This window comes from Anabrus simplex, chromosome 12 (assembly GCF_040414725.1).
Source record: "Anabrus simplex isolate iqAnaSimp1 chromosome 12, ASM4041472v1, whole genome shotgun sequence".
Taxonomy (NCBI): Eukaryota; Metazoa; Arthropoda; class Insecta; order Orthoptera; family Tettigoniidae; genus Anabrus; species Anabrus simplex.
Window position 1 is genome coordinate 64,294,377 of NC_090276.1, and position 144,179 is coordinate 64,438,555.

General features: G+C 40.2%; 1 protein-coding gene across 5 annotated transcripts; it reads left to right on the forward strand.

Moving 5' to 3' along the window:
• Nucleotides 1-10,082: 10,082 nt before the first annotated feature.
• LOC136884085 (uncharacterized) lies at nt 10,083-100,978 on the forward strand. 5 transcript variants are annotated; one of them, XM_067156108.2, is made up of 4 exons: nt 10,083-10,244; nt 10,569-10,742; nt 81,810-81,982; nt 97,097-100,978. In XM_067156108.2, the coding sequence occupies exons 3-4, from the start codon at nt 81,840-81,842 to the stop codon at nt 100,626-100,628; spliced, it is 3,675 nt and encodes a 1,224-aa protein (XP_067012209.2). In that variant the 5' UTR covers nt 10,083-10,244; nt 10,569-10,742; nt 81,810-81,839; the 3' UTR covers nt 100,629-100,978. The 5 variants fall into 5 exon arrangements, with proteins under 5 accessions (XP_067012209.2, XP_067012208.2, XP_067012210.2 ...); XM_067156107.2 differs by having other exon boundaries at nt 81,829-81,982; XM_067156109.2 differs by having other exon boundaries at nt 10,569-10,737; nt 81,829-81,982.
• The last annotated feature ends 43,201 nt before the right edge of the window (nt 100,979-144,179 follow it).

Below are 144,179 nucleotides of genomic sequence, written 5' to 3' on the forward strand. Positions count from 1 at the left end.
TGCTATCCCAATCGCATAGGAAACAGGGAAATTTTGTATAGCCTTTTTGTTGTCCCAGCAACAATCCAATGATCTTCAAATCATTGCAAATTTGCCACCCATGCTCATGATATTTAATTTTTTCAAGCACCAACTTTAAGGTCTCCTATGTTTCAGACATTTTTGTGGAGTGTGCAAGTGGACGGATGCCAGAACATTTGTATTATGAAGCTAAACAGCCTTTAAACTTATTTTGGAAGAGTCAATAAAAACACGCCAGTTACTAGGATCATACTCTTTCTCTCCCAATCGACGTAGAAGATTTGAAACATCCGTACAAAATACAAGTTCATCTTCTTGAGTATAATACTTTCGGACTGTTATCTTTGAAAGGAAACTGCTTTATCACTCCATCATAAACATTGCATAAGGGCTGGGGCTTTTAACACGTCTGATTATTCAAGTGGTCTAAGATGAAAGACTCTTAACTGTCTTATCTTCAATCCTACATACCTCGCGGTCTATTGTGTATCTGGGGGAGTTTGTTATGAATTTACCAGGAAATCCCCAACTATAAAATGAAAATTTAGACAGCAATAAACCTATAATAAAATATAATAAAATGCAAACAATAACAAATCAAATCACATAATTGTATTCTAAAAAAAGTTGCGCGAGAACATCTCTCAACATTACATCTTACAAATTCACGCAGATACTAAAACACCGAATTGCGTCAAAACTAGACGTGATAGGAAAAAGTAGCATCATTTTCGGAATCAGGATAGCGATTTCCATAAGAATGACATATTTTCTATTTTACCGCAAAATCAAGTTGGCTAGTGTTATTTCTCTTCATTTCATATTTAGTATTTTCTAATTTTCATTCCACGTCCCTATCCGCAATAATTCTTCTTTCTTCTTCTCCTTCCTTCTATATTTTAAAAACCTCGTTGTACACCCCTCCTGGAGATCCGAATGAGGGGAATCTTTACCTCTGGAATCATTTACAAAGAGGTCCATCTCATGAACATCTTGGGAGATACTGCCAGTGGTGGTTTCCCGTTGCCTTCCACTGTCCTCCACATCCTGTCGGCTCGCTGACCCAGATTCCCGCTGGGGTTGATACCCAATCTTCCACTGGGTTGCTCAGCTTAACAGGGGCACCACCTGTAGGTAGAATTGTGGAGAATTAGGGTGAGAGAGGCTAAGAGAACTCTCTTGTTGAGTTCTTATATTCGCATCTCACCCCCATTCTTAGCCAGAGTCACAAGGTTGAATTAATGACTCCCCCAGGTCATCTCCTGGGCCTGGACATCTACAAGAGTGAAGGAAATGGAGACACCGTGGTGGAATGAGGAAGTGAGGAAAGTGGTGAAAGAAAGTAAGACAGCCTGGCGAGAATGGAACCGGGATCAAACAGAAGAAAGCAAAAGGAAGTATCTCAACAGCAAAGAGTTATCACAAAGCTAGTGAAAAAGGAGGACCAACAAAGAGCTATATGAACTCTATAAGAATCTATCAATAACTGCAGATATAAAGATTAAAAGATTACGGTGGTTGGGACATGTGCAGCGAATGGAGGAACAGCGAGTGCCAAGGAAGGTGTTAGTCACCAGGCCCGAGGGAAGCCGCTCAATGGGATGACCAAGATTACGATGGCTGAACAATGTAGAGGCGGACTTGAGAAGACTAGGAATACGGAACTGGAGAAGGCTGGCCGCTTCGAGAGACGACTGGAGGAGACAAGTGATCGTCAAGGCCCGGGTCCTTCAAGGATGTAGCACCGGATAAGTAAGTAGTAGTAAAATGAAATGGCATATGGCTTTTACTGCCGGGAGTGTCCGAGGACAAGTTCGGCTCGCCAGATGCAGGTCTTTTGATTTGATACCCGTAGGCGACCTGCGCGTTGTGATGAGGATGAAATGATGATGAAGACGACACATACACCCAGCCCCCGTGCCAGCGAAATTAACCAATGATGGTTAAAATTCCCAACCCTGCCGGGAATCGAACCCGGGACCCCTCTGACCAAAGGCCAGCATGCTAACCATTTAGCCATGGAGCCGGACAGTAAGTAGTAGTGAAAAAGGAAGATGGAAAATTGTAGAAACACCCAGAAGAGACAAAGAGAAGATGGAAGGAGTATTTTGATAAGCTATTGAATGTGAACAACTGTACAGGGAGGGTAGAAGCAATACAGTGTGAGGTCTCAACGACAGAGGATGATATAACAATGCTGGAGGTGGAGTTAGTGGTACAAAAGACGAAGATGTGAAAGGCAGCAGGGATGGATGAAATCAATGTGGAAATGATAAAGGTTGCTTGGACCTGTTAGTATGCTATGGTTGTACCGACTACAAAAGTGTATGTGGAAACACAAATGTGCATCAAAAGACTGGAAAAAGGGGATAATAAAATCAGTGTATAAGAAAGGGGACAAGAAAGTTTGTGGTAACCATAGAGAAATCACACTTATTTTGCAGGTAGTTAAAATACTGGAAAGGATATTAGAAAGAAGAATGAGAAGAAAGATTGAAGGAGAGTTACAAGAGGAATAACATGGCTTCAGGAGCGGAAGATCTACAGTGGACCCAATCTTTAGCTTGAGACAGCTGATGGAAAAGAACTGGAAATATGGAAAGGATCTGGTCATGACTTTCATAGATATAGAAAAGGCATATGATAGTGTCCCCAGAGGGAAGGTTTGGGAAACCATGGTTAAAAAGAGACATGGAAAAGAAATGTTAGAAATGGTGCAAGCAATGTACAACAACTTTGTTAGCAGAGTACTGACCCCAGTTGGAAAGACAGCATGATTTAGGAATAAGACTAGACTAAGACAGTGGAATGTACTGTCACCTCTTTTGTTTATTATGGTCATGGACGAAATTGTAAAGGAAACAAAGGAAGCCTATGGAGATAAAGAGATGAAGATACTGCTATTTGCAGATGATGTAATCTAGGGAAAGAACAACAAAGAAGTGCAACAACAACTAAATGTACTGAACGAAAAAATTGAGAAGTATAGCATGAAATCAGTACAGAGAAAAGCAAGACTACGGTGATGTTGAGAGGAGAAAGGCAAGGAAAGGCCACTGTGAAAATTGAAAGTCAGAGTCTGGAAATTGTGGACAACTTTAAATACCTAGGAAGTGAATTAATGCAAAATGCTAGGGTGGACATGAAGATTAGCAGGAGGGTACAGCAGGGTAATACATTCTACCAAAGTGTAAGAAAACTTATTTGGAGCAAAGAAGTGCCAAGGAAAAGTAAAGAAATAATGTTTAAAATGTACTATGTACCCATACTGACATGCATTTGAGACTTGGACTTTGACTAGCAGGCAAGAGAGTAGAATTCAAGCTAGTGAGGTGAAATTCCTAAGAAGTATAATAGAAAAGACAGAGTGAGAAATGAATATGTTAGGAAGGAAGTTGGGATAGGAAAGCTAAATGAGAGAGTTGAAAAGAATAAACTAAGGTAGTTTGGACATGTAGAGAAGATGGAGGAGAATAGAATTCCAAGACAGATGCTGGAGGCTAAGCGTGAAGGCAAGAGAGCAAAAGGAAGACCTAGAATAAGGTGGACTGAATCAGTGAAGCGCAGCATAAGAAGACAAAATTTAGACTGGGACAAGATTGAGGAAGAGGAATGGTGGAAGGAAAGAGGAAGATGGAAAAGTGCTATATATACCCCGACCCGGCAGGAGCTGGATAAGGGGAGGAAATGATGATGATGATGATGATGATGATGATGATGATGATGATGATGATGATGATGATGATGTGAGGAAGGGAAGCAGGGTCATATTTTTGCCTAGTGAAGTAAGATCCATCCCCACGCCGTGCACATTTGTCAGTGTGGTAGTCTCACTCAGTAAATATGCCTGTGTAGTTCTATCTAGTGTCTGTTACTTTATTACTGTGTAGTCAAATACTAACAGACTTTTCATTCTGTAATCACACTGTACTTCTATTTAATTGTAATTCATGTGTACAGTATTTGTTCCTTTGGTGAAAGTTATATTTTACTGAAGAAAGAACACTACCCAATGTAATAAATTCCCTAAACTCCGTACCCAACTCCATAATGAACCCATTACTTGACCAACAACATTTTACATTTCACCCCGTTACTACTAATAAAGTTAAAAAAATGTATTATATTCTATTAAATCAAAAGCCAGAGGAGTGGATGATATCCCTATAACTTTCTTACACATTATTGGTGCTGTTTTACCAGTCATTACCCACATTTTTAACTACTGCCTTAAAAACGGAACCTTTCCTTCACTATGGAAACTAGCCAAGATTAATTTATATTTTACCTGTAATTTCCAAAGCACTCGAGTGTCTGGTTCATGGGCAGGTGTTGGAATACTTAAAGAACCATTCTCTCCTAGACCCATTACAATCTGGCTTCAAGAAGGGACACAGCACAACAGCCCTGCTCAAAGTGACTGAAGACATATGACTCACAATGGACCAAAGACTGGTGACAATACTTACTCTCCTTGATTTCAGTAGAGCATTTGACACTATAAACATCCAGGCTGTATTAAACAAGATGAAATCTTACTACTTCAATCAACGAACTATGAATTTCTTTCCATCGCACCTCAAAAATCGCACACAACGGATTATAACCTTTTAATAAAACCTCTCACTGGCTAACCAGGAAGGCTGGCACTCTGCTGGGCAGTGATTTAGGCCCTCTGCTCTTTATTTTGTACATAAATGACATTTCATCTAATTTAAAGCATTGTAGCTACCATCTTTATGTGGACGACTTACAAATATACTGTCACTGTAAGACCTCTAATTTGCCTCAAGCCATAACAGGCATCAATGCTGACCTTCAGTGACTTGATGCTTTCTCGTTAAAAAATTCCCTCCTCCTTAACCCCTCCAAGACACAAGCAATCATTGGCTCTCAAAAATTGTTGACCACACTACAATACAAAACTATTCCTCCAGTTAATCTGAATGGCAGAGTTATTCCATTCAGCCAAACTATGAGAAATCTTGGAGTGACAATGAACAAAACTTTAAGTTGGTCTGAATATATATTAAAAGAATTTGTAAAAATATACTTTTGATACTTCAGTGAAAAGAAACAGCAATATTTTGCCTTGTAATGTGAGAGTCAAACTCATACAAATACTAGTGCTTCCGTCCTTGACTACTATGTTGTCATTCTTGTAGACACAAGAAAAGAGCAGACTTCAAAACTTCAGCAAGCACTTAATTTTTGCCTTAGATTTATGAAGGCCGTCCGGAAAGTGGTACCCTTTTTGCGCAATAAAGACACAGGAGTAAATATTAACAAACATACACATACTTCCCAACATAATTTCCAAGCAAATTTAGGCATTTGTCATAACGTGGGACGAGTTTTTGTATTCCAGCGTCATAGTCCTCCACCGCCAGCGTATTGAGATACGTAGTCACGGCTCGTTTAAGTTCTTCATCGCTGTCAAATCTTTTTCCCACCAGAAAGTCTTTAAGCTTCGTAAAGAGATGAAAATCCGAAGGGGCCAAGTCCGGGCTATACAGGGGATGGTTGAAGGTTTACCACTTGAGTTGCTGCAAAAGTTGTTGTGTTATCGCAGCTGCATGAGGCCTGGCATTGTCATGAAGGAGAATGACACCTATAGACAATAGACCTCGCCGTCGACTTTGTATTGCCCGCCGTAATTTCTTTAATGTTTCACAATACGCATTAACATTAATTGTGTCTCCACACGATATAATATCAATGAGCAGTACACCTCAGCGATCCCAGAAAACAGTTGCCATGAGTTTCCTGGTGGATAGAACTGTCTTGAATTTTTTGGTTTGGTTGGTGAATGAGCATGATGCCACTCCATTGACTGTCATTTACTCTCAGGTGATGCATAACAAACCCATGTTTCGTCCCCAGTAATGATGTGAGTCAGGAAAGAGCCTCCTTCATCGGAATAACATCCCAGAAACGTCAGTGCTGCAGCCATACGCTTGGTTTTGTGCTCCTCTGTAAGCATGCGAGGGACTCACCTTGAACAGATTTTTGAATAATGCAGATGGTCTTTGACAATTTCATGAACAATTGTTCGAGACACATTAGGAAAATGTTCACAGAGTTCATCAATTGTGACGCGCCGATCGTTCCTCACGCATTCGTCTACTGTGCTCAGCAGTTGGTCTGTAATGACAGATGGTCTCCCTGAACGCTCCTCGTCGTGTGTATTCCCCTCTCCAGGTTGAAGTTGCGACACCAGCGCCGAACAGATGACTCGTCAATCACATTGTCTCCATATACCTCCGTTAATTGGCGATGAATATCACAAGGTCGAACGTTTCGTGCATTAAGAAATTTAATCACGGCCCTCACTTCACAACTGGAGGGGTTCTCAATTTGTTTAAACATTTTAAACGATCACAGACACAATACAGGCAATGCTAGCGTCATGCAACCTCGCACAGAGCAGGCAGGCAAGCCATTGACGCGGTCTGACCAATCCTCTTTGGGTCTGACCTTGCCCAACAGCTACCCCTGTTGTCAGCGCTTCATGCGGCGCTAACGGGTACTACTTTCCGGATGGCCCTCGTATATACAGTCTGAGTTATGATACACATAACACCATACTATCACACTAATGCATAACCGAAACGTAATAAGCGACGAACGTATCGCATACTGATACAAATATACCGACTACTCTCTGAAGGCAGACCACTATACATTTCGTCCCAGCTTAAGTATTTGTCCTCCTTACACAACAGTAATACTTGCTCTGGTTCCTCCCTTTCTATTCCTGTTCACCGATCCTCTATGTATAACAATTCTTTTGTTACCAGTTTTAGACTTTGGAATTCCCTTGCCTGTCAGTGTCAGAAATACCACCTCATTGCTTAAATTTTAAGAATGGTTGCCGAGACTACCTGCTGAATGCAGCTGACTAACTTGTATGACTGGATGATTGAATGAATGTGAGTAGAAAAGTGTAATGCATTATTGTGTGGGTTATTATTTACTATATATTATTACATACTCTTAAGATCTGCTCCTAATGATGTATCACTAGAGTGGTTAAGTGTAAGAGAGGGCCAAAAGCCCTAACTTTGCCGCCTTCAAAGGAATGAATGAATGAATAAATAAATATCCTTTAGTATTGCATCGAGCCTCCATGGCTCAGGCTGCAGTGCACTGGCCTCTCGCTGCTGGGTTCCGTGATTCAAATCCCAGTCACTCCATGTGAGATTTGTGCTGGACAATGCAGAGGCGGGAGGGGTATTTCTCCAGGTACTCCGGTTTTCTCTGTCATATTTCATTCCAGAAACACTCTCCAATATCATTTCATTGTATCTAGCATTCATTAACCATTGCCCCAGAGGAGTGCAACGCTTTTATCTCAAAGGTCCCTCCCCACTAAAATTGTCTGGGTGGTGGTGGGGGGGTGGGCGATTTTTCATTATGAAATAATGAGGAAAATGTAAGAACATATATATTAATGTTTTTACTGTACATTCAGTAAAAAAAATGTGCAATAATACACGTAATAGAAATAACTTTCTACTGTTTATCATTCTTGTTATAACAGAATTCAAACAAAAAGATATACAATTTATATTTTTCTGGGGCAAGGGGTAATTTATTTACTTACAGGGAATTATATACCCCCCTCCCTCACTGGGTACTGCCTGAAATAAACACTAGTAGTTAAGCCCTTCTTCCCCCCCCCCCTCGTTTATTTCTGATTTTGCACCCTGAGCAAAATACTGCAATAAATTTTGTGCCTACCAGTAGATTATACATCAGTGTTTTCTTGAGCAATTGTTGTTCTGTCATGTCGACATGACTTGTCCTTTATTGGCATTTCAAAAACCTGGCAACCCTAGGCTCTACTCCAGGGCCTCTCAGGGTGCATGCGCCAGTGCACTGCACAGTGCAAGGTGCAGGAGACGACTTCACTAGGTTGACCAGAGTGCAATCCTCTACTCCTCTATCCCTACATCTGACTCACCCGTTCGGCCTGTCTCTGCCTTCTTTACCGTCCCCGCCGATTCTCCCCTCACTGCAAATGTTTATGTGTGCTGAGCGGAGACATTCTGTTGTATGGGACAATGTTACAAGTGTTAAAAACCTCTTCTATCAGTTCGGTTTGAGCATACAATTTATCTTCTCTAGCTCTTCTTTTCCCTTTTCTTTGCAATTATACCTGTAATGTCTGGAACAAGGGATCGGCTGACAGCAATTCTGAGAGCGTTCTTAAAATCGCAATCAGAAATGCTTGCACACAATCTAGTTTTGCTACAAGTCAAAACAGAAAAGAAGCTTTCACATTTGCATGTGGAACCAAACATACAGATAATCTTAGCTGCTTCTCGATGCAGCTTAGGAAAGTCTTCCTTTGACAAATTATTGTAGAATTCGAGCAAAGCCTTTGTAATTATTGTTCCGCAGATTAAGCATTTGGCTTTATTGTCACAACTGAGAAAAAAATACGAAAGTTCCCAGTTCGTTTGAAATGTATTTTTGGAAGTCTTTGGTTTTATTCGAAACAGGTTGCTCCATTATTATGTTGTCTTGCGCTTTTGTATTTCACTGATAAACAATCCGTCTATCACCGAATGCTTCGTCGCTCTCAGTACTCTACACCATCCGAGTCAAGCCGAGTTGGACCGTTGCACAGCGCACGGAGCCTCCGCGCCTAGATTTGCACGCGTGAGATTTTGGGCGTTTGAGAGGCCCTGCTCTCCTCTCAAGAAGTTGTGCGAGGTGTTGGTAACGCCTTTCAGAGAGAAGTTGATCTAGTAAAGTGTGTGACTGTGCTTGAATAGGTACATTACTGCTTCAAACAAAGAGGTTTTTTTTTATTTGCTAGTGGTTTAATGTCGCACTAATACATTAAAGGATTTCGGCGACGCGAGGACGGGAAACCGATAGGATTGGGAAGGTAGCAGCAGTGATCTTAATGAAGTTACAGCCCCAGCATTTGCCTGTTGTGAAAAATGGGAAACCATGGAAATCCATCTTCAGGGCTGCGGACGGTGGGATTCGAACCCACCATCTCCCGAATGCAAGCTCATAGCTACGCGACTCTAACCGCGCGGTCAATTCACTCGGTAACAAAGAGCTTTCTTATCGTTTGGGGTGTTGCCATACCCTTGCGCATTTACTAACGCAACTGCCAATACCGTGTTGATTTCACTACCATACTTGATTCTTGAAAATAACTTTTTTTTTTCTGCTGAGTGATTTGGTTGGTCCCTTGTGCACAGCATACGTGAGTGATGGGACAAATTGTAGTTATTTGTGTCATAGGCACTACTTACAGTATTTTCTTGTACTGTATGTGAAAACATTATCCCTTTTTTTCATTTCATTGATTTATTTGGTAAATTCGTTCCGCAATATATAAAATTATAAGTGTTTTGCAATGTTATGGCGTAGATACCGTTGCTAAATGTAATATAATCATTTTTGTTGAAAAACAATCACTATGAACGCTACAAAACGAAATAAAAACTGGTGTCTTTTGAACATCCCGCGCGACTACTTCCGTTACAAAGATAGGCGCGACTACTTTATTCTCTTTGGGCGCGACTCCGCGGCGGTTAAGGCCACTGCTTGTCCCTTCCCATTCTCTGTGTTCCCATCTACCAAAAAAAAAAAAATAATAAAAAAAAAACATCTGCTATACGTTAAAGCAACGTTCAATCACCAGCAAAACATAAAATAATGATTTAGGGAGGTGCAAAATAAGCCATCAGTGTTTTCAGAGTGCAGCAGATGAAAAAGACTGATTGTACACACAGTTTTTATGAGTTATGTCATCGAATAAAGTTTTTTTTAATTATGAAAGGAAGTCAACATGAATTTTATATTCACGTAGTCAAGTGTGGTGTAAATACTTAAGAGTAATTCACCTAATGCTTAATACGGTATTGTTGAACAAGAAATAAGTAAAATGTAACCACAATTATTATTTTCTGTAGTTAATTTGAACGGACTATCGATCACAAGGTCTTGTATTTTTAATGATACGTGATTAAGTTACTCGTTTGACTCATTTTGTCATTTTCAATTGTATCCGGATCCGGAAGCCTTGCATTGATTTGTGGCGTCTCAAGGATGGTTACATCAAGAAGAGATAGTGCTCTTACTATAATCGTTTAGAGTTTAGAAACAATTGTTTAATGACATTAACTTATATTAGAAATATAAGTACTCTGCTTTACTTATTATCCTTCAAGACTTACACGGCTCGTAGGTTGTAGGTGAGTATCGCACTCGAAAGGTTTGCATCGTGCTATGAAGTGACCTGGGAAGGAAATAAATACGGGCCTTGTAATTCCGTGTTTTATTTTTAATTCCACTCGGAAATTTGTTTTCGATGTTCGCAATCATATGAAAAGGGTTATTAGCTCATTAGTTAAAAATTCATTTAAGAAAAATCTTTGAAGATCTATTGATCTGTGGAATTTCTATTTTGCTAATTCCTGGCAGCCATATTGCTATGAAATGTAGCCAAGGTTACGCAATCTTGAGTTTATGCACCCATAGCTGGTTCTTAATCATTGCTCTTTCTTTTCCCTCTGCAGATTTTTGTTAAAACACGTCCTTTCTTATTTGAGTTCGGAATCCTGCTAAAGTAGGTGAGGAGGCAGTACTGAGGAACGGGCGTCTGCTGATAAAACTGATGCCTTCGGCGTAACTGACAAGGGCATAGGCGATTCATGAAGAGAGAAGATTAAATTTCAATCGCATACAGTAAGGTAAACCCTGAACAGAAATACATATTCCTAATTCCACTTCCTCTTATGAGTGATGCGGCGCTGATCCCGTTGCCCACACATCTGGAGTTCAGCACTTCGTTCATCTTTCGTAAGGGGTTATTTTAATTTTGCAGTAGGCCTATGCAGTTCGCTGTCATTTCATCAGGTATTAAACGTTTTTAAATGGTGGTGCAATTTGTTAATGAAGGACGAGTGGTTTACATCGACTTAATTTGTATTCAGGTTAGGAAAGTCCCTACCTTCGTATTTATACGACGCTACTTCTAACACCAGCATATACTATGCCAATTTAGGATTAAGGAGAAGGTTGACGACTTCTGAGATGCTATTGTGGGCCACAATACTACTGGTCGTGATGACAAGCATTTCACTGCTAAACTTTTCATTTCAAATTCTGTCTTTCCCCTTTGCATTCATTGTGTTATCCTGTAGTATGCCTTTCTGGCGTGTTGAAGTGTCTCCTGTCAGTAGAAAGAGTTCAGCGGCGTGACAAGTCGAATACTTCAACTCGAGTTACTCGTATTTGAAAACACTACCAACTAGAGTCCAAGCGAGACTAGTCGACCGGGTGGGGCAGGGAGAGCGAGGCATTCGCAATATGTCGTGAAAGAAGCAAGTGAGGTAGCTCGAGTTGAGTCGGGCTGGGAGAGCAAGAAGAGGCGCCAAGGCCATCGTTATTTCTCTTAGAGGCGAGTGAGGGCAGAGTTTACTCGAATCTGTGTTATGGCCGTGCAGGTTGCAAATTTGGAGCATGAAAACAAAGACAATTGTATTCGTAGTAGTACAGTAATGTATTTTCTACCAGAAAACACAGTTGCTAAATTAACACTGGTTGGCAGCTGAAGAAAACATTAATAAAAAAGGAAACAGCAATACAGAGTTCTTCTGAAACGTAAACCAAATGATGGTCTCAACCCTTTGTAAAGAAAAAATTCTGTAACACACTACACTAAAGCTAAAAGAAAAAGACTTAATACTTTGTTAAAATAAAGTTAATAGTATAACTGGTTTCTTGCTTAGGTTAGGAATCAATCAAAGAACAGAAAGCACTCTGCCGACCTAGGGGTATTTGGGACATTTCGTATCTTTGTCCTCGTGTAGCAAATGGAGTCAAATACTTCAACTCAAGTAACTCTTATCCGGAAATTCTGCCAACTCGAGGTGGCGACCAGCGCTATGTCTTGTGAATGAGATGGAATGCAAAAGTAAACTATTATTTTTATAATTTACATTTTATCAGTAGGGCCTACTTTACTTCTCGCAGCCCAGTACCCTCTACATTCAGCTGTGTGCGGAACGACTAGTTTTACACGTTCGCAGCCTTCTCGGGAAGGATGTTGAAAGCGCTGCTCATTGCTCCCAACCTCTGTACTTAGGAACTAATGAGTGAGTGGTGCTTCGATAGCTGGGGGGGTGGTGATTATTGTTACACGATTTGAAGCAGCCCTAAGCCTCTAGTTTTGTGTGGAAACTCAATTGGTCTGGACTGGTTCTTACCGTGCGGACGGTTAGGATATGATCTGGACCAGACCGTTGATCTGGATGGTTAGAAGCAGCCCTAGGCCTCTAGTTTCGTGTGGAAACACGATTGGTCTGGTTTCCTTTACATGGTGTTTTTTGTTTGTGCTTGTATTCAGCCGGGGTTGGTAACGCAATGTATTTATCAGCATTGATGGCAATGACTTCCCATTCTGTTCAAGACCAATAAGAATGCACGTAGCTACTTTAGCCATGGACGATGGCGGATGCTGCTCTTTATTAGGTTATAAAAGTAAATGTACTTCTGGGGGCAGGATGGTGGGTTCCTAGACATCGCAATGAACATATATCTCCTCCAAGTGTTCCAGGTGTCAGGCTGCGGGATGTAAAGTTTTTATATTTTTATTCTATATTTATAGTTGTACTTGAGTTTGCTTCCTAGCATTTATTAAAAATTGATCAGTCAATGACCAAAAAGCACTCTATCACACTCGGGAACGTGTCGGCGAGTGAGGTCCTCCGCAGTCGGCCATGATTCTGTTGATTTTTTTACTCAAGTTACAACAGAAAGTCACTAGAGTTTGAGTTGAAATATTCGACTCGTCATACCACTAAGAGTTGTACATCAACATTATAACATCTTGGATGTGTTTTTCATTCCATTGGGTTTTATTTTAAGAACTGCAGTTACACTTATTCTTCTGACACACTCTCGTAATCTTCCATTTAGCACACTAATTGCTACAATTGGTAGCAGTTTCATTGTGGATACCCATATTTTGTAGATCTGGTGGTAGTTCCGTGAGCCTTTGCGGGAGAAGTGGGTGAAAAATCTTTAAGAGTTATGAACTTCATGTTGTTGGTCTGTATTGAACTGAGATAACATAAATTATACACAGGAGAGTTTTCCACCTATTCAATACTTGTTACTTACATTGGACTAGTTTCAGCCCTACTCGGGGTCATCAGCCATATTAAAAGTAGACAATATTTTATGAAACCCTAAAACGTTTCTAAGCAGTAAGAATCTTATGAATATATAATTTACAGTATGAAGTGTGGTGAATTAGATAAGGGCTATGGCGCTCAAGATGTTGCAAATGAAAGTGAAATATTACGTGACACACTATCAGCTAAGCTACACACACTGCAGCGCGAGGTCCAATTTGTTTTTCGCTATGAACTGAGAGTTCCACCAATTAATATCACCACGCGCGGTGTCTACTTTCTTCTCAAGAAGAATTCAAAAACTTCTTATTCAGTCTGCACAATTCCAACAATCAACCATGCAGCCCTATCAACATAGCTTGGTTACTTAATACACAAAGTACCAAATTCTCCGCTTAAGCTGATACAGTGTATAGTCAACTCTTCTTCTAGAGTGTATCAACTGTTATCGGCACACCTTATCTTGGTGCATTTGTGTACTGGGGTGAGGAGCAAGGAGGGAGCTGTCCCGGTTCCGATAGTGCCAACCGAATGAAAATGAAATGTGAATTGAATCGAGAATATGATCGATCGACATGAAGTTTCAAAACCGTTGTTATCTTAAGCCAACAGCTATGTCACATACACATTATATAACATTTCTCGATGCGAATCTTGTTCCTACCATGAATTCTATAGTTTGGCTTTGCTGTGTAAACAACAATAGTACTAGTACGTAAAGTGTACGCCAGATGTCGCTCAGCGATGCTTAAGCGATTCATAGTTTGTGTTTCAAAGGTTGCCAGTACGAATCTCGAAGATTGCCGAGGTCGACCGATTCAGCACTAGGGTGTAAATACACCAAGATAAAGTGTGCCGATATTACACATTTTGTTACTCAGACATTGTGTTCATTCTTAGTACCATAGCACTTGGTCCACAACCGTTGTGTATTACCAGGACCTACTGAATTCCATGAATCTAAAATCATACTGAAATTTTTAACCTACAACACAGAGCATCTCATTTGTACTTTAATTCCAGACTTTTTAACATATTTAGTGTACTTGTATTATTTATTGCTCACCTATGTCACACGTAATACCCCACTTTCATTTGCAACATTTTGAGTGCCATAGCCCTTGCCTGATTCAACCACACTTCATGTTGTAAATTATGTATTCATAAGATTCTTACTGCTTAGAAACAAGTTTTAGGATTTCGTCAAATGTTGTGTATGTTTAATATGGCTGATGATTACCCCGAGTAGGATTGAAACTAGTCCCATGTAATGTAAATAACATTGTAAATACAACTTAGTATTGAATAGATGGAAAACTCTCCTCTGTATAATTTATATGAAAAATCTTTGGAAATGACGTGAAACTTAACCTGAAGAAACGTGGAGTAGATATTCTTCATTGCTTGCCAGGGACCCTCCAACCCGCCCTAGAGTTACTGTTATGTATGTAGGAGAATTAAATGGGAAGTACCGTAAATCTCAGATTCGTGACCATTTTTATGTGGTTCTAATGGCTGGCTCTGGTCACCTATCATGGAGACTAGTTTTCTGTTGCCTTCGATGGGATTTGCATCGTATGTACATGCAAGGCTACCACCTTAATTGCAAGTAAGAAATCCATGCAGTTTTAAATTGTCACTGTGTGTGTCTGTAACCTTATTTTTTGCTACTTCACATTTTAGCAGGACTCCAGGGAATGCTAGAGGCCTCGCTGTCCTCCTCCAGCCTTCCTTGGCTTGCCTCCAGCCCAATGGTGGTTGCTAGTCGGACCTAAGTTCGCAGCCTTGTCGAGCGTGCTGTGATGTCCGAGTTGCACCATGTTGGATTTGTATGCTTGCTAGGGCCCACCAAACTGCTCCTAGATGCATTCTTACTTACATAGGCCATTTTCTGTGTTGCTGTTAGTGTGCTGTGATGGACAAGTTGTTATTGTCTCTGATAGAGCTTGTGTCTTGTCTGGCCTCAAGGTAGCCACATTTGGTTGGAATAAGACAAGTGCTCAGTTTGAAGTAGCAGACAGTCATCACTTGCTGGGCTTAACCTAAGCAAACTTGTGCTTTTCTCTAGGGGATACAAGAGTTCTGCTCGCCATCTTGCGGCTTATGATCCCAAGCTGCCTTTGCTTGTCGTACAACAAAATGGGCTTTTCACTGTTTCGTTGGGCTTATAGCTCCACACCTTTTTTGCTTTGGTTGCCAGGTCTTGAAATAGGTTACAAATCCAACATGGCAGTGTCCACAATAAACTTACAATGCAATGAATGGGCTTGCTAATGTCGGCACATTGTACACTACTACTACTACTACTACCTTGGCCTGGACAAACATGCCAGATAAGTTAGAGCTACAAGATGACTCCTGTGGTTAACACACTCCAGAATATAAAACACAAATTTTGCGAGTAACTATATTGATGAATGTTTCCTTAAAATGCTTGTTGAAGAGATATTTTCATTATGAATATCAGGGTCTCACCGACCCATCCCAAAAAAATAATTTGCTTTTATAACCTAGTGAAATATTTCATGTGTCATTGTCCATTTGTCGACCAGCTATTAGCACAGCCATGGGGTAACTGACTTCATTCTCAGAATTCAAAATGTTTGGCTTCCATTACCAATTGTGCAGAATAAAAACACTAGTTAAGGCTCTATTAGTGGCTAAAACCTATCTTTGCAGATCCAGGTCAATCTATCACTAGAACAGCCACGCTATATGGCCGCAGTTCATGGTGTCAGCACCAAACTCGATAGCTGCAGTCGCATAAGTGTGTATTCAGAAGATAGTGGGTTCGAACCCCCCTTTTGGCAGCCCTGAAGATGGTTTTCCGTGGTTTCCTGTTTTCACATCAGGCAAGTGTTGGGACTGTACCTTAAGGCCACGGATGCTTCCTTCCCACTCCTAGTCCCTTCCTGTCCCATCGTCGCCATAAGACCTATCTGTGTCGGTGCGACGCAAAGCAACTTGTAAAAAAATTTACAAAACATACTGTCTGCATGGCAACGAAAAAGGGAATGCGTGTAAAGATGTGCAACGCACAGCCATCGCCGTTATTGTTGAATTATTACTCCCCCCGCGCAATAGTTTCGTAGCCCCTGAAGGTGCTCCTATCACCACTCCTGTGAACTAATAAAAGTGCATCACCCTCTGCTGAGTCTCCATCTGTAATGTGTGGAGTGTGTTAACTAGAGTTGTACACTTTTTTTCTAGCTGTGCAGGTTGAATGTACCATGGCCTTAGAGTAGAGCTTCTTCAAGGGAGTAGTGTGGTCTCAGGGTTACTGTTTTCATGATGGAACAAATTATGAATGAAATGTGAAGTAATGATCAATGGCTTTTCCTTATTTAGCTCAGTTGGAGAAAATGTGAATATTGCCTTCTTCACAGCTGGCCAATGGCAGCAAAGAAAATGGTCACATTCTTAGTTTCAGAATGGCAGAAAGGGCCTCGCCAGAGGCATTTTCAAAAGAGCAACATTCATTGATTACTGTTTTTTTGAGTGGGGGTAAGGTTAGACCCTGATCCTCCAGGAACCAGTACTCTACAACCACCTTGAATCCCATTATTTGTAGTGACAGAATTACTTGGAGCTGGTGGTTGTGGATAAATTTTCAGAGCTGAGAATGGTCGAGGGTGATGTTAATTCACTTACTTTAAAATCTGCTACTTTATTAGCTATATTTTTGTAACATCTGCTTGAGAGTTGGTTGGTTGATCAGTCTCAGCGGTCAAGAGTAGAATTTTTTTTCCCCCGGGTTGACCTCTGAAGTTTTGCTGCAATTCGTATCAGTTTTATGTAATACACTGCCTTTTACTGTATCTAATTTTTTTTTTTTTTTTTTTTTTTTTTTTTTTTTTTTTTTTTTTTTTTTGTGCATTGGGATAATCATTCTTTTTTTCTTTAAAATTTGTGATAGAAAAATTCTATACTGTTTTACAATATTTAGAAATAAACTCCACAGGCAAATCATACCAAACTTACTGCACAGTATTTCACTGGCCTACTTGGATGGAATCTGGGTATACCAGCAACAGACAACAATGCGATTAGTTTTTACCTGCTGCAGCAGCTCTTGCTCGTCATTTAGCAACCTATGGTATGAGCAGAAAGTTATCAAATGTCTTTTGTGACTGTTGTCAGTGTATTTCACTGCCAACAAGGGATTGTGTGATGTAGTTTCCTCAGTGTGCGTTTACCTGTGTGTGTTTACTGGAGTCACATTGTGCATAGTTCGAACTGGTGTTCAGCATCAGTACAGCAAGTTAACCATGCTGCTATGACAAGATATTGCTTTCAATGCAGCCAAGGAGAAAATATTTTGAAGCTCCTATCTTGAAACCAGTTGGAACGCCTGAGGGTCGTTAGTGCTTCATCCCATACTGACTCATTATCTAAAACATCTTTCCAGACCTTGCCAACATATTGGGAAACCCATGTATAGGGAGATACATTCTTGGACACTTGTTGGGTAAGGCACCAGAGTTCTAACGTTCATAAAACAATACTTTTTGTTATACCAGTAATGCTCATAATAATCGTAAGAACGATGTATTTGAATTTGTCATTCATCTGACTCGTACGTTACTTGTGTATTTGAGAAATGCTTGATTCTCTGGTAGCTGCGCAACAGTCATAACTCTCTTATGGCAGATTCTACTATATGTATTTCCATTCAAATTACGGGTATTTTCAGTGTGTTGTGTTTAGCATGCCACCCTGCATTGATCGTGTAGCTTTCGTTAATCATCACTTTTTGAGTGTTTTGGTTTATTCTCTTGCAGCTGTACAACCAGACGACATATGAATTTTCCATACATTTTAATATTCCCTGTGTGTACTTCAAGAAACTTTTATCTGTTCTTGTATGCTTATATTTTTAAACATCACACTTCACACAATTGTCAATTCGAAATGTGTTTGTTACACATAGCAGGGTGAGAATTGAAGCATTTAATTTCAGTGATATTTAGTGTTATTGTTATTGTAATAGTATTTTATATAAACTGTATGCTGTACCTGAATAATATATTTGCATTCTTCAGAGTAGACATTATTTCTCCAGTTAATCTCGTTATTCTTGAAACTTGTGCTTCTGCTGAGGAAAATGCATTACCATTAGGCATGTGCCATTGCTAGTCCTACATGTAGAATAAGTATGTAGGTTGTAATTCCCTGTGGGTGATTTCACCTGTTAATTTTAATGAATGCCATTTCCCAGTGATGCACAGGTGATCATATTATGACTTACAAATCATTGCTCCAGGACTTGAGCATATATACAAATAGACCTCCACAATTCCCTTATGGGAGAAGAAAACTTGCGATTATTAGTCTGATTACTTGTTAATTACAGGTTTTCTTCCATTTTATATTTTATTCCCCAGGTCTTTTAATTTCTTTTATCTTTTTGCAATATGTTCTCTTGATCTTCACTACGTATTTCTGGTGTATTTTTGGAAATTGGCAGTCTTAATTTTTTCATGGTAAAATGTTGCAAATTCCACAGTTATTGAAATATAATATGGTGTTCAACAAAGTCGGATGTGTTCATCTTAATTGTACTAACTGGGAGAAATCTAAAAATAGAGATAATTCACAATCACCGAAATGCGTAGTATAGTGAAAGAAGCAAGTTCCCTTTAGTTCTCCATCAATTGTGACCATTGATGTGATGTCGTTGAAGGAGATAATGCTGAATTGAGTGAGTGATTAGTTGTGGTTCTAATAATGACCCTACAGATTTTAATGTGGTGAACTGAACACTGCCTGTCTGCAATGGCGTTTTGTTCTGGACATGCAAGGGCTGTTCAGTTGTAGATCAGTGATCAGTTCGCTAGTTTGGAACAACACTTGTTATACTCAAGTTTTCCCTGAATACACAGAGGTGCTGTTACTTCTACAGTTAATGGGCTAAATTATTTTATTTACACTGTTCATTCAATTTATAAAGGCCCTTCTAGAACAAAATGTTTGTACACTGCTGTTTCAGGTTATAAACTTTGTAGATTGAATTTTATGATGTGTGTGGAGGCAGAAGTTATTCGTAGTTCATTTTCAGACTGTGTTCTATAACTTGCATATTTACCTCGACTTGGAACAGTAGGCATTGTCAGCCAGTGTACTATGCATTTCATTCTAGCTGAGATACGATTAAACACTCGGTTGGAATTGGGTCAAATTCAGTGGAATTAAACTTAAATATATTTCTGAAGTTAAAATTAAATATATTTCTGAAGTTAAAATTTACCAATGCCTTGAGGAGGGAGAATATGTTATACATCTTTATGTACAAAAGAAGACATTAGTTTTTATAAAATCCTGCAGATTTACCAGATCTGTTTTAGTCGAAGGAAACTTGTTTAGATGGTTGCTGCTCTCCAGTCAGTCGTACAGATAAAAAGCTCATAAATCACTTAAACATTAATGTTATGTTCTTAATGGTCTTGAGTAGAATTGCTCTAGTAACTCGCAGGTTATCATTCACAATAGATGCATTTCTGGAGGTATTTCATGGTTCGGTGACATTCAGTAATAGTATTCGTTGAAGATAATTGATGTAAACTAATTTATACGTATCCCTCAGATCGATAAAATAAGGTTCAGGTTAAATTGTCAACGTACTTTTTGCTTATGATTTGGAACTAAATTCACAAGGCATATATACACTCCATTTTTAATAAGTCGATTCATTCATTAACCCTAGGATTTCTCTATTTACAATAACCTATCATGGAAGTTATCCTTATCCAGAACTAGAGCACTTGAGAAACGATTAAGGTCTTGCCAAGAATCTAGGTATGTCTGTTGTTGACTTGCTCTTAGTGAGAAATGTTTACTCGGCAGAGGATCTTCACAATCCTACAACACACTGTACTCATTTCCTTTCTTTTCTCTCGTTGCTGGCCAATCTACAGGGCTTTTTCTTTTTGAACTAATGAAATCTGTTATGGAATTTTTTATTGGATTGGACGGGTAAAAAAGTACTGTTGTCATCCTTTGTGGTAATGGTTTTTCATGAAAAGCAATTAGTCATTTTAAAATTATAGGTTTTGTATAGCAGTCTAATCCAGATATTTCATGAACAGTGCTCTTTGGGAAGCCCATGGGACAGGAGTTTTCTAAAATTAAGTATTCCTTTGAATTTCTGACTACTTAACCTCTATGGCAAGCTTGGGCAATGCACATTTTAACTTTATACATATTTGTTATAACTCACAATCTCTCATCCCTTTTGCTCGTAACATTCAGGCCAAATTGTTCGCTAATTTGCAGTGAATCTTGCTATGCTTCATTCCTGCTTGCAAGAAAGTTGTGAAATTCTCAAATACAGAAGAACTTTGCCTTCCTCAGACTTGTGAATGTCGAAGATTGACTCTTTGCTAGTCTTTCTTACTACCTACACATGTTATTACGACATCAGAAATTACACCAATGGTTATAAAGTAACAAATATGCGGAACTTCGTCGGACTGCCCTCGTTAGCATTTTGTGGAAGATGATCAGAGGAAAGCAGAACTGATGCTACAAATGAATGAAAACTAAAACATATATAATACATGAGGCTGCCATAACAAGAAGACCTAGATAGATAAGTTATAAGCCTTTGTACATTGGTGGTGAGTAATTATATTGTATTTTTTAGTAAGTGCTCTAGTGATTCCAGTCTTTTTAATAATTGTTTCGAACATCTTGTCTGTAACAAATGTTATCAGCTGATCATTATCTGGCTGTACATTAGCCTTCGGGTTCAACCAACTTTTCAGTTAGCAGTTTGGTGCATTTGCGGGGTGAGTCCTTGAACTTTGAATCTACATGCAACATTTGTGCTGTTGCCCAGTGAAATAATGTTTCCTATGTGAAAGTACACTTCTGCTTCGTGAAAAGGTTCCTAGAAGTAGAACATTGCGTGTATTTTTCACAAAACATTCATTTCTGTTCGGTATGTGTCCAGTATGATGAAACTAAGATGTTCGAAGAACGATTCCTAGGTGGAAATGTTCTAGATTATTAAATTAAACAGTGGAAGAAACAAGATGCTGCAAGATTTTCACCTGAGAAACTTAGGGTTACATTGGTTATGTATTGTAAATTTGTCTGAAAAGTAATTTTTTGCAACAACTGAGGCTTGGCGTTTTTGTCAGTATACATTTAACACTGAATTTCTGACCTGCTCCTCAGCTTATTTTTTATTAAAGTATGTTGTCTAAACTCTTAGTGGAAATTAAACTATTTTTTTGTAAGGAAAGAGAGTAATACATATATTAAGGCGAAGAACAGGTTTTGCGTACAAGTAAGAATTACGTACAAATCAGGTTTAGATATTTCAATTATTAAAATCATTTTCAGGAATAAGATTAAAGACATTTTAGACATAACTTAACAAAATTTGTACTTAAGATTCTTTTAATACATCAGGTTTGCAATATTATTAATTAGCATTGTTGATTTTGTACTCAGTTCTTAAACATTCGCCTAGAATGGTATTTCTTTTACAAATGGCAGTGCAAAGTGAGGTATAAGCAATTGCTAAATCTCCAGCTGTTTTAGTTTTATGTGGATTATTTCCACTTCTCACATACATTTTACTTTCTTGACCAGCGTGTAACTTTCCTCTTTCTGTTCTGACAGCAACGTACAATAAATTTCTGCTGATTGACCTGCTGTTTTTGTAACTCATTGTGACAGAATATGAGCTCTCGGCATCATTTTAATGTCTGGTTTTCATAACCTGCTTACAGTTAAAACGGAAGCGTGTCCTATTTCCTAAACACTTTCCTCGTAATCTTTTTCTTTAGCTATATGCCGAGCGGTCACTGCCCGTGACCATTGCTACACCACTGCACTCATCTGGCATCTGCAACTGAAGTCCTGCTACCAACAATGTTGACTGATGCGAAATACATGTCAGTAGCATTATTTTAACTTTGCTGCATACAAACTGCTTTTAACAAAAATGAATATGTATAACACAGAATTGCGTGTAATTGGGTTACATACAAATGAGGTTTAATTAACTTGTTAGTTATATTTTGGAATTGTGCAGAACTGGGTTAAATATAAACCAGTCTCAACTGTACATCCTTAGTGTGTAAGTTAACAGTGCTAAGACTGGTGGTGTAAATATTCAAGAATCACACCTTGAGGAAAATCCTTGGATAGAAGAGAGAAATGTTGTCTTCCTTAAATACTGGAGGTAAACTCACATCTGTTAGTACAAACCCTAGGCCGGCATTTGAATATAATTCTGGACATTGGAAAGATAAATGTTGCCAATGCTGGTATGTTGTAGTTCCACACAATTTATTTTTTATCTGTGTGTTGTTTATTTCCTGGTATCAAAAAACTTTGAGCGCTTCCACCAACAAAAATGAAATATATCTTGAATATTAAGTGGGAGGATTATGTGACCTACACTGCAGTTCTTGACAAAGCACAGCTAAATAGCATTGAGGCAACAATCATCGCTCATCAACTGAGTTGGTTAGGCCATGTTCACCGCGTGAGCGATACCAGGCTTCCTCGCCAAATTCTTTATCGTGAACGTTGCTCCAGCAGTAGGCCTCGTGGAGCTCTCTTAAGCGTTTTAAGGAGCAGCTGAAACACATCGTGAAAACAACTGGTATAAAGATACAGACATGGAAGAATGTGCTGTGGACTGGTCACTGTGGCGGAACACTATATCCACCGCTGTCAACTTGTTCGAAAGAGAATGCCGCAGACATCAAGAGGACAAGGTAGAAAGCTCCGTCAATTACAACCCCACCCTCCTGCATTCATTCAGTGTGATTTGTGTGGGCATATGTTTTATGCCAAGATTGGTCTGTTTAGTCATCACAAACGCATCCATATACAGAGGTGAACCTCTCACTTTATGCAAGAAGTTATATGTACTCGGATCGAGTTACAGCCAATGGTTATTTCCACTTCCACCATGCTAGAGGATTTTTCTTTCACAGTCCAGACTATTGATAATGTTTTGATGATCGCTGGGTAAGTCTTTTTTAAAAACCTTACTATGTGCAGTATGATATTAGGTCATGACCTTTATGTTTGGCCTTTTAAAACAGCAAACAAGCAAGTGACAGATTTCACATAATGTGCTGTGTGAAATGAGTTATAAAGAGTGTTTATAATTCCAGTCCTGTTCATGCAAATTAGTACCGTGGGCCACCACTTGCATCGCGAACATCTGTGCGCGGCATGATTGTCCTGTGTTTATTTCTCGCAGATGACTCGCTGCCGTTATCTCGCTCTGCACAAGATTGCCAACCTGTCTATTTAGGAAGTAGACCTTTGGTCTGGATAGGTTAGGGTAGGAACTGGACAAGACCATTGGTCTGAATAGGTTAGGATAGGGTTGGGACAAGACTGATGATATGGGGACAAGGTTAGAGCTTTGAAGTGGCCTTAGGCCTCTAGTTTCCTGTGACCTTTGGTCTGCCCTGGATTGGTTAGGGTAGTGGGCCCTGGACCAAAATGACTTTTTTTTCTTGCCATACTACAGCAGCACATTCAATGTGGGTTAGTCCTACATTATTTTCAGCAGATTGCCCCTCGAGATCGTGACAGCCAAGCATCTCTCCATTGTTGACTGCTTCACTTACAGGTTATATTTACTTGTACTTTTTTACTGCGCAGGTTGATAATGCTATCTGGTTTTGATCCTTTATGGGATTATATTTCACTACAGTCAGTAACAATGCACGTAGCCATCCCAGCAATAAAGAATGGCGTGAACTACTCTTCGTTAGGTTATAAAAGTAAATGTGCTTCTGGGGGTGGATTGATGGGTCCCTGGATGTGGGAATGAACACATCTCTTCTCTAAAAGGAATTCTGCAAGTTTTGCATGCTTTCTACTTGGTGCGAATAGATCTGGAATTTTACCCAAGGTGAACGCGAGTTATGCTTATTTTGTATCTCTGTGTTCACTAATTTATCACCATTGGCCATCTCACATTAAGGGGTTAGCTGCACATGCCTTATTTTGGACTCACCTGTAGGAAGTATCGCCAAATCATCTTTTGCTATGAGTATGGTTCTATTAGGGTCTGACAAAGAATTTGCTCCACATAGTTTCCTAAATTGGATGCAATGTAGATATTGAAACGGGTTGCATTAGTAAATAAATTGTTTACTTCACTGGCACACTGATCTGTGTGCGAGAATGAACACTGCACTTAGTGATAGCTTCAATGCTGCTGATGGATTCACAGTTCAAGGACTCTGCCTGTATTTACTGAAGAAAATACTGATTCACATAAATATATTAAAAAATGAAGCAAACATTTTGTAGCTCTTATTCAAAAACAACTTGTGTAAATACCAAAATAAAGAAGTTACATAAATAGTTTTAAAAATTAAACAATTTTTTTAAGGGTTATTGAAGTATTTTGAATAAAGAGAATTTACAAAACACTTTTGCACACTGCCCTGTGACATGACTGTAGGATCTGCAGGACAGTAAGTGCCATGTGCTTCTAAGAAGATTAAACAACTGAGGTAGATGTTTAACACTATACAGCGTTTGGAATTGAATGTGCGAACTTGCCAGTGCGATTTTTTTCTGTATATCTTCCATCATATTTTGTCTGAAGAACTGAAGACTGGCTATTTTTAAACTATGTGCACTGCAAATGCTTTAATTATATCCCCTTCCTACATTACCATGTTATTTTAGTCATGGTATTAAGTATGGGCTAACGCTGGACCTAGAACTTAAGTCAGCTTGACCACTTGATGTAGTAAAACTGTCATCGCCGGGTTTGATTTACTCCCTTAAATAATTCCTTACACCTTTTACTCGTTTTTGCTTATTCACTTTTTGACCATCGTGTATAGAGTAAGTTCGTTGTTGCTAAGAGTCCATGAATCCATATTTCTGTTCATAAGAATGTAAATGTGATAGTATGCCGAGTTTTAAGATAATACAGATAATTAATTCTGTTTCTAAATGCACATATCTCTGTAAACTTTTAAAATAAAAATGAAGACATTGTTAGTGTATAGATGTTTGAGTTTGTCACACTTCACAATCTATAGTACACAAGCATCTTTTGTCCATGTTATGAATAGTCTTCTGCAAGTCTGAATGACTTCATGGTGGTGTGTCATGCTGGAAGGAGAACCATAGCATCAAGGACTAGATTTGACCTTCAAGTACATTTTTAAAATCTCTTCTTTTAATCATAAACGTAAGTTATTACCTGTACAGACTTGATTGGTCAGTCTTCCAATGTACATAATCTTGTATGGTACTTCCTTTTGGATATCTGAAGGAGCAAAACAAACGTATGTGCTGTTTTGGGTGGTGGAGATCTGTCGACATCTTCATTCACCGTGCTTATGAAACTTATCTACCATTCCTGTAAACTAAAACTGGGAATTTGCTATTGAATTTTTTTGCACTGAAACACATTCCTCCTGTTAAATGCATTGAGAGAGAAATTGCTCTATATAGTTACCTTTTTCTAGCCTATCTCAAAATTTGATGCTTGGGTAGGTATATATTTGTTGGGCTATATATACTGTTATGTCCAAAAAACAGTGTGTTAGTTTAGAAGCCTTTTGAAAATATACTGAAGAACCTCAAGAACATAAGAAAATAATCAGCTTCGGTGACCATCCTGCTCTCTGTACATCTAAGAAATCTAACATGAACTTGTAATACTGCATTTACAGAGTTGCAATCTTTGTGAGAAAAAATAGATTAGCTCTTTGTGCAAGGTCTTCCTGTTGGTGTAGTGTACAGTATCTCCATCTTACGTGAAAACTTCATGTGCTGTGGCCTTGAGATTTGCGACTAAATGAATATTGCAAAAGAGATATTTTCCACCTCTAAGACTTTTCGTTGAACTGTATGTAGGCATACTGAATTGAAGAGTTAGCCTGTAGCAGTGATGGAATGTTGCTACCAATAAAAAAACTCCCCAGTCTTCGTACTATTGGCAACACACATTCTCCATGAACACACCTTGAATGCTTCATGTACAGATATCCTAGATAATCTCAACGATATCTATACTCTTGATGATTAGACATGGAAGTATTCTGTAACTTGTGGTTTTGCCATATTGTACTACAGTCCATTTTCAACCATTTATGCTAATTTGAAGAACCTTTAGGAATCCGTATGTATTATTGTACTTAACACGTATTATAATGAAATCGCAGGTTAACCCTGTAAATTTTAAATTGTATGTCCAGTGGAGAAGGTGTTTTAATGGATATCACATGTTTGTAAGGCATTCATATTATCAGCATAGTGGTATTAATGTCAGAATGAGAAAAACACAAGTTACATACATCCACTTTTTGTCGTTCACGTTTTGACTGCAAGATTTGAAACCTACTACTACGTGTTCAACATGTAACATTGCTTTCCGCTATGAAATGCATTTCTGGTTACTGAAGAGAGACTACACAAACCATTTAATCACTCCTTAAGTGTGAAACATTGAATTTATGATGATCGCTGCTAGTGAACCTGCGTTTGTAATGGTGCAGCTTGTGAAGGTGACTTGTTAGTAAGTCACTGATTAATCTGAGTGGATTACATCATGCACTGCAATTCAGGGATCATAATTCTCATTTTCATGCCAATTTAAGTGTTCAGAGTCGAGAGATATGCTATTAAACGAATGTTGCAGAGAAGAAATTCTCTTCTGTTTACTTGTTGAATTCTGAATGGTCAAGTCTTGCTTTGTCAGTGATGAAATGCCGCTGCCAATAACACCACTCTTCGTACTGGGTAATATACATACTCTCCATGAACACACCTTGAATGCTGAATGTGCTGGTATCCTGTAATTATTCTCTACTACAGCCATACAGTACTCTTGGGGATTAGACATGGAAGTATATTGTACTACAGTCTATTTCTCAAACATTTGTGCTAATATGAAGAACATGTAGGAATGTGTGTTTAATATTGTACAGATATCACACATCGTAAAATACAAAATTTCTGGTTAACAGTGTAAATTGTATGTTCTTACCTGTTGTTTAAAGGGGCCTATATTTTAGGTCATCAGCCCAAATTGTATGTTCAGTGGAGAAGGTGTTTTGATGGAGATCACATGTTTGGAAAGCATTCAAATTTATCAATATTGTAGTATTCACATCACAGTGGGAACACTATAGTTGCATATAACCAATTGTTATTGTTCAAGTTTCTGCTGCTAGAGTATTTGAAACATACTGCTACTATGTGGCCACCGTTAGTAACGTTGATTGCTGTCACCTGTGGGATGCATTTCAGTTTGCTGGAGGGACTTTACAGTCCACTTAATCGCTGTTTATTAAACCGTTGAAGCATTGAATTTATTAGTCACTACTAGAGGGGCTTCATTTTGGTTGTGCTGGTTCAGCTTTTGTGAAGGTAACTTGTATAAATGTTACTGTGATTAATCTGAGTGGGTTATATCCAGCCACAGAATCATTTAAAAGACTGCCAGGTAAACTCACATATTCTTTTGTTTTGCTAACTGAAGTGTTTTAATTATTTTGTCAAACTTATGCTGCAACAATTGCCAAGTCAGCATTCCTTTCGAACTGATACGGGATTCCCCCTATTAAATGCTTATGTGATGCACACTAAAAGAAGAGAAAAGGGGTTTATTGTCGAAGGTGTGTAATTTTTACAGCTGTACTGACTTAGCAAGGAGAAACTGGAATCTGTTTTGCTTTAAACATATATTTGCTATCAGTAGGAGACTGATTTGTAACAAACTTGCATACAGCTCACATCTGTATCTTCACCAGTACTTTGAAGTTTGACACAGTCTTGCTGTCTGTCTCATGCTAGAGTTCGTTTCTTAGTAACAGGTTAGGTTGTGATTTATTGAACTCTTGGCAGTGACTATATCACTTGTGATGAAAGCAATAGTTTTAACATGAACTGTTTCACTGTCTTGAGACTGCCTTGCTTTCTCCACAATTCTAAAAGCACATAATAAAGAAGTACACATACAGAATTAAAATTATAAGTCATTTGAAAAAACTAATTTGAAGTAATTCAGTTCTATAACATTGTCAGGAATATCTATTTTCAAACCTGCTTGCCTGGTAAATTGTAGTTTATTGGGGATAAGAATAGAATGTATAAATTTACTGTAGTGGCCCTTTACCGTCACTGTTGCCGGTGAAACAATTTTGAGACTACCATTGTCGTCTTCATCACAGTTGGTATTTTCATCACTAGGTTCACCTGAACTCTCGCTACATAAGCAATTCTTTCAGTATCATTTAGTAAAGAACACTAAACACTGCACGATGAGGAAGCCATAGTATAAAGAAAAGGTGGCTGGTGCCATTCTTTTGTCTCTAGTTTGGCCATGCAAGGGAGATAATACTTGGACCAGCGCTATTGCAAAGAGAACGTAGTTTTGATTCCAACGATGTGCAACAGATAGTGTTTGCATTAATGTTCAGCCAAAAGCAAAGCTGCACAAGCCTGAGTCCGTATTCAGGCTGACACTGCGGCGGTAATAGGGAGCCGAGCCTGTACTCGGACAGACAGCAAAGGAGTTAATAATCTTGCATGGTAACAGCCTCTCCACTGCTGCATTTATTACTAAGAGTGCTTCTTGAGTCTGGAAAAAAAAAAAGTCAAAATTAAAAATCTCATACCTACAAACGCTCGAGTATGACAAGGAGAAAAGAGATGGAAGTACTTCAGTTTATCCAAACACCACACACTTCATTCATTTGATATTAAAACATGCATGCTAATGTGCCCATTAACACCATACAATAGATTATTCCAAATTCAGTAAGTTAAGTATAGGCAAAATAGAAGAATTTATTCAGATTCTGAAATTCATATTGAATAACTATTTCTTCACTTTCAATGTCTTTTACCAACAGATGGGTCTCTCTATGGGGTCACCAGCTTCAGGGATCCTTGCGGATATTTACATCGATCATTTAGAACACGCATCACATTGGTCCACATATAAAATTCACCAAAGAGTCGGAAAACAATAATGCCCTAATTACCTGGATTTAACCATTATGCGCAACTACAATAACACTTTGTCCTTTAATATATACAGAAAACCCACCCACAACATAAATACCATCCAACAAACTTCTCTACACCCAGACATACATAAGAAAGCAGCTTACAATAGCATGGTACTCGGAGCATTAACTGTTCCTTTATCTCGCAAGAATTACAAAAAGGAAATTAATGTTATTTATAACATTGGAGAATACAACGGCTTCAGTAGAACTTTCGTCAATAGATATAAAAGCAGACCTAAAAATCTTTTGACTTAAAAAAAGATTCCGCTCTTCAAGAAAAGTTTTCTACTTTCACATTCAGCAATAATAGCATTTACCAAATTTCTAATGTCTTTATAAAAAACGCAACATTCAAAAATAGCATTTAGAACTTCCCACACCAACTCCAGACTTGTCTTCAATCTCCACTGTCAGTAATAATAATAAAACCATTCTTGAACTCCAGAGTTTACAAATTAGAATGCCAATAATGTAATTCCAGCTATGTTGGTCAGACAGGCCGCAGTTTTGTCATTTGATACGCCGAATATCGCAACGCTGTAAATGTTGTTGTTTTTTCTTTTCGGCTGTGAGTGTCATGAATATACGACAGTAGATTAAGATCTTGCATTATGAGTAAAAAGGCACTTTACTCAACATTCTCGAGCATCTACATCAACATAGATCAGTTTAGGAACCCCTCTCTTAATTTAAACGAAATCAACAAGAAAAAGAAAATTCTACTTTAAACATTCATTCCCTATATTTTTCAGCGCTTCCTTAATAGAAACAAACCTGCCTCCATCTCTCCAACTCAACACCACTCACCCCACCAGCTCAGCATCTCCCTCCCCTTCTCCCTTCACTCCTCCCATCCTCGCAAACACATCTGAGCCAGCAAGACACTACCAGTGAGAACGGGACCGCCAAATTGAGGAAGGTCAGGCCGTTCGAGAGGGCAACCATTTAATAAGTAAGTTTAAAGTTTTCTTCACGCTTATTTTTTACTCATTAGCCAAAGTTTTATACACATTCAATTTTTCCAATTTCATATTTGAACCTCATTGGTGGTTCCACTGTGAGTCACATTTTATCTGGCATTTTTCCTCTTCACATTACATAGTTACCTGAATTTTCTCACTGCCCTCTTGATTGACTTAACAAAAACAGACTGTTATTTTGAATTTTAAAGCACTGTATTCGTCCCCGTTCTTAATTGCAACATAGTGCACATTCAGACTAAGAGGTACTCAACCAGCTATAATTACTTATTGTTTTAATTCCATGTCATTATTTTTTAATTTTTTTCTTAATTGTATTTTAACATGATGAGCTGAAACATGTATGACCAATATTACTCCATCTAAAGATGGAGATATGTATTGAACAGGAGTACGTATAAAATTTCCTTTCTAAAATTGTAAAGTAAAATTATTCCCTATAATAATTTCCACTCGGTCATTTTTCAAAATTCCTCTGTGATTTTCAGATGGTTCCATTGTTTGAAAAGAGTCCAGAGATTGTACACTTCTTAAATATTTCATTTATGTAGTGAATTAAGGAGTGTTGCTATCTTTGGATAGTAATTAATGGAATACAACAATATAGCAGAATATGATAAATTATCCATATTAACAATAAATATAAAATAATGATTTAGATTTTAAAAATCATGAACCAGTTCATACTGCACTTGGCATCTGCAGAACAGAGAATATCAGGAGGGCATGCAAGTTTGAAGTAGACAAATTTACTGGAAAACTCTTTGGTATCCATTCATTGGTCGTAGAAATATATATGTATTTGTTGCACATAATGTGTCCAGACGAAGAAAAGTTAACACCTCTAAGAATTAACTTTTATATGTCTATTTTCGTATAATTTATGGCGTTTTTGAGGAAAAGTTTAGTTGAAGTGCCATGCCTTTCACGGTTTATTCGCCTAACTGGTAATGGCTCATTGCACAGCCTGCCAGAACACGTCCTTGCAGCAGATGGGGCAAAACACCGCCTTGGTTGAAACTGTTAAGTTTGCAAACGTTGGTGTTCATGATGTACCTTACCACAGTACATTTCCTGTATCCACAAGAATAAATTCATCCTCCACAAATGTAAGTTTCTCTCAATATTCTCTTTCAGTTCGAATGTGTGGTTTCAATCTTATTTGGGTAGCCTGAGCGAGTAGGTTATACAACAGGGTTGGATTGCTATACATTTGCCTTCTGAAGATGGTGGGTTCAAAGCCCAGCATTGGCAGATATGAAGTTAAGTTTTGCAACAAGTGAATGCTGGGACCATGCCTTGATAATGACAGTCTTCTACAGTCCTAGTCCTTTCCTATCCCATCTTTGCTGAAAACCTATAAGGATCACTCCAATACATAATACATGGGAAAAGAAAAAGGTAGTAAGTCATGTTTTGGTTATTGAAATGTCAATCCTGTGCAAGTCATCAGATTTTTGAGGTCCATGTTCTAATGGCTCCTTTATCCTGAATAGACCCCATTCTCAATTTGTTTAAAAGATTTTCATGGCTCGCTGTGTTGAGGGGTGCACATCCGAATTCTGTTTAAAAAAACATCGCTAAATGTTACTATCTTTTCATAATATAAATTGTTTAAAATCCTGTGTAATTTGAACTTGCATCGTGGCATTCCTAAAACTATAGCAAAGCAGAAATATATATTTAATTACATAAACTCTTCAAACACACACAAAATTTGACACCACCTGGTAATGAGACTGAAGTCGTGAAGCCTATGGATGGACTGAGGGTAAGTGTAAATAAGTTACGTAACAAGCCACGTGTTTCCAACAGGGACATTTGTGCTGGCGAGCTGCCTCACCATACCAAATAGATCACATGACTGGGAAAGGCCCTGTAGATCTGTTTGGATTGTGTTAAGCTTGTTCATTCTGTGGTAGTTAAGTTGCAAAGTTCCTTGGAAGAAATGTAATTTTAAAAATAGTTTTCCTTACTTGAAAAATGCCACCTATGAAAGATTTATCAGAGTTGTTCTGGTATGAGGGAGGTGTCTGGGTTGTGACATGTAGAATTGTCCGTAAATATATTTGGTGCACAATGCGTCTCCACTACATCTAGGTACTTCCTAAATGGAATGACTTGTTTGATGTGTTTACATGGATGTGCTTGTTCCAACATACAGAATTATCACATTTAATTGCCTTAAAACTATACAGGATTTAATTTCAACGGAACATCAAAATAATTCATTCTTCAGACTACACAGACACTGTTGCTCTGCTGATTTTGAGCAAACTTAAAAAGTTGGGATAAGGTCAGTCAGTGTCATTTTCCAATTCTGATTTCTTGAACTTACCCAAATGAACTTTGCAATACTATACTGTTGTAAACTGTGTTCAAGGGTTAACCCACGCATAGGAAAGTAAATAATGCTGATTTTTTCGATTTTTGAAATATTTGAACTAATTCAAACCAGCTGTTCTTCAAGGAAGGGAATTTAACTTTGCTTACTCAGTCCTTTTATATAAATTTTAGTCTTATTTCAAACTTTTTTATTCGGTAGGGCAATCTAGATTCATTGTCTGTATTAGCTTCTTAAGTATGGATAATGGAACTCTGTACATAGACTACTACTCAGGACAGGATGGTGTTTCATACTTAACTCAGAAATTGTCGGTGCATTGGGATTTTGATTATCTTACAATGTTTAATAATGCTTTTACAGACAGTGAATCTAATACCGTTAAGTTTAGCAAATACATACGACATGAACATGGCTGGGTGTGCTGAGTATACCATTGCTCGTAAACTTGCCACGTTGAAATATTTTGGACATCTATGATTGATTTATTGTTCGACCTGAATATTTGTTTGCCCTGTCTTACATATATTATGACGTGAACTGCCAGTAAGCTGATGATGAAGACTGGTCTGCTGATAGCTGAATTGTTCGAGTTCCTGGGCAGTGAGCAGCGTGTGAGCAATGAAATGGCTCAATTGATATCAAATGTTCTATTATAGTTTTTTGTGAGTTTTGACATCTTCATTTTTTACCACATTAGTCAACTCGATGCTAAAGGAAATGCTCCTCTCATAATAAACCATTAAACATAGCCTTGATGGGAAGTGCCAAAAAGCCTTCACTGGGGTGGGGGGAAACTGGTTATTCAGTAAACTATGTTTTATTATGATTATGGTTGTTTTTGGGTCGCCTAACTGAGCAATGGGCAGCCAAAATATTTTATATTGAAATGTTTTTGACGTAAATGTGATGAAGTATCTCTTAAGTCTGTTGATGTTTCTTGATTAATTTAGTTTTGTTCTCGTGTTCTTTTAAAACTGCTACCATAAATATTTGTATATTTTGTCATATATTGGTAGTATAGGTAGCTGGAATCTTTTTCCTTCGATTATCTAGATTGATGCCAATGAAATGTAAAGATTTCATCTCCAGATTTATCAACTTTTCCCTTAATTATAAAGCATGTTGTCCAGAAGTCGACTTGCTGGTGATCTGGATTTGCAGAAAGAGAAGAAATTAAACCTTGTACACAATGAGTTTTTTTAAAAAAATCGTACGTTTCAGAAGTAAATGCAAGGATATTGCATATAGGAATGTTTGACATTCCGTCACCATTAGGACTGGGATAAATGTGTGTTTTCCTAGAGATTGTTATTGTAACTGGGAAATGAGATAATTAGCTCATCAGTTCCCTGTTGGATTATTTTTATTAACTGAACGTTTATAACAGAGTTGATGGAAAATGTTTGGCAAGAAACTGAAGACAAAATTTGCCACCCCAAAAAAGGCAAAATTTATGAATAGAATGGGGCAACTGATCTTTATAATGGGGTTCTCAACTAGTCATCTAGGTACATTTCTAATTTTTTTAAGACAAGTCAATTTTCTCACAATGTGCAAGATAGGGATCATCTTTTGTTGTGAGAGATTAATTCTGTTTGCTCTCTACATCACTAGAAACAAGTGTAGAGGTAATAGGTAAGTATTTTATTTCAAGAGATTTATTTGGTGGTTTCAGGAATAGTTGAAATATTCCGTATGGAATGGTTAAAGAATCGGATATATTCAAGGTGCAACTGGCAGGGCAATTAAAGAGGAATGAACTAAATATTAAAGTTGTACATATATAACATCAGCAGAGAAGTTCATGGTTCTAAGCAATTCATTGGGTCTGGAATGTTTATGGCTAAACAACGTATCAGGATAATCTTTTTGAAATGGGAATGTTGATCCATCTTTCAAGAATTAAAAAGAAAATTGTGTTTCACTTTTGTAAGGTACTTGACATTTGTAAGTCTAGTACTTTATATTAATCTCCAGGAAATCATCCAATGGTTAGTGAACTCCTGTGTTGGAATCGAGAACCCTCAGACGTAAACTATGTGAGTTCAGAGTTTTCCATACTACTAGAACTAGGGTTTCTGGTTGCATATATTTTTTGAAATGGAAAAATATCCATGCTGTGGAGTAGTGTTGTGCATCTTCGCCATTTGACAAGATCTTTCCAGTGACCCTTTCATTTCGAGGAGCACATATATCTAGAACATGCAAATACTTTAATAAAGATTAGTAGAACATGTTCAGTATGCCTCTTCAAGGAATTTATGTTGCTCCTTAATTATGTAGCTGGTTGTAATTTGAACTGAATAAGATGACTAATGATTTTTTCATGCTGCTGTCTTGGAACTATTTGATAGTACAATTTTGGACATCTTTCACTACTATATTGTGTTTGTAACTTCAGATAAAATGTTACATTTTTGCATTTCTCTGTTGTGACACTGATCATAATAATGTTTAACTTCGTTTTCAGTTCATTTGTATGTTCACATTTCCCTATTAAATGGTCGTTCATATAAATATAAAGGTGTGAAATATAAATCATCAGTAGAAAGTTCTGGCGTATTGGATCTTCAAAATGGTCTCTTATCTGTAGGTCGCATGGCTATGATACATAAAAGCATAGACAGTCATATAAGATTGCGAGCTTAGTGGCTTGGTTGTAAAGAGCTGGAACAAGTTACTTGAAGGGTTTTTTTTAAAAAGTTATGTTTTAGTAATTGTAATTAATGATTTGGTCACTCATTTTTAAAGGACATATTGTTGAAAAATTGTGATGGCATGCGGATTGTGCATTAATTTTCTCCCTGGCTTAGAAGCTGGCGTGAGGTGCAACAGCTCCAAAATCCACCTTATCCATTTTAGCAAATTTTTCAGGAGACTAGTGAATCGTTTCTTGCTCATCTTCAGTAGAATATAATTATTTATTCAAGTTTATTATATCAACGTACTTACATGTATTGATATAATTGAAGAGCTATATACAGTTCATGGCATGTAAGGAAGATATTTACAAATTAAGATTGGGTATGCATGTTTTGGAACTCAACATTGGATAATGAAGATTTTGGAACTGTCCTCGTGATAAGGGCGGGGTTTGCAAACGTAGCTAGAACTTTATAATGATAATTTTTGTGATTAATTTATGTTATAATTGACATTCTATTATTTATGCTCTTTGAAATCACAAAAATATTTTAATCATATAATAATGTAGAAGGATATGAATGTCATTGATTAAACTCAGTATGCCAACCGTTTCAAATAACACACCGCGAACCTGGAACTTCATAAACATCGCACTAATGCTTACTTCATAGAGTATTATTTGAGATACGTTCCAGTTACGGTGCCCCATGTTTGGATAAGGAGTATTTTGGAAACATCGTAGGTTCTTTCAATCTTTGAACTCTTCTTCATCCTTCTGGATCATATCTTTTGTTCCTTAATAGATGAATACTGATTGTTCTAAGAATGAATAATTAAAATATATGCCTTTTTTAAATTGGGTATCTATATGTCTTGGGTGTTGTGTAGGGTTTGGTTGCAATCCTTGGATTTTGTTCAAAGTAATATTTTTTACCCTGAAATGTTTGCTTGGGGGAGCAACATACATATTTTTATTTTATGCATCTATTTTCATTGGTTGTCTCTAACCATGTGATGTGCAATCTTTGGTTGTTCATTAAATATTATGGTGCAAACGCAATGCTCTCCCCTCCCTATTTTTTAATCTTTTATAGCTTGTTGAATATCTGTAATAATTTACACGAAAACCATCTCCAGATGTTGGAGGGAAAGTGAATACTCTTGACCTCAATATTGTCACAGCTAGAGATGTACACTAATGAACAATTTACTTTTGGTGAAATGGTGCTGTGGTCATCCTGGTGAATGTAATAGTACAGTGTCTTATACAACTACAGGTCATCAAACCTTGTCCTGGCTGTGTGAGTAATATAGCTTAACCCCTCAAGCCGGCAATATCATCCAGACCTGCTCACTTCTTGGGCGGTATTTAAATTGAAGCTCAACACAGGTTTAGACACCATCAAGTTAAAGAATTTGTAATATTAAATCTACGAAATATAACGTAATGAAAATTTTAGGAGTACTTACCAAGGTCACGTCCAATGTTTCTGAGCAATATATGTGACGTCTGCTGTTTGGGGTTGTCTATAATCACACACAATATTTACAAAAATATATAAGGTAATATAAATTTTTGTTCCAAGTCTGCCTTTCCAGAGTGTAAGGGAATCATCCACAGAAATATTTTCGGTGGGGATGTGGGCCGTCTGAAAATTTCTGTTTATAATTTTCAGGAAAGACTGAATTTTGAAAAGCTTTTTAGGTACTGTGTAGAATTATCAACAAAATATAAATATCACAAGATGAGTTCAAACTTGCCCCTTGCCATTGTTTGAGGGAATGTAGAGGTTTCTAAAAATCCATCTCTGGTGAAATAGCTCTTTAGGGTGGGTTTCTGTTCTCATGAACATTACAAGCCCCAAGAACACATATTTTCTCCCGTCACTGGCTTCTGCTGGCCCCGCAGTGTAGTGGTAGCATGCCTGCCCCTCAGACTAGCCCTACGTTCGATTCCCGGCCAGGTCAGGGATTTTTACCTGAATCTGAGGGCTGCTTTGAGGTTCTCAGCCTGCGTGATTAGAATCGAGGAGCTATCCAACGGTGATATGGTGGCCTCAGTCTAGAAATCCAAGAATAATGGCAGAAAGGATCCGCTGTGCTGACCACACAATACCTCGTAATCTGCAGGCCTCAAGGCTGAGCAGCGGTCGCTTGCCAGGCCATGGCCCTTGGGGGCTGTTGCGCCGTTTGGTTTGGTTACTGGCTTCCACTTCTGCGAGCGCAACCTTGGTTTCAAGGGCGCGCCATGTATACACTGCCGCGTACCCATTTGTTTCTCGAACAGTTAGGTCAATCATTTTGTTGTTGAAAAATAGAAAAAACCATCTAAAATAGACTCGAATTACTTTCTTGTGCCTGGCACACCTGTGAAGGGGATGTTTCATATGCTTGTGACATCTACCTCTCGCCACAGTCACTGATCAGCAGACAAAATTATTACGGCTGAAGCTATTTCTTCATGTGCGCAGCCTGCCAATTCTTCAGCAACCTCTTGCTATGTATAGTCACTGTCCGTATTACTAGCGAAAATATTTCTTCCCTATGCATTACTTCCACTACTGTCGTCTATCAAACCATTAATCTCCATGTCCATACGAGAATGAGACGGGCCTGCCATTCCTCTGCAACTGAGTAGCTGCTAGCCATTACAAGATATTAGAATCATTCCGTATTGACGGTTTTCACTTTACAATGGCGAAAAATGAGGGTATCCTCCTATTCAATACATCATTCACTGAAGATGGCTCAAGCGAGCCGAAACATGTCTGAGTTTGTTTGCTCCATCTAATGACGGAATATATGATGTATTGAATAGGAGGATACCCTCATTTTTCGCCATTGTAAAGTAGCCGCTAGCCTGCGAAGCAAAATGATACCTGCTCATTATTTGCTTTCGGTGCTTCCTCTTCATAAGTGGCAATAATTTATAGTTCATAAAATATTCTCTAGATGGCAGGAAAGTACATGATACCTCTTAAAGCAAATACCTTGAAACTAAATAGAGCGCGTCTCATGTTCTATACCTTATTGATATGATTCAAAAGAAACAGATATTGATCAGTTTTGTATTACTTCGAATTATGAAACAGATGGCTTGAAAGTGTGTAACCTCTCGTTTCATACGGTGAAAGCAAATCCCACGAAACAGCAGTGTTACACGAGTAATAGGCATTCTAACTTCCGCCTGCACCAGCCATTTGCGGTACGTCGAACCGGCCTGAGTGGTTAATACTAGTTTCTCGTGACACCACCATTTATGGAGAATGTGTGAGAAAAATAGACTCTAAATATAAATGTTCATTATTGATGGTGGTAAGTATTTTTGTGAAATCGACAGTCCTAGGTGAGAATGTGGTTTCCAGTATTTTGCCTCCAAGTTGTTTCTGTGAACAGACGTTGCTTTCATGTTTTGAAAAATTGAATGCACACTGCCCTTGGTACCCAGCAATTGTTTTAAGTGACGTATCTCTGAATACAAACTTTGGGAAGCAAAACCTTTAGATTTAACCAATCTGTAAGAGACCATTAAAATAATGTTTATGTACAAACAAACAAAATTGGACAAAGGAAATAAAGAACTGGAATGGGATGCTATAAAAGACGACTTACTAGGTGTAGCTCACGGATCATTGAGAACGAGGACAGGAACCAAGGAAACTGTGGTTTGCCAGGGAAATACTTGGACTGATAGTGAAAAGAAACCAGTACAGGAGAGGGAACACAGCAGAAAGCTAGTAACAATACTGGCAAGTCAAAAAACCAATTACAACTTTGTAGAAAAGCAAAAGAAGCATGGATGGTCGAGGCATCTGAAAATATCGGAAAAGATGTCGAAGGAAGAATGGACAGAGCCTATCGGAACATTAAACAGGAAACCTAAAGCTAAAAGCTCTGGCTAGTAAGAGGTAAAAATATGAAACTATTAATAGAAGGTAATGATATCGGGGCATGGTGGGAAAAATACCTTGAATAACTGTATGGTGGAGGAAATTCTGAAAGAACTAAGGTGTAAAGTACATGAAGAGATATTTGAATCAGCACTTCAGCAATTAAATTAAAGCTACCGGTCCAGATGATATACCAGGAGAATTGCTAAAGTGTATGGGGGGGGGGGGGGGAGAAATTTAAAGAACTATATGCCATAGTGTGCAGATGGTAGAGTTGTGAAATTCCTGAAGACTTTGTCAAAAGCAGAATGGTTAAAAGGTCAGTCCAGTGAGATGGTACCCTGCCATGTCGCATCTTCCTGTTGGACTTCTATACTAACTTCTCCAGTTGTGGGCTGCGTGTGATATGCCCAACGAATTTAAGAATTCTCTTGAAGGTCAGGGTAGACAAGCTTAGTTGTGGTCAGAATTCTAGTACTCTCTTGCCTTGTCTCGAAGCTGCAAAATATCAAGTGTAGCCAGCCAGTGCCAGGAGAGGAAGCATTCCAGCCTATTCAGTCTTGCATAACTTTGCTCACTTGTAACGTGAGGGCTATCAAGCATAAGTAGTTGCGTCTCTTGGTAGAGTCGCCCTTGTGGAAGAGCATGATGGAAATGTGCCAGATCTTTGACCATTGCCCAAAGTCCATATCAACTGATATTTTTGATGGTTGATGTCGACACGAATGCAGGGTAGCCATTTCCTGGGAAAACCGGGAGAGCAATGGGAAATAAATATGCAGGGAAATGACCTGTCGTATCTAAATTAAGCTTTCAGTCCAAGACTGGCCCAAATGGAAGGTTTGAACGAGACTGATAAATAGACGCTATGCGAGTCGTACGCAGCGAGTAGTGTTTTCAGGGAAAAGTACAGTGCGCACGCTTGGTAATGGAGGAGAATGAGTGAAAAAGACTTGCCCTAACTGCTCAAAAGTGGCAGTAAACGAGGCATGCGACAAATCTATAGTATTGTGTGATTTAGTGTGGTATAGCCTACATTTCACTGTTGGTGATAATGTAATTCCAGGTTTTTACTCCCATTGATTTGTAATTGTTTTGTTCTCATTAAACCAAGACTTCAATTATAATTATACTCACCAAACGAAACCCTTGTATCATCCGGAGATCAGAGTTTCTAGGTTGCTGATGAGCTCAGGGAAGGTATGGGATGAAAATATACACTGTCGAGCATAGCATGATTGATTGGTGTACAGATTAGGCAACGGGAGGCACAACACAAACATTATTCTTCGGCAACATGCATCCACTTCTGGGAATCTGATTCTACCTCTCGGTATGTTGTTACACCACCCCTAGCAGTGCAGCACGATTGGACCTGTTGTGCACTGTCCACAAGGCAGTAGAGGCTGTCCTTCCCCACACTTTGACAGCAGTCTGCCAGCCAGGTGAGACTAGGATTCGTTCATTGTCACACTGCCTTTTTCAGCATATCCCAGGCACGTTCAATGGGATTCATGTCTGGAGACACTGCAGGCCAGTCCATCCAATGCATGTGGACCTCCCTGAGAAAGAGGTTTACAAGATTAGAGCGGTGCGGGGGTGCGTTATCATCTTGCAGTGCAAATCTGCTGCCAAAATGTCAATATGGTTGAACATTCGGCTCCTGGGATTCTGTTCCGGTATTGTGCATCAGACATATTGCCCTCTACGACGATGGGTGGCGTCCGACATCCATACATAATGCTGCCCCAAAATATGATTGATCCGCCTCCCTAATGGGCATGTTTGATAGCATACAGGACTCGTCTGGCATTACCTCACTCTCCAAACCCTCCTCCAACAGTAATCCAGCATCAAGACACATTTGTGTAAAACAAAAGCTAAAGGTTTCCACCTATTCAATGCTGTTTGTTGTAACCTTTAAAAAGTTGCATATATTTGTTGAAACTAGTTTCGGTGTTACCAGAGACCATCATTAGTCAAAATCACAGTAAAGGCAAGACACGAATTAAAAATATATATGTATGAAGCAAGCATGAAATTCAAGACAAGTTAAGATTTTAAAACACTCATCACAGTCACATGTCCTGTGCAAGCTCTCGGCTTTCCTCCAATTGGAACACTACACCTCACAGAAGACCAGGTGAAACCCTAAATTATCAGCACAAGAGGAATCTTCTAGAACTTAGCTCAGCTGAAACACGTGTGAACTCGATGACGCTGATGGGAAAGTGTTGAGATGTTCATTTGTTTCCAATATGGATCATTGAAGAAGCACTTAAAAATACCAGGACTTGAGGAATCTTCTAGAACTCAGCTCAGCTGAAACAAGTATGAACAGAATGATGTTGAAGGGAAATGGTTGATGTTCATTTGTTTCCAACATGGCGGAAACAAAAATCTGTGGAGAGGACCCACCACCATTCGTCCAGAGTTCAGTTCAAGACAAGTGCTTGCCAATGAACTAGGTGGTCTCAATGCAGACCCTTTCTGATTGTCTGCGTAGACACAGCCCTACCAGTTGCCTGCCGTAAGGCATTACTCAGTTCTGTTGCGGTGTGTGCCGGGTTCCTGCTAGCCAGGTTTCTCACGTAATAGTCACAGTAAAGAAAGAAAAAGATAATATCCACCTTTTCAATACTATATATTAAATGAAAATTTTACATTTTTGTTAAAGTATCACGGTTTTTTGTACATCTGGTACCGGTTTCGACAAGATTCCATGTCATCATCAGCCAAGAACAAATTACACAAAGACAAAATACATTGATCATGACTCCCTTAGTAATATCACAATACTAGTTCAAGAAATATACATGATAAAGCTAAAATTATATTTATATATACAAGCAGATTGTTAGTGAGATAAAAATGGTTGTTTTTCTATAGGGTGTACACCTTAGTATTACTAATTAAAAGTAATATTATCTTCTTCATTCTTTATTGTGAATCTTGATTCAATACGGAACCTGAAGAATGAAATTCTTAACGTTAAACACGTAATAGTCGTCGGTGCCTGTTGTTAACTGCGGACAGCCATTGCAAGGACGATCTTCAACATTTTGTGTCGCACGATAGCGGTTGTACATATGTCCTGACAACATTGCTATGGTGTGTACACCAACCAGGCCGGCAATTACCCTCACAGACAGGCCTTGACGACGCAGTCACTTTGCGTGTATAGTCAAGAGGGGAAATTACTTGTCAAGGAATGTCTATAACTGCACAGGACACAAATGCTCTCTTATCATTTGTCCACAGGTGGCAGTAACAGAACACATTTCTGGACGGTTCTGAGACTGCCTGTATTACCCCTATGGCCGCTAACCTAGTGTTACAAGTCATTCGGATGTCTGTTTGCCATCCGACAACTTTTAAAGCGAACGTCCTTCACTTACACAAAAATTACATGTGGTGCAAAACTTTTTTACATATTTTTTAGGTGTATATTAAAAATTAAAAAACGACTCCTTAATGATCTTTTAAAACTCCCAGCGTTTTAAAAAGTTGCGTATTTAATATACAGTCAAGGGTTATGAATTTCATGTTGTTGGTCCATACTGAACTGAGAATGACATATGAATAGTAACACAGTAAAGGTTTCCACCTATTCAGTACTAATATGTATTTACAATGTTATAAATTACATGGAACTAGTTTCGACCCACCTAGGGGTCATCATCAGCCATATTAAAGCATACACAAGTTTTTGTCGAATCCTAAAACGTTATTTTTAACTGTAATAATCATAGGATTTATAAAGTGAAGTGTTGTTTTAGGATTCAACAAAAACTTATGTATGCTTTAATATGGCTGATGATGACCCCTAGGTGGGTCGAAACTAGTTCCATGTAATTTATAACATTGTAAATACATATTAGTACTGAATAGGTGGAAACCTTTACTGTGTTACTATTCATATGTCATTCAATATACAGAACGTTGCGGTGCTAACTATTATGGACTGCTTATTGTCCGCAGTTGCAGAGTGAGGTCCAGCCTATACATGGCCACAGCTGGTCTGTGGTTTAGCGGCTCTGCACTCCAACCAACCCAGCAGAGGAGGGGTGGTTGTGGTTTTACACCTTTGCATTCGGGAGATGGAAAGGGCCTGGTCCTGGCCATGGTCTGTCCTGAGAATGATTTTCTGTGGTATTCCATTCTCTTGCGCCTGTTCGGAGCATCTCTTTCACCGTTTTACATCTCCCTAGCCTAAGAGACAGTGTTACCGCCTAGGAGGCTCATCGTCCCCTTCACGGACAGAATAGAAACGTTTGAGTAGTGGTGATACCAGTATAAATGGTCCGTTATTGGACATTATAAATTTTCAAGCTAACTCATTCCTGGTTGCCAGCGTTTCGCCCCCCATGTGCTAAGTTGGGCTCATCAGTTGGTAAATAGCACACCCACCAAGACGCATGGCTAGTGCATACCGTGGAGGCCACTGCGTAGGCTACTTGGAGCCACCGGCAAGAGGCGTACTAGGGAAATAAGTGAGGTAGTTTCCCATTGCTTTCCTCACCAAGCCAGAAGTTGCTATTGCATATCAGTCTACCAAGCCCACTGAAATGCATGCATCAAACGGCCCTATGAGCAACATTTCCAAACGATTCATAGCAGGGACTGGCTGCATAAGGAGTGGCATTACTATAGCATCACTCATACCTCAGTCACTTTCATATTGTCAAAGCCAAGGATAAGACATGACTGGTCAATGAAAGTAACAGACTTGCTCTAGCCTATACCAGAACACATAGTGCACTGTAAACACTAGGTTCTGCCAGTAAAGGCATAAATTTATAATACCAATATAAATGGTCCATTATTGGACGTTATAAATTTTCCAACCAACTCATTCCTGGTTGCCAGCGTTTTGTCCCGTGTGCTAAGTTGGACTCATCAGTTGGTAAATAGCACACCCATCAAGGCGCATGGCTAGTGCATACTGTGGAGGCCACGGCTTAGGTTCCTTATGGGAATCAACATTTATATCATCTAATGGCCAGGCAGGCATCAATTTTTGGTAATGAGACAAAGTTACTCGTGCATTGGCACTGCGGGTGGCTCCATGAGCCTAGGCAGTGGCCTCCACGGTATGCGCTAGCCATGTGTCTTGGTGGGTGTGCTATTTACCAACTGATAAGCCCAACTTACCACACGGGGGCGAAACGCTCGCAACCAGGAATGAGTTAGCTGGAAAATTTATAGTGTCCAATAATGGACCATTTATATTGATATTATAAATTTACTCACTCGGGACATATATTTCAGGTTCCCTATGGGAATCATCGTCTATATCATGAGTGGTGGTAGTCGTAATTATTACGGATTTCACCTCGTATTGTGGAGAAAAGATTTTGGGAAAGCAAAATATATACATAATGCAACTTCTTTTTTCTAAAGCAGGTAGGTTTTACTAAGGATTCAAATACGCATTCCCCAATCCTTTTGCTACAATACCGTATTTTTCAACATAATTCCGGTCAATGCTACAGCCTTACACCACCATAATGTGTGGGCCTGTATGCCTGCATGGTACCACTCGACCGGTCAATGTTGGAGCAACGTCGTACTGCATCGATAACACCATGATCCACGTAGTGCTTACTGCGGAGTGCATCCTTCATTGGGACAAACAGATGGAAGTCGGAAGGCGCGAGATTTGGGCTGGAGGGTGGATGAGGAAGAACAGTCCTCTGAAGTTTTGTGAGCTCCTGTCAGGTGTGCAGACTTGTGTGAGGTCTTGCATTGTCGTGGAGAAGTTGGCATTTTTGTGGTTACGAATGTGCTGAAGTCGTTTCTTCGATTTCCTTAGATTAGCACAATGCACTTAAGAGTTGATCGTTTTGCCACAAGGGGGGACATAGAACAGAATAACCCGTTCAGAGTCCCAGAAGACCGTAGCCGTGACTTTACCAGTTGAGAGTACAGTTTTGAACTTTTTCTTTGTTGGTATGACACCACTCCATGGATTGCTCTTTTATTTATTTGCTCTTTATGGTCTTCCATTATGTGTTGAGGAACCCGGTGGGGACAAAGCTTTGTATACTGCTACTGGTGTATAAGTATGTCAGCACTACCAACAGAGACCTCAAGTTCAGCAGTGAGGTGTTCGACTGTGATCCGCTTGTATCACAGAAAAGAATTCCACTAAGAAAGGAATGTGTCAGTGGTGCTTGTTTTTGTGGACACTAGTTGACCAGCATACGTATTCGAACAATGCTTCCATTTGCTAAAGAAACTGGGATTTTATTCCTGAGTTTTGAACACTAACTCCTCGTTTCTTACGAGTGTGTTTAGAAACTGGCAAGCTTGCTCGGGCCAATTTCAAGAATGAAGTCCCTGTTGAACACAGGGTTTAGTTTGAAGAGTAATTGATTGATGGCCTTCTGTGGGCAATGTAGTTGGTTTTCCTTGTATTTCTTGTAGTGGTTGTGTACGATGGGATTACCGATGACCTCCTTCACAGAATGGCACTTTATGACAAGTTCTGGCTTGTTTGACTTACAATACAATGACATAAAGAACTTGAGATCAATGTAAGTCTTCGTGCAAAATATGTTTCTAGATGATGATTCCAGAGTATGGTAAAAATGCTTGTGTGTCACTCTTATGTACCATGTTGCACTAAATTTAATACAGAGAAAACAGATTTAGGTTACTAGAGAGAACCCTGAAAGGGTCCATAGCTTTTGTGAATCATTCAATGCTTAGAGACTTTCTTCTGTGGGCCGAACCTGTCTGCTATCTTGGTTCTCTCTTTATCAGTGTATACTGCGGTTTCCTTTCGAGAATAGGTTATTTCCTTGAAGTTTTACTATATCATTGATTTCTGTCTGAAAGGTTTTGGCTCTGGATTGCTCGCGTACAAGGTTGCAATTTCCGACTGATCTGTCTGACTTTCTTGATCACGTTTCTTGTTTCTACAGAATCTGCTTGTGCCTGGATGTCAGAGCAGATTTTATTAAGGTATTTATTCTTACTTCGACATCTTTGGCTTGTGAGAGCTCGGTGTATCTACTAATGGCACTGAAAGTCATCCTGCCTATTCACTATTAGTTTTCGTTGTTCTTCATGCTGAGCAAGTGTGTCGTGTCTGCAGTGAAGTAAAGTGATGAGCAGAAATGTGTAACACTTGTATTTTTTGGAGGAATGCAGATTTACTTTACTGAAATGGTTCTTGGAATGCAAAGTATCCTCAAATTCTTGAGGCATCTCTTCATTACATTTTATAATACCCGTATTTAAGCAAAAACGACAATTTTAACTTAGATGATGACCTGTAAAAGATGAGTGATTAGAAGTACAAATTCTTCCCCTCACAGCAATCGAATTACCCTGTTAAAGCCACTTTTAACACACCTCTGGGCAGTAACAAAGTTCACAACCACTTGAAGTGGCTCGGGACAAACAGTAACGGATAATGCCACAATTTGAAGCAGTATTGGCTCGCATCCTGTTAGGCAAGGTGACAAGATTTGTTAGCAAGGACTGCCCACAGATTGGACAGTGATTAAACTCTTCGAAAGTTCTCTGCATCCTAACTGGTACCACACGTGCTCAGTGGGGTTAAGGTCTGGGCTTTGTGCTGGCTAGTCCCCAGTGGTGATATCTGTCTCATGTTGCAATGTTGACACACACTGAGCAGCGCGAGGATGGGTGTTGTGCATAAAAACAAAAATTTCTCTGATATATTGGGCAAAAGGGATGACATGTTCAAGAAGAATCTCCTCTATGTACTAGTGTGCATTTAGTGCCCTGTTTACATGAACACCAGCTCAGTCCGGGCATGATAAGCAACGCCTCCCCATGGAACATTCTCCATAGGGTGTTCTTAATTATATCGTATAAATATTTTGGGTGAAGTCCACTTTTTTAGTATTGAAAAACGGTCGCCTTCTCAAATATTTATATGAAAAAATTAATCGCTATCAGGACCGACTTTTAACCTTGAAATTTATTTCATGCAATATTGTGTTCTTGCCAAGCAGATACTGGTGGCATAACACTCCCTAGGTTACCTCCACACACTTTCCCTTCCATCTGCAGAGCTAAGGTTGAACCTGGATTCATCGGTGAAGAGGATGCTACCGCATTGCTCCTGTGTCCATGTTCTCAAGGAAACTTAGGCCTTTATTAGCCGTGGGCGACTAGTGGCGCAACTAGTTGCGACACTAGTTGCCAGAGGATTTAAGTACCGGGCGATTAGTGGCGCAACTTGTGAATAATTGCTCGATTCATACCGGGGAATAGTCAGTTGAGATAATGACGCCCTGCGAAGAACTTTTCTTCTTCTCCTTCTTGCAATTGGCTTTACGTCGCACCGACACAGATATGTCTTACGGCGACGATGGGACAGGAAATGGCTAGGAGTGGGAAGGAAGCGGCCGTGGCCTTAGTTAAGGTACAGCCCCAGCATTTGCCTGGTGTGAAAATGGGAAACCACGGAAAACCATCTTCAGCGCTGCCGACAGTGGGATTTGAACCTACTATCTCCCGAATACTGGATACTGGCCGCACTTAAGCGACTACAGCTATCAAGCTCGGTGGCTTCTTCTTGCTCTTCTGTTAAAAAGGGAGAACCGAAGGGTTAGGAAAGTGCGGAAACATCCTATATTTTGTTTCTCGGCTGACTAGATTATAATATTATACATTGTTTGACGATCTAAATGAGTACGACAGTAAATTTTTTCAATTACCTGCGCATGTCAAAGTCGTCATTTTACGGATTGCTTGGCCACATAACAGAAGAAATAACGGGAAGTGACACAGGACTAAACAACTGTTTCCCAGTTGAGCTGTAATTCACTAATATAGCCATATAATGGATCAATGGTACTTGTAAATGTAAACAATTACAGAATTTTTATGGGTATTACTTATTTCCATATAAGAGTAGTAAACGTTTTATAATACTCACATACCGGGCGAGTTGGCCATTTGGTTAGGAGCGCGCAGGTGTGAGCTTGCATCCGGTAGATCATGGGTTCGAATCCCACTGTTGGCAGCCGAAGATGGTTTTCTGTGGTTTCCCATTTTCACACCAGGCAAATTCTGGAGCTGTACCTTCATTAAGGCCACGGCCGCTTCCTTCCAACCCTTTCCTATCCCATCGTCGCCATATGACATATCTGTGTCGGTGCAACGTAAAGCCACTAGCAAAAAAAAGAAAAAAAAAGGGAATATAATACTCACCTAGAGTATTCTACTCACCTACGGATTTTGCTTCGAATTCTGGAATAAAGTTCTTTAAAATGCTGTCCCAAGAATTCAGTGTTTCTGTTTTGTCCGTGTAAGCTTCAGTTCTGAAATCCCAAGTGACCGGTCTTCATTCTACCTCAAAAATGGTCTTCAGTACTTATTTGACTTTCAAATAATATTGCCATCTTCTTCATTTGCTGTTGTAGTTTACTTGACGTCTCCATGTTAAATACATAAACTATCACAATAAGTAAAATATTCACTCTACCACAACACGAGGCCAAACAAGGTAATGAAGAAAGATAATTGTTAGGTGGATCGCTGACTCAATTGCGTTCCATCGTCCGCATTACGTCAAGCTGGTGTGAGAACACGAACTTGAGTGGCGTTTCCGTATGCGCAGGGAGGTATATCGTGCGACTAGTTGCGCCACTAGTCGCCCACGGCTAATAGGCTACATTTACTGCAACGCCCTGTCACGCAGTTGAGCAACTAAAAGTCGCCAGAGCAGTTGCCGGCTCAGATGACGGCCGGCAACTAGTTGCTCAGTTGCGCCACTAGTTGCCCGCGGCTGATAGGCTCCATTTGATCCAATGGTCCGTGACTCGCCAGAGCAACTAGTCGCCCACGGCTAATAGCAGCCTTAAGGTGGGCTAAGGGATTCTGGCATGTCAATTGAGGGCCAGTAAGAGGTTCTTTTAAAGAATGAGCTGCCTCTTTTTTTTCTATTTGCTGCCTCTTTTAGTCCTCTCCCTTTCTACTTGTTAATATTGATGTTATATACTTCCTCTTAAACGCCTCATAGTCTGTATGGCTGTAACGTAGAAGTCTTTTTCCACCTCGAAGGTTAAAAATTAGTTTATTTGGTTGATGTAGACCTAGGAAGACCCGATCAAAGCCGTTACGACAGATACTGTGATCTCGATAACACTTCATCTCAGTGCACATTTATGGGTGATGTTCTCAACACAGTTTGCAACAATGGAAGTTGTGTCCATCATCAAAAGGACACGACATCCGTTCTTGCGTACATATATTTAGAGATGTCAGTTAAAAGAATGGCTGGACACTAAGGGTAGTGTGCATTTCAAAACAAGGAAGCAAAATACTGGAAAACGTATTCTTTTTGGAAAAGCATGTGTTCTTGAAAGAAATAGCGGAGAGATGAAACTGTCTTCAAAAGGTGTATGATGGGAAGATTGAAGATTTGGACAAGGAAAATGTGAAGTTGAACCGAGAGACGTGGGGGCTCTCTCATGCGCAATGAATTCAACAGTGAAGCAGTTCGAATATATAAGCTGCTGGAGTCAATTTACCGGCTGAACTAATTAAGGCTGCAAGACAAAAGATGCTCAACAAGCTTTTTCTTCTGGTCCAGGTTATTTATGAAACTCGAGAGCTTCTGACAGATTTAGAAAAATCTCTATAAAGTGCTTCTTCTGAATAAAATATCTGCAAAAAGAAAGTGTGAGCACCATTGGACCGTCAGCTTGGGAGCACCTTCTTCCAAGATCCTAACCTCTATCATTCGAAGGAGGATCGTGGGAAGTATAGAGGCAGTGCTCACCGACGACTAGTTTTGATTCAGAAGAGGTATGGGCATGCGGGAAGCATGCTGGGATTACGACCGATTGTAGAAAAGTGACTAAAGAAAGGGCAGGATACATACATTGTTTCTGTTGACTTAGAAAAAGCATTTTGACACGGTTGACTGGTGAGTGCTATTTAGGATGTTGAGGGAATTTGGTATGAAGTACAATGACAGGAAGGTGGTGTTTGGCCTGTACCGAGAAGAGGTTGAAGTGTGAAGAACACCAAGAAGTTAGCATCACATAAGGGTTACGACGGCTGTTCACTATCACTTGTCCTGTTCACATACATTTAGCGGGCACCGGATGAGATACGCTTGGAATAACAGGAGGAAAGGTGGATATGATTGGATTTGCTGGTTATATGAAACAACTGTGAGACTAGGATGCAGATGGACCCCCGTCATTTTGTACAACTTGAAAATAACTATAAGCTGAACTCAAGTTATGGTGGTCCGCATTGACAATTGATCTCTTTCAAAGGGTAGAGAAGGGTCCAGCTGTTCACTACCATTAGAATGGTATTCAAATTCTAATGGCATTGAATAGCTGGACCCTTCTTTACCCAGTGTTCGTTCGGTGGCGACTTCCTTACATTACCATCATAGCCATGCACTTCGGGAAATATATGTAGTTTTTTCATGAGAACAGCGACATACTGTTTGTGTCCACAAAATCTACATGTGAATTTTTGTGTGCGTACTATATCAGCTACAGTGCGATAAGATATTTGATTAGCTTAAATATTCAGTCAGTCAAAATTGATTGTAAACTAGCTGTTAGTACCGAGAGGTGTTGCACAGTTCACTGTGATGGTCCATAAATAGATGACAGTGTTTATCCTCTTAATATATTTTGCACTTACATTACAGTTTCTGTTTTGACCACCGTTTCAACATGTCCCACAGATTCTCAATGGGGTTCAAGTCAGGTGATTTTGCAGGCCAGTCGAGATGTAATAGGGTAAAACTACCCGCATATGCATCCAGCCGAGTGAACTTCGCTGTTGTTATCTTAAAAAATCAGGGTATCAAAACCGTACTCATCATGTAGATGTTGACTGAAAGGCAACACCTGAACATCCAGAACGTTTAAATGAACATGCTGGTTGATGTTTAGTGGTCACCTCAGCGAGCAGGCACAATCCATGATACAGTAAACACCCCCAAAAGATCGCAGAGCCACCTCCGGCTTGAACCTGACCTTCCACGTATTCAGGGTGAAGTGCTTCATTTGACCTTCAGTGCACTCGATGTGTGTCATAAAATAAATTTCATTTTGGATCCGTATTGACAATTACGTTATTTATATAAGTTGAAAATCTAGTATATTGGTTCCATCTAGTCAATACCTATAAATTTATTTACGATTCAAAGTTGTAAATATATTAAAATAACAGGGCATGTTTCAGCTGCACTAGGCCATCTTCAGCTGTCTAAAATTAACTTAAAATGAATATGTTAAAAATTACAAAACATGATTAGAATTTACATTCATATGATATAAATTAAAACAAGTGCACGTTGAATCATTATCAGGTGAAGAAGTCGCTTGATCTAATGTGATAGAACAGTTCTATTTAATAAATGACGATGATGTAATTAAAAGTTTCTTCTGTCCATAAAATTTGTTTCACGTAAAAATGATGGTTCATTAAAATTGACTTTCGAGTGGAAATCAACTGCTGTCAGGTCATGTTGCGCAATATGAAATAGCTCTATGTTTGGCTAAATTGACACTGGCTGACATTAAATCAATTTAATGTAAAATGTAACATTTTAGAAGTTTTTATATTTAGTGGAACAACAATTGCAATGAATCAACTGCCGTTTTTACGTGAAACAAATTTTAAGATCAGAAGAAACTTTTAATTATATCATATCATTTATCACGCTGAAACTGTTCTGACTTTACCACATTACATCAAGCGACTTTGTCATCTGATGATGATTATTCAACATGCACTTTTTTTAATTTGTAAGTATATCATGAAAATGAAAACCTACAACCTGTTTTGCAGTCAATGGCCGGGTCAGGGATGTAATAGCTGCCTCTGTGGATCAGCGGTAGAGTGTCGGCCTCCGGATCCCAAGATAGCAGGTTCAAACCCGGCAGAGGTAGTCGGATTTTTGAAGGGCGGAAAAAAGTCCATTCGACACTCCATGTCGTACGATGTCGGCATGTAAAAGATCTCTGGTGACACATTTGGTGTTTACCCGACAAAATTCATTAAAAATCTCAGCCATGGACGCCCAAGAGAGTTTCGGTTTACTCTGCCTGCCATCTAGTGGGAGCCTAGAGTAAAACGGAACGTCGAAATTGACGAGCAGACAGCCAGATGGCGTCAAATTGAAATGTCTGCACACGGTAGCTGAGGCCATACGATTATTATTTTATTATTAGGGATGTAATGAATGATGCAGATATAGGCTATTAGTACGATGGGGTCGCCACTCCCAAAGTGATTTATTAATGAGTGATAGATGCTATGAAATGAGAATGGAGAGTGTTGCTGGAATGAAGGATGACAGGGAAAACTGGAGTACCTGGAGAAAAACCTGTCCTGCCTCCGCTTTGTCCAGCACAAATCTCACATGGAGGGACCGGGTTTTGAACCACGGTATCCAGCGGTGAGAGGCCGACGGGCTGCCGTCTGAGCCGCGGAGGCTATAAGTATATCATATGAATGTAAATTTTATATGTGTTTTGTATCTTTCAATATATTCATTTAAAGTTTGTTCTAGACAGCTGAAGATGGCCTGATGCAGCTGAAACATGTCCTGTTATTTTAATGATTTCTTTACAACTTTGAATTGTAAATAAACTTGTAGGCATTGACTGTATGGAACCATTATACTAGTTTTTCAATTTATATGACGTGTGTCATTGTAATACAGGCAAAAATGTGATTCGTCAGACCACATTACGTTCCGACAGTCAGCTGCTGTCCACATTCAAGGATTCCTAGTTCATTGAAGATGCACATTTTTGTGTGCCTGTGTGAGCAACGGCCTCTTGCGAGGTGACCGACTCCAAATGTTCATTGCATGCAGTTCCCGTCGCAATATTCTCTCACTGACAGGTTGCGATGGACCTTCATTCACTGGCTGCAGCAATTTCTGTCTGGTTTGGAAGCGATTTTGATTGACAAACCATGAAACATGTCTCCAGGCCCTTTCAGTCAGCATGTTATTCCGACCACAATTCTGATGTGTTTCGTGGCCACGTGTAGTAAACCACTGCTTGTAGATATGTTGAACAGTCCACTGCTAAACACCAACAAATCCAGCAACTTCACGCACTGTATGGCCATGGGCACGGCCAAACACAATTGCCCCGTTTTGTCACTCTTGTCACATCCTTGTCACATCTACCCATGTTGGCGTACACTGTCCACATTGAAACATCAATGTCTCACTGATTGCTACAGCCTTATGCTCACGTAGAGGCAGTGTGCGTGCGGTTGGTCACGGAACTCATTTGCTGCGCCGGCTGTTGCTAATTTTTTGATCCACGTGAGCATAAGTTGCAGTATGGTTTGAGGGTTTGCAGAAAGCATATTTATATCCACATCAGATACTTGACATTTTGAGGTATATAATTAATATGTCTTACTAAACTCTGCTGAAGTTCAGTGATAATCAGAGATGTGAATTCAGAAGGTAAAGAATGTACTGTTATCAAGGGATGTATTAATCCATCAGAGTGGTGTGATGTGTACTGCCCACCTAACTAAACCATGCACCGCGATGGGCTCTGCGTACATAATTCCCCCACTGAAACTAGTTTTTCCTAATTGCATATTATCTACGTACTGATTTTTAAAAAAATATATATTTTTGTAAAAAAAAATGTTTGTATTTACGTGTAAGTAGTATAAAACGAAAATGATCAACTTGTAACTAAACATTAAATTAGAGCTGCATAAATTATAGCTCAGATTCTACACTTTCAATTCACTCTGAAATCTTTTATACTTTTCAGTTTGGAATTTTTTTTTTTAGCAATACTATGTTTCGTTGAGCTTATACTTTTGGACATGCAGAAACAAACTTTTTTGTGTATGGCTAATTTCACTTTGATACTGCAGATGAATTATGGCATAATTTGTGTGTTGAGAAGCACATGGTTTTCTTGCTCGTGTGTACATCCTGTGTGTATTCCTTTTGGAAAGTTACGGGCATACTCTTCTCTTGTTGCCAAGGGGTTGACATTTAAGCACCTTCTACAGGTCCAGCTCAGACATTTATAGCGCTTATAATAGGGTAATACTCAAGTCCAAGGTTGAATTTTAAAGATGGCACGCTTGCAGGTGTTATGCAAAATTGATGTTTGGGTTGCATCCGTGTTGCTCACCACCAGAAGAGCTGCTTCGGGAACAGCCAAAGACCATTGGAGTTTTCTAGCCATGTTCTCATACTTGCTAATATTTCCCTTGTAGGAAGTGTTGTATCTTTAGGTATTTGTATACCATGAAAGAGCCAATCACACTCTAGGGAAAACGAGTCTGCCTTTAACCGGAAAGCAATGGGTTTAGTTCCTGGCAAGATGGGAGAGTTTTAAGTGGACCTAGAGGTGGTTCGAGGTCCACTCAGCCTGAACAAAATTGAGCTATCTGAAAATGGCAGCCCGTCTAGAGAGATAAGTGATGGTTGAGAGGATTTGTCGCACTGGCTACAGGCCAAGGGCATCGTTGGGTTTGGTTGGATACAATGAAAGTAGTTGGAGTATTTTAAAATGCATTCGCATTTTATGAATTGCTGCCATAGTTTGTTATTCTACTAAAGATTGATCTGGGCACTCAAAATACATTGGTAGAATTTCAGAGTATTTGACCTGCTCTGCCAGAAAGAAAAGGAAATGTTCTATTTCAACAGAAGAAAGACTTGATGAAATAAGGGCTTTCTGGATGAAATGACCCACGAATCCAGGTTTCAGTTTGTCGTAGTGTGTAGTTTTTTTGTTATTGACAATTCTTGTATTAAGGGGCGAATTGGCAGTTTCTCGTCCTTTGATCTACCCAAAGAGCTATTAAAACCACTAAACTATGTAAACTTGGCCGTTCATTAGTTAAGAAATATTATTAAATTGTTCATCTGTTAATGGGAGCTGATAAAATATATTCATTTCACTACCATACTGTATTCAGTTGATTCATAATTAGTATAATGAAATGTAAATTTGTTTATACTGAGGAAGCGGCACCACGTCGAGTAATGCACAACAGTGTCAACATTTATTATAAATACGGCCTACAACATAAAAGGAAGAAGCCTTCATGCTATCTTTCAAAATTCAAGACGTCAAGTATTGTAAAACAAATTGACACTTGACAAAATTATACAACATCAGATTAAGAAGCACGTCACTAAAAACAAAAATTTTCATTCTTAAAAATGCATTTTACTATCAACTCAGCATTACTATGAATCTCGTACATATATATTGACAATGCCTCGAACTGAACACTAGACAACTACCCAATTCCTCAAAAAGAGTGTCCAAGTCATTCCAAGACGCTCATACTACCAGCAGAGGAACAGGGTGAAATAAACAATATAGTTATCGCAAGAATAAACATCCGAAATGTTTTAATCAATTAGCCATAAGTTTTAACGCAGAAATAGTGGACACTTCAAGAATATTATTATCAGTGCATACAAAACATTGCAAGTCCCAGTCTTTACGCTGATCAAAATAACAAAAAGATTTGCAAATGACATGTCTTTTTATACTACGTAATAATTTTATAATCCAAGAAAAGAGGACTTATTTTATTATTTTAATTGTATCATTTGTTTTAGATGGTCTGTTGAATTGGACAATTGTCACGACTGTACAATATTTCCCATTGTGATGCTTTTTTAAGAACTATATTTGTAATTGTCAGCTGAGGATGACCCTTGAAGGGTCGAAACCGGTACTGTGAATGATAGTATGTAAATAAATGTATTGATAAGGTGGAGGCTTCAGAATAAATCTTACGTTGTACCTACAATCAATACGGAAATGAAACTTATAAAGTATGATTTAAAATATTTATCGCTTGTGGGATTCGAACCACTTAGCAACGCAAATGTGTCAACACGTCTGTGGTTAGTCCACTACACCACTGTGACTGTTGCCTCCTGGAAGCTTACTTGGTGTAAAACTACATCCTGCTTCACAAACTCTCACACGTTTTCTGTCAGAATGCCATCACCTTTAGCGATAATTTCATAATCAATCGAAAGCTTATAATTGGCACGTACATTTTACATAACCGCATAACAGTTTGATGTATTGTGTAAATACCTGTCGCATACATTTAAGTGCTTTATAGGCGACTGTAGCTTGGTATACAGCGAAGGAAAGTTGACCATCGCCCCACTGACGTTCGTTGGGATACCTAAATACAGAAATGTCGGGTGCGGCTGATTCACCCAGCATAAACAGTGCCGAGCTCTCAGAAACAGGATCAAACAACTAATCCTTAATATGAAATGTGAATATTTCCAACTTTTAGGCCGTAATTTGCGTAATGGAATGATTATAGAAACTACTCCGTTTTTAAGGTAATTGGTAAAGCCCGAGAACATCATGACGGTCCTGAAATTTCTCTGGATGAGCTAAATAACTACCGTATCTTGCTGGGTAACAGAAAAACAATCAGGATCAGTACAAAATACCATTAGTTGTTTGCTAAGGCAAGGATCACCTATCATTCAAATTCCGAACTGTTACAGAGTACAAAGGCAGGAGAGAGAAGAGTTTTGATCAAGTCTCTGGCTGTGGGAGCTAATGGTATTCCTATTTCTTACATTAGCAAACTCATTGATATATTACCAGTAATAACATATATTGGTAAGCCTGTAATTTCCAGCTAAATGGAAGGATGCCCTTATTATTGCTATTCCAAAGAAGTCTGCAAAATATGTATCTGATTATCGGCCAGTATCCGTACCTTCAATGCTCTCTCTCTCTCTCTCTCTCTCTCTCTCTCTCTAAAGTCCTAGAAGAACTAATCCATAGACAACTGGTATAATATTTGGAAAAGTATTCACTGTTTAGATCCCATTCAATCAGGTTTTGGGAAAGGACACAACACTGAGACAGCCGTAATAAACATCAGAAAAGCCATGGACAAACAGAAACTGTCCTAGACTTCAGTAGCTTATTTGGTGCTGTTAATAATGACATCTTATTAGCTAAGTTTCAAGAACTTCCATTTCAGCTCATCTGTGCTATCGTCGTCATAAGCCCTATCTGTGGCAGTGTGATGTAAAGCCAATTGTAAAAAAAAAAAAAAAAAAAAAAAAAAAAAAAAAAAAAAAAAAAACTGTGCTACGGCTCTTCTCCCTCTAGTAAAAAGTTCTTAGCAAAAATGTACACGAATTTCGTTGTATCTTGTAACAGACGACAGTGGATAGTATTGGACAATAAATAATCAGAATTGGAATTTTTTTTTTTTTTTTGCAGATTTGTGTGTTTGGTACCACGAATCACTTCCGCAATTGTACCTGCCACCTCATGGCAGATGACCTACAAATCTATAAATCAGCTATACCAGTAAAAACTTTTATTTTAATTAATCTTGTTAAGACACAAGTTATAATTATAGGACAGGCAAGGACTACAGCTGCTCAGAAAGACCTCCACCCCCCCACTTATGATCAGTGTGATAATACCATTATAATAAAAATCTGTAAAAAGCTTTGGGGTTATTACAAATGAAACTTTAGATTGGAATGAACAAATAACTGATCACCGGGCGAGTTGGCCATGCGCGTTGAGGCGCGCGGCAGTGAGCTTGCATCCGGGAGATAGTAGGTTCGAATCCCACTATCGGCAGCCCTGAAGATGGTTTTCCGTGGTTTCCCATTTTCACACCAGGCAAATGCTGGGGCTGTACCTTAATTAAGGCCACGGCCGCTTCCTTCCAACTCCTAGGCCTTTCCTATCCCATCGTCGCCATAAGACCTATCTGTGTCGGAGCGACGTAAAGCCCCTGGCAAAAAAAGAAAAAACATCCTCTCGGGGGAAGTACAGAACCAGTATATGCTATGCTCCACCCTCGTTAAATTCACCAGTCGCTTCTATACAATATGAAAACAGATTCAGACACTTATGTTACCCATACTCAAACGTCCGTGATGTATTAACTGAAGTACTGAGGAGCTAATAAAGAAACTGCATAAGGTAAATGAACTCTTGCATCTGGTTTATTTTTCATTTAAGCATACAACTCGTGCTGTTCCCTATATGGGACACATTGCTGGTTAAAGAATAAGCAAATGAGATATTTACACACTGAACACTCATGTTTCGACTTCTGAATCAAGCAACACTGCAATATCGCTGCTCAGATCTTAATTACCTTTCCTCCACTCGTAAGGATTGCACCCAATCCAACTCCTCGCTTTTTATACCTATAATTCGTGCATCTGTACAATCATTAATTTCTCGTGTCTGGTGCTTTGATATGGGATTCTCTTCTGGTGAGAGGAACTGCATTACATTAGCATCTTTCAAATGATCTTGCTGGGATTTCCTCCTAGCTTTTATGAATGTATGGCGAAAGAGAGAATGAATGACGTAGTACTTCAGTTTCCTGTAATGATATACTTGTAATACGACGCACTAAGTCGTGTAGACAGTCAATCTGCTACAAATGGAGCATATTAAGTTAAAAGTTTATTTTTATTATCGTTAGTGTCACCATTATTACCTTAAGTAATCTTATGTACAGAAATGCAGTTTAGTCTGTAAATTACCATATTTTGTGGTTTTCAATTGCAGATTGAACATTAAAACTTCTTCTCCATGATCATCATAATCACCCCCTTATTTTTGTAATACAACCTGTAATCAAGATGATGATAGGAGAAAGAGAGGGGTCAAGATTCTTAACTTCACCGCTTGTAAAAGCATAAATAAATATTCCACTCTAGCTGCTTTAAATGGTCACTTAGTATTGATTAAAATTTGATCTGTTTGAGCTAATCATTCTCACAATGTTCCCAAATTTTTCATGAATAATAGTCAGTACTTTACCTCGTTTTTAGTCCTCCAAACTTGTGTAGTTAATAAAAAGCAATTTGTGGAAAGCAATACAGCAGTACGCTGTTGAGGGTTCCAAGAAAGGAATAAGGAGAGTTTTGAGTGACCCTGTGCTTAATAGCCACTTACCCCTACAAAGACCATCCAATTTTAATGTTTTAAATTTCTCTGTAGGAAGTGATGAAACATGTTTATGCCAACAAGCCTCACTCATGAAAGTAAATACACGAAAAAATATGGCAAGTGATATCAGTCATTATGTATCGGAGATTCTGCGGATTTGTTTTGAGATGCCAGGCCATATAAGAAGAAAATATAATTTGAAACTCCTTTCTATAGGGCTTGTCTCACACGGGTCACCTTCCTTCTTGCATGCACGTGTCAGTAAACACAAGCACGGTCGCCGTCATGCCATTCCTGTACGCCTGTAATGAAACCCATTAACTTGGATGAATGGATGATCAGATAGAAAAAATAGCAAAACTTGTCCCATCACAGTAAGTGTTAAATGGTCTCCCTTAGCCTGTAGACAAATGTTAAAGCATGTCATGATCTCGTGCCTATGGTTCACACTCTACAGGCCAACCTCATGAACCTAGGAACGCGCAGCTGTGAGCTTGCATCCGGCAGATAGTGGGTTCGAATTCCACTGTCGCCAACCCTGAAGATGGTTTTCTGTGGTTTCCCATTTTCACACCAGGCAAATGCTGGGGGCTGTACCCTAATTAATGCCACGGTCGCTTCCTTCCCACTCCTAGCCCTTTCCTATCCCATCGTCGCCGTAAGACCTGTCTTGTGTCGGTGCGATGTAAAGCCACTAGCAAATAAAACATCATGGACCTTCAAAATGACGGTTTGAATTGCATTTAAAAATCTATAGCACACAGAAATATGCCATTCAAGAACTTCATTCAGAGCCATAAAAAAACACTAAACTGATCAGTTACTGCTGAATAAGAAGCAGTCACGCTGAACGGTTGCTTATCGCAGACTAGCTGAAACTATGACATCACTGGGCAAGCTCTAGGGGTCAGGCGGCTATTGCAGCATCCACTGGGAATAACCAGCAGCTCGACTGAGGCTTGCACTGTATGTGAGGTAAGTTTGCAGTATATTCTCTGGAAATAGCAATGTTTGGTTATGTATCTGGAAGACTTGATGCAATGTCACTGGCCAATACAGTGTCAAAATTGTTCCAACTTTTATGGTGTGATTTCTTCGAGCAACTCAGTGTGGAGCAATAAAATTGGCCCACAGCCACTTAAATGCCACTACTTCAGAAGTCTGCATCCCGGTAGCTGAGGTTGTAATGTTCTTAATATTATTACTGGAACTTTACTTGACATGGAAGGGACTTAAAGCAGTCATTATTGTTTATCGTATGGCTCTTGGTGCCAGGAGTGTCCAAGGACATTTTCTGCTCGCCTGGTGCAGGACTTGATGCCAATGGGCGACCTGCACGTCCAGTTAGTGAGGAGGAGGTAGGCAGAGGGTAAAAGCTGGTGTCTGCACATAGCTACACCTGTCGAATAACTCCAGGGAGTCTGCTCAAGGCTTAACGTCCCCATCCGACGGATAAATCGACAGCATCTTGTGCTCTTGCTCCATATGAATACTGGAGGGGTTTGGAATCAAATCCAGGCTTTTGACATGCAATGTAATTAGAAATTGTATACTACCACCTCTCCTATTCTGCCGTCCAGCATTCTGATGGTGAAAATGTTTTCCACCAGTGGGACTCAAACTGGCTCACCATGGCCACCAGGTGAGCACTTCTATTATGTGCCTCTCTCCATATTAAGTAGTTTACTCCAGGCACAGTTCATAGATATTCAAGACAGTATAATGTGAATTAACTTTTGTACACTGCTGGTTAGCAATTTAGCTGTAACCATTCTAATGAGAAGGAACTGAAATAATATGTATTAATTTTGCTCTTCTTTTTTAATATTCTAAAGTTAAAACTTACAAACATTCAGCATTTAGTTGAAGAGTCCTAGAGAGGGGAAGTTTGTATAAATCATTAGTAGTTTGATATGAGGTAAGGCAGGAATAAAATTCTTTCACTGAGTAGAACTATTTGTGTGAGATTTGAGCAAGTTGTTGAACCCGTTTAAAAGAAAAAAAAAGAAATTGCAAGATAACTGAAAGGATTGAATAACTAGCTATTTCTTCCATCTCTATACCAAACTGTTTTCTAGCAGTCTAATGTGAACATTGGTGGAGAAAAAGATGGATGGAAACTAGGGTAGCTTCAGATACAAATGATTTATAATAGTTTTATTGCAGCCAAATGGCCATGTAAGTAAGTACATTAATTCTAACATTTCCAAGCCACATAGATCTCATTCTTCTGAACAGAATTTAGTCAATGATTTCCCTCTATTAGGACATCACATTCACGATCGCACAATTTACACATGCATCCGAATTCAGGTTCATCGTCGCCATAAGACCTATCTGTGTCGGTGCGGCGTAAAGCCCGTAGCAAAAAAAAAAAAAAAAAAAAAAAAAAAAATCATGTTTATGAAATGTTTTGGTTTTGCAAAGCTTAAAATGAAAGCCATGAACAGGCAATCTAATTACAATATGTCTTAATTCGTAGTTCGCTTCCTTCCATCCATCCCCGTGTTGTCATAGCATCTGTTGCATAGAAATCTAACCAAATGTCTTCTCTTTTCTGCTTCAGTTCCGTAAGTAGTCGATCGTAATTTGTCATGGATGGTAGTGACATCTTGAAGCGTAGCTCTTCGATCAGGAAAGATTCCCTCGTCAGAACATACACAAGTCGAGATAGTGTATACTTCGAAAGCCCCAGAGCTCTCTTTAAGTATGCGGCTTTGACTTTCTCTATTCGTCATAGACTATTAATATTTAGGTATTCCCAGACGAGTTGTAGACTTCAATATTGAATAGCTGTATCGCTGTTTTAACTGACATCTTACATAAATCTTTGATTTCATTCACTGCTTTAAATGCCAAGATTGTCCTATTCTCTATGTGTTTTGTGAAAACATCACCTCTGGTTTGGAATATGACTCCCAGATATTTGAAGCGACTAACCCTTGTTAGTTCTTTACCATTGTAATGGACTCTGTCAGTCACTGCTGGTCTTCCAGAAAATCATGTGGACAGTCTTTTGGTCATTTATGCTGAGATCAATTTCATGTGCCCATGCTGCCAGAAGATCAAAGGACTCTTGCAGGTCCTCCAGCCGTTCTGCAGCGAGAACCATATCATCTGCTTATACATACAACTTTACATCATCTTTGATGCATCGCGTCACATCCAAAGTGATTATTGAGAACAGAAGAGGACTTAGAGAATCTCCTTGTAGTACACCTTTGGTCTGTGCTATTGCATCTGATATTGATATGTTATGCTGTATAAATACTGTATTGTTGGAGAGAATGTCTTTGATTATGACCGTCAGGTAGTGACTCTTACCAATTAATTGTTCCAACTTTGTCAGGAGTATGTTCCTATTAAGCATATCGAAAGCTTTAGAGAAGTCAACAAAGATTGCGTGGAGCTTTCCACCTGGTACTCTTAGAGCTTCCTCGATATCTTGTTTTAAACACTCCACCTCTTGCAGGGTAGATCTACCTCTTCTAATGCCAAACTGTTGCTCTGGTATATATTGATCCACAAGTGTTGTTAGCCTGTCAGTGAGAATTTTGGTCATTACCTTAAAAAGAGTGCATTCGAGTGCAATACCTCTGTACGAGTCTGGATCTCCCATGTCCCCTTTGCCCTTGTATACCATTTCGATGTAGGATCTTCTCCAGCTATCTGGTATTCTACCTCTCCTAAGACATTCGTTCATCAAATAAGACCATGTTTCCTTCAAAATTGGAGTCACCGTTTTTAAATGTTCGTAGTAAATCTGATCGGGTCCACAAGCCTTTCCATTTCCCATGCTGTGTATAGCGTCCTCGATATTCATTACTGTTATAGGTAAAAACTCAGTTACATCTTCTAATTGTGTCTGTAGCGGTCGTGTATCTTTAACCTGAAGCACTTGACACGTATGTTTTTCCCAGGTTTCTATTGGTATGTCTCTAGGGAATTTTGGTTTCCTTGGGTTCAGTATTTTATAAGGATGTTCAGCAACTTCCATCTTCTTTATATCTAGCATTTCTTGGTACTCTAAGGTAATCTATTCTGGATGTGTGACACTTGCAGATACAGACTACACAACTATGGGCTGTGTAAAACATCTCCGGAAAATGCCGAAGCCATCACAGAAAGCATAAAGTCCTGTAAGGAGCTGAAAGAAAAAATGAATGTCGCTGAGACTTTGATGCACAAAATGTCCCTTATTCTAGAATCTCAGTTACAATAAACAGAGCTACTGACGACAGTGAAGGAAACTGCGAAGTTATATGATGAATCTGTAATCCTAGAGCAGAGAAGTCTTGAAGCTCACAACAATTCTCACTGCTCAATCATTAGAGAAAGGCGGGAAAATACTTTGGGCAAGGAGCAGAACAATCCAGGAAAATATGAGATTGAAGAATGTAGTGCAAATCCGTCAACAGAGCAAGTTCATGACAAATGTAAAGTGGAATTTAGAGAGGGATACCAAGAGGTAACTAGAAGGCAACGAGGAGTCAGAAAGGACAGTATTGCCGTTGTGGGCACCATGGACCCTTCAAGTCCAGAATTACAAGCAGGAGAAAGACGAGCCTGGCTTTACGTGGGAAAGTTGCATCGGGATACCACAACTGATAAACTTAAAAGGCATATGCAGAAACAAGGTATAACAGGTGAAGTACAGTGTGACGAGCTGCAAAGTAAAGGCTACTTTAAAACTTTTAAAATTGGAATACGGTTCGATGAACTAGAACGAACAAGCTCACCCGCATTCTGGCCTAAAGGTGTGCCCGTAAGACAGTATCGGTTTCGGAGTAGGAGAACTGAGGGAATCAAACTTGACTAGCAGTGATTATATTGCAAATAGTGGAAGCAAATGCACAAGATGCACCACACAGATACAAATTAGGACATTACTTTGGAATATAGAAGGCCTCACATAACTTCTTCATGACTTACGATATTGCTTTCTTAACTGAGACAATGCTGACATATGAATGGTCCACAAAAGGCATGTATACAATCCATAATTTCGCCTCCCAGGAGCATGTAGGCAGACCAAAAGGTGGAATCACGTGCCTTTTTAAGTAATACACTCTTCAGAGTACATCTTGTTTATAAGAACTAAAATATGTTCCCATAGCATGCCTATACTACCAACCACACCTCCAAACGATGGTGCTTATAAATTGCAAGCTGTCCACTTCATGACCGTATCGATGAGTTAAATCAACTTATTAGGTTAAAATACCACCTAATCGATACGAACGCTGGAGGGGTTTGGATCAAATCCAGGCTTTTGACACAATGTAATGATTAGAAATTGTATACTACCACCTCTCCTTTTCTGTCCAGCATTCAACAAATAATTGTGTGCATAGAAAAATAATGAAAAATAGAAGTAGTAGTACTACTGTAAATTTTGCATGCATTTACTTCTTTAGCAAATAGTCCAATTACAGTTATAGTGACATGATTAGTTAAATAGTTGCCAGTAGAGGACATTATCGTGTTGCCACCTATGAAGTATGTAAAGGCTTGCAGGGGCTAATTGTACGTATTGGAGGACTGCTTCCGGTTTTGAAAGCTTGTTGACAGCTCAATGTACGTTTACGGTGCATTGAAGATATTTTGCCTAGTTGTCAAGAGCATTGTTGGAAGGATGAGTGGTTGTATCAACAAATTGTATATCACCTAGCCTGTTATAACCAATGTTAGCACATGTTGGGACTAGTGAGTGCACGAGAGCCTAATCCATGCATTCCAGCATGCAAGATAGAGGCTGTGTTCCTGTCTGACCTTCAATTTTTTCTCTCTCTTTTTTTTTTTTTTTTTTTTCCCTTGATTAGTGTTAATAGAGGATAGTTGCCTAGTTGTACTTCCTCTTAAACAATAATCATCACCACCACTACCTTCTTGTGGTGATTGCCTCAATCCTGTCTTTGCTGTGGCTTGACGCACCATCCCATTGCGTGTGCTGGTCTGGGAGGCCATTGCATATGGCAGTTGGTCACACTCCTAGTAGTAATATGAGACAGAAATGCAGTATAGCAATATGTGCATGACATCCTGCAGCTGCATGTGTTTCCCTTCATGGCAAGGCTTCTGAGAGGCATTTCCCAGCTGGATTATGTGTGGCTCCTCACAGCAAGGGTATCGGAGGAGTGCCTCCACAGCATTGCTTCATTTTTGTGCTCTGCCTGATGGCCAGATTTTTCACTCAAACTTGTTTGGGACTAACTTCAGTCGCGTAGGAGTTTACACGTTCTAAAGGACTAGTTGCAGAAAATATGGACAGATCGACGATTCAGAGCAGTATTATTTGTAACTAGCATTTATAAAATTCAACAGTAAACCACATTAAATTTTGTTTATGCCATAAGTCTCCCTGTTGATTTCTGGCATACACAGGAACTTTCAGTTTGCTTTACTGTAAAAAATGTTAAATGCTGGTTACGATAGTATTGCTCTGAACCAGGGCCTCTCAAAATTCACACGCGTGCGAAATGAGACGCTGAGGTTCTGTGCACCGCGCAGTGGTCCAATTCAGCTCGGTTGGGACCGGCGTTTTGTCTCGGTCTGACTTGGCCGAGCTCTGATCAACTCGGCTCAGATGGTGGAGCGCTGCAGAGCAAGTGAGGAAGGGGGGAACAGGCAGAGCAAGAGAGACAGTGTTATTGCTCAAAATCGAGGAGTGCAGAATATCCACTCTGGTCATCCTAGCAAAGTCGTCTTATGCAATCTGAGGGGCCCTGCTCTGAACCATCAAGATGTGCCACAAAAGAGCATATGGAACCTGTATGCATCCATGCCTGCTTATATCATATTTTGTATCCAAGCTAGAGGTGGAAGTGATCATCTTCTTGGTGGTATGGATTTTTTCTTTTCTTTTTACAATGATTGTAGTGTATAGATCTTGAGAAGCCCCGTCAGATTACCAGGGATGAATGTAGGTTATTGCAGGCAGAGGTGTCTGGCTCATTGGCTGAATGGTCAGCATTGAGGCCTTCGATTCAGAGGGTCCTAAGTTCAATTCCCGGCCAGGTCAGGGATTTTAATCGCCTCTGATTAATTCTTCTGGCTCAGGGAACTGGGTGTTTGTTTGTCCCAATACTTTCTTCTTCATATTCATACAACATACTACTCTATCAACGACCACAGAAATACGCAATATTGATTACATCCTTCCGTATAGGGTTGGCATCAGGAAGGGCATCCGGTCGTAAAACAGGGCCAAATCCACATGTGTGGCACAGATAGCACCCACAAGTGTGGGAAAAGCGTTGGAAGAAGAAGATTGCAGCCAAAGAGGCCTTTATATAAACAATAACCAGACTTCCGTGAGAGACGATGAATGAATGGTTAAGGCCTTCATTCTGGGTAGAATACTGCCATAGATAGTAAATGAGTTCCTAGCTCTGAATTGTTTCAGGTATTTAGTAAGGCTATAATCTGACACCCTAAATGTGTTTAGTTGATGGTCTGTCACTAAAAGTCAGAACATTTAAGTAGGATTCTTGGGTGAAAATGTGGTAAGCAGTACATACAGCAATGATTCATTTATAATGGCTGGTTAGTGTGTGTTGAAAACTTGTGATATTATCTTGGAACTTGGAAAAAAGTAATGTGTAGATTATAAGCAATGTTGCTGAGGAAGAAGTGCAAGCTGATTTGGAAGATATAAAAGTAGAAAAGGTGGGCTGGTTCCTGAACTTTTAGGTGTTTATTCTCCTGAGTTGGCAGTGTAGTAAGAAAAATCAATTAAAATTGGAGTGAAGTTAATAATCGTATGGTCTCGGCTGCTTTTGATTTGATGCCATTTAGACTGCCTGCATGTCCATTCCCAGTGTTATGTATTCATCTTCTAGATGGTTGAGAATCAGACTTTTGGGCGACCTATGGCCAAGTTTGAATAAATTTTGTTGCGTAAACACAAACACGAGAGATGGCAACATTGTATGAGGTGAAGTATTAAATGGACTTATTTCCACCATTCAAATTTATCTCTACCTCTGTCAGATTTGAGCCCATGACGAAGTCTGGAGGCTGGCGCTCTACCACTGACCCACAGAGGGAGCTAGGGGAATTAGCTTTGGAAGAAAGTGAGTTTACAATTGAAAATATTCTTGCATTGATCTGTATTCAGGGCGACTGCTATATGTGAGTGCAGGCTGGGTAGACCTGAGATATTTTATTCATGAGCCAAATTTAACAAGGCATGAAATTATCAAGAATTATTTCTAGTGTAAACTGGCGATACAAATGACAGGAGGATGTTCACTCTGTAAAGAGATGATTGAGTTGATGAGGATTGTTATTTGAAGGAGCCTGACATCTAGGTCATCGGCCCCTAAATTACGAATTAACACTTTGGATGAAATTGACCTAAGTGGGGGAATTGTACAAATTGAATAAGAGGAAGATGTAAGTTACCTTGATGAATGGCTAAAGCTGAAAGAATCTCTAGAATGCCAGCATTACAGTTCCACATACTGCTGCTAGATGGGATCACTGTCCCTTGCTGGATAGAATACGAACGCTTGTAAAGATGTGTTCCTACAATAGTGTCATGGCGTCTTGATTCTCTCAGCAATAACGCGTTAGAAACCCTAATAAACTGCCAGTCACATCTTTTTTCCCCTCATATAAGCCTAGTCATACTAATGTAACAATGTTAGGTGTAAATATTTGAAAAAGTAATACAAACATTATTTGAAATAAATTACAAAATTAAAAAGCCCAAAAACATAAAAATATTGGCCTCCTTTCATATTTCATTGTCTAAAATCAAAGAACTAAATGAGTTTACTGCTGTGATAGTTCTAGTTTTGGATACGACAATAATTCATATATCTCAAAAGGTGTTGAAATGATGAAGCATCAAAATATACCAAGCCCTCATTGCCATATGGAAGGATGAAAGGATACCTGATGATTGGCAACAAGGAAGCATTGTACCATTGTTCAAAGAAAGGAAATAGTAAGAAAAATTTGAAAATTATAGATGTATATTATCACATGGGCTAAAAATAAAGGAAAATTCATAGACAAAAGATTGAGGGATGTAATAGAAACACAGTTAGAGGAACAACAATATGGCTTCTAGACCAAATAGATCAACGATAGACTATATTTACAGTGCGAACGATAATGGAAAAACACCTGGAAAGGAACAAGGAAATCATTTTTGGATTTGGAAAAAGCTTACGAGAGTGGTGACTCGGAAACATTTTATACAAAAAAGTCTCAACCAGGGAAGTGCACTGTCACCATTATTGTTCATTATATTGATGGATGTCTGACTCGGCTGAATGGTCAGCGTACTGGCCTTCGGTTCAGAGGGTCCTGGGTTCGATTCTCGGCCGGGTCGGGGATTTTAACCTTCATTGGTTAATTCCAATGGCCTGGGGGCTGGGTGTTCTGTCCCCAACATCCCTGCAACTTGCACACCACACACAACACTATCTTCCACCACAATAACACGCAGTTACCTACACATGGCAGATGCCGCCCACCCTCATCGGAGGGTCTGCCTTACAAGGGCTGCACTCGGCTAGAAATAGCTACACAAAATTAATTGATGGATGAAATCATAAAATGTGTAAAACAGAGTATCAGTAGTGATGAAGTGAATGCTGTGGTATTTGCAGATGATTTGGGGAAAGGGAGAAAAGGAGAAAAGGAAGTACAAAGGAGACTGGACATTTGGAATGAAAATCTGAAGGAGTTCGGGATGGTAATTATAGTCATGCACTGTGGAAAAGAGAAAAAGATAAGCCAAGTGAACATAGACAGAACGGTTAGAGAATGTAGAACGGTTTACATATCTGGGTAGCATTATTAATGGAAGTAATGAAATCGACCCTAAAATTAATAACAGACTAAGTAAAGCTACATTTTATCATCAAGTCGGAGAGCTTTTATGGGATGACAAAGTAAGCAAGAGAAAGAAATTAACATTATATAAACAGTATTTCACACCAGTTGTAACATACGGACTAGAAATACTGGTAACTAATAAGAGACAAGATGGTAAGATCAAAGCAGTAGAAATGAAATTTTTGAGAATGTCGGTTAAAGAGACAAGAAGAGATAGAATTCAAAATATTAAAATCAGAGAAGAGCTGAATATAGAGAAAGCAAGACTGAGATGGTTCGGACATGTAAAAAGAAGGGAAAGGAATGGGTAACAAGAAGGGATTGGGAAAGAGACCAGTTGGTAGACAGAGAAGGTGGATGGATCAGATTTGGAAGGACTTTAGAGAAGCTGGATTGGATGTGGCAGAAGTAATGGAGCAGGAAAAGTGGAAGGACAGAAAGGAGTGGAGGAGGCTTGTTAACTACACCCAGGTGACTGGAATGGGACATTGATGATGATGAGTGTAGAGCAGTTAACACGTTACAAATATGCCAGTGTTCAGAGTGTTTCTCTTCCTCTTTCTTCTTCGGGAAGTTCGGAGATTCAGCAGACTTCTTGATCTGTTTTGCTATACAGACTTTAAAAAAAAGAAGAAGAGGATGATATGCTTCATGTCATTCTCGCACAGTATCATCATTACCTTATGTAAGTGGGAAAAAATCTGTGGAAGTGCACAACCAGTATTTCCTTGATCACAACATAAAATTAGGACACAGAGAAGCGTCTTATGTTCTTTGCTGTTTCTGGACTCTACTTTGTATACTTTTTTAAATAGAAAAGTTTTCTCAACCTATACGAATTGAATTACATTTTAAACATTCAACCAATAGATACTAAACCATACTCTATGGTATAAATGTCTTTTAACTTTTCATACATGTAATGCCTCTTGTTGAGGGGTCCATTATTGAATTAAATTCCTCTTGTTAATGAATTGCTTTTGAGTGATAGAGAGCACATTTTCAAAGATTATTAACAATTGGATCTCAAGATGAAGTTGTAATTTAACAAGAATCAGGCAAATAATTAACATAAATAAGTAGAACATTGGGTAAGGTGGATAATATGGGGTTGTTCCGAGATAATTCAAAATGTTTAAAACCTGTTCTACTAACCTAATATTATTTTTATTCAGTACATATATATAACAAAAGATATTTCTGAGAAGTTGCTCATTTTGAGTTTTATGAAGTTGTTCAGTAGTACAGTGCACTTTGACTGAAATTCAAATTGAAATATGTTTAACAAAATTGAAAGTTCATAATTATTTTATGATATTTAATCTTTGTACCCATGAAATGAATTAATATGAACATTGAAGATTTCACACATGCTATTTTTCAGATTAAAATAATATATACTGTAGGCTACAGTTACATAGTTTATCATAGAACTCAAAACTGATAGTTTCTTTGAAATTAACTGAGTTACTCAGCTACATGGTACGGTTACATGTTATAAATCTCATTTTTAGTCCGTGGTGGATGTCTAGTATATATAAATAAAAATTTTTAATTATAGATCCACGTTTTCACCTCAACAAATAATCATTTTATTATTTCTTTATTCTCATGGATATTGCAAGACATGTTTCGTTCTATGTGGACATCTTCAGCTGCATTCCCTTAATGCAGATTAAAATTAACACAAAGAATAGGTCTTAACAAACACGTAATTGAAATATGTTATCCTTGTCAAGGAAAACTGGATAAAAGTCTAATAAGTCTTGTAATTTTATATTTCTCTTCAGGTGTGAAGTACCTTTTGTTTATGAATAACCACACTACACAATTCACAAACACTAAATTAAAACATGTTATCAGGTACAGGGATAAAAATGTCTAATAAAGCTTGTAATGTGGTATTTCTCTTTAGGTGTGTAGTACCTCTTGTTTATGAGTAACATGTTACTAATAAAATAGTTCTTATACGCGTTTCTTTATATTCTTCAAACTAGTCTAAAAAAATTTTTTTTTTTTTTTAACGCCAGAATATAGAACTTATGCAAACATTGTTAAAAATGTGGGAATATATCGAGGGTCTACTTGCTGTTGTTAGATGAATAAAACGGACCATATATTACTTGGAGGTGAAAAATCCTGTGCATTACTGTAATGTCTGAAATTCCATGCTTCCCTGCCACAGCTGACTCACAGCTACCTACTGTATTGACAGCCATTCTCCATCTGGTGTTGTATTTCAGATATATTATATTGCCACATTTTTAACAGTGTTTGCGCCAATTGCAAATTCTGGTGGTGTAAAAGAAAAAAAGGTCTTTTAAGACTAGTTTGAGGAATACAAGACAATGTGTATAAGTACTATTTTATTAGTAAGGTGTTACTCATAAACAAGAGGTGCTACACACCTGAAGAGAAATATTAAATTACAAGACTCATTAGACTTTTATCCGTTTTTGCCTTCACAAGGATAACATGTTTTAATTAAGTATTTGTTAATTATGTAGTGTTTTTTAAGAACTATTCTTTTTGTTGATTTTAATCTGTATTAAAGGAATGCAGCTGAAGATGCCCACTTAGGTTGAAACATCCCCTACAATATTCATGAGAATATAGAAATAAAATAATAAAAGGATTATTAGTTTAGAAGAGGTGGATCTTTAATAAAAATGTGTTATTTATACATACCTGGTACCGGTCGTATAGCTGTGTGTTTGAATTTGGTTGGTGACGAGTATCAACAGTATCATCGCTAGCCCTAAAGAATGTTTTCAGTGGTTTTCCCCATTTTCATACTAGGCATACTGTATCTTATTTAGCTCCATGGCTGCTTCTCAAGTCTTTCATTTTCATGCTGTTCATGGCCTTCCCTTTCATTTCCTGTATCTTCATTCTTTGAGTGTCAGATTAGTGTTAATAGAGGATGGTAGCAATAATCAATGCTACCATTTGCCCAGTCCTAGCTCTTCTTGTTTACCAAAAAAGAAAATTAATTGAAATATGGCATAAGACAAATGTTGACATATTTCTCTTTGTGCCTTGTATAGTACTTCAGTATTGATACGGTTTTTAAGAACGGTACTTTCAATGAGAGCAAATCATTGCAGGTACTGTAAACTCTTATGGTGTATCCTGTCTCTGTTTGTTGTGTTTATGTATTCAAGAAGGATTTTAATATATTTTCCATATTCTACTGTATTATTTGCACAAAAAGAAAACAAAAACATGAATGTGTGTAATATAAGATCAATTTTATTCTTTGCTGTATTCTGTAAGAGATTTTTTTCGCTTGTGACATTTGGTGAAGTGATATTTCCTGAACAATTACAATTTCCTGCAGCGTTTGCACACACTTTTTGTACCTGGTTGATGAAAGTACAATGTCTAGCAGAAGTTCTGGTGGGACCCGTACACTGCCAGGCGTGAGGTAGCGCTCTGTAGTTCGTGAATTGATTCCTACCAGCCTGTGTCTACATGGTGTCTGTGGCATAGAAATCCTAATTTATTTCTGTTCATTTTTTTCTTCATGTTAAATGACTCTTTATGTACTGTGTGATCGACATTAGCAAAGTAGTTTTGGTGTCCACTAGATGTGAAAAAAAATTCGTTTGTCAATTCATAGACCAATCATTATGGTGTCATTTTGGATACTCCTAGAGTCTTTTCTTTATATGTATGTATAATATATAGATATATAGATATCTTGCCTTTATCAGTTCCAAACAGGTTTGAGATTTTTAAATTTTCCCATATCATCTCAAATCCATAAATACCAATTGGCATTACTTTTGCTCTGAATAGTTCCATAGCTGTTTCAAGAGAACGTTTTGTGAAGTCTGTAATAACATAAATAGCTCTTAGTGCTGCTGTGGTTTGTTTGTGGACATGAATTCTGAATGTAGTTCCTGTTGTCTGAAAGGTGATTCCTAAGTATCAAAAGTAGATCTTTTGTTGAATTTCTTCTTCTCGTAGCTTTATCCTGTCCTGCCCTGCCATTCATCCACCCTTTCTGAATAACATCTGTACTGTTTTCTGTCTGTTGATCTTAAAATTGTTTTTAAGTGCCCAGTTTTATTGGTTATTCACTGATGCTTGACGATCTCCACTGTTTTTGGTGCATAGTACCATATCATCTGCATATAGGAGCAGTGTTGTGTCCAGGCTGTTTTTTATCCTGTTCACATCTGCTATTGCTATGCAGAAAAATGTGTTCATTGGGTTGCCTTGTAGTGCTCCTTTTGTATGTTTGATTGTGTTCTAGATGCATCTTCCATCATAATCATTTAGTAATCTGCCAAATGATGTTTAGCAGGTTGTTTTCATCTCCAGTGATTTTTCTTGTCTTTAGAAGCAGTTTCTGTCTACAGAACCAAAAGCATTTTTCATAGTCTATGAATACAGATAAATATTTCCCTGTAGGTTGTTTTAAGGTGGTATTGATTCCAAGAGAATTTTCATGGCCTGTAAAGTCCCTCTTCCTTCTATGAATCCAATGTTCCATTTGGAGATACAGTTCTCCTTCTCTCAGTCTTTTATTGAGTATCGAGGAGAATAGTTTAAAGACGCTACTCTCCAGAGCTGTGCCCCTGATGAGTTTCAATTCTCAGTTTCTCCTGTTCCTTTATATAGCATTTATATTGCTGACATTTTCTGAAATGTGGCCTTTCTCAAGGCATATGTTAAATAGTTTTGTCCAAAAACCCATTAGGATATCTGCTATGTCCTTCAGATTTTCATTGAAAATATTACCTGGGCCTGTTACATTTCTTTTCTTGCAGTGTGGTACTGTAAGACTGCAGTATTTTAATAAATTTTAATAGCTCTGACAGTGTATCAGATTAAGTTGTTAATAATCTTCTGAATAGCTGCATTCGTGGAGCAGTAGTATTGGGTCTTGTCTCATGAACCAAGATAGTGGGTTCAGTTGCAGCTGAGGTTATCGTGGTTTTTTAATTTTTATTTTTTAAAATTTCAGGATGAATTAAATTCTTGGCTTCCCTTGTTGGTTTGGCATATTAAGGATATCTGGCGGTACACTCGGTATTCATCTGATAAAATTAACTTGCCTTAGATACCATTCAAATGGAGATGACAGCAGAACAATCAGAACATTGAAATTAATGCACATACACCCAGAGGTCTGCAACCCACTTGCTGAGGTCATAAAATTATTGAAAGTTCTTTTAACGAGGGTAATCCCAAAAATAAGGTCTCCTATTTTTTTATATAAATACAGAACTCTGTCCGTGTGACTGTTGATCACAATATTGTGAGGTGTTTCTCATGCTCGAGGCATTCAGTCTTGGCTTGGCAACCGTTGAGAATGGAGCTCCCGTTGGATGTTACCGCATGGTTGTCAAAAATGTTCGTAAATGGTGTAGAGTGTGTGAAGATTGGCATACACCCTGAATGATCTCTGCACTTTGATTCCTGAAGTTTCCCGAAGCGCCGCTCACAGAATTTTAATGGAAGAGTTGAAATACCGGAAGGTGTGCGCAAGATGGGTGCCAGCACCGATGACGATGTGAAAGATGAAGTTCACAACTTCCTGAACAGCATGGCGGTGAGCTGGTATGATGGGCATACAAAAACTGTCATAGCGTCTACAAAATCCATCGACTGAAATGGTGATTATGTAGAAAAATAGCCAAATGTTCAAGCTGTAAAATGGTGTAAACCGTTGTAGAAATAAACAGGTCTATGTATTTATATAAAAAAATAGGAGACCTTATTTATGGGATTACCTTCGTATCCTAAACAATTTATTTTCACTACTTGAAACAATAGCAAGCTTTTGGATTTATGGGACTGCGAACATCGTGATCATAGTCATGATGCCTTCTGTTTTTTATAGACACTTGACTGTTCATTAAAAAAATTCCGTATATACGGGCCAAGATTTGAGCCATAACCACTTGGTGAGAAGTTATGAATGATGTCACTCTGTTGTCACACAACCACCATTATCGTTCTCCCTGAAGCAGTCAGAAGTCATGAGGTGGCCATGAGTGATTCCTTAACCTACATATCTTCTGGTTTTTTTTTTTCCTTTTTTTTCCCTGGCATTATACTTGCTTCCGGAATAAAAATTTAAAAAATAAACTACTAGGAGAGCTTTCACTTTACTGTATAGTGTTTGTTTTAATTATTCTTTACATACTGTATAGTGTTTCTACTTCACTAACGAATCGACATTCTAATCAGACTAAAACATTAAAATTAATTAACCATGAGAAGTAAACACACACAAATATTACGTTGATTTAAGAAGCAAACGTGGCACAAGTACACAGATACTTGGGACTCGGCACTGAAAATGTTGACAGTGGAAACCTTGTCAATAAATAAATATGTTGAAAATTGATGTCATTTCACATTAATTCCTTTTAAGTGTACATTTAATACATTAATCAGTTTCTTACTCACTGTAATAATTTGGCTTTTGTATAAAAAGGAGTTGCTGGATTCACATGCCTCAAATGATTTTTATGGGAGTTCTAAAGATGTTTTGTAACAGTTTGTAATAATATGTGCTTAAATGTCACTTGAACTACTATTGCTTCTGCCTTGACAAATGCCTATGAAAGTGGTAGAGTATTGTTTAACTCCCTCCTCTTATTGATTTAAGCTGAAGAAATTTGATTGATGCTTTATTAAGTTACCTGTATATAGACAACAAATATCTGACCACAAAACTTTAATACGTTTGTAATTTGTTTTGACGTACAGCTTTTTCAAGGGCTCCTTTTGCAGATGATCTCAGGTTTAACTTGGCTTAAATTTGAAATGGGCTCTGCATATTATTTCATTTTGAAAATTCCATATGTATTGGCCAAGATTCAAACTGTAACCACCTTGGTGAAAAGTTACAGATATCGGTAGTAATTATTGTTATAGATGACTTTTCATTGTACAGTTTCCATTTTGACAGTCTTGATCGTTAACTAAATGGTGTAAATGGTTTTATATTGGCACTTGTTTACCCATTTTAAAACTTTTTGTAAACATTTCATTCAGTTTGACTAATGAAAATACAATTCAAGTTTGCGTATGTTGAAAGATCATGGAGCTCTTGCATTGTATTATATTGAAGTATTTGAATCAATGAATTATTTCTCTTCTCTCCCAGTCATTGATGACCACCAACTGGGTGAAAGTATAATTTACCAATATACTGTATATCCCATAAATACTTTTTGGACATATCTTTGATAATTACACTGGTTTACAGAAATATAGACATATACTTCTTGCTCTTTTTTAATTTTTCCACATGGATATATATTATATGAATGCTCCGAATTCCAATCTGTTTTCAGTTTTACTCTATTGGGCTAGGTTTGTAAACAAAATAAAATCTAATAATGTATGTTTACTTTAATTGAAATAATGAAAAGTCCTATAACTAAGACTAAACTATTTCTGTAACTTTAATTTTAACTGAAATATCTAATGAATTTAGTGAAAAAGAGAGCAGTGTTTTTGGAAATATGTTTTAATGTGTGTATGTAACTGCTCACCTTGTTCTTCACTCACTACACTAAGATTCACTACCGTATGGCTGTGGCGAACAGTCATTCTACACCTTAGATTTCTCAGTTTTCTTGCTGTCAAGAAAGTTTTTTCACTTTTTTTGTATGCCAGCCATGCTGACTTCCCTAACTTGGACATCAACTGGTGAATCTGGGTTCTGTTGAAAATACGTTCAGTTGTTTTTCTTGTTACAGTTGTTCTGTAGGAACTTTGTAACAAGGAAGTTGAAGCAATCATTGTCCTTACCACAGCAGTAACAAATTGCTTTATCAATCCTAATTTAATATGGAGTAGTGGAAGAAAGACAATAGAAGGAGAAACCATTGGTTCATACTTCACTTTTCTTTTTCTCCAGGAACTAAATTGCTCCTCTTTGGCCAATTTTTCTGCTCCAATGCTCTGATTAGGCTCTACCATCCCATTCACAAAGGAAAAGAGGGATATTTAGTAAACTCCAATTGCTAGTCTAGAAGAATAGAGAGCATTTTAGGATTCCCACGAACTCTCCATTTGTATTTCTTTATGAGAAGTTGGTTATTATTATTATTATGCCTTTGAAGATCACTGCCTTCATTCCAATGTGAACATTACTTTTCTTTCTTATACCTTTTAACTGGTATTAGACAAACCACCTTGCAGCTATAATATCGTGTTTATAATGCAGAAGAAAAGCATGGAGATTCCGATTGAAATTTCTTCTTTTGTGGTTGCAGAAAGGCAAGATATTGTAAGAATTTTCCTGTCTGTTTAAAGCAAAGAAAAAGAACAATTTGTTTTTGTTGAAGGTTGTATACATCTTGTACGTCGTACCAACACAGGTCTTATGACGGCGATGGAATAGGACAGGGCCAGGATTAGATTGGATGAGACTGTGGCGTTAATCTGGGATACAGCCACAGCACAAAACCTTCTTCAGGGCTGCCTACAGAGGGTTTCGAGCCCACCATCTCCCAAATGCAAGCTAACGGATACGCGACTCAGACTGAAGACTATCTGGCATAGGTGAATGTGTCTTAGGAAGTTTTTATCGCCCCGTACCAAATTATCAAGCAGTTGCTCTGTATGAGTCATTTCCTGAAATGCCAATTTCCTCTGCGAATATTTGGTTTGAATGTCGGCCTCTGGATTCCAAAGTCAAATCCGGTGGTGGTGGTAGTAGTAATCTGATTTTTAAAGCAGAAAAAAGCCCTCTCGACACTCCATTTCGTATTTAAAGGATTTCTTATGATACGTTTGTTGCTAACCGGACAGAATTAATTAAAACTCAGCAATTGGTCTTCCTAATACAGTTCAGGTTTCTCCTACACCTGGTAGAGTAAAACGGAACGTTGAAACTGACACGGAGGCAGTCTGAATGGCGTAAAATCAAAATGCTTGCACATAGTAGGCGATACCATAATTTCGACAGTAAGGTTCTTAGGATCTGTTCGAATATCGAGTTGCAGGTTACTTATTCCAGGTCGTATAACCAACAGTTAAAATATTATATACAGAGGACCGAGCGATGAGTGTGCGTGACGTATAACCACTAGCAAACAAAACCTGTATACAATACAACTTGAGGTATTTTAAGAAGAGCCTAAAATTATTAGTAGTAGTAGGTTGCGAGGAAGTAAAAATGAGTCCGGGTGCTCCTTCCAGCCCAGGAATGCGTACTGGGATGAACAAGTTTGACCCCCTTCACATACGGTTTGTGCCAGGAAGGGCATCCGGCCGTAAAACAGGGCGAAATCCACTTGGTGCTGCACAGTTCGCACCCGCGATCACAACAGGGTGTGGGAGAAGTGATGGAAGGATAATTTCAAGCCCCTCAACTGTTGCTGGTTTGGCGCCGTAAGCCTAATTTTCGAGGTGTCCCCCATAAGAAAAAAAGTCCATGGCATGATGTCAGAAAAACGCGCAGAGAATTCAACACAACTCCTTTGCCCAACCCATCTGTTTGAAAAAAGAAAGGCTCGTTTTTGGGACACCATCTATCATTTTCCTGTAGGTGGAGGAGATAAATACATCCGTGGTATCCCCTGCGTGTCATAAAAGACGACTGTACAGGGTCCATAACTGAGTCCTTGCATAGTTTCCACTTGTGCCAGCCTACTTACTTTTATCTTTCCTGTCTGACCTACCTTGGTCAACTTTTATTCTCTTCCGATCCCGACATTATTTGCCCCTTCAAATATAATAGGACCAAAAAATGTGCATAATTTTTGTTACAAATTTCGCTGGGTTTTAACATGCAAGTTATCCTGGTACAGTATGGCCTAATAAGCTTAAAGATAAATGTGCCTAAAATAGGGTTAAGTGTGCGTTTGAGGAGATTGGTCGTTTACAGGCCCATCGTTCACGCCCTTTGTGGCCATTCCCTTCCTTTTGCCGATATCTTCATTCTTCGAAATGTCAGACCTCTTCCATTTTCCTACTGATTAGTATTAAGTCTTCTCAACTCCAAGTAACTAGTTTGTAAACGAACACAGCCACAAGCCGTTTTATTATTGCAGAATCGTACCGAGCAAGTGGTTGCACGGTTTGCGTCATGTTGTCAGCTTACATTCGGGAGATAGTGGGTTCGAACCTCACTGTTGGCAGCAGTGAAGATGGTTTTTCATTTTCACTTTAATCAAGTCCACGGTCGATTCCTTCCCAATCCAAGCCCTTACCTATCCCATCGTCGCCATAAAACCTATCTGTGTTGGTGCGACATACAGCAAAATAATAGTAATAATAAAAAAACAAACAGAATCGTACGTTTGAAAGGCGAGGTCGAAGTGAAGTTATGTTTGGTGTTGATTGTATTGTGATGCTGATATTAGGTATAACATTTGTACAGCCCGAATTAAATTTAAAAACAATGATGAAAGGGAACTTAACTTTTTCTTCACCTGATCCTTACTATCCCTATTAACTAGCGGTAGCCACTGGAAGAGGCCGAAGTGTCGGAATTTTGCTGTGGAATTTTTTTTAACTTGACCGCAAATTTACTTTCTCATCTAAATACTCTTTTATGTGCGAGGGATTTCATCCTACATCTTTGGACTTTCCAGATCATCTAACCAGCTGCTCCACGTAACTAGTCGTACTTCAGTGTGTGTTTTTCGCCTTCGTATGTACGCTCTTAAAACCCATTACTGTGATATGAGTTTTCTTTGTTGCCAAATTTCTTCAGAAATTCGTCAGGTAAGTTCATGTGCAGATAATCGGCACCCGAATGTGAAGGAAGTCGCAATTCTTGAAGTTAATCATTCGCATCAGTATCCGAGTGATTTTTTTGGAAGGCCATTTCTTACTTTTCGATTAAAAAATAAAATGTTGTACAAAGTACACACTGTGAGCGCTAATGATTGACTTAAAGAGCAGAATCAAAATAATTAAAATAGAGGTTCGGGAATGAAAAGGTTGCCCAAACCATTACAAGGATCATGTGATTCAACGAGTTACATGACAGCACATGATGATCGGGAAAACAGGCCTTGATTGTTCTCTGACTCAAATTTTCACTTCTCTTACCATTATGATCATAGGAAACTTCCATTGTTGGCTCTTTAATTTTCTCCCCTCGACAGATGATAGTATTTTTCACTTCTGTATTATTCAATAGTCTTGTAAATGATTAAACTGTCTCCGATAGTTTAGGTTCCCTACGTGATATTTTATTTGGATGTTTCTTTTTGCGCTAAATTTGGACTTAATAGTTTTTACAGTTCTGCCACTTAAAGCATAATCCGTTTAAAATAAAAGTATGCATCCTGTATGAAATTTTGTAGCACATTTCGTTGGGTTTTAGCATGTATGTAATCCTGCTGTGGTGCTAAGATTGAAAGATTTACATTTAGTCACCATTATGTAATTAAAATATGGTTAAGTGTACATTTGAGAATAATAATAGAGTACGGAACCATCGTTCAGGTAGTGGTAGCCAAGCGTTTGTGCCTTCTGTCTTCCTCTTCGCTTCTATCCCATTAAAATCCGTTCCGAGAGATGCACAGTATGACATTTGTGTGTTCAGTTCCTCTTTGTGTGGAGAATTGGAATAATATGTTTCAAACCTTCCGTGAGATGGCAGGAATCTTTGTAGCAATTTGGTATGTTGAATCATCAGCGAAATTCGTGAGCAGTGTCAACTACAGATAGACAGCTATCCATGACTTGTTAAAAATGTTTCAGCAGTTCCATGGAACCCTGGTTGGGAATCTGTGCTTCAATTGATGCAATCGAATGCTATATTTGCTGAAGACTGATCAGTACTTTATTTGGATGCATGATATCAAGGAAAAAAAGGGGAAATGTAAATGCGTGTGCTCTGTTTAAAGAATGTGAGCGTCTGGAAGGGTTATGTTGACCATACTAACTAATGATGAAAACTATACCGAAATAATTATGGAGTGGTTAAGAGCAGCAAGTACTTGTTCCTGGGAACATGTAACTAACTACGTTTCAGTTTATGTTTGAAGGGTATGTCGCGTTGGATATAACTTCGAAGAGTAATAGCTAGGTTGCCAACAGAACGAGTTAGTAAAAAAGCCTTCAGAGCTTCATCTTCCCACCAATTTACTTATGTACGAGCCATGCAAGGGGGGGGGGGGGGGGGCTTTCTTCCTTTCTGTTGTGAGAGTTGCTGTTCGATTTATTTCTTGCCGAAGATTCTCTCTTTAAATGTTTAAGCAAATTAAAACCTGAAATAAAATATTTTCTTCTTAATGAAAATAAATTGCATAGTCAACAGTGTTCGTAATATATTAATACATTGAATCTCCATCGCTTAATGATAGTGGAGTTTAAGAACAGTTGTTACTGATAAGATGGTTGTGGAAAGAGAGGTCATAATTCACGTACACGTGCATTCTTGTATTCGAGACAGGAGATTGACACAGAAATACTTTGTACTAATTCTACGAAATCCCACCATCAAGCCCCCCCCCCCTCCCCAAAAGAAAATGAATTTCCACAAGTTTCTTCTGACAGCACTAGAACTGCATTATACAGTAGGTCCCGTTGAGAAATTGTTTTCAATATTCGGTAAATTTATGGATCAAGAAAAGACCCACTTCGGATGAAACGGGGCTTTTTTGTACCGTATGTAGCGTAGCGTATGAAGTATTTTCACATAGCTTGCAGATTACATCACTCAAGGAGCACATGGTTAGTGTAGGCGTGTGTATAAGCCACATTAACCAGATTGATTTCATTTTCTGTGGGATATTTCTGATCCGTAAGTCTACCCATCATTCAGAGTTCAACTAAATGAATACTGAAGTTTTACATCTTTCTGTTCGTTCCATATCAGTATGGAAATGGTTTGTGATAACCAATGAAGAATAAAATTTAGTTCCTTCTCCCATTTTCTTTTCTTCCCTACCTGTTGATTATGTAAACATTACAGGCCCCATAGGCCTACAATAGCACATCTTCTTGCTTTTAGGAACTTCGAAGATGAGTGTCATCATTAGACTGCAGAATCTACCATGGTCGGCGAATGCATTGGATATTCGTCAGTATTTCCGGGGGCTGTCAATACCGGAAGGCGGCGTGCACATCGTCGGCGGCGAACAAGGAGATGCCTTCATTGCCTTCAGGTACGAGAGACGCCGTATTTGGATCGACGTCGCACCTTAACTACACTATTATATTTCTTGTCCAAGACCCGCTTGCTGTCAGAATCGAAATCATCCATGCTTATGTATTCCGACCAGAGCTCCATTATGGGCCTTAGAGCTGGTGAAAGTTCACCTTACTGTAGATATGTACCGCTCGATATTATCTAAATACATCGATGATATTATAGCACCTTAAAATAATATTGTTTAAGTGTCAACAAATATAGTACTTCGTATCTTCGATTTAAATAAAGTAGATGTTCATGTGGAAAAGTTAAAATGAGGCGGTCATATCTCTGGCAGGTGTTCTTAACCCGCCAGGAAACCATGGAATGCTCTTAGAGGAAAGGAGGGCGAAGTATTTTGCATTTAAGTGGGGAGCGGTGAATCCTTCATTTACGATAATGATAAATTATGTCTCGGGAGAGGGTTTTTAGGCGGTGTTGGTTGAGCATGCAAACTTATTTGAGCAAGGTGCAAGTACCATTTAGCTGCTCGTTATATTATGTGGCTGAGTTGCATACATTTTAGGGGTTCTGGTGGTTCAGATCGCTAATATTTATGAAAGTCTCGCTGTTGAACCGTTCTGGGAGCCAGAAGACACTTGCGCCTGTGTTAAATACGTTTGTTTTCTAACCTGTTATTGCCTAAAAATCCTTTCCCTAATTATGTCTTCGAAGTGAAGATGGTTTCTAAATAAAATCCTGATAATTCTGGCGTAACCGAGGTAACTGATTACACTTACATGCAAAATTAACATAGGCTACTTCTCTTTGATGCATAGCTGATATCAGATCATTTTCCACAAAACTAATCCAGGTCTCATTCGGGAATTTTCAGCATCTCGCCATCAACGAACTCTTAATAGAGCTACATATCATTAACGCAAATTCTTGTATGGGACTTCTCATGTTGGTGCTAACGGACAAGTACAGCAAATGTCACTACATCACTCTAGATTTTAATAATGGTCTTCATATGGGAAGTAAAGAAGTGCTTTCATCAGATCAATCAATAAAAAACTGGATATGTATTGCCTACCTCTACGGGTTCATAACTTGGGGTATGAAATGTCAACTACATTTTCTCTTGCAGGTCTAACAAGACCCACAATCCTCTAGAAAATAAACTCTACTGTTTGGCACTGACCACATGTCAATTGGCGCAAGCGTTAAACTAATTTCTTCACAATGGCTTAAATCCCGACTCCGGCGGTGACGGAATGTTTACGGCCGTGTGGAGCGTTCAGGCAGTGGGGTGGATTAATGCCCTTTTTCGCATATTAATGCATTTTATACTATAATACGCTTATTTCCTACATTCCTTTCGTTCCATCATGATGTTTGTTACAACACTGTAACCACGACTGTACGCCATGGCAATTGCTGAAGTAGACCTTATAGTTCGCGAACCTTTTCTTGGGCGCTAGTTCCCATTTAGCACTATGAAGTTCAGGGCTCAAGAAAAGGTTCGCGTACTATACATTATCCGAAGGACACTGTTTTTTCATTAGCTGCTCTGTGGCACTAGGTCAAGTAGCTGCAGCCTGTCGAGTTCTTAATTGTAAGGGGCATTTCTTTGGAATATATTTTACACGTTTCTCTCTCTCTCTCTCTTCTTGATATAGCAGAGATCGTATACGAAATACAACCCAAGGATTTGTTCATCGATTACTGAATATAACCACTGTAGAGTTAAGACTGATTGATTATTCGTCCCATAATCGGTAAGAGCTGACTGACTCTTTGATACACACCATGTGTCAGATTAATGGCAGGTTTTCAAAAGAACTTGGAGTAGTTAATGCTTGCTGTTAATAGTTCCCAATAGGGATCGGTGGTAAAGCGCCTGCCTCCAGTTCCCTAGATTGCGGGTTCAAACCCAGCAGAGGTTGTCGATTTTTGAAGGGCGGAGAAAAATCCATTCGGCATCGATGTCTGTCTGCATGCAGAAGATTTCCGATGACACATTTGATGTTTACCCGACAGAATAAATTAAAAAACTCTGCCATAGATAGCCCAACGGAGATCCGTTCTTATGTTGAAGTAATATGGAGTGTCAGAATTGACATGCAACTTAAGAGAGAGAAATACTAATAGCATGAGTTCACCTACTGAGTTGTACACCTTCTGGAATACTATTTAGGCTACCAGTCTACCAATTCCGACATTCCAATTCAGCTGCTGTCGGAATTGACGAAGCATTGATTTTGAGGGCATCTGAATTGCCGTTCACCCTCGCTCCCTCTCCGTGCCGAGTAAAAATGATCTTGCGTGGCATCTGGCAACACTGGTTGAATATCCTATGGTGAGTATAATGAAGCGAGTTGAATGGTGCATGTAAAGAATGTAGGTTTATTTAGTATTAGTCACTTTCGTCGTCGATTTCTTGAAGCAGACGAGTCCACGCACCCTACTCGATGTGAGATCTAGTACAGAAAGGCATGCGTCCAGGATCACCCAGAGATTGTTGCGTAAGAGGAGAAAACTACTACTGTACTATTTAAACCGCTCGTTGAGTCAGATGGGTGTCTCCACTATTACAAGATTTAGAAACGTGTCGACAAGCGAAGTCTGTTTCATACTTCCAGGGCAGTGACGAATAAACAAGGGATGTTCTTTCTGTATTTATTTCCATACGAAGCCGCCACTTGTTCTTGTTCTTGATCTTGATAATTTAATGGGCTTCGCTTGAGAGCGGTGTACCCAGCCACGCAACCTATAAACAAACCCAAAGTATGGAGGAGGCGGAAACATAAAGTGTAAAAAAGGGGGGGAAATTGAGGAATAAAATGACAAAACGACTACACAGGAAAAACACAAGGACACAAGGTAACTACGCTTCACGCCAAAGCGACCGATACTTGACGACTTTCTACCAATCACATACAGACTGGGTCAACACCTAGGGAAGAGATAAAGGTACCTAACCTACTGGACTGGGTGGGTGACAGAAAATAAATGTAATAAGGCAACTACCTGCTAGATATCGAGTATCTAACACGTCGATTAAGTGGGTATCGCGAAATTGTGAATGAATATGATATAAGGTAGATATAAAGCAATTATCGGAGGGAGTTCGTATTATTTGGTTACAATACTACTTGCATTCCTGGGAGACCTATCCTGTGAGGAAACATAAGATTCTAAGTTTTGTAAAAGAGCCACAACTTCCTCTTGCAAAGTGAGGAGTATTTTTGACCATTTGGAATCGTTCTCAGCTACCCTAGCATACGCAGATAGTTTGTCTGAAATGACTGGAATGAGTTTCGTAACCGGGTTCGAAGCCCGGGATTTTTCTGGCTGTGAGGTCCCAGGCGACACAACCTGCCTGGAAGGAACCGAAATGTTCGTCCCGGATACAGAGGCTTTAGGAGATATTGAAGGTGTAACCGAGGGAGGCCTTTTTAGGAGTTCGCGATATCCCTGGACATCATAACCTGGCGACCGATCCGGACTCGGGGGGTGGGGGTGGTGGTGATGAGACAACCGCCGTAAATTTACGTTTTCTCGGCTGCTGATTCTGCATAACCGGCGCAGATTTCTGGAGTGGAGGAAATTGTTGTAGGGACAACAGGGGGTGGAAGCTATTGGTTAACGGAGGGAAAAGAGACTCTGAGGAGAAAGTAGAAACTTCCAAAGCCTGCTGTTTTTTCAGCTCTTGTTGTCTCTTGTAGAGAGCCTACGGAATGTTCCCCGGAACAATTAAGACAAAATCTGGTAGAGTTTCGACAGTCGGAGGATTCATGATCGTGTGCGCAATTGGCGCATCGAGGATGTTGAGCCCTACAGTTTTTCCTAGTGTGGCCGTAACGTTGACATCGCCGGCAGATCGTTGGTTGGAAAACAAATGGGTCAATCTGTACGAACTCGATAAATGGAAACGAAGGCTGCGAAACGTAAGTTTAATGGTACCAGTAGGAACATAAACGACCTTGCCATCCTGTACTGTGCGTCTTTTCATGCGCTGAGCACTCGCTATAGGTACTGTCGAATCAACAACCGTACACATTTCCTCGACCGACAAAGCCTTATCAACCCCTCTGATAACACCTATTTTTTATATAGCCACAGAATGAACGAACGCTTTCAAATGTTTTTCCTTTAAGATAGGATTTGTAAGGAATTGGTTAGCTTGAGTTCTTGTCTGAAATGCAATCTGAATCCTATAACGACCTCGCCTAGCAATTTGGGTCACTCCCTCAAATTTACGGTCATAAAATTTTTTTCTCAAAGCCATAGGATGTATGCTGCCCAATTTCTTACTGTCATCAGTGGCCTCCACAAAAACGAAGTGTGGGCCCGTGTGCCTATCATCGTAGAGCTGTATGGCAGGTTTGAGGGAAAACAAATCGACATTATTAGAGGGAGCACTGTTACGATTAGGTGGGTTGATATCATTTAACACCAGAGTGTTCTCCATAGAGAACTCACGACTGTCAACTTCAATAGACTCCTCCTCCAAGCGTATTCGTCTATTAAGTCATTCATTGTTTGCAACACTACTCTTGTTGAATATCGCCCACAAAAAAATCGTCCTTTCCTTTGTATGTCTTCCGGTTCTCGTATCAAGTAAGTACACGCTCTCTCCTCTGCGTCCTTACTGTGTCTCTGGTTTACCGGTCCAAATGCTCGCTGGATCTTCACCACCAAACGTTATGCGGTTACAGGGAAACTGCAAAAACCCATGGCGCCGCTAAAAATGAGGCGTATTAGGCAAGTTGAGCGAGATAGTTGCTTTCCTCACTGGGCTGGAAAGTGCTACTGTAGCACAACTGAGCCTACGAGTAGCATGTTTCATAACACTCAGCAGCACTAGTACTCCGAATGTCATTATCATTACTCAGCAGCTCCAATACAATCACATCCATAAATGGGACTGGGACTTCGGTGGAGGCTACATCAGGCTGTGCGAAAAAACTGGTGTATCAATACTACATCCATCAAAAAATAGCAGCAGACATACAGTACAGTGCATCCTTCTTTCAGCCCTTAAATACCCTCATGTTCATAACCATATGAAGAGATCTTGTGGCATTTGTTTACAGCCTCGTTTATGTGGTTACTCCAATGAAGATCTTTCCTTACATTAACACCTATGTACTTACAGCAAATTAAAACAGAGGAAGATTAATGTAAAATACTGGAAAATAGTTCGGAAAGAAAAGATACCACAATAAAAGTGCAAACTATTAATTTAATTGTGCAGTATTCTTAACAGAAATAAGTACTGCCTCATGTTGCATAGTAATTATATGTACTCTCCTACCGTCAGCTTGAAAACGACGGGCGGACTACGCGGTGAAATGGGGATTATAAACCCAGTTGGACCATGGCCTAAGAGCCCGGAATATTTCTTCTGCTGCCATTGTGATGCCAAAACGTAAAAACAAGGTGATTCCCAGTGTTTTCCTACAGCAGCTAAAGGAAAAGTTGCAGTGTCTGCGCCGAGAATCGAACCTCCAATCCTCGAAGGAGAGAGGGCTATGGCCTCCAAGCTCGACTGTGGCCGTACAGCGTTGGTTATATAACCAGTGACACATTGTAGCTCATTCAGTGATACGCGAAAAATAATCCGATAATGCAGGTACAAGTAAAGAAAAGTATGATATGTTACTAATGAAGGCGCTTCTAAAACAGCTCGTGCTTGCGAATAATTGATGAACGCATGGTTAGGAACCGTTCCCCCAAAACACACTTTTACAAGCCATTACGCAAAAAAAAAGGGGGGGGGGAGGGGTAGCGTTGTTGGCCTTTCACAGCTGCATCAGTTTCAGATATTGGCGACATCGTATTTATGCAAGTACATACATTATTTAAACACCTGCCATCGTCCTGGGAGTGTGCGAGAGACCGCGCCTGTCGACACGTTTTGTATAGTCTGTTAGATGGGAAGCTATTTTAGACTGGCATAGGTGATAGTTGAGGCAGTGAAATTTCTGCGGAGCGCTCCGTTGGTATAACGCGGCAACTTGGTAGCCGCTTGGTTTGGCAATATTGAGTCTCCTCTCGACGTCACCCCTTCCCATTTGACACGGGCTTTAGTTCAGGGCATGTAAGATGTGATTCCTGCCTTTTATGGTGTGTAATACACCAAGCGAATGAAGTCCATAGCCAGGTTCGGAGGGATTCGAAAAAATCGTCATTGGTTGGCTTATTTTCAATATTCCAAGATAACTGTTCGACTTTACAAGTCTCTGCCTATTTGAGAAACAAATTGAAATTTATGAAAAATATCCATACGGACATGGTAAATAGTCCTAATTATGTAATTTCTAAAAGTGAAATTACGAAAAGTATATACTCGAGAGATTCAATTGCCTATGGTTATTGCAAAAGGGATAATCGTGGCCTTTTCCTTAAGATTGAGAAAAGTAGTTATTAATTTTAAAAATTTGTGGAGAAATCTCGAGGAGGGTCTGAATAACACGCCCGCTCCCCTTTATTATTTTTTTTTTTCTTTCGTTTTCCCCATCGTGTCTGTAGGTAATGGATCTTCGAAAGCTACCTAGAGCGTAGCACGATAGCATTGTCATTTCGACAAGATAGCAGGAGTCTTGAGCGAGAATATTCCCCTATCCCTTAGTGCATCAACCGCAAGTTTTTCAGAAGAAAAGTCACCTTCGAGAAATATTTGTCGACGGTTCTGGACTTCCCTGTTATGCCACAATAGATAGTACTGCAGATAGCGCAGTGAGCGAAGGTGTAGTACAGTCACCGTAAGGCGTAGTAAGGCAACAGGTGCAGGATTTTACAGTGTTACTGGACTGAGGAAGGCCATTACATTTTTAATTGCTGATGTTCTTGCCCAAGTATTTCTTTAGAACAACTAGAATAGATCATTTGCAATTATTATTAGTTTTCAGATGTGAAATTGCCCCAGAAGAGTGCGGCAGGCTTCGGCAGCCGGCACAATTCTTATCCTCGCCGCTAGAAGGGGGCTTCATTCCATTCCTGACCCGGTCAAATGACTGGAACAGGCTGTGGATTTTCGGCAGCTCCAAACACGTGGTAGACGCAGAACGAAAACAAGTGTGACATTTCTTGTCAGCCGGACGAGCCAAGAGACTGTTCGATGCGAATAGCACGCATGAATATGCAAGCAGGAAGAAGTCAAACCTACGAGATACATAGCTGAATTGTCCTTTCATTTGATCCTGAACCTTCGATTTATGGTGGATGTACAAAATCTGCTCGTAATTTATTGAGTCTGTATTTTTAACGCACATTTATGTCTACTGAGAGACATTCATGAACCTGGGAGTATTTCTCAGAAGTCAGAAAACTACCATGTAATATTTTCCCCAGTAAATTCCGAAAGCAAAAATACGTCGGCGTTATTTGCCATTTGAAGGGAGAACAGCGTTCGTAACTTAAAGTGCGTTCTGTTCTTCGCCCCGTTTTGGGCAAAATAAGTGGTTTTAACTTTGCAATTAAACACAATTTCTTTGAAATTAAAACTAGACAAAACATAAGTCAAAGTAATAACAACTCTATTTTTATTCAATTGCAGATATTGAAGTTTGATTTCGAATAATTCCTGAACTGGGATTGTTTATGCTAATACAAACATGCAAAGTCAAACCAGATCCGGTATACTGTACTCCGAAAACAACGAATTATAATAAGATATTCTGCTAGTGTTGCAGCAGCAGATTAACCGAAAATCTGATTCTTTAGAACAGACCCGAATGCCACCCGCCGACTGGAAAAGGTTGCGATCTATTGCGATTGGGGTAGGAGCGCAGTATATATACTCTTCTACACGAGAGGGGTATTCGATTCTCGAGATTTTCGTTGCCGGCCTCGAGACTCGCGAGCGGCAAGAATTCCCATCCCTTTATGTAAATTATCATGTGAAGGCTTCATATTTATTCACATTAGTGCTGCCTCATTCGAGGATCGGAGGTTCGATTCTCGACGCTGGCAGCAACTATCTAGAGTGGTTTCTCACCTTTCCCCTCTACTTTCTCTTGGAAAATGCTGCGATAGCATCGTATTTTTTAAGTTCCGAATCACATGTTCGAAACTCAAATTAGTCTCACAATTTTCAGCAGACTTACCTTTAACTCAGATTATTTGACTGGGGCTGAAGATTAATTATTATTATTATTATTATTATTATTATTATTATTATTATTGTTATTATTATTATTATTATTTTGCCGTGCGGGTAAGGTCAGCTGTGAGCTTGCATTCGGAAGATTGTGGGTTCGAGCCCCACTGTCGGCAGTCCTGAAGGTGGTTTTCTGTGGTTTCCCATTTTCACACCAGGCAAATGCTGGGACTGTACCTTAATTATGGCCACGATCTTAGCCTGTGAAATTAATCAACAACTGAAGAACTTTATTAAAATTGGTTTCATTTGTCACAAACTTTTTCTAATCTGGCTCCATGGCTGAGAGGTCAACTCATTGACCTTCAGGCCTCGGGTTCGATTCCCTGCCGGGTCGAGGTATTTTTAATCATTAACAGTTAATTTCTCAGACTGGGTGGTTGTCTCATTCTCAATCTTTGCACAATCTTATCGCACACAATACCATCATCCACCCACTTATCACACAGGTTCCTATACACGGCAGATGCCGCCCATCCTCTCCGGAATGTCTTGCCTTACAAAGGCTGTTCCAAGCTGACAATAGTCACATGAAATGATTACTATGTTATTCCAGTCATTTTGATTTTCTTTCCTTGAACCTGTAATGAACAAAACAGACATCTGACTGCTCTCCAGTTAGTTGATGGGCCATAGTCCAAAGTTAGTTTCAGCATGTCTAGAATCAGCCGAGAGTAGATAGCTTATGGCAATCGTGAAACCTCAAGAGTGGCCACCATGTTAATTCTATCAAAACCACCACTGTGATGCAATCTTACAGATATTCATTTGAAAATGACTTGTATAACAGTTAAGCATGTGTTGCATGAGGATGGTTACCTAGTTGTACTTCCTCTTAAATAATCACCAGCACCACCACCACCACCTCTCTGTCACACACACAGTATGATAGAGCAGTAAAAATGCAACTGCTTCTTCTTCCTGGCCTTTTTCCCCAGTTACTTGGAATCGACATGTATTTGGCCCAGTTTTACATCTGGATGCCCTTCCCGATGCCAACTCTATGTGGAGGGGTGTGTTCACTATTGCGTGTTTCTGTGGTGGTTGGTAGTGTTCTCGGTTGTGTGAATATTGGGGTAAACACAAACACCCAGTCCCCTGCTAGAGGACCTAACCATATGCGATTGAAATCCCTGGGACCCTCTGATTTAAAGACCTCGATGCTGACCATTCAGCCAAGGAACTGGACCAGCAGTTAAAGTGGCATCAATTTTTGTGCTACCTAGTGTGTGGGGATCATATTTGGATGCCTTTCTCAAGTATCCCGAACACCACCTTGTTACTAGCTCAATTACAATTGATTGTTACTAACTGTTGGTATCATGAGTGGTTCCAGTGATTTTGAAGTACCATTGGGAACCATCTTATTTGACCATATATCTACAGTTTACTCGGTTGTGATGTTCGCAACAGACTCTCGTCTATAATCCCTTAATTTGACTGTCGTTAACTAGAATAATGATTAGAACATTTCATGTTTTTGGAAACGACTTGTAATCATCATCATCATAGGTTGTTTTGCCATCTAGGAGGTCCAATCATGGCTGTGACCTCCATATCTCTCGATCTTGTGCCCTTTTCTTCACTTCTGCATAATCTTCCTTTCTTTTTCTAACGCTGTGTAATAACTGATATCGTCTCCTTCCCTTTCCTCGTTTTCCTTTTGTCATCCCTTCCATTGCTATTCGTAGTGAAGTATTATGTCTTAGATTATGCCCTATCCAATTTTTCTTCCGTTTTTGGATTACGGCCAGCATGCTCCTCACTTCTCCCACACTCTTCAGAACTTCCTCATGTGATATTCTTACTCCTTCAATTCTTTTCCAAATCCACATCTCAAATGCCTCTATTCTTCTCTGTTCTTCCTTAATGTCCATGTTTCAGCGCCTTATAGAGCTGTACTTCATACATAACACCTTGCAGGTTCTTTCTCTGATCTTTCTCTAGCGGGCCACAAAACAGTTCCTTATTCTTCTTGTTGAAGCTTTCCTTGGCTAAGGCAATTCAAGCTTTTACGTCTTCAGTCACAATACTTCCAAGATACTTCAACTTATTCACCTTTTCAATAATTTCTCCCCCTATCTTGATTGTCGGTTTTTCACCTTTACCTCCAAGTATCATAAATTTAGTTTTCTTTTATGTTCATGTTCATTCCATACTATTCACACTTTTTGTTTAATTCTCTCAGCATTTTGAGGAGGTCCCTCACATTTTCAGCTATTACTGCCATATCATCAGCAAATCTTATGCATTCAATTCTCTTACCTCCAATGTTGAAACCTCTTTTACCATCCAAACATTCCCAAATAATTTCCTCCAAGTAAATATGAAACATATTTGGTAATAAGCAGCAACCCTGTCTTAACTCCTCTCCACAGTCTGATTTCTTCTGTTAATTCTCCTCTTATTATCACTCTTGATGTTTGGTTGTAATATAATTCCTGGATCAGTCTTCTCTCCATTCCACTACATGTTTTTTAAGTACCTCCAGTAGCTTATCCCACCTCACTTTGTCAAATGCCTATGACCTTCAGTAAACCAGTGGCATCCCTTGTGCCTACTCCATGCCTAAATTCATATTGTTCTTCACCAATATAATTCTCCATTCGTCTGTAAATCCTTCTGTTTTTTTGCTCTTAATAGTACGAAGGGTGTTCTGTATTGTTTTATACTTTTTTTTTTTGTATGTCCAGGTATGGTTCGCATTTTACTTTTGAAGGTGGTGACGTGTAACTAGTGTCTTGTTCCACCATTTGGTAGCAGCACATGCACAGGAGTCAACGAATGTACTCATCATAGCCATTTCATAACAACTCTGTCAGTGTAGGAGCAGACAACATGGAAAGCAATCGTCAGGGACAGTGCTATACGACTTGGTTCCTATGGAAAGAAGGCATGACCACTGCAGAAATTCATTGGCGCTTGGTGGCAGTCTGTGGAGAACATGCGCCGTCACGGAAAACAGTTTACAACTGGGTGGAAGGTTGGAAAACAGGGCGCACATCAGTGGACAAGGGAACTCTTTCTGGAAGAAATGTGACAGTGTCAGCACTGCCCGGGTCGAACAGGTCATCCAAGGAATCTTGCACGGCCACTTACTGTTGGGGAAGGTGTCATCCATCTCGGTGCCTAGACTCTTGTCTGCAGACGAAAAGCATAGGCGTTTGGACGTGTGCAGAGAACTTTTGCAATGCCATGATCAAGATCCAGCCGCATACCTGCCAACTTTCCCGATTTAGGCGGGAGACTCCCGATTTTTAACAGTTTTTCCCGCCTACCGATTATTCTATTATTTCTTCCGATTTTAGCTTATTTGTTGGTGAACTTCAAACATTTGTTTTCAAATCCTACCATTTCAGCATTGTACGCCAGTGGCTGGAAGTTCTTTGCTCATTGCAGCTTTCAAATGAAATGTCGATGTTTATCAATACGAGAAATACGTGCAAATGTGCGATGTTTATGGAAAAGTCCATATCGTGACGCGTATATCGATTGTAAATCATACTCATGTGCTATGTTCGTGTTCGTTCACATTTGTCTAGTCGATTCTAGACACTAGTTGCTAGATTGTGAGTCTGTTTTAGTAATTTAATGACAGAATTTCAGAGATAGCGACTAGTGATTTTCCTACAGATTTTAGGAGCCATTTGGAGACAATTCTGGTGAATTTTAATTTTTTACTTGATAAAAATAGCATTGCGCGTCGTATAATCGCTTGGGCGCATGATGCAATATACTAATCTATGCGTTTGTTAAGTAATAGCATCTAAGTGCATGACTGATTCACACATGTAGAAGGCTTATCAGAGACCGATCATCTCACTCTCATACTTCCTGTGAGGGAATGGAGATGTGTAATTTTTAGCCTTGTAGCCTCGTATAGCAACAGTCGGGTTTTGAGACAATACGTGTTACAATATATACCATAGTACTCTTGTATTGTGCAAGATATGTAGAATAAGCAGTTTTCACCAATTGTATCTCCTGATTTTCATATCAAAATCTCCTGATTTTTAGTTTTGTAAAGTTGGCAGGTATGCAACTGACTCCATGGCTGGGCTTGTCCCTGACGGTTGTTTTTCATGTTGTCTGCTCCTACGCTGACAGTGTTGTTATGAAATGGCTATTACAAGTGCATTCGTTGGCCCCTGTGTGTGCGCTGCTACCAAACGGCGGAACAAGACACTAGTTACATGTCATCACCTTCAAAAGTGAAATGTGAACTATACCCGGACGTACAAAAAATAAAGTGTAAAACAATATGGCACGCCTCTCGTATTTTAGCTTCATGAGAAATTAAACTTAGTGTCCTGTGTTCTTCACTTTTCTTACTATTTTTTTTTTTTTTTTCCTTTTTTGTATTGGTATTATATTTTCCAGAAAATCTTTTGGCCATTTCCCTTTTAAGTATTTTTCTTGACTAAGTTTTACAAATATATCCTTTCCTTTCCCCTGCTGTACTTTGAGTAGTTGAACTGCTATTTCATCTACACCAACTGCCTTACCATTCTTCATTTCCCTAATGGTTGCCTCTATTTCCTCTTCTAATATACTGAAACCAATCTGATCTTCATTTATTACATTTTCCTTCTCCAAATTTATACTACTCTTGTGTGGTCTGCTGTTCCAATTATATAACTGTTCTATGTACTCTTTCCATCGTTCCTAAACTTTTTCAGGCTCATTTACTAACTGTCTATCCAATGTTTTAATCTCAGTCATTCCACTTCCTTTCCTTTCATCCTTGAATATTAACTCCATTGCTTCTTTGTACATCATTTCATATTTACCTTCACTTTCCAACTGTTCTATTTTGCTGCAAGTTTCTGTGATCCACTTTTCTTTAGCACATTCAGTCTCCCTTCTTAATTCATTATTTAATTTTCTATACATCGTTCTTCCTTCTTGAGTGTTTACGTTTTTCCATTTTTTCCTTTCTTCCATTTTGCCCAACATTTCTTCAGTTACCCCATTCCTTTCTTATTTTTCTCCTTTCTTTTGTTCCCAGAACTTCTTTTGCTGTCTCTTTAAATTTTGTTTGTAAATCTCTCCTGTATTTCATTTACACAGTTGACCTCATTCTCAGTTTGTAATCTTTCAACAAGCCTCTCCTCCAAATCTACAACATTCTTATTTTCTTCATTGCTCTTACTTACCCTTACTCTCTTCAATTTAATGCAGTTCTGCAACAACTAGGTTGTAGTCAGAACATATGTCTGCTCCTAGATTACATTTTGCATTTTTTAAATCCATTCCTATGTCTTTATTGTATCATAATATAGTCTGTTTGGTACCTTTCGTTATTACGAGAGGGATCAAATATAAATGGGATTTTATTTTTTATTTAAATTCATTTATTGAAAAACACAAGGGAAATACAATTTTTTTTTCCACATAGTTTCCTGCTTTGAAAATGCATTTGTCCCAGCGTATGGGCAGCTTTTTGATGCCCTCATCGTAAAAAGAACAAGGTCGTGTCACCAACCAGTTGTGCACAAAGTCTTCCACACTCTCGTCATCTTCAGATCGTTGCCTTCTTAGAGCATCTTTGAGCGGTCCGAACAAATGGAAATCACAGGGCGATAAGTCCGGGCTGTAAGGACGATGATCAAGTGTAGTGCAGTGCATTTCCTGTAGCTTGGAGACGCTTAGAGCTGCAGTATGGGAGGATGACCTGTCGAATCGGTTGGTCTCGTCTTTTGCAGCGATATGCAACCCTCGCCTTGTTCAACAGCTCGCAATAGTAAGCAGCCTTGATTGTGCGTCGCTCGTGCAAAAAATCAGTCAGCAATAATGTCTTTAACCACACGAATGTTTCAGTCTGTAATCCAGGTCCGAGGACAGCGATCGTGTTGCAGATTTTCCACTCGTCCTCGTCCTTCTTTGAACTTTTTATGCCAGGCAAACACACGCATCCTTGACAATGTTTGATCACCAAACTGTGCCGTCAATCTCTAACAAATTTCCGCTGCAGTAACTCCTTCACGAGCAAGAAGTTTTATAATTATGCATTGCTCAGTGGAGGAGTGCACCTGTTGCTCTGACATCCTAAGCATTACTGACAAAACGGCGGGAAATATCTAACAGCATGTTCTTCCCACTCCTAACGGTCCCGCCTAAGCATAGCAGAAGCACGGGGCCAGTCCTACCAACTGTTTATGTTCAGGAACAAAAATACCGTTTATATTTGATCGACCTTCGTAATTCTAGATGTCCAAGTATACCTCTACCTTTTACTGTTTTCAAACAATGTATTGCCAATAACAATGTTGTTTCTTTTACAGAAGTCAACTAACATCTGACCTCTGTCAGAGCCTGTATTTCCGAACTATTTTGTCTTCATGTCCTTCTCCAACAACTACATTCCAGTCTCCCATTATCACCACACATGCATTCTTCATTTCCCTTCCACTAATCTCTTCTATTTTCTCGTAACATTCCTCTACCTCCTCTTCTGGGTGTTGACTGGTTGGAATATACACTTGAATGATTACTAGATCTTTCTAATCACCTTTCAATCTTAGCATAATTATTCTCTCATTTACATATTCTGTAATAAGTATTCCTGGTCCATGTTGTCCACTACGCTCAGCACCTGAGTAATATAGTGTATTTCCTCTACTGTCCAGTTCTCCACTACCTCCTCATCTCACTTCACTCATGCCTTGTATGTCAAGTTTGTTTTTAGCCATTATTGTAGGGCTTTTACTCATCCTTCCTTCATCTCTATTAGAAAGATTTACAGTTTAGGACTTCTCTCTTGCCTAACAAAGGGGAGATTTTGTGGGTTAAGGGAAAATTTAAATATAAAATTAAACAATCTGACAGTGATATTTCATTCAAGCAATTTTACTGACATTATTTTTAATGGAGAAAATCTATCAGACTCTTCATACATCAGACTGTTCAATGTAATGTGTAGATATTTAGATCTGTAAGTTGGCTCAATTGTAATTAATTTTTTCTTACTTGTTGCAGTACTGACGAGGATGCCCGCCAAGCAATGATGATTGATGGGGGAAAGATCAAGGAAGTAAAGATCAAGTTGATGTTGAGTTCACGTACCGAGATGCAGAAAGTGATCGAACATGCTCGCCAGCAGTCCATGTCTCTGCACAGCTTTATGCAGATGCCTGCTCCACCCATCGCACCTGTTCATACTACTCTGTCTTCACTGATTGGAACCCTTCAAGCTACAGGTGTAACGTCTTCTGTTACTACCCCACCTCCTGCAGCATCCATATCGAGTGGGATGGATCCATCTGTAATGGCTGCTGTAACTCAGCAATCCTCTTCTATTTCACCTGTCAACAACACTAACAGTAGCATTGGTCCAGGACCCATGATGGGTGGAGGACCACTCGTCAACAATATTCAGGATAGACGTGATGAGAGGAAAGACCTTGACACTACCAGTTCCAACAAATTCAAGGACCGTAAAGAAAGGTCCAGATCAAGAGAAGCAGACCGTCGCTCTGATCGCAAAGAACGGGATCGTGAAAGGGACCGGGATCGTCATCGGGACAGAGAAAGGGACCGTCGTTCTTCCCGTCGAGATCGCAGTCGATCTCGGGAGAGGGATCGGAGGCGAAGCAGTCGGAGAGATCGCAGTCGAACAAGGGATCGTAGTCGCTCCAGAGATCGTACTAGCAGAGATAGAGGTCGAAGTAGTGTCCGTGATACACGCCGTGATTCTTCTGTAAATCGAGCTTCACATTCTGATGATGATAAAGACAAGGAAAATGATGTTATATTAGTGGCACAGTATCCTAATAAAGAAGCAATGTCTGCTGCTACCAAGGCAACAGAACAAGTTACAAAACAGGCTCTGAAACCAGATATGCCTCCTATTCCTACCAGTTCTGCATCCAGTAAGGTTCCAACAACAGAAGCCCAGTCAGGACTTTGGAGTGGTGGTCCTTCACTTGGGCAGCAGAGTAATTTTAACAAACCTTCACTGATTGGTCCTGGAGCACAAACTCCCATGGGAATGAATTCCATGACTGGAGTACCATCCATGGCTTCCAGACCAATGCAAATGGGAATGGGAGGAGGAATGGATCTTCGTGCTGGATCTAGTTTCCCTGGAGAATTGAGTAGAAATGTTGGTAGCAGTCTTGGAAGTGGTATGGGAGGTATGTCAGAATCCATGCAAGGATCTTTTATGCGTGATGGAGGTTTTCCTGGTAGTGGCAGAGATGTACCGGGCAGTGGCAGAGATCTACCGGGCAGTGGCAGAGATCTACCGGGCAGGGATCTACCAGGCAGGGATCTACCGGGCAGAGATCTACCGGGCAGCGGCAGAGATATGCAAACCACTGGTAGAGAAATGCCTGGTAGTGGAAGAGATATTCCCATTGGCAACAGAGACCTGCCAGGACAGTCTTCTTTACGTGCACGAGAGTCTTGGCCCCCCTCACGACAACCAACAGAGTTGGGTAGCAGATTTGGTCCACGTGATCGACTGGGTGGTGGCAGCTTTCCAGTGAAGCAGGATCCACTCCATGGAGGCAGTGGTTTTGGTGAAGCAGTAGATGAATATGACAGAGGAGATTTTGATCCAGGAATGAATCGTGGGTTCCGTGGTGGTGGCAATAATAGTTACAGAGGAGGCGGTGGCTCAATGGATTACAGAAGAGGCATGTATTCTCAGCCGGCTGATAGTCGTATGGGCCCCCGCAGCCTTATGGGCCCTGGTAGTATGTTGGATCGCATGAGCGGTATGCCGCCTCAAGGTAACGATATGGTTGACCGCCGGAGTGGTGCTCCCATGGGGAGTGGTTCCTACAGAAATCAGTTTCGTGGTGAGTCAGATTTTGCACACCATAGAGGTGGCGGAGATCGCTTTGGAATGGATCCGTACGAGAGGCAATATGTTAATGACAGGCATTTTACTGGAAGGCCTAGTTCATTCCCAACAGAAAGGTTCCCCACCAGAGAGAGGTTTGGACCAAGTGATCGTGGCTTTGATCCTAGAACAAAGAATATTCAAGCAGGTCTTTGTGTTGAAATAAGGCATATGCCTCCTGAGACTGTTATTGGAGACATCCGTAGGTTTTTCCAGGGACTTTACATTTCCAATAATGCTGTGAAAATTATAAATGACAACCATGGCAACCGAGTAGGAATTGCGTATGTTAAATTTGTTAAATTACAAGATAAGGAAATGGCAATGCATTATACAGGCAAAACCATTCGTGGCTCCATTGTTGAAATACTACACTTAGAGGATGATATTTTTGACAAAGCCATTGATCAATATCAGCCACCACAAGAAACAGACATGGAGATTGATAGTCCTGAATCTGTAGATCAACTGAAACAGGAGGCTTTAAGTCAGTTCGTTTGCCTGTCTGTTCATGACCTTCCTCCTTACGTCAAGGAAGAAGATATCTTCAAACTTTTCCAAGGTTACACTGTGGTTGAAGTAGTAATGTCTGTTAGTAAAGGTCCCAAGAAGGAATATGAGGCATATGTCAAGTTCAGTCACCATGAGGACGCAAAGAAAGCCTTGCATTCCCAGGCAAAGTATATCATTGGTCACAAAGTGGTCGCAGTGAAACCTTGTTCTGTAGAACAGTTGCAGGAAGCTAGGAAACAACAGAATGGTTTTGAAGAAGAGAAGGATGGAAATGGCCAAGAGGCATCTGTTGTGGAAGATAGAGAACCTGAACCCATCGAACAGCCTCCATCAAAACCTCCTCCTCAGGATTCAAGAAACCGTGCTGCTACACCTGAGGAAGTTGAACCTGTACCTGAGGAACCAACAAAGGGACCTATGCCACAAGCAACCTCTGATTGTATACTGTTGAAAGGACTACCTGTACAGGCAAATGATCGTGATATTTTGGACTTCTTTTCAGACATTGGACTAGTTCCTTTGCGTATTCATATCATGTTGGACAAATTTGGTAAAGCAACAGGTGATGCATTCTGTGAATTTGCTACCATAGAAGAAGCTTCTAGATCTTTAACCAAACATAATACCCCACTTGGCAAACAGGAAGTGAACGTGATTCCCATCACAAGGGCAGATATGAATGAAGCTTTAGGTATTCCTGCTTATCAGCCAGAGCCGCTAATGGTTGGTGGAGGAGGTGGTGGTGGTGGGGGTGGCAACCTAAGGCCACCAATGTTAATGGGAGGTGGAAGGAATTTTGGACGAACAGGATTATTGGGAGCATCCCCTGGTTCCCTTAGTGGGAGGATGCCTATGATGGGTAGCCGGGGTCCATTGCCGCAAGATAACCCTGTCGAGGGTTTTGGTAAACCAGGTTGTGTGTTGGCTCTTGAAAACATTCCTTTCAAAGCAGACATTGAAGAAATTTTAGAATTTCTTGGTGACTTTGATGTATCGCGTGAAAATGTCATTCGTCGGTTTAACGAAAGAGGAATGCCCACTGGTGAGGCACGAGTAGCATTCACCAGTCCTGGTGAGGCCCAGCGAGCCCTTAGAGAACTGAGAACTGGTAGGATACGAGGGAGATCCATTTATATGAAGCCTCTGTAGTGCATCCCGTGTAAATATTAATTCAGTGTACGTATGTATATAAGAATCAAAAAGTGTCGATTAACGTATTATGTCTTTAGTATCGTGGTAGAATGTCAGTGAACTTCCGATTGAGTGGTGTGTTAACGTCACAATGTATAAATGACTTTAAAAGAAGACAGTGTTGAAGGCTCAGCGTGAGAATCCTTCAGAAACAAAATATCAGTACAATGCGATGTAAATAATTGTGTGTTAGAATTATGCAATTAAAGTATGTTTTTATTTTTGTTATTTGAGATTTCCTGCACTAGATATTATTTAATTGATACTATTCTCTTGTTTCTGCAGAATAAAATTTTTTGTACTTTAAATGGTATTCCTAATTCCTTTAATTCATGGTCCTTAATTTCCTGATTTTCAGAATGTTTGGGTTAACCCTCATAAATGTCAGCTGATTTTAAGAAACATGTCAGATGAGGACACATAGAGCACCTGATCGTGTATAGAGAGATAATGTATCAAATTGCAGATGGAACACCTGGTGACATTTCCATAAAGAGAAAAATAAGTACATTGCTATACTATCTCTTATTATAAACGATATAAACAGGAAATGGTGCAGAAATACTGTACAGCGGGCTTTCATACAACACAAACATAAAAGTACTTGCATTCTGAGGTCCACTTTCATTACAGCACTACGGTACTGAACGTAATAATGTTCTTGCAGTATACTTCCAAAATTGTTGACTTTCTCTAGAAGCAAAAAAACTGCAACATTAATATATAGAACCTCAGCCCTAACTTCTCACTTCGATCTATATGTCTAAATTTTTTTGAGTCTATAGTTGCAGTGAACACTAATTCTAAGATATAGTGTAATATTTAACTTGTGTGTTCAACAGAGTGAAAAGCTTTAAAGTTGCGTGTCAAAACCAAATAAGAATAAAAACCCTGCTGTAACCAAAGTTGTAGATTTTCTTTTTTCAGTTGTGCAACGTAAGTGAATTTGTGTTGTCACGTTAGCTAGGATTGCATTTATCATATACTTAATATATAAATATTGCATATTATTTTCACATTAATTTTAATTGTAGGGCATTAGAAAGTGGATGAGATTCCTTCCAGAGAACACTGGATTACGGATGGGGATTAAAGCTGACAACCTAAGGATACTATGCCTAGCCTTTGCAGATGATCTGACTTTATTGGCAAATGACATACAGGAGGCTACTACTCAGCTCCAAACACTGCACTCAATAGCGGCTAAAACAGGTCTTTTGATCAACATAGGAAAGACCGAGTTTGTTACTAACATCAAAGATGCCCCTGGAATGATGAGAGTCAGTGATAATATCTACATCAAGAGAGTCAAAAGTGTAAAGTACCTTGGGGAATGGTTCTCAGGGGACCTCAGTGAAACAATGGCTCTTGAACACAGGAGACTCAAACTAGATAAGGCTTACCATGCCTGTAAGAACACTATACGCTTCAAAAGAATCTGTCGAATGTCAAACTAAGATACTGCAATGCAGTATTCAGTCCTCTGTGCAATAGAGTGTCTATATTTAACTAAGAAGACCCCATTAAGAGCCCTCGAGGTACAAGAAAGAAAGTTCCTGAGACAGTAGGACCAAGAATTTTACCAGATGGAAGCCGATGGTATCGACCAAGTCGAGCGCTATATAAACACCAAGAAAATCTCATCGATGCCATCAGAAGAAGGCGACTGGCTTTTTAGGTTCACCTATCCAGAATGGACTCAAATAGGTTATCCCATAGGATCTTCAAGGCTGCTAACAAGGGCAAAGCTACTGGATTCGTGTGGATAAAGGAAGTGGAGTTTCGAAACTCCATATAAATCAGAATGACATAGCTGATCGGAGTAACTATCACACATCTCTTAAAACTAAATCCTTTGTAACATTCCTCACAAAAGTTACCCACAGACCAAAAGACGAGACCAGGAAATGGTCTGAGGAACGTAAGATTGAATTTAGCCGGAAAATGAAGGACTACTGGGCCATCAGAAAAGCTCGAGGTACCAACAAGAAAACAGCTGCCAGACCAACCGCTGAGAACACCAATTGTGGCAAACAACGACGATGACATCAAGGAACAGCTAAAACACAAGCACCGTGGTCCATAGATGGCCCTAGCGAAAAAAAAAAAAAAAAAAAAAAAACAATAATTGGAAGTACCAAAAATGACATACAAATGGAAATTCTGTACATTTAATCCTCTCACCAAACTATGTTAATTCACAAATTCCATCTTTCTTTATTTAATTTATTTTCCGGGTTGAACCGTGTTGTACTTCTACGCATATCACGTACAGTTTGCCGACGTTTCGAATACATTGCAGTATTCTTTGTCAAGGCGACTGAAATACCCCTACTCGATCCGAGGTAATCAGTCTCCCAGGCAGAAATTACACTGCTAGAGTGGCTTTTTTTTTTAATTATCGGGGGGGCCCCCGAAGCCCGCTCCTTCCGCGTGACCAACGACTCAATCTACATGGCCTCCGACATGCTATTATTTCTAAGAACAAGAAAGAGAGAGCAGGGAGGAGTGGGAAGTGATACAAGGAGTATCTGCCGGTTTCCGAGTCAAACTCGCTACCACGGCAAGAGTTTGTGTTAGGTATATGGTGTTGAAGTATGGTATTGAAGGGTCAGGGAAAAACCACATAGGCAGAAAGAAGAAAGAGCCTACATGTAAAACCTGACATCTTTTGATAGCACATGCAAGGATGTGGGCTGGAAAAAGACCAGAGGTTGTGTTAGTTAGGAACAGGTAACATGCACAAAACATAAACCAATTCCTCGCCATTCCATCGCCTGGGGATCAGTCCGTCTGGGCACTGCTGGGACTAGCGCGGTCCTTGCCGGCTGCGGAGCCATGCGTCGAGTACCACTAGGGCCTGTCGCACGGCTCCACCTCCTTGGGGTACCTCGTACCCAGTCTCCGATCCCGGAGAATGAGGCCAAGCCCGCCGAGGAGGGGGCCTCCTGGAATGGGGTGGGTCATGGCGCCGGGCCTCCCTCCTCTCTGCCCGCGCCATGGCCCTGTAGACTGGGCAACTGCGGTGGGAGGCCGGGTGGCCCCCCGCGCAATTGGCGCACACCGGCGCCTCCTTAAGTGTTGCGCAGGCCGTGTAGTGGTGATCACCACCACAGCGGTTGCAGTTCACTTGGAGTCCACAGCTAACTTGACGATGGCCCCACCTCAGACAGCGGAAACACTGCAAGAGCTGCTGAGGGGGACGTTTTACTCTCACCTAACTGCCGCTACCCGCTGAGGTCCTCTCCTGATTGGCTCCTCGGTTGACTGCTGTCCTGGGAGCAGTCTTGGGTTGCGGCTGGGCGGCCCTCTCCTGGTGGGCCGGCGTCGCCTTCTGCTTCGTGGTCCGGCGTCGTCTTCTTCTTCTACCCGGGCGTGTCTTCTCGGCAGGGGAAGAGGCCTCGTCCTGGTGACCCCAGGGTAGCTGATGGCTCCGCTGCGTCGCCGTCTTCTTCCTTCTCCTGGCTGGCGGCGGCGGCGTCGGTCGGTGCTAACGCTTGACTGCGTTCCCTGTCCTGTGGGGCGCACATCGAGGTCTGCAGCTCGATAGACGTGCTGGCAGGCTGGGCCTGGACAGCAGCCTCAGAACGCCAGGGGGCGTCCTCCTCCACTGAAGTCGCACAGTCGCGGCGCCAGAGGGCGTCATGCCCCACCTCCGTGGTGGCGTCGCTGGTCGCCGGCTGGGTGGCCAGGACTAGGTCGGTGTTAACCGCCCTATTCCTTAGCCTCCTCGGCGTCTCCCTGGTCTCCGTCGCGGCCCTGACTGCGCCGGTGTTCATCCCTGGCACTCCGTCCCCCCCTGGTAGACGGATGACCTGGAACAGAGAAGAAAGCTCCCTCTCTGCGTCGCGCATCCGCTCCTGGTCGTGATGCCTGATGATGAGGCCTCCTGGTAGGAAGCTCTCGACGGCCATGGTTGTCGAGATGATCCTGCCTCCTCGGCGAGGGCGCCGCATTCTGTCCAGGACTAGGCCCCGTTCAGAAGTTACAGGGCGCCCCGGCCTGTAGTACACGAGCAGCGCTTCGTGCGCCGGGTCGGTGTAGCCTTCGGAGCAGAAGAAGCCGTTAGGGGGGTCACACCCGTCCCTGTAAGGCTCCGTCTCCACCTCGATCTCCGGCTCCTCCTGCGGCAGCTCCGGCTCGGGTGCCGGGGTCTCCGGCACAGGTTCCAGCGTCTGCGGCTCCGTGTTGCTCTCCGGTGTTGGTGTCATGCTGGTGAAGAGATCTCGGAGCAAGTGCCCGATCGCCACCGCCCGTTCTTGGGTTGTCATCGTGTCCGCCTGGTTGTCCATCCTGGTCCTCCTGTAACAAACTCTGAAAGAGAATGAGCGAGCACTGAGAAGTGCTCAGCTCAGACAAATGCTCTTCCGAAGTCGTACTAATAAGTACAGCTGCCTGGTTAGCACTAGAAGTACTGAGCGCCTGGCAAGGAGAGAGAGAGCGCAGCGAGAGGCACGTACGTCCTTTCACTTCGGCAGTCACCTCGTTCTTGCTAGAGTGGCCTTGATCTTGGCCTTTTATATCCTAGCCTATCTGGCTGACGTAATCCCTGGCTGTCTCGCGAGGCTTCTGGAAAGTTTATGTCACAGCCAGGTAGTGGGGGCTTGCCCGCGCTGTTATGTAATGGGGTTGTCGCCCGTGTGTTTATGTTGTGGTCTGTATGTCTTAAACTATGAATGATGGGCATCCAAGAATTACTGATTTTGTATCCTTCTTCTAAATTTATGTTATTCGGATGTTTCTTGATTTCGATAGCCTCGCGGATTTTCCTTTCCAGATTCCAAGGGATAGCTGCTAGGATCTTGAAATGAGTAACCACCTGGCTCGACTCGCCTTTCTAAAACGCTGCAGGGACAACAGCATTATACCAGCATGTGTGAGACTGAAATATCACGCCAAGAACCGACGGACTGACCGTATTCTTCACGAAACCAGCATAAAACTCCTCAGAGAACGGATCAGTGACACAAGACAGACTCTGGACTACCTCAACAATAAATTATTTCATCTCCACCTGCAACTTGCCAGCACTCTGTCGCTCAATGATTGGACCACGTTAGACAGCATTAGCAACACACAATCCCAGCGTACACTGGAACTAGCCACTGCCAAGCAGAACAAGAAATTCAACCGTCTCTTACAAAAACAGAAACCGATACTACCTGCTCCACTGAAGAAGAATGTAATAGTAAAGCTCACAGACAAGCCACTCAGTGAACCCACTACCTCGGTCTTGAGAAAAGGACTCAACTACGCAGTAGCTCCGAATAGTATACCGGTAGAAGAAATAATTAGCAAAGTAGAAATTGCAATCCGGCACCTTCCTACCGAATCTGCAGAGGAGATCAGACATGATATATCATGCCTACCGAGATCCGCAAAGCCGCCGCCATCCAATTTGACTAAAGAAGAAATTCATGCCCTAAAAACACTACGTCAAGATACGGAAACAATTATCCTACCCGCAGATAAAGGCAACGCTACGGTGATAATGACACGCACAGACTACACTCGGAAAATAGAACAATTACTCACCGATTCTACATACAGGAAAATTGGGAACCCTACCAACCGCATTAAGAACAAACTCCACACACTAGTAAAAAATTCCAGTATCCCAGCCGAAATACAGAAGAAACTGATATCCCCGGACCTGATACCTCCAAAATTGTATGGCCTGCCTAAAATCCACAAAGAAGGCATACCGCTGCGACCTATCGTGAGCGCTATAGGCTCTCCCACGCACGAGATCGCCCGTTACCTAGCTGGACTACTTCAGCCACATACAGGAAACACTGAAGCCTACGTGAAGGACTCCCGACATTTCATCCAGCTCCTTAAGAACCAATCAATTGAAAGTACGGACCTATTAGTAAGCTTTGACGTCACGTCACTTTTCACCAAGGTGCCGCTAACAGAAGTATTTCCGCTATTAGATCAGAAACTTCCAGAAGACCTGTCAACACTAGCTAAAGAATGCTTTGGCGCCACTTATTTCTATTTCAACGGGGAGTTCAACGAACAGACAGAAGGGGCCGCGATGGGGTCGCCACTCTCTCCAATAATAGCAAACATGTATATGGAACACTTCGAACAGAAAGCCTTAGCTACATCTGCCCTGAAACCGAAATGTTTTATCCGTTTTGTGGACGACACTTTTATAATCTGGCCTCACGGGAGCAATAACCTACAGCTATTTCTCGACCATCTCAACTCCATACACGTAAATATTCAGTTCACCATGGAAATAGAAGTAGACGGGAAACTACCGTTCCTGGATGTGCTAGTAATACGTAACCCCAATGGGACGCTGAGTCACGCAGTATACAGGAAACCCACTCACACAGACAGGTACCTACACGCCTCGTCTCATCATCACCCATCACAAAAGCAGGCTGTCCTAACATCACTAGTGAACAGGGCCATAGCGATATCTGACGCAGAGCAGATCGAGGAAGAAAAAGAACACCTCACGGAAACCCTTAGGAATAATGGCTACTCGCTCAATAACATCCGACGAGTCCTTAAAAAATCAGAAGAGAAGAAAGAGAAGTCCGCCGCAGGGGAAAACAACGGGAAAGAAGAACTGACCCGCCAGAAAACAGCGATACTGCCATACATTAAAAACACTACAGACAGGATCGGCAAGATACTAGACAAATACAACATAAAAACTATCTATAAACCTCACCGTAAGCTAGCCCGTTATCTACCACCAGTAAAAGACAATAGAATTACAGGCCCCTGGAGTGTATCACATTGAATGTAGCTGCGGAGCTTGTTATGTAGGTGAGACAAAACGTCTGATCTCCACCCGCCTAAAAGAACATATCCGTCACACCAAGAACCAAAACACAGATATTTCAGCAGTAGCCAAGCATTCCTACGAAACCAGGCACGGAATATCATTTGACAAGACCAAGATCCTAGCAGCTATCCCTTGGAATCTGGAAAGGAAAATCCGCGAGGCTATCGAAATCAAGAAACATCCGAATAACAATAAATTTAGAAGAAGGATACAAAATCAGTAATTCTTGGATGCCCATCATTCATAGTTTAAGACATACAGACCACAACATAAACACACGGGCCACAATCCCATTACATAACAGCGCGGGCAAGCCCCCACTACCTGGCTGTGACATAAACTTTCCAGAAGCCTCGCGAGACAGCCAGGGCTTACGTCAGCCAGGTAGGCTAGGATATAAAAGGCCAAGATCAAGGCCACTCTACCAGTGTATATACCACATAAACCCACACACTGCAGACACCTATGTAAATATGTAAATATGTTTCAGCTGTCCTAGAGCCAGGGACCAGGCGAGGAAGATTGACAAAAAGTACAACCTAAGAAGACGACGGCAACGCAGCCAGACGGCCAAGGACGTATCAATCCACCCCCGCCCCCTACAGAGACATGGGAGCGGAACACCAGCCCGCGCCCTACAAACAGCACTAATATCTATCTGTCTAATAAGTTATCTCACTCCTATCTAGGTTGAACGCTGGACATGAGAGCAGGCAAACAGCCGGCACTCCAATGAGAACTTGTATATACATATGTTATTAATAACCTTAGTTTTAGATCTGCAGTGACAAGTGTGTTCAAACAACACCGCATAGAGGGACATCGACAGGAGGAAGAAGATAGCCCCTTGCATGCAAGGCTTGGCTCTAATTCCCCCCTCTCCAAAAGGAAACTTGGCACCAGAGACTGCTGGCTGCTGGACAATGGGACGAACCTGTGACCCAAAGCCCAGACGCTAGCAGACCCGAGCCGACCCGGCAGTGACAAGAAGGACTGATCCCCATAATAACAAAAATTGCAAGGAAATGGTTATGATTGCATGACACCTATTCCTAACTAACACAACCTCTGGACTTTATCCAGCCCACATCCTTGCATGTGCTATCACAAGATGTCAGGTTTTACATGTAGGCTCTTTCTTCTTTCTGCCTATGTGGTTTTTCCCTGACCCTTCAATACCATACTTCAACACCATATACCAAACACAAACTCTTGCCGTGGTAGCGAGTCTGACTCGGAAACCGACAGATACTCCTTGTATCACCTCCCACTCCTCCCTGCTATCTCTTTCTTCTTCTTAGAAATAATAGCATGTCGAAGGCCATGTAGATTGAGTCGATGGTCACGCGGGGGGAGCGGGCTTCGGCCCCCCCCCCGAAAAAAAAGCCACTCTAGCAGTGTAATTTCTGCCTGGGAGACTGATTACCTCGGATCGAGTAGGGGTATTTCAGCAAATACAGTAGAGACAATACACGACACTTACGGATTTCACCTCGCTAAAATGGGAGACAATTCGACGGTGGCGCTCCTAGTGACTTGACCTGAACAAATCGCGCTAAATTCAAATACCAATGGAAATGTATATACTGAAATGGATAAATAAATTACGTCTAGAAAGAAAGTGGTATTGAGATATTAACTTTGAAGTCGCTAAAGCAATTCTGGATAAATGAATGAATGAATGAATGAATTATTTAAAAGGTTAGTATTTAAAGACTGAAATTAGACATATAAACAAGGTGTGAAATGGACTGCTGTGAAATGGCTTGATCTTTAATTTATGCATTACTTCTTTTAGCTTTAGCATACCTGCCTGAAATCTTACGGTTGGATTTGTCTTTTTCCTCATTTAAAAACATTGTTTCATCACATTAAGACATTTGTCAATAAAATATCGGCACATTCCTTACACACGATCCAATGATTTAACATTTAATAGCAGGACAATTTTCCTCTTAACATGAAGCCTACTAACAGAAAGAAAATCTATAAAATCCCGGCTTTAATCTGAGAAGAGGGATAAAAGAAAGAAAAGTTTGAAAATGTTGTCGATAGTGATGCTTTGAGGAATATTTACGTACAATTAGAGTAAAAATGTAACATACCCTTGGCTGTATAGTCGAGGATTTTTAAAGTCGCTGGCCTGGAAGTGATCTGAACAGATCTTACAATTCTTATATAAGCGTAACGTCCCTTCTTTCTTGTACACCTTATCCAAATCGCTTCTGTGACATTTCAAAACCCACAGATCACACCTACAACAACACATCGGTATTGAAGGTTAACTGCTGCACTATACAATAAAATATGCATATTATATTTTAAACCCGTTAAAACATGGGTCGAGCAGGTCAGAAGATATGAAGTACTATAAAAATCTCTGTCAGTGGAAGAATATATATGCAAACACAATATTACTTACATGTTCTTGTCACGAGGGAACCTGAAGAACGACCGCGCATTTTTCTCTACTTCGTAATTACTGCAGCCAAACACAGCACATACCTTTCCCCTCATGTTGAGAGGAGATATCAAGGAATGACACACGCTACTATTTAATTATGTCAACTCACTGAGAACGCATATATAACACCAAAAACTTCACACAAAAATGCACGTGCTCTTATGACAGAATCAGTACCGTTCAGGTCTATCCGCTAGAGTGCGCTCCAATAGCTGTCCCTCGATATCTCGCTCAGTGTCGTGTATTGTCTCTACTGTATTTGATTTCAGTCGCCTTGACAAAGAATACTGCAATGTATTCGAAACGTCGGCAAACTGTACGTGATATGCGTACAAGTACAACACGGTTCAACCCGGAAAATAAATTAAATAATTCTTCACACCGTGGAAGCTTCACTTCTAAGATCCATCTTTCTTTGTTTCACTGCTGTCTTCATTTTGCTGATGTGGTTCCCTTTTGGTTCCATGGTGCTCCTGAAGCAAGGTTTTACATATTCAAGAATAATCCACTTCCACTTAAGTTGAATGAACATTATTGATGAAAGATTGGGGTAAAAAAAATAGTAGTTTGCCTCCTTAATTTAAAGGCATATCAAGACAAAATATTCACATGGAATTGACATCAATCATGTTAGATACAGAGGTTATTTGAGTAAATATTAAGAAAAAGAGAACCAAAGAATATTGTTCATACGGCTGAACCAACGACATGAATGTCGTTGGGCTGAACCCACGCTCACATTCGGAAGAACGACAAGGAATAGTAAGTACATACATAAGATCCATAGAATCTGGATATTTTCTAACTTTGTTGTTTTCATCACAAAAACCTTTTTGTCATACATTAGAAGACCGTGAAACGTGTGTCTGATGATTACCAATTTTACATGGCATAAACTGCAATTTGTTAATTTGATGAAGTTAATTATATCTATATACAGTCGACTCTCGATAATTTGACACTCGTTAATTTGAATCTCTCGATAATTTGAAGTTTTCTCCTTGTCACTTGAAAAGTACTCGATAAATTGAAAAAAATCAATGTTATTTGGTCCCTTCGGTAATTTGAAGTTGTAGGAATGGCATCTTGGTCGCCGACATTCTATAATTTGAAGTCGGTGATTACAGTATGTATTGTTATCGTGCACAGACCTGTCGTTTGTTTACATCAATAATGAGATGTATGAGTGAGTTTGCAGTCGTGAGTCTTATTTCAAACGTTAAAGTGTGGTACAGTATGTTAACGTTTGTTTTGTGTAATTTTTAAGCATCACAATGAGTTCAAGAAAGAACAAGTGTCTTTCCATAAGTGAAAAAAAAAGCGTGTGATTCAAGCTGTGAAGGATGGACAATTAAAAAAACATGTCGCCAAACAGTTCGGTATTTTACCATCAACATTGTCGATGATTTTAAAAAATGAAGATCGCGTCACCGAAAGTGCCTTAAGTGCGAGTAGAAATAGGTCACGTCAGGGTGAATTTCCTTGAAGAGGGCTTGCTTAAGTGGATTCGTCAGTTAGAGGACAAAACGTTCCCCTGGGCGGTTTCATGTTGAAGGAAAAAGCCAAGTCTTTTGCGCGGTCTCTCGGGATTAAAGGATTTGCAGCAAGTGAGGGGTGGCTTTCAAATTTCAAAAACCGACACGCCATCACATGTAAAAAGATCTGCGGAGAGAGCGCCAGCCTGGATATTTCCATTTATTCCGAATGGATTGACGAACTAAATGAACTTTTGAATGGCTATGACCCAAGGAACATATTCAACACAGACGAAACCGGGCTTTTTTATAAATGCCTTCCTGATCGCACCCTGACGTTCAAAGACGAGAAGTGTCATGGAGGGAAACTGAGCAAGGAAAGAATAACTGTCCTTCTAGCATGTAACATGGACGGATCCCAAAAGTTGAAACCACTCATTATAGGGAAATCTGCCATACCACGCTGCTTCAAAGGAATAAAACCGTTGCCCACAGCTTATCGGTCAAACAAAAAAGCATGGATGACGACAGAGTCGTTTAATGAATGGCTGATCTCGGTTAACAGTGACATGAAAAAGGAAAAACGCACAATCTTGCTGTTTTTGGACCACTGCACCGTGCATAATAACCCACCACCATTAGACCACGTAAAAGTGATTTTCTTTCCACCGAACACGACATCAAGATTGCAACCATTAGACCAAGGTATTATTCAAAATTTAAAAACTCTCTACCGCAGAGATATTGTCTCTTGTGCTGGATAGCATCGAAAAAGGTGAGAAGGCGAATATAACAGTTTTGACCGCTATAATCATGATTGATAAGGTCTGGAAAAATGTCAACTCTATCACCATTTATAACTGCTTCAAAAAGTGCGGGTTTAAGCAAACCGAAAACGTGGAACAGTCATCAGAGCCGCCATAATTTACTAATTTTGACTCAGGATGGGGACTTCTACCTAACTGTGGAGAGTTAACGTTTGAAGATTACGTTCAAGTTGACGATGACATCGGTGTCCACAGTGCCCTAACCGATGCTGAACTGTTGGATTTAGCCTCTCTGGATGAGGACGAGGAAGAAAACGAAGAAGAACAACCGCCAATTCCAGTCGCATTGAGCGAGGCAAGGACAGCTCTTACTACCTTACTCTCCTACGCCCTCAGAACGGACACAAGTGACGATTTCTTCTCAGCTCTCACCACTATCGAAAATTCATTGGACTATGATAGATGGAAGTCGCTCACTCAAAAGAAAATTACGGACTTTTTTTCAAAATGAACATTTCTGTATGAACATTCAAATGAACATTTCTGTATGAACATTTCATAATTGTACAAATGTTCTGAAAGAAATGAGTAAGTATAAGTGAAACTCTTGTTTGTTTGAATTTTTCCCTCCCTCCTTCTTGGTTACTTGAACTCCTATTATTTTGAACTCTCGGTAAATTGAACTTTTTCTCTGGTCCCTTGAGTTTCAAATTATCGAGAGTCGACTGTATATATAAACTACACTAAGAGTTTTGTCCGCTCATTGCTCAGAATTTTAAAAGAAAGGTATTTCTCTATCGGTCGTGTCCACAGTATCAAGGAAATGCACTTTTTTAATTATCCGTCATTTCTCTCTGTATGCATATACAGGTATGTATGTATGTATGTATGTACGTGCATCACGAGAAACCGGCTGAAGAGAATTTTATGAAAATCTGTATGTAAAGTCGGGGAACAACTCACTACAACATAGGCTATAAATTTTATTCACGCTGAGTGAAAGGGGAAGGACTAAAATGTAATTATCAAATATTTATGTTATTGGTGTCCTATCAATAAATATTACATAACTAAAGTTATGAAATGCCTTTACTAGCAAGATGTCTTCTGGTGTCTGTCTGTTAGGTCATCAGCCCAGAGGCTGGTTGGATCCTCAAATAGCACCACCAAAGGTTATGCGGTTATAAGGAAACCGCAAAAACCAATGGCAGCACCAAAATGAGGCGTACTAGGCAAGATGAGGAGTGAGGTAGTTTGCCATTGCTTTCCTCACTGGGTCAGAAAGTGCTACTGCAGCACGACTGACCCTATGAGTAACACCTTTCATAACACTCAGATGCACTAGTTGTGTTCTGAATGTCAATACTTAGCACCACCCATACCCCAGCAGCTACCATATTGTCACAGCCATGGATGAGACTGGGACTTCGGTGGAAGCTACACTTTACTCTGGCCTGTGCCAAGGGATGAATACAAAAGTACCTACTGTATCCATCAAGAAATGGCAGCAGGCAAGTCTTCTGGTATGGGCTGGAATAAAATTGTTCCTTTCACTGACCTGTCTCAGTCTTACACTTGGCTTTGACAATATGAAAGTGGCTGAGATATGAGTGACGCTAGTAATGCCATTTCTTATGCAGCCAGTCCCTGCTATGAATGGTGTGAAAATGTCGCTCATAGGGATGGTTGGTGCATGCATTTCAGTGGGCTTGGCGGACTGATGTGCAATTGCAACTTCTGGCTCAGTGAGGAAAGCAACAGGAAACTACTCACTCCTCATTTCCCTAGTACGCCTCTTCAGTGACACCTAGGCCATCTATGACAGCTAATGGTGAACCTGTTGAGGATCCAACCAGCCTTCGGGCTGAATACCCAACATACATACAACATACAAAGTTATGAAAATGAAAACCTACAACCTGTTTTCCAGTCAGTGAGCGGGTCAGGGATGGAATGAATGCAGCCCCCAGCTTGTGGCGAGGATAGGAATTGTGCCGAGGATAGGAATTGTGCCGCCTGCCAAGGCCTGTCGCACTCCTCTGGGGCAACGATTAGTGAGAGTGTTGCTGGAATGAAAGATGACAGGGAAAACTGGAGTGCCAGGAGAAAAACCTGTCCCGCTTCCGCTTTGTCCAGCATAAATCACACATGGAGTGACCGGGATTTGAACCATGGAACCCAGCGGTGAGAGGCCGACGCGCTGCCACCTGAGCCACAGAGGCTATAACTAAAGTTATATAGTATTAAATATCCGAACATTTATGTCTTATATATTTTTACCGTACTGGTTATGATTACAGAGATAAGTTATTCATGAATTGAGATTTTTGTTGCCAAGTCCATATTATCGCCGAGCAACGAGAAAATGGGTAAATAGAATTCAGTGAACATCGTTATGTAAAGCTGGGAAATAACGAACTACAGTCGACGCTATAAATAATTTTATTCACCCTGCTTACAATGGTAGTTCAGGGGAAGGCACCTATGTTATTGGTCCTATCGAAAAGTACCGTACTACATAACAAAAGTTTCCTATCATTTATGCTTTATTCAGCTTTACCGTACCGACCAAAGAGGTTAGAATATACCGACTATGAAATAAGATTGGTGGTGTTGATGATTATTGTTTTAAGAGGAAGTACAACTACAGTTGGGCCCACGAGAGTTGAAGTCTGACATTTGAGCGGCGAAAGCAGTAACTACGAAGTACGCTGCGTTGTCATAGTTACCTCCATCTGCGGCATATCACACTTTCATACAGGCTGAATATTGTATCAACTATGTTGGCCTAATGCAATTCAATGACATTTGACCACGAACCTACTACGCTAGCGTAGCAGGGGGAGAGGTGATACTCCCACGTGGCGCGTCCCAGGTGGCGGAAAGTGGGGTCCTAACCGGCTTGCTGGCGGACTTGACGGAAATAAATTACTTCTCGTGGACCAAACACACTACCCTCTGCGGGTGGCGGATGCACATGTAGAATACACCCGCGGTATCCCCTGCCTGTCGTAAGAGGCGACTAAACGGGCCCAAGGGTCTCTTAACTTGGGAGTGTGGATTGGCGACCATGGGGCCCTTAGCTGAGTCTTGGCATTGGTGTTGTGCCAGGCTCCTCATTTTCGTCAATCCTTAAATTATTACATAAACCAGCAAGAATTAACACAGATAAACACAGTATTACTCCGAATATCACAAAAGCAACTGAGAGCAAACCAACCCACGTGGCGAAAGCATCATTACTTGTGGCATCTCTGTTATCGTTGCCATAGCAACAGACCATTTTCGAGCAGCGTTAGTCAACTGTTTCTCGCCGGTGGCGCTAAACGTCAGACTTCAACTCTCGTGGGCCTAATTATAGGCAACCATCCTCTACATAACACTAATCAGAGAGAAAAACTGGAAGGGGTCCGATACTTCGAAGAATTAAGATATCGGCTTAAGAAAGTCAAGTGCCACGAAGGGCGTTAAAATGAAAGACTCCTTAGGCCTCCATACGTAATACTGTTGGGGTCGGTAAAGGACAAGAGTTGACCAAAGGAGGTCGGATAGGATAGTTAGAAATGAGGAGCCTGGCACGAGTAAGTGAAAGCAATGCCAGGACTCAGCTAAGAGCCCCGTGGTCACCAAACCGTCCTTCCAAGTTCAGAGCCCCTGAGGCCACATTTACTCCCCTCTTACGACAGGCGGGGTATACCGTTTGTATTATTCTACCGGCCCAACCCACGGGGGGACAAACGCTGAAAACTATTAATGTACCAAGTGAAACAGCGTTGCGAAAAAATTACTTGCCCGTTTGCTACAAGAATGCAATCTGAAATATTCGCAGTGAGGTTTGTGGAAAGAAAATATGGGTTTCATTTCATAAAACAATTGACTTAGCGGGAAGTCATGGTTAACGTTATCGTAAGAACAATAAAAGCTGAAGATGGAATGGCCAAAATATTTCTGCTAACATACGAGCATAGGTGATAAAAAATAATTAATTAAATAACTCTTTAAGTATTGACAAGGCGGATGTTCAATACGGTATCAAATGTACACTGACTGACAGAGCAAATGCAACACCAAGAAGGAGTGGTCAGAACTTTATGCCAATTGCAGGGTAGACTGACGTCACTGAGGTATGCTCATGATGTGAAATGCGCCGCTGTGCTGCGCACGTAGCGAACGATAAATGGGACACGGCGTTGGCGAATGGCCCACTTCGTACCGTGATTTCTCAGCCGACAGTCATTGTAGAACGTGTTGTCGTGTGCCACAGGACACGTGTATAGCTAAGAATGCCAGGCCGCCGTCAACGGAGGCATTTCCAGCAGACAGACGACTTTACGAGGGGTATGGTGATCGGGCTGAGAAGGGCAGGTTGGTCACTTCGTCAAATCGCAGCCGATACCCATAGGGATGTGTCCACGGTGCAGCGCCTGTGGCGAAGATGGTTGGCGCAGGGACATGTGGCACGTGCGAGGGGTCCAGGCGTAGCCCGAGTGACGTCAGCACGCGAGGATCGGCGCATCCGCCGCCAAGCGGTGGCAGCCCCGCACGCCACGTCAACCGCCATTCTTCAGCATGTGCAAGACACCCTGGCTGTTCCAATATCGACCAGAACAATTTCCCGTCGATTGGTTGAAGGAGGCCTGCACTCCCGGCGTCCGCTCAGAAGACTACCATTCACTCCACAGCATAGACGTGCACGCCTGGCATGGTGCCGGGCTAGACGGGCTAGAGCGACTTGGATGAGGGAATGGCGGAACATCGTGTTCTCCGATGAGTCACGCTTCTGTTCTGTCAGTGATAGTCACCGCAGACGAGTGTGGCGTCGGCGTGGAGAAAGGTCAAATCCGGCAGTAACTGTGGAGCGCCCTACCGCTAGACAACGCGGCATCATGGTTTGGGGCGCTATTGCGTATGATTCCACGTCACCTCTAGTGCGTATTCAAGGCACGTTAAATGCCCACCGCTACGTGCAGCATGTGCTGCGGCCGGTGGCACTCCCGTACCTTCAGGGGCTGCCCAATGCTCTGTTTCAGCAGGATAATGCCCGCCCACACACTGCTCGCATCTCCCAACAGGCTCTACGAGGTGTACAGATGCTTCCGTGGCCAGCGTACTCTCCGGATCTCTCACCAATCGAACACGTGTGGGATCTCATTGGACGCCGTTTGCAAACTCTGCCCCAGCCTCGTACGGACGACCAACTGTGGCAAATGGTTGACAGAGAATGGAGAACCATCCCTCAGGACACCATCCGCACTCTTATTGACTCTGTACCTCGACGTGTTTCTGCGTGCATCGCCGCTCGCGGTGGTCCTACATCCTACTGAGTCGATGCCGTGCGCATTGTGTAACCTGCATATCGGTTTGAAATAAACATCAATTATTTGTCCGCGCCGTCTCCGTTTTTTCCCCAACTTTCATCCCTTTCGAACCACTCCTTCTTGGTGTTGCATTTGCTCTGTCAGTCAGTGTATATTCATTAGAGTAGGGAACATGCGAGCAGTTAGAAAAAGTTAACGGTACTGTTGCTCATTATTCACCAGCTCTCTCTAAACTATATTTGGCCGAGTGATTTCGTCACGCTGATTTCCTCCTTTTTATAACAGATGCAGTGCCGTACCGTATATGAAGAAAAGTGCGAAAGCTTAAAAAGAAATCCTCTTTCTGGAAATGGTCTATGCGAAATATGACTCGCGTTTCATAGAGTTTGCAGAGAACGCGCAGTTTGTTTTCCGAAGTAGACAAACTTATTTCTAGTGCAAAGAAGATACTTGTCAAAGCTCCATCTCGAATCCAGACCTTCGAGGAGGTTGCCGTTGATTGCGCTTCCTCCGCAGCCTGTGTGAAAAGGATGTGGGACATGGATTCCTACTGACTTGTTTCTGCTTATAGTTATGAATTTCATTGGGTTCCGTATTGAAGTGGAATTACAGTCAATTAGAATTATTTTCAAGGTCCAACTATTCAATGCAATGACGTTTTATTGTGATTCAATCTAATGTCACAATAAATCACAATAAAACGTCATTGTAGTGAATAGGTGGACCTTGAAAATAATTTTAATTTTTTCTGCTTGTACTATAATACTTTAATACACCAATACCGGAGAGCTCCATCTCGACAGCATTGAGTGGAGTGCGAACAGCGACGGTGGTGACATCTAGCGTGTTGGTGTGAACTGCATACTTGTCTATGCTACAGTTGAGACGGATGCATCTAGACTTATTGGAAATATTTTTCTTAAAATAATTGAACAATCAGAATATTTAAGAATGAAATTTTATAATATGAAATGCCTCCTTCATAAACTTCTAAACGAGCGTGATGTTAGTCGTGCCTTTAGCTATATCTTAAAAATTAAAAGCAGAATTTGCTTGAGGATCCACCCAGTCTCTGCGAGGAATATTTAACCACTACTCTCTCCTCTTCTTTCTAGCCTTTTCCCAATTACCTGACGGAGCAATTTGTATGGACGTAGCCTAGTTTTGAGGCCGGATGCCTTTACTAATACCAATCATATGTGGAGGGATATATATTCACTATTGCTTGTTTCTGTGGTTGTTTTTCGTGTGATGTGTTGCATATATTTGAAGATGCGTATTAATGCGAACACAAACCCCTAGCCCCCAATCTACAGGAATTAATGACTCCTCGGATTTAATTCCTCTCAGAATTCTCTGAAGAGCCCTCTTCCTATTGGGATGCTTCTAGTTTTTAATTACACCTTGGACAAGGCTGTAGTTTGGGTGTTAAGTTCGGTGGAAAAAAAACAAACAAAAAAAACACGCGCACTGCCTTTAATTTCTGAACGAGCACCTTGGGATGAGCAGGGCAGTTGTCTACGGAAAGGAGGATTTTCCTCTATTCACGTTGACACTTCTCGTCAATAGGTACCACGCAGCCGAGATTTGTAAATGGAACTTGTCATCTGCGTCTTCGGGGGGTTGCTTTCGTACGTGACCGGTAATTAATTCACATCCGAGAAACAGCGACGCTTCACCGATTTCTCGATTACTAGAAGTTTTATTTTTCCGGTCTTATTAATTCCCAACATCATTGTAACCGTTTGTTTACTTGTTAACTGTTCCCACAAACCGCACATGCTGTATTGCACAGTCATTGATGTACAAAATTCGATTTACACAGAATGTTTTTCTTCAAGGGAGAAATTGTTTGCTTCGAGAAATCCAGAAATTCGTGTAACCGAATTTCGAGTAATAGAGAAATAAATACACGTGAAGAGATACTTCGAGATACTGAAAATTCAAGTAATGGAGGTTCGAGATATCGAGGTTTGACTGTATTTTATTTGCGCATGCCCGATCTCCTGCGAGTGTCTGGACTACGTTACTACTGCTTTATTTACAGCCCACGTACACTGATGAATAGGACCCGGATTTTTACGTAATATCAAAGTGTGAAATGTGTACATAAACACGTAATAAATATCAGTTAAAATGAAATTAAATATGTACTATTCTTGAAATATGTAAGTCTTTAGCTCTATATCTGTCTGCAAGATCATTCATTGGGAACAAGAAGAACCTCGGATAAAATATGCACTGGTGACTTCCTGCGATGTTGAACGATCCTTCTCAGCCTATATCAAATGTATTCATAAGTTTTTGCGTGTTTTCTGGTAAAGAAACACGTAATTTTCAAGGGAAATGCATTGTTTGTGTATTCAAAACATTGGCCATCGGCTTCTACACACTTGTCCCATCTTTCAGGTAAGTTATGAATACCATGCCAGAAAAACTGCTTGTCTTTAGCGGCAAACCATTCGTCGTGCCATATTCCAACTTCCTCGAAATTGCTGAAGTGCTGCTCTGCGAGCGCGTGCCCCATTGATGCGAAGAGGTGATAGTCAGATGGCACCAGGTAGGGAGAGTATGGCGGGTGCGGAAGGATGTCCCAACTAAGAGATTTCAAGGTGTCTTTCACAAGGTTTGCTGTGTGAGACGGCGCATTGTCGTGTAACAAAATCACTTTGCCAAGTCTTCTGGTCCATTATGGTCGTCTTTCGATTAATTCGTGATTTAAATGAATCATTTTTCGGCGATAGCGTTGTGCATTAACGGTTTCGCCGAGCTTCAAGAGTTCATAATACACGAAACCGCTCAGGTCCCACCAGACAAAAACATGGTCTTCTTGCCGAAGCGATGTGGCCTTGGTGTTGAAGGGCCGGCTTCGCCAGGTGACAGCCACGATTTTCTCCACTTTGGTTTTTCAAAATAAATCCATTTTTTGTCACCCGTCACAATTCGGCACCGAAATGATTTTCTTTCGTTGCATTGAAGAAGCATTTCACAAGCGACTTTGCTATTTACCGAGTTTATTGATCTTCCCATCGCTCGTAAACGTCTGCTGATTGTTTCTTGTGGCCGCTAATCTATGGAGCGTGTTCACAATATGTTTCTACAAGTAAACGATGGCTATGCACAGCAATGCGTGCAGCAAATATTCTTTTTCAGGCACACACGTCGACATGATCACTAAACGGTATAACACAGACGCTAGTGTTTGGCGGACTCAACTTGTATGTGTTAGTAGGTTAATGCCAGACGAACAAACTGACTTATGTATCAAATTCATACGCTGCGTACTGTTCACTGGCGCCATCTTTTAGTGAAACCGGAAAAGATTTGTGCACACACCTGGTATGAGAATTTTATTGGATCAGTGACAAATGGCAATATTGGCAACAATAAATGTAAAATATAAAACTATGCTTAATAGGAAACAATAATAATATTATCTGACCCACTCTAAAATGTTAGTTCCTTGTATAGATTTTGTTTTAGAAGTCTCAAAAGTACGTTATTTCCCCCATCCCCGCCGCCGCGAATAATTTCTGCGTACGGCCTTGTTAAGAGCATGGGAGACCAAAGCATTATCATCAGACCGTAATACTTAGTCATTAACCGCCATATGATGGTTAGCAATTTATTGCTCTTTTATGAACCAGGATTTTCTGATGTAATTAAGTCGTTCATCACGTAACACATGCTAACATAGCGTGCTTCAGCAGCACACCATTATTCCTGAACGTCAGACCTCGACCATTACACCAAATGGACTTGATGGCTTACGGAGATAGAGGTACGGTAATGGAAAGCGAGTCTATCATGTTTTTCTCGTAATGTTCCAGTTCAGTCGCAGGGTCCGATAATCCTATATATTCAAATTAGATTCTTCCTTACCTTCTCTACAATACTAAATCCAAAGCTAACCTGGTAAGTAAATATCATTATTTATATCCAGTGATGAGGTATGGGGATTTCCTAGGTATTGCCGATTCGAATCTGTTGCAGTCAGAGTTGGGAAGTAATTGAATTACATTTAACGATTACTTCTTTAGTATTTTTTACGCGTAATCGTTACCTTTCACAAACACATAATTTTTACTCGTAATAATTTACTTCTGAGAAAAACAATTGAGTACTAGAATGCGAAAGGGAGGTTATCCATAGAGACATGAAAATGATATATTTTGAGTTTTGCGTTTGACTTTATTGCATGAAATTGAGCACATTAACAATTACATTAACAATTCATTATAGTCCAAAAATATATGAAAATTAAAATCGTCTTCTTATGTCCATTATTTATCTGAAAAATATCAGCTCCATATCTCGAAATCTGAAAAATGAAATGTAAAAATTGGGTTACTTTTACAACAGTCCAATTTTCATCAAATACTTATTTTAAAATGCAGTTAGGTTCAGATTTACTTCAACATAGATTTGTTTTTACAGTTAAGGTTTTCTAACAGTGTCTGGAGTTTAAGTCACACCGACTCTAAGCGGCTATCTGAATCGGAATCTATACTTACTTTGAGCCGTCTGGATCATCCATCTCCATGCTGTTTGCACCTTGAGTGTCCGGTTGAAGAGTACGGTACACGATATGATGGTTTTCGGAGATGTAAGGGAGCAGGGAAATCAAGTCCTAGTGTTTTGCAGCAGCAATCTTTCTGCCAACAGGATACAAGCACTCCGCATTTTGTAAGCGTGAATAAGCTGTGATGGGCTTGACATCTGTTGATGTTCTGTGTTTCCGAGGTCGTCCAGTACTTTTGTTCAAAACCTCAACTTTCTCCCAAACAGCCAATGGAGAGTAGTTTTCTTTCTCCATTTCTTGCACGGTTTCTATATTTCTCATAACTAGGCCTACTAGGCACAGAATCATATTCATGATGTCAACACTAAAACATGTGACTGTAGGCGCGTGTGGTCAAATCGTTGCCTACGTTATAATACAAGGCCTGGAAAAAGAGCCCGTAAAACGCTATGGAAGTGGTTACACTGAAGTTCAATGCCGGGCCGATAGGATCGCTTTCTTGCCCCCTGTCTACCAGGTTCGTGCCTTTAAACGTGTTCATTAACGTAGTTGGTTGTGAATGTGTTATGTATTCGTCTGATGTTAAGCATTCGCAGTTCCAGTCATGGTTTATTCACGAGAAATTAAAGGTAGTGGAATTTTGTTTCACAAGTTTCCAGTGAATGTTCGAAACATTATACAGAGGAAGTATTACGCATGAGATACGACTTCAAGCTGATCTAAGTAAGCCTCTGTTCCTAAGTTTTGATCCGAGTTACGTCATAAGAATCGGGCGATCCCAAAATTTGTCACTGGAATTTTTTGTAAACAATACTACCGTGACCGGCGATCATTTGAGAGGCATCTTCAAACTCAGAAATATTAAATTACGAAACCAACGAGGAAAATAATTTGCCCAACAAATTTGGCGAAAATGAATGTAGCAAGAGCTAAAAGTACTTTTCCTCCCTGAAACAATCTCTGGTTTGAAAAGTATGGGGGTGGTTTGTCCCGAGAGCATTAAATACAATTTAAAATAAGCCATTTGTTTTATGGAGCATTTTATGAAATTGTTTGATGCGCATGACGTCTGTAACACCTCACATAGGACATATTCCAGGAACGAGAACAAACGAGCATCTTTTAACCGGGCGAGCTGGTGGTACGTTTAGGGGCGCGGGGCTGTGAGCTTGCATCCGGGAGATAGTGGGTTCGAACCCCACTGTGGGCAGCCCTGAAAATGGTTTTCCGTGGTTTCCCATTTTGACACCAGGCAAAGGCTGGGGCTGTACCTTAATTAAGGCCACGGCCGCTTCCTTCCAACTCCTAGGCCTTTCCTATCCCTTCGTCTCCATAATACCTATCTGTGTCGGTGCGACGTAAAGCTACTAGCAAAGAAAGCATCTTTTAGTACTGAAGATGAACGCCTCAGTTGGTTAATTAATGATTTCCTGCCATATATTAAGAAATTTCGAATGCATTCAGAGAAAGTAAAAAAGATTCATGAGGGAAATGTATCAGGCATAGATCTTGACTACCCAATCCACTGTGGCCTGCGTAAAACACCTCATAAGTATACATTTGCATTATCCATTGACGAGGAACCTAACGAGCTATGACATCGAGCTCTTCTTCAGCTACCTAAGACGCCAAGCGGAATAAAATGACATTATGGTTCGTGTGGCAAAAGAAAAAAAACAGACTGTAAAGGCTGTTTAGAACATATTTCTTCTCCAGCTACTCAAAGTCCAACATTGTGTCTTATTCGTTTTCAAGATCGAGGAACCCTCAGATACCTAAAATCATCGTCTATGGCACTTCTGCAAAACGACGGAATTTGTTACCTCCGCTACGCAGTACTTACCCCGAAGAGAGTTACTAAAAGGTGTATGTTTATTTTTTCGAAAGACGTGTTCAACAGTGACATTAAGTGTGGAAAGTGTAAAGGCGACAAACCACCTCTTATTCTACTGTGAAAATTTCTGAGACCTCTGTTAGACAACATTGCTTTGAGCCACTCAAGTACTAGAGAGAACGTTTTGAAACTTGATAAGAAGCCCCTCAAAAGGAAAGTTTTGAAACTTCAATGACATATCCACGCCAATGCAGCACCGCTCTATAAATAAAGTACCGTCAATACTCTCAAAAACATTCAGTTCTTTTTATTTAGGGTATAATTTACTTATTGACTATACGGCCATGCGAATAGAAGGGGGCAAGGACGCGATCCAAGCGGCTGAATGGTGAACTAGGAAGCAACCCGTTTCCACGAGTGCATTTCAAGGCTTTGTATTATAGCGTAGGCAACGGGTCAAATACAGTAGAGACAATACACGACACTGAGCGAGATATCGAGGGACAGCTATTGGAGCTCACTCTAGCGGATAGACCCGAACGGTACTGATTCTGTCATAAGAGCAGGTGTATTTTTGTGTGAAGTTTTTGGTGTTATTTATGCGTTTTCAGTGAGTTGACATAATTAAGTAGTAGCGTGTGTCATTCCTTGATATCTCCTCTCAACATGAGAGGAAAGGTATGTGCTGTGTTTGGCTGCAGTAATTACGAAGTAGAGAAAAATGCGCGGTCGTTCTTCAGGTTCCCTCGTGACAAGAACATGTAAGTAATATTGTGTTTGCATATATATTCTTCCGGTGACAGAGATTTTTATAGTACTTCATAATCTTCTGACCTGCTCGACCCATGTTTTAACGGGCTTAAAATATAATATGCATATTTTATTGTATAGTGCAGCAGTTAACCTTCAATACCGATGTGGTGTTGTAGGTGTGATCTGTGGGTTTTGAAATGTCACAGAAGCGATTTGGATAAAGTGTACATGAAAGAAGGGACGTTACGCTTGTATAAGAATTATAAGACCTGTTCAGATCATTTCCAGGCCAGCGACTTTAAAAATCCTCGACTATACAGCCAAGGGTATGTTACATTTTTTCTCTAATTGTACGTAAATATTCCTCAAAGCATCACTATCGACGACATTTTCAAACTTTTCTTTCTTTTATCCCTCTTCTCAGATTAAAGCCGGGATTTTATAGATTTTCTTTCTGTTAGTAGGCTTCATGTTAAGAGGAAAATTGTCCAACTATTAAATGTTAATTCATTGCATCATATGTGTAAGGAATGTGCCGATATTTTTATTGACAAATGTCTTAATGTGATGATGCAATGTTTTTAAATGAGGAAAAAAGACAAATCCAACCGTAAGATTTCAGGCAGGTATGCTAAAGCTAAAAAAGTAATGCATAAATGAAAGATCAAGCCATTTCACAGCAGTCCATTTCACACCTTGTTTATATGTCTAATTTCAGTCTTTGAATAATAACCTTTAAAATAATTCTTCATTCATTTATCCAGAATTGCTTTAGCAACTTCGAAGTTAATATCTCAATACTACTTTCTTTCTAGACGTAATTTATTTATCCATTTCCGTATATACATTTCCATTGATATTTGAATTTAGCGCGATTTGTTCAGGTCAAGTCACTAGGAGCGCCACCGTCGAATTGTCTCCCATTTTAGCAAGGCGAAATCCGTAAGTGTCGTGTATTGTCTCTACTGTATTTGGTGTGGTATTGGCTACCACTAGCCGACATAATGTTACCGCTTGGCTTAGCCCCCTCTTGTACTACAAGATTGCGATTCAGAGATATTCCAAGATCATTCTTTTGTACCGAGGGAGAGTAAAAGTGGAAAATAAATTATTCCTATATTGTGGGATAATACATATAAGGTCTCTCTTACAGTATAAACCCAGGCGGAATGAACGCCAGCTGCCTCAGGCGAACTTATGTCGCGCATGACCGCCGTGCTTTAAGAGTGTATACTACCTTATATGTAGTTTTAACTTATAAAAGATGCTGGAGGTGTCGTCCTTCCTGGGTTATACAGGCACTGTATCTCGTAACCACATTCTGGCTGACGCGAGTGAGTTCTGATTTCACTCGAAATTTTTTCTTTCAATTCCTCTAATCTGTGAGGATTTGTTGTTTATTTAACCCACAAGTGAAAATCACACACTGCTGGATCTGGAGAACGGGGCGAAATACACCAGCACTGATCACTCTGCAAACGCTTCCGAGATTGTAAGAAGGGTCTGAATCTTGTTGAAACCACATGCGCGAATTTTCTTCTTCCGTTAACTGATGGAAGAACGGCTTCAGAATATCATCTTGATACCGGTACCTCTCTGCGTTTACCGTCGTCTTGAGAAAACTAGGCCCAATTATTAGTCTTGCACTAACAGCACAGCAAACACCAATCTTCCTATCATGAAATGGAAATGAAATGGCGTATGGCTTTTAGTGCCGGGAGTGTCCGAGGACAAGTTCGGTTCGCCAGATGGAGGTCTTTTTATCTGACTCCCATAGGCGAGCTGCGCGTCGTGATGAGGATGAAATGATGACGAAAACGACACATACAACCAGCCCCCGTGTCAGCGAAATTAACCAATTATGGTTAAAATTCCCGACCTTGCCAGGAATCGAACCCGACACCCTTTTTGAGATTTTGATTCAATACTGTACAATAAAAGGTTCCAGAAATGCATATCAACTGGTTCAAGATGCTTTACACAAACACCACAAGTCGTGTGCGTTGTGCTGTCTGCATCTCGCAGAGCTCCGCAGTGAAAGTTGGTGTACACCAAGGCTCCGCATTGTACCCATTGCTCTTTCATGTATACAGTAACACGGGACCTACAGAGGAGTGTCCCTTGGACTCCTATACGCAGATGACGTCGCACTTGCTGATACCACGAGAAATGGACTGCAGCATCACGTTGAAGATTGGAACAGCCGTCTCTCACAGCATGGTCTCAGACTGAATTAAAAGGAGACCGAATATCTGTAAACCATTCTACGCAACGGCTCAGTTCAAGTTGATGGAGATACCTTAACGAAGACTGTAAGATTCAGGTATCTAGGATCTCGTCTACAGACTGATCGTGGGATACTTGGTGAAATGCGAATTAGGATAAAGGCAGCATGGATGAAATGGAGGGAAATCGAAGGCGTACTCTGCGACAGAAGAATGCCACTACATCTCTCCATGGTAGTACATTCTTTCGCTTTATACGGTGTTGAATACCGACCAGTGACAAAGCTACAGAGCTCCAATTACACACAGTGGAAAAGCGCATGCTCCGTTGGTCGATGGACATCGCACTCCTGCATCATGTCTGTTAGGTTCACCAATTAAAAATTACAAACACCCCGTTGAAATAATATATTCTCACTATTTATTCAGAAGAAAAACAGGCACTTATAAATATCAGCCATTTTTATTTTCGAACACACACACGCTTCTCTCTAACACATATATCTCTCCCTGCTGTCATATTAAGTTAAATTTCAAATATGTTATCAACTCAAAATCCTCCCACCTTGAGTTGCGGGAACAACTCAGCAAATCATTTATCCGCATTACAATTGCATTTTATCCACTTGATCAATACAAAATGATATCATTTAAAGAGAAAAAATTGAATTTACGAGTACTATACACAATTTAGAACAGCAAGATCACCTCTCCCTTTCTTGTCCTTTTTGGAACTCAAAATAAAAGAACACTTAAGAAAAATATCACACAGGGTAAATGAACACTTGTGAAAAATATCACTCAATCCTCAAATCTATTTGCTTTTATCACCAATCTCCCACTACTAGTTTTCAGTTTGGAACTACTGGTCGATGAATTAAATATCATTTGATCACTATCGTTCTTTTCATTTTCACACAACTTAAATTGTCTGCAGGCGTGGTCTTCTGCAAGATGTCACTTCGAGTGGGTATACCCTCTGCACCGCTCTCACGAGTTCCCCTCTTGCAGTCTTCAGACGAACCAATCTCACAACACCATCTTTGCTAGGGATAACTTCCATCACACTTGCCAATGGCCAATTCCGTCTCTTGGGGTTGTCATTGTCTTCTAGTACTACTTCACCAACGAAGGGTTTGTACTGTTCTCTTTGTAGGGTGCATCTTCTGAATTAGTTGTCCAACATATCCATTCCTAAATCTCAACCTTAAAGTTTCTTTTATTTTCTTCTATATCTGTATCTTTTGTCGAATCTTAAATTTTCCATCATGTCGATACCGGGCATTCTGACCTCCTTGATCTCTTGCAGAAACATTGCAGGGGTTATTGCCATCAGGTCACTTCCATCATTGGACAGGTACGTAAGCGGCAGAGAATTCATCACAGCTTTGATGTCACACAAAACTGTTATAATTTCTTGGTACGACAAGTACGAATTTCCCAGAAATTTCCTGAGCATTTGCTTGAGAACACCAATCAATCTCTCCCACCAACCTCCCCACCATAGTTCAGCGGGAGGATTAAATTTCTGTTCAGTCTCATTTGCAGAACTGTATTAAGCAAATTTATCCCACTGAATCGTCTCCAAGGCATTACAGACGCCATGAAAATTCGTCCCATTTTCACTGTAAACTATTGCTGACCTTCCATGTCTGGATACAAAGTTTCTAAAAGCTTCTAGGAATGTTGAAGTAGCCAAAGATGTCACAAGCACCAGATGGACCGCACGAAAAACAGCACACGTGAACAAACAGATCCAGGCTTTCTATTCTCCTCTCAAAATCAAGGGTCCTGCAAAGTCTATTCCTGATATCTCAAACACCGAAGACTCTCTCACTCTGTCAACGGGTAGATGAGCCTGTTTCGCTGCAAGAAGTTTTCCATGGTAACTTTGGCGGACAACACATGAGGCGATTGCACTTCTCACTGTTCTTCTTCCACCGAGGATCCAGTATTTCTGTCGGAGCCCACTGAGTAGAATCTATGTTTCAGCATACATAATTCTTTTTGTTTTTCCCTAATGAGAGCACGAACTAGAGCATGTTTTGCAGTAAGGATAATAGAACAGCGGAAAGCGTAATTACCCCGAAGTGCTATTATCTTTGTTTTCAGTCTCATCACTCCTTTGTCATCAGTGAAAACACAGAGTGTGTTCAATCTTTCGTCTTTTACATCAACAAAACTCTCCTTTTGTATGAAATTCAACACCATTTTCTCCGCATTTGTCGTCTCCTCAACTGTTCTGAATATTTTCTAGTCAATTTTTGCTGTCGACAATTGTGTAGAAATTTCAAGATCCACCCCATCATACGAACTGTTTTCCGAAAACCCGAGAAATAGTCGGAGGTGCCATTCTTGCGTATTCGACTTATTTTTAAATGCGGTCATAGTGTTGACTTTTCTTCTTTTTTCTTCAAACACTTCTTCAGCGTTTCTTGTAACTTCGGAACCGGGCCATTATGTAGAGGATTGTTTCAGCCATTTCGGACCCTCTAACCATCTCTGTTCCAGTAAATGCTTTGGATCACACCCCCTTGATGCCATGTCCGCTGGATTCATGTTTCCAGAAACATGTCGCCACTGTTCAATTCTGGATAATCTTCGGATTTCTTGAACTCTATTCTACATGAGCGTTCCCCAAGGTTCGTCTAATTTTATCCAAGATAACACTGTCGATCAGTCACTCCAATAATGAACAGTAATTTATTTTGACGTTAATGACGATTACATTGATGTGGCAAGTCTAACACCTACAGTATCTGCTAATAATTCCAGACGTGGTATGGTGATATACTTCTTGGGTGGCACTCGTGTTATCAATTCTCTGTACTCGCAAGAGAGCGGCATATGCGGTTTTACTAGCATCGCAGAATATATGTTCAGAGATAACTTCAACCCATGGCAGCCTTCCAGTCGGACATCTAGGAATCTTAATCTCAGCCAGGTGAGGTAGTTTCTGCCAACCATTTCAGAAACCTTTTCTTTGATGATTCATTTACTGCAGTGTCACAGTTCAGCTCAGAGGCCCAAAGTTCCTGTAGAATTAATTTAGGGCAGAGAGATACAGGAGATGAAAAACCAATAGCATCAAATACTCTATGAACAGCTCTTATTATTGTCCTCTTTGTTATTACGTTACGTATGAAATCAATGACATCTGTCAGATTCAACTCAATAGTATCGTTTTCTTTATTTCAAATGAGTCCCAACACTTGTGAGAGGTTTTCAGTTGTTTTGTCGTGAGAATACTCCCACTCTCGCAGACTGAAAGATGCCTTCTCCATAATTATATTAGTCTCTTTCATGAATTGATTGAGTTCAGTTTCATTGTTAACACTTGTAGTACAATCATCTACATAGAAACATTCTCTCAGCCTTTCTACTGTCGGAATCAAGAAGGGATTGTTATCAACCGCCTCTCTCTTCACCTCGTTCAAATGAAATTCTATTGTTGATGACAATAAGAAAGGAGAGCATGCACGACCGAAAACGACTCTGTTGTGACGAAACACTTTCATCTTTCCTGTACTTTCCTTATCCCACCAAAGAAATCTTAGAAAGTCATGGTCTCTAGGATGGACGCTTATTTGAAGATGTGCCTTTCCTATGTCTGCAGTCACTCCAATATCATTTTCTCTGAACTTCAGTAATGAACTAGGAATCAACTCTGTAAGGTTAGGTTCTTTCTCAATACAATAATTTAGTGAAGGGGCGTTCCTCTGCTTCGCAGAGCTGTTCTCTTTCAATACAGGTCGATGTGGTAAATAGTGCCCGCCATTCGCCAGCTCTTCTCCAGGTACCATTTCAATAATTCCTTACCCCTTCCAATCTCGTAAGACGTCATAGTAGCCCTCATTATGTCGTTCATCTTGTAGTTTCTTGATGACGGTCTCTAATCTGCCTTGAGTTATTTCGCTGTTGTCCGGGAGAGGCGCATGTTTTTCGCCCCAAGGTAGACACACTTCATACCTGTTGTCTTTATTCTTCTTAACTCGTTCATTCTTTTCGATAGTAGATTCCTTTTCTGCAGGGTCAGTAATTCCAAGAATTTCTAAGTCCCAGAGACCAGAAATTTTTGTTTGTATTGAAAACAACGATGTCACCAGTAGTGACGTTGTATCCTTTCTAGGTTTATGACTTAAATTTTTTGCCGTTAGTGTCCACCCTAGAACAGTCTCAACGAGAACTAAACCACATTTTAGTTGATGTGTCCTCCCAGTAAGCAATTCACTCGCGTCATTTGCAAACAGTAGAATCTGTATGGGTCCTCGGTCTTGTACACCTGTTAAACAAATCTTCAGATCCTTTATTTCATCACTCCAAGTACCATTCCTAACATCTTCACAAATTATTTCTTGGCTCAAATTTGAAGTTCCGTGGAATAGTTTCCCTCTAGTCTATTTAAAATTATGTTGTAACAATCATGCTTTGCCTCTAGGGAACGTATTGTACTTCACCAAACAAAGAGTGTATTAGAGTTTCCTTTACGATTGACTGGTACCCCATTTGTTCAGCTAGGCCACGCACAATGTAATATAGTAGACCCAGTATCAATGATCGCTCGCACTGTTTTTGTTTACCCTTTCCCATAACAACTGCCAGGGTTTGCAAATATAACTCAGGAGAACAACAGACGTTAGCCATAGTCGTATCTACATGAGTGGCATCCTTACTAATCGATTTTCTTTCTCCCTCAAAATTATTTTTGGAAACAATTTCTTTGTCTTTGTTACCAAGTTTATAGCACATTAATAGCAAATGTTTCCCCACCACAAACAATTAGTGGCGTGCATTGTTCGAGCTTGAAACGGGTAACCAAGTCGAAGCAGCATGTGCCATGCTGCATATGCAACCGCCATCACTCATGAGTGGAGCGTGTAAGCTAAAACGCCCGAGTTTGCTGCAGTTCGTTCGAGAGGGCATGTTCGAAGCGAAGTTTGCCGACTAGCGGGGATGACCATGCTTACTTTACTGACGTAGTAAGCAATGTGGTTAATCCAGATATGAGTAAGACATCGTTTACATAAAGCAAAGACCGGGAATTCAGAGGTATAAAAGGATGATTGAATGGTTGAATTAACCATTAGTTTTGAGCTGAAGTTCACCATGCCACATGAACTGACAGACAGCGTTATGGCTCAAATTCAAAGCAGTGAATATAAACTAATTAAGAGATTATGGGCTCAGTTCTGATGTTTGGAAGAAATTCCTGCTTGTGTTCGCTGCAGACAACCAGCAGACAAGGTATGTTTCCTGTGACTCTTGCAATGCACTGTTAATATATAAATTCGGTACAACTCATTAAAGAAAACACGTTTGCAAATTTAATGCTGGCTCTTCTCGCCAAGTATTGCACGGCAATACAAAGCAAACCATAATTATCGCGAATGTTTTCATGTGTGTCAAAGATTTTTGACCGTTTAACACTGTTTCCGGAGAAGGCTTTAAAGAATTAGGCAAAAACTAATTAATATCGGGCCGGGCCGAGTGGCTCAGATGGTTGAAGCGCTGGCCTTCTGACCCCAACTTGGCAGGGTCGATCCTGGCTCAGTCCAGTGGTATTTGAAGGTGCTCAAATACGTCAGCCTCGTGTCGGTAGGTTTACTGGCACGTAAAAGAACTCCCGCGGAACTCAATTCCGGTATCTCGGCTTCTCTGAAAACCAGTGGCGTATACTGAGTCCATGACATGGGCTACAACTAGACTTAGCTTACCCCTTTGCGATGGTTGGTTTAGTGAATGTCAAGTCTTTTGAGCTTTTTGAGCTGCAACGAATAACATTTGCCATGGATAATACAGGATAAAAAGGGGCATAATTACCCATACTACATGGCCTTAAGAGTAAAAGAGAAAAGGTTGCACATAACCGGCCATTAACAAAAGGTAAGGAGGCGAAACTCCGACACTCCTTATAGAAATTACTAAAACCCTAAGTGGGTTTACGGCCCAAATATACAGAAGCTACCCCATATTACAAAAGGTTGACTAGGAGGAACCTTTAAAGCAGAGACGATATTTACAAAATTTAGAGATTGAAAAGTTTAGTCACCCAATTGCAAGGTTGAATGGGAGACGGCAGAGGGTCACCACTCTTCTTTCCCTTACATTACATATTTCCCGGTAGGGAATAGAAACAGAGTCCTCAGACTTCGCCGAAAATTCTGCATTTAAACCACTAGTATACAAAATTGCATAAAAAGAAAACGGCTAAAACCTTCCCCATAAACTGCCCGCAGGCGCTATCACATGGTTAGGAAAATTCTGCCATTACCTTGTATCCTAGATGTTCTTCAAGCAGGCCGCGCCCCTGCCTCCTAGGCCTCCGTCAAGTCACACTCCCAGGCACTGGAGCAATTCAGACAAGACGACCCTAAGTGCCCTGCTTATGTATTTCCGTAAGGGGAAGCTTCCCGATTAAATTGAACCACACTTTGTTGATAGGCTGGATTCCTGTACACAACCCCAGTTTTGATTAGCTAGAGAACACATTTACAAGCATCTTATAGTTAGGATACAGTAGAGGAGGAACCAGGAAAACAATCGTCAGAAAAAGGTTTACTAATACCAAAAATGAAATTTCCTAAGTTCTAGGTTCGTTTTTAGTGCGTGAGAGTGAACTAGAAAATCGATGTTAGAGCCATCTAACTGTATAAGATGAAATTCTTTGGGAGTTTACTAGTTTCATTTTCAAGCCCTTTATGGTGCTTGTATTTATTTGGCCAATACATTCATTCTAAGCATTGTTGGAACTTTTCATATTTTGCTTAGGATCGTTGCCCAGTTACACTTCCCCTTGAGTCAATAGAAACTTGATAAACTGAATTCCTTCAGAGCATTTACAAATGAAACTGACCAATTAAAGGATTATGTACATGAAATACAGGCATTAATTTAAGTAACCACCAAACACACACTTTCTACTACTACTAACTACTACTACTACTACTAAAATGCTTTCATTCCTCTCCAGAAGGAGGAGGCGGGTCTCTTAGACGATGACGCCGTCTCTCAGGCCGGGAGATTTGTGAGGGTGAAGGAGATGCTCGGAGAAGGTCAGAGGGTTGGCTGCCGTGGCCTGTACTAGGTACTGTCCCTGCATTCGCCTTAGTGCAGGGAAACAGAAAACCACGGTAAACCACTTTCAGGACAGCCGTCGGTTGGAGCCAACCGTGAGGTCCAGCTCTGTCCCGCCTCCTGAATGCAGAGGCGTAGAGCCACGGGAGAGCCGTGGCCACTTGAGGGCCGAGACCCACACTGCATCTACCGACACACTTTCCTTGAAATACAGTATACTGGTGATTCAAATTTTGCACAATGTGTGGTGATGACATTACATAGATAATAATAGTTTGTATGCAGATACGATAATAAGCTTTTGGGCTTTATTTTCACAGAGAACTTTGCTCTGTGTCTTCAAAAGATAATCTCATCTGTTTACGAGAAAGGCTTCTCTAAAAATGAATGAAGGTTTGAATCACTCGAACTAAAGAATGCTTTACCGTTGTCTATAATAAGTGGTATTCTCGTTCGCCACTAGATGGCTCCCTGTGCGCAGTGGGGACCATTTCGTGATGAGAATACGAATTTGGAAAACAATCGGAAGGAAGTGCCTAATAATAATGAAAGGACAGGGAAGAGAACTAGCTATATAAATCCTTAATGGCTGGCAACCATGCATTACTTAAGTGACAGAGAGTGTCCCTGTTGAAATACGTATTTCCAAAGCTTCCCGTATAACCCCAGGCCTGTAGTGTTTAGTGTGGGTTAGAGCTCGAACATCTGGTCGGCGGATACAGGGTGAGTCTGGGCCCAGAAGTGGCCACGGCTTGTCTGTGGTCCGACAGTTCTGCACTTCGACCGGCCAACTGTACAGAGGAGGGATGGCCATGGCTGTACGCCTCTGAATTGGGGAGACGGAGAGGGGCTGGTCCCAACCTTCGGCTGTCTTGAAAGTTGTTTTCCGTAGTTTTCCATTCTACTGCACTAAGGTGAATGCCGAGACAGTTCATAGTATAGGCAACGAATGCCTACCCCCTCACTTTCTCCAAGCGTCTCCTGGTCTGAGAGACGCCGTGACCGTCTAAGAGGCTCATCTCCTTCTTCAAGGAAGGATTGAAAACATCTTAGTAGTAGTCGAGCACCTGGGAGCGCGATATCATGACCCGTTGATAGGGCTTGCTTAGCTATTGCTGATTTGTCTGGCTGGTTGAGACGGATATTACGTTGACGTTCCTTGATACGAGTACGGTACCAATGGAACCGGAATATTTGGCCAATGTATTCCTTGCCGCAAGTACAGGGACTTTTGTACACCCCAGGGCGTATTTTGTAAGACTTATTACTAAGAGTGGTGCAACCTTTGTAAGGTAGACCCTTCAACGATGATGGGCACCATGTGTTATAAGAACAATGTACCTTTAACAAAATAAGGAAACAAGATCTTGCACGGAGAAACATTATTTTACAGGCAGATAAAATAATACCTGGTATTACACATTGCTATTCAACATACTCTCTCTTCTTACCCAAGCTCTTGTTCCTCTACATCAAGACATCAATGTTGGCAAGACAGAAATCTGCTTCCAGTTTCTGAAGCCATGCCATGACGTTCATCCTCGTGCTTCATCAACGATCCGAAGAGATGGAAATCACTGGAGGCATGTCGGACGGACGTCGCTCAGCCCAGCTCGACAAGGTTTTCCTTTTTCTAGGTGAGATAAAGAGACTAGAGCTGTGTTAGTATGTGTCTTTTTTTGGTGGGGGGGAGGTGCCGTGAGGCTCCGCCCCGCCTCACAGCCCGTGGTGACCTACCTGTTTGGATAAAGACTGACAAGTGAGTACTAACACAGGACCATAGCCTAGTACAAGAGTACAGAATAACTTGAGGTGTAAAGGCTAGTCTTTTGCCAGCTACTTCCACCCCTCCGTAAAGAAGAAGTTATGAGAAACCTCCCTAAACCCGCCAGGCAATCCCATATCTCCTTTCAGCACTGGTTACCCTGTCGCGGTCATACCAAGACATCCCCGGTGCTAGACCACTGTCGCTCAAGAGCCACTGTCAACCCCCGGTCCATGGCCGCCTGCAAGGCTTTCAAGGTAGAAAATGGAGAAGATAATTAAATAAAAGAAATTTGACGCGCTGTCGAGGGAGAATAAATAAATAAAAAGTAGGCTTGTAAACGACCATGTGGATGGCCAGTAATGCGAAAGCTCTTCCCAAAGGAGCTACTTCGCACACCCCATTCAAATTAGGATATTATTTCAGCAGCTACTTATAACATTAAGGACGGACCGCATAGAGAATGTGTGGCCGCACCATTGTTGTCACAGCAGTGGTGGTGGTGAATATTGTTTTAAGAGGACGTACAACTGGGCAATCATCATCCGATATCACTAATCGGGGGGGGGGGGGGAGTAGAGGGGATCCGACAATTAGAAAAATGAAGGTATCTGCCAAAGAAAGACGAAGTCTACTGCAGGCATGAAATACTCTCTAGGCCTCGTGACATATTACCGTCGGGGCCTGAAATGAACAAGAGTTGATCAAGTGAGGTCGGGTAGGACAGATGAAAGTGAGGAGCCTGGCACAAGCAATGCCAGGGCTCAGCTAAAACCCCGTGGTCGCCAACCCACGCTCCCAAATTAAGAGTCCCTGGAACACCTTTTAGTCGCCTCGTACGACAGGCAGGAGATTTCGTGAGTGTTATTCTACTGCCCCCACCCACAAGGCAAGTTAAAGTAGGCTATATTAAAGCTCACACAAACTGTAAGTCCAGTAGAAGAGAAATAACTGACATGGCGAGCATCACATCTGGACTAGCATTCATCTCTGGTCTTCTGGGGGTAATTTCCGTAATATCAACGTAGTTACTGCTGACTGTTAGACTAGAAACTAACGAATAGCACAGGGCAGGTATATTGCGGAAATCATATTAAGGAGGTTGTCAAGAAAGTTTACAGATTTCTCCACATGGTTATGAGAGTATTTAGAGGTTGTAGTAAGGATGTAAGGAGAGGGCATGTAAGTCTCTGGCAAGACTCCAGTGTATGGGATCCTCACCAGGACTACTTGATACAAGAACTGGAAATAATTCGAAGGAAAGCAGCACGATATGTTCTGGGTGTTTTCCAACAAAGGTGTAGTGGTACGAAAATGTTACAAACTTTGGGCAGTGAAGACATGGGAGTAAGGAGACGAGATGCTCGGCTATATGGGTGGTATGTTTCCAGCTGTCAGTGGAGAATTTGTGTGGAATGATATAAGTAGACGAATAAGTTTGAATGGTGTTTTTAAAAGTAGGAAAGATGTATGAAGATGTTGGTGGAATTCAAGAGAAAATTGGGGCAAATATTCGTTTATAGGAAGACGAGTTAGGGATTGGAATAATTTACCAAGGGAGATGTTCAATAAATGTCCAAATTCTTTGCAATTCTTTAAGAAAAGGCTAGGAAAACAACAGATAGGGAATGTCACCTGGACGCCTACCTTAAATGCAGATCAGTGGTGATTGATTGGTTGATTGATTGATTGATTGATTGATTGATTGATTGATTGATTGATTGATTGATTGATTGACAGGAGGTGGTATCTTGGGTATTATTCTACTGCACCCACCCAGGAGATCGATCAATTCATTGATTGATCAATTGTTTGATTGATTGATTGATTGATTGATTGATTGATTGATTGATTGATTGATTGATTGATTGACTGATCAGTGGCGTATGCTGGGATCAAGATGTGGGCTACCTCTAGACTTAGGTTACCCCTTTTCGATGGTTGGTTTAGTGAACGTTAAGCCTTCAGCGTTTTGAACTGCAGCCTTTGGTTGTGGTTCCATACACAACCTTTAACCCGACTGAAGGGAGATAGGGCCACCTTCTCTATTCTCCACTTGAGTAACTCCTGCTTGGCGCATCCACGTTGCAGGGGTGGGCATCCTCTACTCCAGTAGGCCGGTGTAAATGGATGGCTAAGTTCAGGTGGGGACCCAGTCCCACGGGGGATAACGTGGAACCCATGCCCAGGGTTACGGGTGAAGATCTTAACGGCGGATCCAGCAGAGAAGGAGACCTTCGGAATGGTGGAAAAGGCGAATGAGGCAACCCATCCTCACTGGGGTTAATTAGTTGGGGACATAAGACGGGGTAGACGAGACTTCTTAGTCGTGGAGAAGACAACCTGTCTAGGAGTAGGATGCTCCAAAATCAATGTCCCCAGCCAGTGGATAGGGTTGAGCGTGGGGTTAACGGCCTCACCTTGTAAAAAAAAGCATTGCTCAGGAGACTTCTACGAGAAAACTGGACGGAAATCAAAGACGACAAAAGTTCAGGAAAAGGACACGAGTAAGGAAAGCGGATATAAACATGGTGACATGGAATGTAAGAACAATGTTGAAACCGGGAAAAAGGCAAGATATAGTAAATGAAACAAAAAGATTTGGATACAACTTAGTAACGATTCAGGAAATAAGATGGAAAGAGCAAGGATGTATTGAAAAGAAAGATTATAACCTCTATTACAGTGGGCCGGAAGAAAGAAGAAGACAGTTCTGTACGGGATTTATAGTGCATGGGAAATTGAAGAAGACTGTAATAGGATTTGAACCGATCTCAGATAGAATATGTAAGCTTCGGATTAAGGGGAGGTTTAGGAACATACGGTAACTCTTATATCAGCACATGCACCAATTGAAGATACGGATGAGGAAAGGAAGGAACTATTTTATGATGAGTTAGTACAAACCGTTGAAGAGGGACCAAGATATGACATGATTATTATTTTAGGAGATTTTAATGCCAAAGTAGGAATGGAAGAGTGTATGAGACCAATAGCAGGGAAAAATACACTACATGAAGAATCAAATGAGAATGGTTTTCACTTGGGACAGTTTGCAAATACGAGTGGTCTTATAAGTAAAAGCACATGCTTTGATCATAAGAAAATACATAAAGGAACGTGGAAGATGCCAGGAAGCACAGTGGTAAATCAAATAGATCATGTACTAGTGACTACGAGGCATGCAGCATCCATTTTTGACGTAAGGACCTGCAGAGAGCCAAACTGTGATTCTGACCATTATATAGTAAAAGTAATAGTGAGACAAAAATTGGCAACAGGACAAAGGAGACAACCTACGGAAAGCAGGAAATGGAATTTGGAAAAACTACAACAACCAGAAGGAAAACAAGAATTCCAATCAAAAATGAGTAATATTTTACTCAGCAGCAAGGGATGGTTATTAATGGAACAGGTCGGGAAAGCCACATTCTTTTAGAAATAACTACCTTACTCCTATTGATCAAAGAAGCTCTGCACTACGACGGCCTACGTTTGGAATAACTCTCTGTAACACAAATAATACTATGCTGTGTGCTGTAGCTTTGTCAATATCGTATGTAAAATCATTCTTCAGCTACTGAATTAAGAAGCATTCATGGGTCCCTCACAAGCCATGGGTTCCCCGCCCCGCGAGACCCTTATCGTCGCCACTGGTGTTAACTTAACCTAATCAGTTACCCTTCCCTATGCCAACTTGTAGGTTTCCGGCATGATGGCTACTTTGCTGAGAAGCTTTGGCTATGTGTGCGTGGACATAGCCTTACATGCTGGCTAAGAGTGCAGGCTTAAACTTACGCTGACGACGCGTCCACCCAAACTAACCGACTGCACTTCCATGCATGTGGGCGATTTAAAAAGTGGCGTGGCTGTGTTTGACAGCTGTTATACTACGTGGAGGCATGTGCTGCACTCTGGTGGGTGATTTTAAGAACTTAGGGTGACCAGATTACAAAATAGATCTACATATGTTTGTAGATTTTAGACAAGCATTTGAGAGTATATACAAGGATAAGCTATATGCATATATGGAGACAATAGGAATACCACAGAAACTGATTAGGATGATCAGAATCACTTTAGGAGAAGTAAGGGCAAAGGTGATGGTGGATGGAAGAATTGGAAATGAGTTTGTTCTTAATACAGGAGTCAGACAAAGTGACGCACTCTCAGCTACTTTGTTTAATCTGGCAATTAACCAAGTCCTTGAAAACATAATGGATACCGGAAATATTGTATATAAATCTAAACAAATTTGTGCGTATGCGGATGATGTAGTGTTAATGACCAGGAATGATAGATATTTGAAGGAAATGTTTCTTGAAATGGAGGAAGCAGGAAAACGGATGGGATTGGAGGTGAATGACAGTAAATCCAAGTATATGCATGTGACTGTTTTAGAGGGCAGAAGAAGTCAAGATAATCTGACAATAAATGAGCATAATTTTGAGAATGTACGAAGTTTTGAGTATTTGGGAACCATGTTGACAAACAATAACAGAATAAGTGAGGAGATACCTCGTAGAATAATAGCTGGAAACAGGGCCTATTATGCAAATCTTACATTATTTAAATCTCGTCTATTGTCTAAACCTACAAAATTCAAAATATTAGAATTTCCTAACACAAGCCACAGACCTTAGAAATAATACCATTTATTTACAGAAAACTAGTAGAGATGATTACTACTACTATTAGACTGTATCGCGATTGACATGTCTACGGCATTTGATAGGGTAGATCATGGGAGACTACTGGCAAAAATGAGTGCAATTGGACTTGACAAAAGAGTGACTGAATGGGTGGATCTGTTTCTAGAAAACATAACTTAGAGAATTAGAGTAGGTGAAGCTTGATCTTTCCCTGTAAAAATTAGAGGGGAATTCCTCAAAGCAGTATTATTGGACTTTTATGCTTTCTTATATATATCAATGATATGTGTAAAGAAGTGGAATCAGAGATAAGGCATTTCGCAGATGATGTTATTCTGTACAGAGTAATAAATACCGGTAAGTCACAAGATTGTGAGCAACTGCAAAATGACCTCGATAATGTTGTGAGATGGACAGTAGGCAATGGTATGATGAGAAACGGGGATAAAAGTCAGGTTGTGAGTTTACATATAGGAAAAGTTCTCTCAGTTTTAATTACAGCGTTGACGGGGTGAAAGTTCCCTTTGGAGATCATTGTAAATACCTAGGTATTAATATAAGGAAAGATCTTCATTGGGATAATCACATAAATATGATTGTAAATAAAGGATACAGATCTCTGCACATGGTTATGAGAGTATTTAGGGGTTGTAGTAAGAATTGTAAAGGAGAGAGCATATCTGTCTCTGGTGACACCCCGACTAGAGTATGGTTCCAGTGTATGGGACCCTTATCAGGATTACTTGATTCAGGAACTGGAAAAAATCCAAAGAAAAGCAGCTCGATTTGTTCTGGGCGATTTCCGACAAAAGAGTAGCGTTACAAGAATGTTGCAATGTTTGGGCTGGGAAGACTTGGGAGAAAGGAGACGAGCTGCTCGACTAAGTGGTATGTTCCGAGCTGTCAGTGGAGAGATGGCGTGGGAGGATATCAGTAGACGAATAAGTTTGGATGGTGTCTTTAAAAGTAGGAAAGATCACAATATGAAGATAAAGTTGGAATTCAAGAGGACAAATTGGGGCAAATATTCGTTTATAGGAAGGGGAGTTAGGGATTGGAATAACTTACGAAGGGAGATGTTCAATAGATTTCCAATTTCTTTGCAATCATTTAAGAAAATGCTAGGAAAACAACAGATAGGGAATCTGCCACCTGGGCACTGCCCTAAATGCAGATCAATAGTGATTGATTGATTGATTGTTTGATTGATTGATTGATTGATTGATTGATTGATTGATTGATTGATTGATTGATACTATTATGAAAAATAGAAGCGGCCTAATTCCGGTACATAACTAGAACATCGAGTGTCATCATACAACGTTCACTACGCAGGATTATAAGTTGCCATTTTTACATTTTATATACGTCTGTCTTACGGGTTTGTTGCATTTTGTGCCAACCAAACAAACTGTAATTACTTTAAACAATGAGAAATACACAACAGACCTTTGTGAAAAATAAAGTTTAAAGACGATATTTTAAAATATACAACAAACACATATTACTTTTTTAAAATCGAAAATTTTTGAACTACGATGTACATCCATTAAGTAACAATGACGTCACGTCATGAAAAACGGCACAATATGCGTCCCGTATATTTTTTGTTGGGACAACGGGACACTTTATAGAAATAAGGGACAATCCTGTGAAATAAGGGACGTCTTGTCACCCTAATCTACCTTGTCTCCCCTCAGACTACACTACTGATTATATGTTCCTTTTCATGTTCCCGTATCTTTATCAGAGAATAATATAGAGTGTATTTATTCTTAGGCATATTTTAGCTACCTATTGCTTATAATGAATATTTGAAGAGGCTGTTAATTCATAGGAATATAAGAATGTTTTTATCCTATGCTTCATTTCAGGTCGCATTGTGCACGCTTTGTACTGGAGGAACGAGAGCTTCTAGATGAGAAAAACTTGAGTAGTTTCTTGCAATGAAGTGTAGCATCTTTTTAATATTAATAGCATTTTCTACAAGCATTCGAGGTTACCATGCAAGAGTGCCATATGTGGAAGATTCTCAGTGTAATATTCTGCCATCCACGGTGAACTTCTTGATCGACAGCTTTTGCAAGGATGATAGTTACCTGGTGGTATCATCTGATGTGCCGCAGAATAGCTCACTTATTCTGAAGATACTACACTCTGGATTAAAGTGTACTCTAAGAATGTATCAAGTTAACGGCAGTCCACAGACTGAACCCCGAGTTCAAGCTAATAATTTTCTATTTCTTGTCTATAGCAATGAAATGTCATTGGAGATTTTAACTCAAATTGAGAGTGTGTATCAGAAGTTTAAATGGAATTCACAATCAAGAGTTTTTGTTACACTTTTCAACTATGTAGAAGATACATTGGAGAAAGCATATTACTTAATGGAAAAATTATCAAAATTTCTAGAGAAAGAAGAAATTGGATTGTTTATTTTTGAGAAGGACTGGAATTGTAATCCACTGATAAAACGTTATGTTTGGCGACAACACTTTGAAGAAAATTGTAGAAGAATTCTTAACATACGTCTTACTAGAAAAAGTGTAATCTACCACAGTGAGACATTTAATTTAAAAACTGTTGAATTTCCAAGGTTATCAGATTTTTGCTACCTTACTGCCTCAACTTTCGAACTACCACCATATGTGATGATGGACGAAAACATCAACCAAAGTTCAATCTATTCTTATAATAAGGGTATTGAGGTACAACTACTGAATGCTGTCTCGGAGTTGTTTGGCTACCATGTTCACTTTAAAGAACCTCCACCTTCTGATCCTGTGTTGGGGTTGTGGGGAGGTAGGCTGAGCAATGGAACTTGGGTGGGTATATTGGGGAATGTGGTGAACAAACATGCTGATGTTGCATTTTGTGGATTCGCACCGGATGAAAAAATATCTGTGGTTATGGATATGTCAGATGGGCACATCAGAAACTTTTGGCAGTGGTATGTCCCAACTAGCAAACCTGTTTTGAATTTTATGTCGCTCATTATTATTTTTCACTTCAGAATATGGGTAGCTTTGATTTTATCTTTTATCTTGCTTACAGTGACTATTCAGATATTCAGTAGGAAAGTTAGAAAAACTGAGGGATTTATCAGCTTTTCTTTTATAGTTCTTAATTGCTGGTCAGCTTTGATTGGTGTTGCATTAGGCCATCTTCCAAAAACGTCAAGAGTTCGACTCCTGTTTGGGATGTGGTTATTGTGTAGTCTAGTTATCTATCAAGGCTACCAAACCATCCTGGTTAGTATGCTTACATCTAAGAATACTGGAGATCAAATTCGTACTGTAAGAGAACTTATCAATTCAGGTCTGCACTATGGTGGAATTCCTGGTGTTCACAGTTTCTTTGCAGACAGTTCTGATCCCATAGACAACGAGATATATGTCAACTATGAGGCATGTATTTCTCCCTTCAGTTGTATGGACAAGTTACTTGAACATAATTTTGCTTTCTTTGCGAATGCTGTGATTCTAAAGTATTTCTTACATCCTTACCTCATTCCGACAGGCAAGGCATTCATTAACACTCTAGAAGATGGTGGTATTAATTTTGACGATGTTATGTATTTGAGAAAATCAAGCCCCTTTCTTCATAATTTTAATATTGTTTTTAGAAGAATTAAAGAAGCAGGAATTTTAAACAAATGGTGGACTGATATCAGAATTGAAAAAATGTTGAAAGATAAGAAGAAATATGTGTTAAGGTACAAGTATATGGCCTTAAGTCTTACACACTTAGGGGGGTTGTTTCTTATTCTCTTATCAGGTATGTCTATTTCTGTCTTTGTGCTATGGTGGGAAGTAGCTTTTAGAAAATATCGAAACCAAAAGAAACACGCTG

What these genes read in the sequence shown, in the direction of transcription:
- LOC136884085 (XM_067156108.2), top strand. Translation starts at nt 81,840, where the DNA reads ATGAGTGTCATCATTAGACTGCAGAATCTACCATGGTCGGCGAATGCA. An exon ending in GATGCCTTCATTGCCTTCAG is followed by an intron (nt 81,983 to 97,096) that starts GTACGAGAGACG and finishes TACTTGTTGCAG; the next exon opens with TACTGACGAGGATGCCCGCC.